This window comes from Chelonia mydas, chromosome 3 (assembly GCF_015237465.2).
Source record: "Chelonia mydas isolate rCheMyd1 chromosome 3, rCheMyd1.pri.v2, whole genome shotgun sequence".
NCBI lineage: Eukaryota > Metazoa > Chordata > Testudines > Cheloniidae > Chelonia > Chelonia mydas.
In genome coordinates this window covers 125,837,969-125,949,131 of record NC_057851.1, presented here as the reverse complement: position 1 = coordinate 125,949,131, position 111,163 = coordinate 125,837,969, and the positions used below count along the sequence as shown (strand labels likewise).

The 111,163-nt window shown below is 41.8% G+C and overlaps 2 protein-coding genes across 11 annotated transcripts; one reads left to right on the top strand and one right to left on the bottom strand.

Annotated features, from left to right (window-relative positions):
• Positions 1–12,511: 12,511 nt before the first annotated feature.
• On the bottom strand, positions 12,512–94,353 carry TTC13 (tetratricopeptide repeat domain 13). 10 transcript variants are annotated; one of them, XM_043543261.1, is made up of 23 exons: positions 94,134–94,353; positions 87,258–87,352; positions 76,924–76,999; positions 72,358–72,428; positions 70,308–70,373; positions 66,265–66,357; positions 58,411–58,527; positions 56,613–56,723; positions 54,441–54,523; positions 48,849–48,990; positions 47,172–47,346; positions 46,591–46,747; positions 45,280–45,410; positions 44,544–44,676; positions 39,786–39,878; positions 34,991–35,074; positions 26,694–26,778; positions 24,404–24,513; positions 20,934–21,069; positions 19,789–19,868; positions 19,237–19,315; positions 14,479–14,558; positions 12,512–12,732 (listed from the first exon to the last, which is right to left on the bottom strand). In XM_043543261.1, the coding sequence occupies exons 1-23, from the start codon at positions 94,351–94,353 to the stop codon at positions 12,609–12,611; spliced, it is 2,541 nt and encodes an 846-aa protein (XP_043399196.1). In that variant the 3' UTR covers positions 12,512–12,608. The 10 variants fall into 10 exon arrangements, 3 of the variants coding, with proteins under 3 accessions (XP_043399196.1, XP_037751139.1, XP_037751140.1); XM_037895211.2 differs by having other exon boundaries at positions 24,404–24,510; XR_005224784.2 differs by having other exon boundaries at positions 12,686–12,732; positions 19,142–19,315.
• Positions 94,354–94,610: 257 nt separating this feature from the next.
• Positions 94,611–109,108, top strand: ARV1 (ARV1 homolog, fatty acid homeostasis modulator). Its single transcript, XM_007071116.4, has 5 exons — positions 94,611–94,744; positions 101,092–101,211; positions 104,573–104,726; positions 107,485–107,709; positions 108,355–109,108. The coding sequence occupies exons 1-5, from the start codon at positions 94,646–94,648 to the stop codon at positions 108,459–108,461; spliced, it is 705 nt and encodes a 234-aa protein (XP_007071178.3). The 5' UTR covers positions 94,611–94,645; the 3' UTR covers positions 108,462–109,108.
• The last annotated feature ends 2,055 nt before the right edge of the window (positions 109,109–111,163 follow it).

Sequence of the window (111,163 nt, the reverse complement as noted above, 5' to 3'; positions counted from 1 at the left end):
AACCCCATGACTCATAGAGGAGGTATCATCCTGAATCAGGTAGTCTTGCTGCTGCTGCTTTTTCCACAGTAATTATGAATAATACCCAGTGCTTTCCAAAGGAGGTAATTACTGATGGGGAAATTGAGGCATGGGGCAATTTCTTGCCTAAGGTCACTCAGTAGGTCAGTGACAGAGCAAGAAATAGAATCTACATCTTCTGACTCCTAATCAATTTACCCTTCTCACTTTGTCCCCCCAACAGTAAAGATATTTAGCAAGCTCTTACTAGCTGAGTTATGCTGTGTGGAGTTGGTTACCTCAACATATTAAAACAGGCTCACTAGTAGTGGTTGGATTTTTTTTTAAGATAAGTGAAAGTTCAGTAGCTTGACTGTAACTGGGCAGCCTGTTAGAATAATTACATTTTATTGCATAAATATATAGAAGTATTGGGTAGTATTTCTATTAAGGTGAAAGTACCGAGAGCAATGAATAAAGGATTGATTTTTCTACAAACAAATACAATAAATAAAACTTTTGCTCTGGTTGGTGTGGTACAGGAGGAATGTTTCCAATAGCACAAAGTCCTAAGGGTTAAAATAAGTGCAGAAGAAGAATTCTATTTCTTTAAAAATAAGAGAGGTACGAGCTGCCAGGATAGAAGCTCAGATCACTAGAGCTCTATCTGCTATAGGTACTGATTGCAAGGTAAACACATGAATTCTAACCAGTATCCATATGGGTTCATGCCTATGGTTGAAGATTACAGGCTGAGTCATCTCTGATGCTGCCTGGGTGTGGGCTGTCATATCCAAATGTACCCATCTCGGAGCTGAAAAGGGTAGTGCCGCAAAACCCATCATGTCTGGACTGATGGGGGAAAGGATGAAGGTTAACTTCTTACCATACAATAGGCTTCTCCCATTCATCTTCCATTAGCCCACTCATTGTATTTGTTAAACTAGTTTAGAAGCAGCTGACTCAAGCTCACTCTTCATTAATCCGCCTCTGTATATCACATTCAGAGAAACAAGTTGTCACACACCAACCACACCTGTCTATTCATTTTCAATTAATATTTTTCTTTGAGATGTCTTTACTTTGAAAGAAAAGGTAGGTGCGTATAAAGTCAGAAGAGTGGAAGAAAGAATGGTAGATAAAAATACCTACAGCAGGGATTTGTTTGTGGAGGTGGCCAGGGAAATGTTCCTGCCCCCTCCCACCTCAAAAAACTTTTTCCTTTGACTTTATTATCATCATAGCACCTAGTAGCCCTTACTAAAGACCAGGATCCCATTGGTAGGCACTGTACAAACACAGAATAAAAAGACAGACTGTAAGCACTTCGGGGGGCAGGGACTAAGTATCAGACAAGAGACAACTGATGGACACAAAGACAGCCATGTGAATATAAGGAAATGTTAAGACAGTATTGGTCAGCCCACCAGTAACCAAGTGGCAAGCTTTTTGTAGGCATCACAACAGAGAAGAGTTTTAAAGAGGGATTTGAAGGACACGGACGTCGCTTTGCAGACGTTTTATGGGGAGTTCCTCCTAGGCATGAGGGACAGCATAAGAAAAAGCACAAAGGTATCTTCCTAGCCAGCCAGCCCACCCTAGGATGTTCCCCCCTTCTGCCTAAATGATACAATCATAGGAAAACTTAAAATCTGGAAGGAAGGATGTCTTATGGCTATAATAAAGCCCGTCCTGAGATCTGGGTTCTATTCCTGACAACTGCAAAGCTGCTTTACCTCCGTTTTTCCACCAGGCTAAAGACAATTACTTTTATCACAGAGATATTCTATTTATTATTGTTTGTAAAAAGTTTGAGATCCTTAGATAGAAGGTACAATAGAAATGGGTAATATTTATAGGAAGGGAGGTGAAAAAGATGTCCAAGCAGGAGGGTGAACAAGATAAGACTCCAAGATCACAACTTGACAGCAAATTACTGTAACAGTTCCCATCTCTCATTTCTGTTATGGGGAACACCACACTTATTTTAGGCTTTTAAATGTACTCCCTTTCGATCATAAGACTTTGAAGAGAATGATCATTAGCACTAGTTAGAGCCAGACAGTGGAGGAAGGCTGTGTGCAATTTTTCCCATAATACAAGCTTGGCCTAGGGTCTGCACTTTTAACTTCTGCTGCTGTTCCAGTCACATGCTTCCCTCTCGAGCAAGTAATGCCAATCATCCCAAATGCTGTGACAATTTTGTGAGTTAGACAAATACTCCCTAGTAAATATACCATACACCAAATTTCCATGAGATATTTTTCCATTATTCTAGACTTCCTGGGGAATTCTAGAGTTTAGGGTGCTAAAGTTCAGTACTCTAAAGTCACACTTATTGGTCCCAAAAATTGTTTTATAGAAATAAGCTCCCTCAAGTGAACTCTGCTCTCTGAATATCCAACTCAGAAATGTTCCTGTTGCACATACGCAGGAGTGGGTAGACAGCATGGCTGTAAGGAAAACTTCCTGTACCCCAACCCCTGCTCATAACTGTCTGCTTTTCTGACCTTTGGGCAAGGTCTGTCCATTTCTGCAGCATGGCAGGAGGAAAAACAAAAATAATTGGGGAAGGGAGGTGAAAGGAATAATCAGTATACTTCCTGCTGAACCACTGTTACTGGTGTAACTCTTGGCTGGGCGAAGTCACAGAACTTTCCAGTCAGACATGACTGACTATTCTTGCAGCCCTGGGTCTGCTCGCATACGAGGTCTTCAAGCACTGTCTGGACCTAGTCACCCAACAGATATGAAACGTTGTCTGGTGAGTGCATGTACACCAATAATGTATCAAGATTCAAACAGCTTTAAAATCTAATCCTGACTTAAATAAGCTCTTCTCTCCAAAGGACCACTCTTGCTGCACTTGCAGCTCCATTATCATTAAATGGGAGTTACAAATGCACAATGGAAAAAAATATTCTAACAGCACTTGCATTACACAGGGGGGTGGCTAATTTGGAACCAAGTATGATTTGTTTCAGTGATGTATGGGAGGAGTAAGAGATAAGTGGAAGGAGATGGATGTTTTCACTACCCTTCTCATGTAGCTTTGGTGTGCACTATGAACTATAATGTTCAAAGCGAACAGGGGCTCCAACCACACCCATTTTTGAGGTTACATTGAAGACTCTCTCCCCCCCAAAGAAATGGGCAAGAGATGCTTTTCATACAAGTGAAAGTTTAGGTCTCCAGCTATCAAGTGATGTCCTTTTTTAAGGTGGATTGAGCCAATGATCCTAGTTAACAACTGAAATGGGGTTGTAAATCCACAAAAATTTTAGTGTAGTCTCTAGATCAGTGGTTATCAATCTTTCCAGACTACTGTACCCAATCAGAAATCTGATTTGTCTTGTGTACCCCAAGTTTCACCTCACTTAAACACTACTTGCTTACAAAATCAGACATAAAAATACAAGTAAGTGTCACAGCACACTATTACTGAAAAATTGCTTACTTTCTTATTTTTACCATATAATTATAAAATATATCAATTGGAATATAAATATTGTACTTACATTTCAATGTGATACTTGAGGCTGTTTTTCACTTGTGAGCATTGTCTGAAGCCCAAGCCCCACCGCCCAGAGCTGAAGCATGTAACATAGCTTCATAGGGCCCCTTGTAGTGTGGGGTCCTGGGCAATTGCCATGCTTGTCACCCCTAATGCTGGCTCTGTACTTGCGACCCCCCTAAACCCATCCTGTGACCCCCCCAGGTTGAGAAACACTGATCTAGATGAGTTGAATACCCCCCTGGAAGACATCTGGTACCCCCAGGAGTACACATACCCCTGATTCAGAACCTCTACTCTAGATCTGCTGGGGGACCCCCATAAACTAAGTTTTGATTTCTCTCGTTTTCTGTTCTTTGCTATAGTGACTTTTTTAGAAAAGTAAACCTTTTGTACACTATCTTTAGGATGTCAAATTAGGAACCCTCCTGTTCAGGTAACTTCAAACTTTGTTGAAAGATTCTGTCACAGCCCCAGATCTAACCTACTGATTTGAAACCAGTGTGACTGGATTTTAGGGACAGGGGAACACTGAGCTTATAATGGAAACTGAAATGCAACTTTAAGTGTGGAGTGATGGCAGTCACTCTGTAATATAGTCTACTGGTGACAGCACAGTATTGTTTTTTTAATACTTAACTCCTCTTCGGGGGTGCAATGTTTAAACTCTCCTTCCTATCCTAACTCCACTGCACCACAAATTACATTCTCAGAGGCCCCTCCTTTCAGTCACATAGACATGGGCATTCTTGGTTCTTTGCCACGTTCTTTAGGGGGACATTATTTATTCCTCATGTACATCCTCAAAAATTCAAAAAGCCACCTCTTGTGGCAGTAGGGTGTTAGAGAGGGGAAGCTGGGTGTATCCTGAGTAGCTAGAGTTCATCAGGGAGCTGCAACACTCACTGCCTGGAGGAGGAAGGGTTACATAAAGATGTGCATCTATTTTCTTCTGGGCAGTGTCTGCTAATCAGGGTGTTGGGGATTGCCTGCCCCCTGCTGCTAAATGATCTCTCTGCACCTGTCACATTCAAGCTCCAAATGGCTGCAGGTATATCATTTTTACATCCCTTGCAAAGAAGTTGCTCCCTCAGATATTTCTCACACTTGCTCTGATTAGGGGACAGCCTTGCAGTGGCCCATGTAACCTTGAGCTCTGGAAAAGTCAGAGTACATAAAACAAAGGACATAGTTAACGGAGACTAGCAAAGGGAATACTGTGCTCACAAAGTGCTTGTGACAACAAAGAGTGAATTTTGTAGAGTGATATTGTAAAAAAAGACTTCTGAAAGTCACGATCCTAGAAACAGAAGTGGGGTTTTTTTGTTTACTGTTTTTGAGGTGCAGGAGAACATTAAAGACCAAAAAACTAGTCAGATTAAGTAATTGAGAAAATGGCCACATTGAGGGAAAAAACCATCTAACCCACCCTAGTCTACTGGAGATTTTGTGGCTGAAACGACCTACTTCACAAAAGCTGCCAAGATCACTCAGGAGACAGAATCTGCATAGGCTACATAGGTCCCCCTGATTCTGAAGATAAGCCACAATTTACTGGGACTCCCTGCAAATGGTGGTGGTCACTTTTGTTGCTGCCTGAAAGAAAATCCACCTCTTTCAATAGAATACAGTTTGTGGTGTCACCCTCACTGCCTGAGTTGAGCCAGGCCAGCCTGATGGGCTACCAACTAGCTCTGAGCCCTGGTCTACACTAGGACTTTAGGTCGAATTTAGCAGCGTTAAATCGATGTAAACCCGTACCTGTCCACACGATGAAGCCATTTATTTCGACTTAAAGGGCTCTTAAAATCGATTTCCTTACTCCACCCCTGACAAGTGGATTAGCGCTTAAATCGGCCTTGCCGGGTCGAATTTGGGGTACTGTGGACACAATTCGACGGTATTGGCCTCCGGGAGCTATCCCAGAGTGCTCCATTTTGACCGCTCTGGACAGCACTCTCAACTCAGATGCACTGGCCAGGTAGACAGGAAAAGAACCGCGAACTTTTGAATCTCATTTCCTGTTTGGCCAGCGTGGCAAGCTGCAGGTGACCATGCAGAGCTCATCAGCAGAGGTGACCATGATGGAGTCTCAGAATCGCAAAAGAGCTCCAGCATGGACCGAACGGGAGGTACGGGATCTGATCGCTGTATGGGGAGAGGAATCCGTGCTATCAGAACTCCGTTCCAGTTTTCGAAATGCCAAAACCTTTGTCAAAATCTCCCAGGGCATGAAGGACAGAGGCCATAACAGGGACCCGAAGCAGTGCCGTGTGAAACTGAAGGAGCTGAGGCAAGCCTACCAGAAAACCAGAGAGGCGAACGGCCGCTCTGGGTCAGAGCCCCAAACATGCCGCTTCTATGATGAGCTGCATGCCATTTTAGGGGGTTCAGCCACCACTACCCCAGCCGTGTTGTTTGACTCCTTCAATGGAGATGGAGGCAATACGGAAGCAGGTTTTGGGGACGAAGATGATGATGATGAGGTTGTAGATAGCTCACAGCAAGCAAGCGGAGAAACCGGTTTTCCCGACAGCCAGGAACTGTTTCTCACCCTGGACCTGGAGCCAGTACCCCCCGAACCCACCCAAGGCTGCCTCCTGGACCCAGCAGGCGGAGAAGGGACCTCCGGTGAGTGTACCTTTTAAAATACTATACATGGTGTAAAAGCAAGCATGTGAAAGGATTACTTTGCCCTGACATTCGCGGCTCTCCTGGATATACTCCCAAAGCCTTTGCAAAAGGTTTCTGGGGAGGGCAGACTTATTGCGTCCTTCATGGTAGGACACTTTACCACTCCAGGCCAGTAACACGTACTCGGGAATCATTGTACAACAAAGCATTGCAGTGTATGTTTGCTGGCGTTCAAGCAACATCCGTTCTTTATCTCTCTGTGTTATCCTCAGGAGAGTGAGATATAATCCATGGTCACCTGGTTGAAATAGGGTGCTTTTCTTCAGGGGACACTCAGAGGAGCCCATTCCTGCTGGGCTGTTTGCCTGCGGCTGAACAGAAATGTTCCCCGCTGTTAGCCACAGGGAGGGGGGAGGGTCGAGGGGGTAGCCACGCGGTGGGGGGAGGCAAAATGCGACCTTGTAACGAAAGCACATGTGCTATGTATGTAATGTTAACAGCAAGGTTTACCCTGAAAGAGTGTAGCCAGCGTTTTATAAAATGTGTCTTTTTAAATACCGCTGTCCCTTTTTTTTTCTCCACCAGCTGCATGTGTTTCAATGATCACAGGATCTTCTCCTTCCCAGAGGCTAGTGAAGATTAGAAAGAAAAAAAACGCACTCGAGATGAAATGTTCTCCGAGCTGATGCTGTCCTCCCACACTGACAGAGCACAGACGAATGCGTGGAGGCAAATAATGTCAGACTGCAGGAAAGCACAAAATGACCGGGAGGAGAGGTGGCGGGCTGAAGAGAGTAAGTGGCGGGCTGAAGAGAGGGCTGAAGCTCGAATGTGGCGGCAGCGTGATGAGAGGAGGCAGGATTCAATGCTGAGGCTGCTGGAGGACCAAACCAGTATGCTCCAGTGTATGGTTGAGCTGCAGCAAAGGCAGCTGGAGAACAGACTGCCACTACAGCCCCTGTGTAACCAACCGCCCTCCTCCCCAAGTTCCATAGCCTCCACACCCAGACGCCCAAGAACGCGGTGGGGGGGCCTCCGGCCAACTAGCCACTCCACCACAGAGGATTGCCCAAAAAAAAGAAGGCTGTCATTCAATAAATTTTAAAGTTGTAAACTTTTAAAGTGCTGTGTGGCATTTTCCTTCCCTCCTCCACCACCCCTCCTGGGCTACCTTGGTAGTCATCCCCCTGTTTGTGTGATGAATGAATGAAGAATGCATGAATGTGAAGCAACAATGACTTTATTGCCTCTGCAAGCAGTGATCGAAGGGAGGAGGGGAGGGTGGTTAGCTTACAGGGAAGTAGAGTGAACCAAGGGGCGGAGGGTTTCATCAAGGAGAAAAACAGAACTTTCACACCGTAGCCTGGCCAGTCATGAAACTGGTTTTCAAAGCCTCTCTGATGCGTACCGCGCCCTCCTGTGCTCTTCTAACCGCCCTGGTGTCTGGCTGCGCGTAACCAGCAGCCAGGCGATTTGCCTCAACCTCCCACCCCGCCATAAACGTCTCCCCCTTACTCTCACAGATATTGTGGAGCGCACAGCAAGCAGTAATAACAGTGGGAATATTGGTTTCGCTGAGGTCTAAGCGAGTCAGTAAACTGCGCCAGCGCGCCTTTAAACGTCCAAAGGCACATTCTACCACCATTCTGCACTTGCTCAGCCTGTAGTTGAACAGCTCCTGACTACTGTCCAGGCTGCCTGTGTATGGCTTCATGAGCCATGGCATTAAGGGGTAGGCTGGGTCCCCAAGGATACATATAGGCATTTCAACATCCCCAACAGTTATTTTCTGGTCTGGGAATAAAGTCCCTTCTTGCAGCTTTTGAAACAGACCAGAGTTCCTGAAGATGCGAGCGTCATGTACCTTTCCCGGCCATCCCACGTTGATGTTGGTGAAACGTCCCTTGTGATCCACCAGAGCTTGCAGCACTATTGAAAAGTACCCCTTGCGGTTTATGTACTCGCCGGCTTGGTGCTCCGGTGCCAAGATAGGGATATGGGTTCCGTCTATGGCCCCACCACAGTTAGGGAATCCCATTGCAGCAAAGCCATCCACTATGACCTGCACATTTCCCAGGGTCACTACCCTTGATATCAGCAGATCTTTGATTGCGTGGGCTACTTGCATCACAGCAGCCCCAACAGTAGATTTGCCCACTCCAAATTGATTCCCAACTGACCGGTAGCTGTCTGGCGTTGCAAGCTTCCACAGGGCTATCGCCACTCGCTTCTCAACTGTGAGGGCTGCTCTCATCTTGGTATTCATGCGCTTCAGGGCAGGGGAAAGCAAGTCACAGAGTTCCATGAAAGTGCCCTTACGCATGCGAAAGTTTCGCAGCCACTGGGAATCGTCCCAGACCTGCAACACTATGCGGTCCCACCAGTCTGTGCTTGTTTCCCGAGCCCAGAATCGGCGTTCCACAGCATGAACCTGCCCCATTAGCACCATGATGCATGCATTGGCAGGGCCCATGCTTTGAGAGAAATCTGTGTCCATGTCCTGATCACTCACGTGACCGCGCTGACGTCGCCTCCTCGCCCGGTAGCGCTTTGCCAGGTTCTGGTGCTGCATATACTGCTGGATAATGCGTGTGGTGTTTAATGTGCTCCTAATTGCCAAAGTGAGCTGAGCGGACTCCATGCTTGCCTTGGTATGGCGTCCGCACAGAAAAAAGGCGCGGAATGATTGTCTGCCGCTGCTCTGACGGAGGGAGGGGCGACTGACGACACGGCTTACAGGGTTGGCTTCAGGGAGCTAAAATCCACAAAGGGGGTGGCTTTAAATCAAGGAGTAGTTCAGGCAGGAGTTCATGGAGGGTTCCAATAAGAAATGGTGCACCTAAGTTACTGTTCTTATTGGAACAAGGAGGTTAGCCTGGCCTCTGATTGATACATGACTAGATTTAGCTCGCTGCACCTTCTCTGTGAGTGACTGCAGTGTGACCTAGAGGAATGAGTCCCCTAGACAGGGGAAGAGGCAAATGAGTACAAAACAAATCTGGTCTATTTCTTGTTTTGATCCACTCCATCTATCTTTTACATCTTTGGCTGGCAGCAGACGGTGCAGAAGGACTGCATGCCATCCACATCTCATGGCTGCTCGGCAGAAGATGGTACAGTACGACTGCTAGCCATCCTCATCTCTTGCCTGCCTGGCAGAAGATGGTGCAATATGACTGCTAGCCATCCTCATCTCTTGCCTGCCTGGCAGAAGATGGTACAATACGATTGCTAGCCATCGTCATCTCTTGCCTGCCCGGCAGAAGACGGTACAATACGACTGCTAGCAATCCGTATTGCCTGCCTGATCACCATAAGACAGTTCAATAGGACTGACTGCAGGACTAAAGAGAATGACCTGGTCAAGTCACCAAAAATTTAGTCCCTGCGCCCATGTCTGCCCAGGCGCTCACAGCCGACGTGGCCAGGAGCACCTCGGACACGACGAGGACGGGTAACAGTCAGACTGCACCGTCTGCTGCCAGAAGGCAATGGGTTGCTGCTACTGTGTAGCAATGCCGTACCGCGTCTTCCAGCACCCAGGAGACATACGGTGACGGTTACCTGAGCGGGCTCCATGCTTGCGGTGGTATGGCGTCCGCACAGGTAACTCAGGAAAAAAGGCGCGAAACGATTGTCTGCCCTTGCCTTCACGGAGGGAGGGAGGGAACGGGGGCCGGACAATATGTACCCAGAACCACCCGCGACAATGTTTTAGCCCAATCAGAGTGGTCCATTGTGACTGCTCTGGACAGCACTCTCAACTCAGATGCACGATTGTTTGCTGTTGCTCTGACGCAGGGAGGGGCGACTGAGGACACGGCTTACAGGGTTGACTTCACGGAGGGTTCCAATAAGAAATGGTGCACCTAAGTTATTGTTCTTATTGGAACAAGGAGGTTAGCGTGGCCTCTGATTGATACATGGCTAGATTTAGCTCGCTGCACCTTCTCTGTGAGTGACTACAGTGTGACCTAGAGGAATGAGTCCCCTAGACAGGGGAAGAGGCAAATGAGTACAAAACAAATCCGGTTTATTTCTTGTTTTGATCCACTCCATCTATCTTTTACATCTTTGGCTGGCAGCAGACGGTGCAGAAGGACTGCATGCCATCCACATCTCATGGCTGCTCGGCAGAAGACGGTACAATAGGACTGCTAAGCAATCCATATTGCCTGCCTGCTCACCATAAGACGGTTCAATAGGACTGACTGCCGGACTTAAGAGAATGACCTGGTCAAGTCACTAAAAATTTAGTCCCTGCGCCCATGTCTGCCCAGGCGCTCCTGATCGACCTCACACAGGCGACCAGGAGCACCTCGGACATGACGAGGACGGCTACCAGTCGTACTGTACCGTCTGCTGCCAGAAGGCAATGGGTTGCTGCTACTGTGTAGCAATGCCATACCGCGTCTTCCAGCACCCAGGAGACATACGGTGACGGTTACCTGAGCGGGCTCCATGCTTGCGGTGGTATGGCGTCCGCGCAGGTAACTCAGGAAAAAAGGCGCGAAATGATTGTCTGCACTTGCCTTCACGGAGGGAGGGAGGGAACGGGGGCCGGACAATATGTACCCATAACCACCCGCGACAATGTTTTAGCCCAATCAGAGTGCTCCATTGTGACTGCTCTGGACAGCACTCTCAACTCAGATGCACGATTGTTTGCCGTTGCTCTGACGCAGGGAGGGGCGACTGAGGACACGGCTTACAGGGTTGACTTCACGGAGGGTTCCAATAAGAAATGGTGCACCTAAGTTATTGTTCTTATTAGAACAAGGAGGTTAGCGTGGCCTCTGATTGATACATGGCTAGATTTAGCTCGCTGCACCTTCTCTGTGAGTGACTGCAGTGTGACCTAGAGGAATGAGTCCCCTAGACAGGAGAGGAGGCAAATGAGTACAAAACAAATCTGGTCTATTTCTTGTTTTGATCCACTCCATCTATCTTTTACATCTTTGGCTGGCAGCAGACGGTGCAGAAGGACATATTGCCTACCTGCTCACCATAAGACGGTTCAATAGGACTGACTGCCGGACTTAAGAGAATGACCTGGTCAAGTCACCAAAAATTTAGTCCCTGAGCCCATGTCTGCCCAGGCGCTCCCAGCCGACGTGGCCAGGAGCACCTCGGACATGACGAGGACGGCTACCAGTCGTATTGTACCGTCTGCTGCCACAAGGCAAGGGGTTGCTGCTACTGTGTAGCAATGCAGAACCGCGTCTGCCAGCACCCAGGAGACATACGGTGACGGTTACCTGAGCGGGCTCCATGCTTGCGGTGGTATGGCGTCCGCACAGGTAACTCAGGAAAAAAGGCGCGAAACGATTGTCTGCCCTTGCTTTCACGGAGGGAGGGAGGGAGGGAAGGGGGGACTGACGATATGTACCCAGAACCACCCGCGACAATGTTTCAGCCCCATCAGGCATTGGGATCTCAACCCAGAATTCCAATGGGCAGCGGAGACTGCGGGAACTGTGGGATAGCTACCCACAGTGCAACGCTCCGGAAGTCGACTCTAGCCTTGGTACTGTGGAAGCACTCCGCCGAGTTAATGCACTTAATGCACTTCTGTGGGGACACACACACTCGAATATATAAAACCGATTTCTAAAAAACCGACTTCTATAAATTCGACCTTATTCCGTAGTGTAGACATACCCTGAGTTTCCCCAGGATGCTGTCCCTCCCTACCACCATCTGACAAACCAGCCTCAGTACCATTCCAGGTGGCTCTCCCAGTACATTCACAATCTATTGGTGCCCTCCCCATCAAGAAACCCAACAGCAGCATGCCAGCCTCACTTGCAAGTAACAACGCCCACCAGTATAAGTCTGTCATTTGCTCACCAGAAAAGGCTCATTTTAATCATATCATTTGTTTATTTTTATTTCCAAAGTTTGTTTTCCTGAAACCAATTTCTTTACAAGTGTTCCTGACATTATCTGTCAAACAGGTATTTGAAACACTTCTTCATAGGACAACATTATGTAACGTGTGTATTTATGCATTATACACATAGGTATGGTTCATAAAGTTTTCACAGTTAAATTTTTTGTTTTGAAGAACCTGAAGACATATGACTGAAAGACGGAGGAGATATGGGATTTTCAAAGTGCATTAAGGAAAACATTCTTTAAGAACAAAATCCATATCTGCAGCAGGTTCGAAGTAGTTCCCATTCAATTATATTATATCACCCTTAGGTTTGGTCACTGAAATAAATTTTCTATTCGGAAAGCAGTGGCATTAAATTATGCATGGAAACATTCATCGTATATTTTCAATCAAACAAAGATTTTCCCGTTTGTTTAGAGCCCCTAAGGTAAAGAAAATGGTTCAAGCATTACATTTATCAAAAATTGTATCAAAAGTAACAAAGGACCCAGTTTATTCATAATTTTTCCTTTTCAAAAATAATTTACAAAACAAGAGGTCTTGGCCCTTTATTTGTATAAATTACACAGCAACTATAGTTCTTTTAAGACAACGAGAAGAATCTGCATTTAGCACCTCAATCATTGTTCTTAACGTTGGAAAACTCTCTGATACTGATGGAAGACTCTTGTAAGAAGGAGAAATACTGAAAAAGAGAACAAAATTAAACTGCAATAGAGTTTAAAAATTTACTTCAAGGACAAAGTTTCAGTCTGTACTGATTTAGGGCCCAATCTTGGTCAGGAGTTTGTTGCTCAGATCTTTTGCTCACCATGACTCACACCTCAGCAAGTAGCCTCAGCATGGAGAATGAGCTAATCACAATATAAAGGAGCCTTCTGGGATGGCAATAATTAGGATGAACTAAGATTTACTTCTCTAACAACCATTATTCATTTTGTAAAATAACCACTCCAAACTGATATACCATTGCATTACTCTTCATAGTGAAGGTGGTGTCAACACTTGTTTTAATACTTTAATAATACATTAATGAAATGTGTGAGAGATTAAAAATTGCAAAATGAACATTTACAGTTTGCACATGAGTATTAATTTTAATACCATAATATGTATACAAGATGATAAAGTCAAAGTTTGTGTGGTTTCAATTAAAAAAATACAACAAAATATGGTCTGCTTCAATGTTGCATCAATGCAGTATATTTAATGTATTCCTTTCCTTTATATAAGGAAACTGAAATTGTTTGACTTACAAGTACATTTATTATCTGAAAGTGCAATCAGTCTCAGATTCAAATGAATGTACCTGAATGTTTATGCTTTCCTTCATTTAAATAGAATATAGTTCTAGTGAAAGTTAGCAAGCTGACAACCACAGATAATTAAGTTAAGCTATCAACAGAAGAGGTACAGCACAGAGCAGCAGTGCAGGATTTCCTTAAACTACCCCACGAAGTGCCTTAATCCTGACCCTAAACCCTTAGAGGGACCACCTTTAGGAATGTTTAGGAACCTATTTCAGTCTCCAGCCCATTCAAAATGTTGCTTTTGTACTGAGAATGACCACAAAGGGAAAATTAGTGCCAAGTTTCTGACAGTTTTGTGATGGGAACACCCGTTTACAAGGAATGAACGTGTGTACTCCATTGTAAATATGTCTGAATACACACACACTAGAATATATTTATGTAATAAAGGGTAGTTTTAAAACACTAGATTTCATTCTGCACTAAAAACATTCACATTTTTAACTCCTTTTAATTTCTCCACCATAAATGCCCTCAGAGGCCTGGTATTGCAGAAAACTTCCAGGAAATGAGCTAGATGTGGATCCCTCCAGTGCCACGTGAATTAGCCAAAGTAGGATGGATCAGTAGTGACTCACTTTCCCCTCGGGTGCTACCAAACCCAAATTCTTATCCCTTTGTGTGCTTCAACACCTTATACTACTTCTAGACTGCTGGGCAGGCCCATGACTTATTATTTAAACTTAACATTGAAAGTCACTAATTTTACTATGCACAAGTGCTATAGGGTATTTAGCTGGTGGCAATTTTTTAAAAAAATCTGTATTAAGTTACAGTTTAAACAATTTAACAATTCTAATATCCTGCTGATAACCAACGGTGAAATTCACCGCAGTACAGAGGGTCTATGCAAGGCTATACGTACCACATTAACCTTTAGCATAGGCATTAAGTGGATTTTCATTGGTACATATGGCCTTGTGCATGCCCTGTGCACTAGAATGAATTTTATCATGACAGACTGTAGTACAATAAACTGGCTCAGAGGAAGCATGATCATCTTAACATTTATGGTTTACTAAGGACTATCACAGGTCATATTTGTTTTACATACACGTATACATTTTGTTTAAGTCTGCATATAAGAATTTTGAATTTTTTTTCTTTGACAAGACATTTACCTTTGGAGATTCATCCAGCTTCTGGCTATTTTGCTAAAGGCCTCAGAACCAGGTGCTGTCATGGCTTCAAAATCAACCAACTGAAACAAAACAGATCATCAACAAATAATTACATAGGAATAAGAAAGTATGGCATTTTGAAAAGTGCTAACTTATTGTTAGTACATCCATGAGAATCACCAATGCCTTTCCTAATCTATTAAAAAAGACTAAACCCATGGAATTAGAGAAGTTGTCTAGAGAAGTTGTGTTGTCACCAACGTTCTCATCCTTTTGCAGTGGAATCTAGCATATCTTCTGATGTCTTAATCAGAATTAATGGACACAAGTGATTAAATGCCATAACATTATGAAATCAAGGGTGGTTTTAAAACAATAGATTGCATTCCCCATTAATAAATAAAAATTGGAAGGCTGGATGTTTGTTCTGTAGTATTAGTGGATGGCCTACTGAAGAAATTCAGTAATGCCAGAAATCTGGGATAATATTGGGCTTTTCTAGCATTTTGTATTAGTCTAATTCTTCCCATTATGTATTTCTGAATGCCAGTTTAGCATTAGTAAGAACTATGATTTAAGGGTGGGTTTTTTCATAATTTTGACATGTATACTACTAAACATAGCCAAGACATCTGGGCAACATCAGTAAAAGCCAGTCAAAGTGCAACACCCTATTTCAGTGGTGGGCAACCTGCGGGCCGCACGCAGCCCATCAGGGTAATCTGCTGGTGGGCCGTGAGACAGTTTGTTTACATTGACTGTCTGCAGGCACGGCCGCCCGCAGCTCCCAGTGGCCACAGTTCACCGTTCCTGGCCAATGGGAGCTGCAGGAAGTGGTGGCCAGCATGTTCCTGTAGCCCACGCAGCTTCCCGAAACTCCCATTGGCCGGGAACGGCAAACCGCAGCCACTGGAAGCTGCGGGCGGCTGTGCCTGTGTACTTATATGTAAACAAGTGTCTTGCGGCCCGCCAGCGGATTACCCTGATGGGCTGCGTGAGGCCCACGGGCCGCAGGTTGTCCACCACGGCCCTATTTCATCTCATAAAGGTCAACCAAAAAACTATTCAGAAAAATACATTTGGCACTCTGCCCTGAAGCTTACCAAATTCATGCTCCGGTGGATTGCTGGAAAGAACAGGTTAGTAATTGGCCCTCCACTGAGAAAGACTTGCTCCTGGACATGGAAAATTCAAAGTGCAGTTCACTTTGAAGTGACTAGAATTGGCAGTGAGATTCTATTAGAATTCTTTGAGGGTGTCAAGCATGTGGACAAGGGTAATCCAGATGATACAGTATACTTGGATTTTCAGAAAGCCTTTGACAAGGTCCCTCACCAAAGGCTCTTTAGCAAACTAAGGAGTCAGGGATAAGAGGGAAGGTCCTCTCATGGATAAGTAAAAGATAGGAAACAAAGGGTAGGAATGAATGGTCAGTTTGCACAGTGGAGAGAGGTAAATAGCAAGGTCCCCCAAGACTCTGTACTGGGACCTATGCTGTTCAATATATTCATAAATGATCTGGAAAAGGAAATGATCAGTGAGGTGGCAAAATCTAAAGACAATACAAAGTGACTCAAGATAGTTAAGTCCAAAGCTGATTGCGAAAGTTACAAAGGGATCTCAGTAAACTGGATGACTGGGCGACAAAATGGCAGATGAAATTCAGCGTTGATAAGTGTAAAGAAATGCACACTTGAAAACCTAATCCCAACTATACATACAAAATGACGGGGTCTAAATTAGCTGTTACTACTCCAGAAAAAGAGATCTTGGAGTCATTGTGGATAATTTTCTGAAAACATCTGCTCAATGTGAGGCAGCAATCAAAAAAAGCTAACAAAGTTATGAACCATTAGGAAAGCAATAGATAACAGAAAATATCAAAATGCCAATATATAAACCCATGGCATGCCCACAAATTGAATACTGTGTGCAATTCTGGTCACCCATCTGAAAAAGGATATATTAGAATTGGAAAAGGTACAGAGAAGGGATATGGAACAGTTTCCATATGAGGAGAGATTAATAAGACTGGGACCTTTCAGCTTGGAAAAGAGACGGCTAAGAGGGAATATAGCAGGTCTATAAAAACATGAATGGTGTGGAGGAAGTGTTATTTACCCCTTCACATAAACACAATACTTAGGGGTCACCCAGTGAAATTAATAGGCAGTAAGTTTAAAACAACATAAGGAAGTACTTCTTCACACAACGCAAAATCAACCTGTGGAACTCGTTGCCATGGCACATTATGAAGGCCACAAGTATAACTGGGGGTTCAAAAGATGGTCAAGGATGCAACCCCTTGCTCCAGGTGTCCCTAAACTGTGAACTGCCGAAAGCTGGGACTGGATGAAAAGATATGGATTGCTCAAAATTGCCCTGTTCTGTTCACTCCCTCTGAAGCATCTGGCACTGGCCACCGTAAGCAGACAGGATACTGGGCTAGATGGACCACTGGTCTGACACAGCATGGCCATTCTTATTTGTTCTCTGCTTATTGTCTTAATTTTCAATATTGAATTAGCTCAATTTTTTCTTGCTATCAGCAGCCTTCTAAACTCATCAATAGTGAAGAGAGAAGCTAGGTTCTGTACTTCCTTTTTCATGCCTCATCACCAGTAAAGGGTATTGCAAGCCAAACTCTTATCGGTTACACCTGCATAATATTTTCTGTACTGCAGCAGCCAGAGCTGCATTGGATTTGATGACATGGATTAAAGAGTAGAGCTTCCAAAATGTAGGTACTGAAACCCACGCAGCAGCCCTACACATCTCAGACACTGGTATGTTCTTAAGCAAAGCAGTGGATGTTGCTTGTGACCTGGTAGAATGTGCTGTCATCCTTTGAAGAGGATGAAAGCCTGCAGTCTCATAACAAGTGATACATCCAGATATCCATCCTGATAGTCTCTAAGCAGAAATCGTGGATCCCTTGGATCTATTCGTGAAGGAGATGAACAGCCTGGGTAACCTTCAAAATTGCTTTATCTTATCCAAGTAGAAGGCCACAGCCATTCTAAGACCCAGGGTATCAAAAGAGGCCCCTGCAGAGAGTTGTGTGGCTTTGGGAAAAAAACACTGGTAAAATGAACGGATTGGCAAAGAAGGAACTTCCAAGAGAACCTTAGATAAGAATTTAGGATGTGTATGTAAAGAAACGTTTTAGAGTAACAGCCGTGTTAGTCTGTATTCGCAAAAAGAAAAAGAGTACTTGTGGCACCTTAGAGACTAACCAATTTATTTGAGCATAAGCTTTCGTGAGCTACAGCTCACTTCATGGGCTGTAGCTCACGAAAGCTTATGCTCAAATAAATTGGTTAGTCTCTAAGGTGCCACAAGTACTCCTTTTCTTTATGTAAAGAAACCTTATCCTTGAAGAATACTGTAAAGGGAGGATCTGCCATCAAGGCACCAATCTCCCCAACTCTACAGGCCATGGCTACTAAACATGATGGCTACTAAAAAGGCCATCTTCATAGATAAATGGAACAGAGAACAGGCTGCCATAGGTTCAAATGGATGTTTCATAAGGTACAACAGAATCTCAGAGTTGTGAACACCAGAGTTTCGAACTGACCAGTCAACGACACACCTCATTTGGAACCAGAAGTATGCAATCAGGCAGCAGCAGAGACCTCCCACCCCCCAAAAAAGCAAGTACAGTACTGTGTTAAACGTAAACTACTAAAAAAAGGGAAAGTTTAAAAAAAAGATTTGACAAGGTAAGGAAACTGTTTCTGTGCTCGTTTCATTTAAATGAAGATGGTTAAAAGCAGCATTTTTCTTCTGCATAGTAAAGTTTCAAAGCTGTATTAAGTAAATGTTCAGCTGTAAATTTTTGAAAGAACAACCATAATGTTTTGTTCAGAGTTACAAACATTTCAGAGTTACGAATAACCTCCATTCCTGAGGTTTTCGTAACTCTGAGGTTCTACTGTAATTGAGTACCAGATTGAGGTCCCAGGCACTGCTAGTGGAAAAATCTCAGATCAAAGCCTCGAGAGGTGCATGTGCACCTGGAGTGTGGCCCCCTAGAGATACGACTCAAAGAAGCAGCTTATTTTTGTCAGTAAAGTCAGCAGCTATGACTAACTACACAAAAGGAACATATCTGATGAGTGAGGTGGTATCATTTTTACATAGTCACTTTTCAGACCAGAACTACACTTTAAACTCCAGAACCAACAGCAAAGGTAATTCAGCAGTTCTCCTGTGGCAGAAGATGGGATGAGATGCTCTTTCATATAAATGTGTTTCAGACCATTTAGAACTCTGTAAATTGCAACCACATTGAACTTCATCTGCAAGCAAAGAGGAAACACTACTATTGCGTGCCTATAAGAGCCCACTGCACTCCAGAGATAAAATATGCATTCTGCTCAAGCTGAATCTTCAGAGACTTCTTCAAGGGGAACCACAAGTAGGAGGTCACCACTGGGATCTGGCCTCAAAGTTATAAAGGCATGGATTACTGTGGGAAGGTCCACATCAGAGGGGAACAGCTGCAGCCTCAGGGCTAACCATAGATGCTGAAATATACTTTATATCAAAGGTTGTCATCTGCGAATCCAAAAAAACACAAAAAGCAATGAATCCTAAAAAACACTATAAAATTGTAAGCCACCATGGTAAAGCATGGACAAACACCTGATACACACACCGAGTCCTTGCTTATTCCTTCAGCTGCTTCTCCATACTTAGAAGTATCACTTCTGTTATCTAGGTTGAGCCAGTGTATTTTTATGTAGAACTTGCCTTTCCTTTTGGTATTTTTCCTGCTACTTCTTTCCCACTTGCCATCAGTGCTCCCATGATCACCGAATAAGCTATCACGCTAAAAAATAAAGAGCAACAAGTCTCTTTCCGTAATATTTTTCAGTTGGAATTATTTTACATTACACAAATTCAACTTCTTACTCGTTAGTTAAAAATTAAAAAAGCACTTCAAGGTATTTTTTTTTTAATTAGAGATAAAAACGGACATCTGACACCTTAGTAAAAATCAGGGATTCAGGTACTGAGGACCTGTAGTTCTATAGCCTTATTGATGGACTGGTTACTGACTGATAAATTAGTTAATATTGATTAACCACAGACCACAGTGGTCAATAAAGGTTTGGCCTCCTGAGGCCTACAGCATCAGGAATGTTATCAGTATCATTAGAATAAGAGACCCTAGAAACACATGAGAAACTGCAGTTTATCACAAGTCCCTTTATTATCAAATCCACTAAGCAGATAAACAATCCCACATTCACTAAAATAGAATAGCAGATGGACAGATAATGCACAAAATCAGTCACTAACCTGGATCCTCTTGAGAGTGGCATTAAGTTATAGAAGTAATAAACTAAAGACAGGATTAGATTGCACACAGCATCTGCCTCCTAGGTAAAAAAAAATGCAAGAAGGGGCTCAAAAAATACTTTAGTGTACAGATATGAGATGAAGAAACATATAAGAATGTTAGTGTACTTTGTAATACCCTCCATTAAGTAATTATACAATATACTCAACAATACGGTGGGTTGTTTTTTTGTTTTTTTTTAAGAAAAATATTTCATAAGTTTCAATAAAATTGAACCATCCCTATTGTGAACATTGGAAGATAAAGTAACTCAAAAAGGTCAAGCTAAGGAACTAGCTTGAACAACAAACTAGCATTGTATTTCACCCAGCATTAAGGCATTATGCTATGTTAAAGATCCTGATAAATCTAAAGCACAGCAAGCTTCTCAGGTAGAATGCAATCAACTTGAAAACAATTCTATTGTTTTATCATGTATTTATGTCAATTCTCATTTTACAACTAGCTGTCAAGAACCAGTCTATGAACAACATTAAATAGTGCTCATCATGGTAATAATATGCCGTGGTTGCAAGCCAGGATAAAAAAAAATAATGGCATTTTTATTATGGAACATTTCATGCTGTGTGTTTGGAATTAAACTATTACTTAGCAAAGCAGAGCAACTTAATAGGTTTCCATTGTTTAAGGGTAATCTTTCACTTAATTTCTTCTTACTAGTAGCATTTCAATAAGAGGTGAATTTTATTACTTATTTAGGAACTGTGCCAAACAATCTGAACGCACAGTAAACTGGAATGTATTTTGACAAAAATAAAAAATGATAGTATAGATATTAAAAATTAATTATATAGAGGATTCATGGATTACACAGCCTGAAGAAACCACTGTTATCATCCAGTCTGACTTCCAGCATAATACAGGCCACAGAACTTCCCTAATTAATTCCTGTTTGAACCAGCGAATATCTTTTAGAAAAAAACATCCAATCTTGATTTTAAAATTGCAAGTGATGGAAAATCCATCACAACCCTTGGTAAGATTACAATGGTTAATTACCCTCACTGTTAAAAATTTGCCCCTTAAATCAGGTCAAAATTCATGCTAGCTTCAATCAAATTAATTGCTTCCATAAAAACCTTACCCCAAGTTCTGCAGAAAGAATTAGTACTTTTCCTTTGGCTGTTAGATCCTTATATAATGCATCTATTTCTGCATGATACAATTGTGTTCTTTCTTCCGTTGTCTGAGTTTCCACTGAAAATAATATGTTCCCAACTCTAATACAAAAGATTATTTGAATAAATGTCAAGAAACTAATCAAATACTTAAAAGAGGTGCAAAAATGCAAGATAGTTAAGGCTAATATTTCTTCCTTCTGCCAAAACCTTCTCCCATACCACCCCTACTTAAAGCAAGAAAACAAATCTGCTGCCCACTCAAATGAGAAGCACTGAGGTTGAAACAGAAACATCAGAGAATTTATTTTAATATTCTTACTGACAAAGTGGTAGGTGCTATCTGCAATTTTTAATTGCAAATAACTGCTAATATTTTGATGGACGGAAGTCTAGAGGCTTTGGGGATTTTTTTAGACAGAGCATTAGTTTTATTTTTACATTTACACCCTTCCTGCACCAATGTTTGCAGACAGGGTGGAAACCAGCCTCTTCCATTAACCACCGTTATTTGCTGCTCCTTCCATTTGCTCTGTGGTATTGAGATAGACTAGCCTGCCCTCCCTGCTAAGGGCTCCTTTTAAGCTTTCTCTTGGGTGTCCTCATTTCCTCATACCAGTTGGTTTCTACTTAACAGCTTCATGGGGGAGTGTGTGTGCTGGCACCACAAGTAGATGCCCCAAATACATCTAACGCTTTCTGGTTCTGGTAGAAATGAGCTGCTGGTTGGTGATTTCTCAGGTCTCTTCGTTGGTGACTAAGTCTTTCCAACCAATTCCCAGAGTCTTTTGTTGGCCTTTATTTTAAAATGTGTCTAGTTTTCTGTCTGATATTTTAGTAGATCTCCAGCTCTCACAGCTGTATGATAGCAATGAGATTAGGTTTGAATTGAAAATTCTTAGTTTTGTTCAGGTGCCGTATATCTTTGATTTCCATATGCTGTTGAGTTTAGTAAATGCAATGGATGCTTTTCCTATCCCTGATCTCACTTCCTTCTTGAGGTCTCTGTTGGCTTATATGGTGCAGCACAGGTATATGAACTGTTCTACTCTCAATATTTTTGCCTTCTAATGGGATGTTACTGCTTAATGTCTGAGTTTCAAGGATGTTTGTTTTACCATAACTAAATTTGAGCCCTACTCGGCCTACTATTTTTGCCAAGTTGTCTGTCTTTGTAACTTTTCAGAGGTGTTACTCAGAAAAAAAAAAATTATCCACACAATATGGAAACAAGAAATTTAAAATGATCTGGAGAAAGGGGTAAACAGTGAGGTGGCAAAATTTGCAGATGATACAAAACTACTCAAGATAGTTAAGTCCCAGGCAGACTGCGAAGAGCTACAAAAGGATCTCTCAAAACTGGGTGACTGGGCAAAAAAAAGGCAGATGAAATTCAATGTTGATAAAAGCAAAGTAATGCACACTGGAAAACATAATCCCAACTGTACATATAGAATGATGGGGTCTAAATTAGCTGTTACCACTCAAGAAAGAGATCTTGGAGTCATTGTGGATAGTTCTCTGAAAACATCCACTCAATGTGCACCAGCAGTCAAAAAAGTGAACAGAATGTTTGAAATCATTAAGAAAGGTATAGATAATAAGACAGAAAATATCATATTACCTCTATATAAATCCATGGTATGCCCACATCTTGAATACTGTGTGCAGATATAGTCGCCCCATCTCAAAAAAGATATATTGGACTTGGAAAAGGTTCAGAAAAGGGCAACAAAAATGATTAGGGGTATGGAACGGCTGCCGTACGAGGAGAGATTAATAAGACTGGGACTTTTCAGCTTGGAAAAGAGACAACTAAGGGGGGAATATAATAGAGGTCTATAAAATCATAACTGGTGTGGAGAAGGTAAATAAGGAAGTACTATTCACTCCTTCTCCTAACATAAGAACTAGGGGCCACCAAATGAAATTAATAGGCAGCAGGTTTAAAACAAACAAAGGAAGTATTTTTTTATACAACTCACAGTCAACCTGTGGAACTTCTTGCAGAGGATGTTGTGAAGGCCAAGACTATAACAGGGTTCAAAAAAGAACTAGATAAATTCATGGAAGATAGCCACTGATGGACCTATTAGCCAGGAGGGGCAGGGATGGTGTTCCTAGCCTCTGTTTGCCAGAAGCTGGGAATGGATCACTTGATTACCTATTCTGTTCATTCCCTCTGGGGCACCAGGCATTGGCCACTGTTGGAAGACAGGATACTGGACTAGATGGACCTTTGGTCTGACCCAGTATGGCCATGCTTATGTTCTCTCATGGTACCTTTCTATTTCAGTCTGTTTTATTTGTTTAGAATCCACAGCATGTTTGTTTTGTTAACTTTGAAACTCCAGAAATGGAATTGTTTCCTAAATAGTGCTAATTACTACAAATTTGGTCTTTATGTGGAACTATTCAGATTCTTACCAAAATTTTACACTTGTAATTTAATTTTCATAGTTGTGATAGTTTCACAGAGATAAATACTTTCCTAATATAATGAAACTATCTTGTGCATCATCACATTATGAATGTGCAGAAGGTCTAGAGATTAAAATTCAAAAGGGAAAAATCCACTGGGGTTCAGTAAAATGTCTACCTTCCACACTAAAGATGTCTGCAGTAGGTTGTAGAACACTTTAAATGACAGTGTAGAATTTAGATTCCCTAAGTAATCTGAATGGAAAGAACGTCTAAGAAAATTATCAATTCCCATTATGAATTGTTGTAGTCAGACCATAGAGATCTTTTGAACATGGGCTTAAAAATCACTCTTTAGGAGTGCTGGCTTCTTGCTTCTCAAAGGGGGTATTTACTATCTCAATCAGTAATGGACCCAATGCCTCCTCACTACAATTTACCAACTAAGAATTACATGAGTCTAACTAGTAGGGTATTGCCTGAAGCGCCACAAAACACTCAAAAATCTCAGTAAAATAAGAAGGCCAAAAACCCCTGTTCTGTCCATCCCTACTTTTAGAATGGATCCACTATGATGGTGATTTCCAATCCATTCTGATTCAGAGCACTCAGATCTGTTTTTATGGTTTATGAAGTAGACTGAAAAGTCCTCAGAGCAGAAAACATTTTACTCTATACATGTGGAGATGGCTTGGTGAATCAAAACTGTCAGCCATACAGTTCTGCTGACCAGAATTTTGTGGATACCGTTATGAAGGATAAAACTTTTCAATGTGCATTCAACAGCATGAGTTGAATAATAGGGTCACTGTCAGCTGAGATGCTGCACACTTGAGAACCACTTCCAGACTCAGTGAGACTAAGTCATCTACACAAAGGGCCCAATCACACAAGTACAAAATGCCACTAGAACAAGAAATTAATTGCTATTGATAATTCATACTTCAACATTTCTTCATTGCCATTTCCTTAAAGATCAGAATATTAAAAATATGAATTTTTAAAGCAAACATACTTGTCTCCTGTTATTGTAATTGTGAATCCATCATATTCCTTCCCTTGATCTTTGAGGCTAGGGACTTTTGTGTTTACAGTAAACCCATCTCTTGTTTTACTGTTAAACTGCTTTCAGAAAAAAGGAAACATATTAGAATAAATATAGAAGGATAAGCTTTCTAGCCACTGTTCTGTAACACTGATTTCTAGAGGACAGTTTTAACAAGAGATAGCTAGTGCAGCTACGGTCTTCTACGTAAAAAATTTAAATAAAAAAGACTAAGCTAGAACTATACAGACAAATGTTTTTCCCAAGCCCCAGTATGATACTCATCATTTGGCATATTAATGTGAAAACAGTAATATAAGTTTTAGAGTCTGTATTTTACGTTTATACTTTGTAATTAAATGAATTACTCTAAACTGCATTCCAGAACATAGCTCACAATTTTTTACTGTTAGCCAATCTCATTCAACATTCTTTGCATAGTTTTCTCCTCACCAGAAGAAAAAACAAAACAAAACGCTTTTTCAAATTTTGCAAAGCCAAAAAATAGTGATTAAAATTTAAAATTGAAGCCAAAGGCCATAACTAATGTGACAATTATAAACCACAATAACTTTATTCAAATAAAGCTAAGAGTCAAGTTCTATTCAAAGTTACCCACCTATTTGAACAACCAGACCACTTAAATACTAACTGGCTCTCTCAATTTATCCATGCAGCATTAAAGACAATTGCTCCATTTCCATTGTTGAGTGAATGGCTTTTGCAACCATGTCTTTTAAAATACAATAGTATGATCCATGGAATTATGTTTTGGCCAACAGGATTTCATTATTTAAAAAAATTAAAAGCTTTTATTGAGAAATAGCATTCCAATGGGATATGTACAATTGAGAAGGGTACACATGCAATCCAAATCGGATCAAATCATTGTTTTTTGAAGACCAGGAATATTTGCTGCCAATTCTTAGGAAGAGATCTTTATTTCTAGCTAAATCATTCACAGTTCCTTAAATAGTTATATATTTTTGTCATCTCTGTACTAATCTGTGTTTTCAAATCAGCTCATAACATTTCCTTTTGTCAAGTACCTCTGCAAAAAGTGGCATCCATTTTGCTTTAGAGGGCCTTACATTATGATTTCCAATATCATAATGTGTTGTACAGGACAATCAAATATCTTTCAATTTTTCCTTCCCAGGCTTTTGTTTAGTTTTACTGGAATCCACTCTAAAAAAAGGTGAGCACCGGGTTGGAGACTGAGAGCTGACAGGGCTGTAAAGGTATGGTCTTAAACTGCCCTAACCCTCAGACAACCCTTAATATATGCTTTAAGAAAGTAACTTGAAGGTGACATTTGCGCCACTTATCAGAGAACCACACAGAAAGCCTAGGTAGCAGCGTTTAAACTTCTGTGAAGACATCTATACCTGATCAGTTTGAATTACCCTGCTTTGATTGGTGTGAATGTTCCTTTCTGAACTATTCAAGTCTGAATATTTTATTTATATTCTGTTCATTTTAGAGATTTTTTTTTTTAAATCAAGCCCTTCTTGCCATATTCCCAAAGATTTAAATATTCAACTAACATTAGATTTATTTGAAAAATCTTAGAACTAAACCCTGAGCTGGAAGGACCTAATGGTTAGTAGGGATGAAAGAGTAACTCAGTTTCCATGCCACATAATCCAAAGCCTTTTTATGGAGGCTACCAACAGGGTGCTAATAATTGGAAGGGGCGAGCTGGGTTTGATGATTCTGGCACTTTTCCATTAGATCAGAGTAGAAGCCATCAGTTCATTCCACGTTGGTCATCAGCCATTAACAGGCAACTACTTTTGCTCATTGCTGCTCTGGGCCACATTCAAATCAGTGGCCCTGAACTGAAAAAAAATGTTCCATACTCCATAAACTCCAATTCCATAAACTCTTTTCTTCAGTTTGTTCAATTATGTTTTACACAGTTAAGATGAGCCAGTCATTCAGGTTCCAAATAAAAATCCTCATCACTAGGAAGCCTGGCTTCAAGGAACCAGTACACACAGAATTTTTTTCTCCCTTTTACAGGCATATTTTTCTTTTACTAATTAAAAATAATTATTGGATTAAGTCTTCTCAGGTACACATCACATGCATCTAAGGGAAGGATCAAGCCTTAGATGAGCAGATTTGCAGTTATTTTGATTAGTATGTTAATTCTTTAGAATATAGCCGAAGTTCCTACAGTTGTTCATTTTAAATTAGACATACAACTGTCCATTTAAATTGTTACCCACAAGCTGAAGGTTGTTGCAAAACTTACCTTCATTATGGGGAGAAGGTCTTCTACTTTATGTACATTTTCCAGTGCTTCTCTAACTTCTAGCAAACCTTTAGGATTATTAGCACTATAATAAAACATATGCAACAATTTTAACATAGAGAAACACAACGGTGAAACAAATCTAGCATTTTTCAGAATATCCATCTAGTGTCAATGTAACCAACCATTTATGACGGTTAATGGAGTGAACTACTACATTATATTCTATTGCATTTCCCTTGGCAAATTTCCCCGCTCTTCCCATTTGGTCAGGGGATGAAAATTAAACAATACAATAAGACATTTTTTACCTAATGATTTTCTTTCTATGACTGAATTAGGGTTGCCAACCCCCCCAGTTTTGCCAGGAGTCTCCCGGAATCGGGCTCTATCTCCCGGAGGCTACTGAAGCCAATCTGGGAGATTTTAGCTCGCTTAAAGTCTAGCTGCGAGCAGGGCTAAGGCAGGCTCCCTGCCTGCTTGCCCTGGCCCTGTGTCGCTCCGGGAAGCAACCAGCAAGTCCCTGTGGCCCAGGGGAGTGTGTGTGAGGGGGTAGGGAGTCTCCACGCTGCCCCTGCCTGCAATTTCCATTGGCCAGGAACTGCAGCCAATGGAAGCTGCAGGGGCGGTGCTTGCAGGCAGGGCAGTGCACAGAGCCTCCTACTCCCTCGTGGTGGCTGCATCCACAAGTGGCACAGGGCGGGGCCAGGGCAGGCAGGGAGCCTGCTTTAGCTCTGCTGCCACCCAGAAGCCACCTGAGGTAAGCGCTGCCCAGCCAGAGCCCTCACCCCTCAGCCCCTTCTACACCCCAACCCCAGCCCAGAGCCCCTCCTACACCCAAACTCCCTCCCAGAGCCCACACCCCAAACCCTGAGCCCCATCCCGGAGCCAGTACCCCAAACCCCCTTCACACCCCAATCTCCTGCCCCAGCCTGGAGCACCCTCCTGCACCCAAACTCCCTCCCACACCCCAAATCCCCTGCCCTAGCCCTGAGCCCCTCCTGCACCCAAATTCCCTCCCAGAGCTTGTACCCCACACCACCTTCTGTACCCCAACCCCCTGCTCCAGACTCAGCCCAGAGCCCCCTCCCACACTCTGCACCCTTCGGCCCCAGCCCAGAGCCCGCACCCCCTCCCACAACCCAACCCCCTGCCCCAGCCTGGTGAAAGTGAATGAGAGTGTGGGAGAGTGAGCAACCAAGGGAGGGCTGATGGAGTGAGTGGGGCAGGGCCTCAGGGAAGGGGCCGGGCCAGGCCAGGGTGTTTGGGTTTGTGTGATTAGACAGTTGGCAACCCTAAACTGAATTCACCACAGATTAGACATTCAGATTGCACCTCTTCTGTAAACATTCAGACTGGCCTTCAGACTTCACCACACCCCTTCTTACCATTTCCCCAGATTCATACTTTCAAAGCTGCGAGGAAATGCTAAATTCTGATTAGGAAATTAAACACGTACATGATGATAAAGCCTTATTCAACAATATTAACCATTTACCTGGATCCACAAAAGACCCACAGACACCCAAAAAAGCTTGTTAGGTAGGGCAAACTGGAAACAGAGGTCACTCACAGAAAGGAAATCAGGTAATAAGATAGCAAATCTTCCATTCTGGAGCCTGATCTCTCACACACTCAGACATTTGGGACAAACAAGCTGAAAAGAAGAGAACTACACCTTCAGGTTGCATACTAGGTGTCATGATCAAGCTTCAAAACATAGCGAATGCCTATATCATGACAGATCCAACAGTCCAGCCCCTTAGTTTTGACCTTTCACGTCATCTCTGAGTAAAGCCCAATTGCTTCTGATGCAGAGTGACCAGATGTGCTATTAATGATCATCAGTGGGGCCTTTTTGATTCCGCATTTTGCCACTGTGGCCAGTTAGAAGATGTTGGTCATATACTTGCAGGCTGCACGCATTGGCAAAGACTTTATGGTTCCCTCATGGACTTAAAGGCCCTTCCTTCAGCTACTGAATGGTTAAGACGCAGACTACACATGCTTGACTTGATCGTCTATGTAGATGCAATCACAATACACACACACACACACACACACACACACACACACAGAGTATCCCATGTACTCTCAGTATCTAAGCTGTGAGGCTCAAGTACCCTTGACTGGGATAGAGGAGCACACCCTTTTGCGAGTGGAGGAGAAGCCACCTTTTGAAGGAACTTGGAAGATTCTTCAGCAGCTCATAAAGCCTTGCTTGCAGGTGCATGCTTCACTAAAGTCACAATATTTCAGTGGGGGTGGGGGAGGCAGGGGTAGTTTTAAATTGTTGGATGCCAAATCTCTTAAAAGTTATTAAAAATATTTAGTTTAAAGAACAAGAAGTGCTAGGCCAGCTCTAATTGTTTCTCACTAGTTTAGCAAAGTCATTAGATTCCATGGTGGAACATAAAGCATGTTACCATTTACACAGCAATGGCATTAGGAGCTTTGCATTTATCTAACATATTTGCAAGTCTGCGTTTCACAAAGGTGTTTATCATTCCCATATTTAAAAAATAAAAGAATATTTAAAACACTTCCAACTACACATTTTCCTCTAAATTTTTAAGAGCACAAGCAGATTTTTTTGCCAGAGAGTAGGGTTGGTAGAGCCCACTTTACCTAGATTTCTTACTCTGATAACACAAACCTACACTCCTTTCACAATCAGGTTTCTTCCAAAAAGTGTTTACATAGTTTGTGTCTGCTTGAGGTTTGCTTGTCTTTGGGAGATAGAAGCAGAAACCTTCTGGAATACCTTTGACTAGTTTTAACATTTTGTAATATAATTAGCTAAATGTGAATTGTTTTATTTCCAAGCATCCTGGCTCTAACATTCTTGTAGCTATATCAATATTCAGAAAACGTGCAAACAAGCTTTTAATGGCTTTTAAAATAAGTTATAATACTTATTAATATAATTTTGTATCACCACTGAGGTCTCTTCTCCCACAAGTATAATACTCTGAAAGCCTTGACTCCCCTTTCTATAAGATCTTTGGGAATGACATCTTCGTATTTTATGTTGTGTTTTTCCAAGATGCCACTGCTCCAATCCTGTGGATTGTGAACAGAGAATCCTTTAGTTATAGGATTGTAGAATTTCAGGGCCTGCCAACTAAGTCTCTTCCATTTGTTGGGCATTCTTACTTCTTCCTATAGATCTCTTCAAAAGATGAATCAAGGGGGATAGCAAATTCTATCTGAATTTTGGATTGGAAATACATGTCCTTGGCGTTAGTCTACTCATCCTCTCTCTGGCTAGATCTCAATGGTAGTCACCCCCTTCCTCTCTATGGTTTCATATATTTTAAGGCCAGAAGGGAGCATTATGGTCATCTAGTCTGATCTCCTGCATCACACAACCCATCAAGTTTCACCCAGTGATTCCTATAGGAAAACCAATAATTTGGATGAAGATGGATCATACGTTACAAAATCATCCAATTTTGATTTAAAAATTTCAAGTGACGGAGAATCCAGCTCATGATTTGGTAAGCTATCCTCACTGCTTCACACACATCTAGGGGACAAATAGAACCTCTCTCCTGCACCTTTGACTCCTGTCTATTATTATCCAAAGCCAAGAGCTCCCCTTCTTCATAAGAGAAGCTAGAGTTTGTGGAAAGAGATTAGGATCTGGAGCACTGTTCCTATATTTGGGCTTCTTTAGCATCAGTAAGATTGGTCATCCCTACAACCTCCCCTTGCTTGGTGTTCCCTTTTTGGTTTTAGCCTGTTGTGGAGATCCTGAGCTCCAGTGCTTCCTCATCTTCAGACATAATGGGAGAGGCAGTGCAAAGAACCATCCTAAAGAAAGTCCAGGTCTCACTCTTGGGAGGAAGTCAGAAACAATGCTATATTCTTTGTCAGGCAAAACACCAGTGGATACTTCTTTGGCAATACCTCCATGAGGACCCTTGAATCCTGTTCAGCTCTTGAGACACAGTGAATTGGACCATCTTCATTGATCAAGTATTCAACAGAGGGAATTTTGGTCTGATTCCTGAAACTCCCTGATCTAATTAACTTGTAAAGGAAAAAGCTCCCAGTCCCCTCATAAACATGGTTTATACTGTCAGCCTTTTCCTCCTCACTCCAGAGGCCATGGACTGTTTGGGTCTCCAGGCTTTGCCTGCTACAAGGACTAAAGGATCTGGAAGGCAGATGGGTATGTCTTTCTGGATGTTGTGGGCTGATCATCACTGTAAGGAGTTGAACATCTGTCAGAACCCATACCTGATCTTTCATGTCTTCTGGGCAATGGTCCCATACCTTTAGTATGAAGGCTTAAGAACATAAGAACAGCCATACTGGGTCAGACCAATGGTCCATCTTAGCCCAATATCCTGTCTTGTGACGGTGGCCAATGCCAGATGCTTCAGAGTGAATGAACAGAACAGGCAATCATCGAGTGATCCATTCCCTGTCATCCACTCCCAGCTTCTGGCAAACAGAGACTAGGGACACTCAGAGTATGGCGATCCATCCCTAACCATCTTGGCTATGAATTTATCTAGTTCTTTTTTGAACCCTGTTATAGTTTTGGCCTTCACAACATCCCTGGCAATGAGTTTCACAGATTGACTGTGCGTTGTGTGAAAAAATACTTCCTTTTGTTTTAAACCTGCTGACTGTTCATTTCATTTGGTGACCCCTAGTTCTAGTGGTATAAGGAGTAAATAACACTTCCTTATGTACTTTCTCCACACTTGTCATGATTTTGTAGATCTCGATCATATCCACCTTTAGTCATCTCTTTTCCAAGCTGAAAAGTCCCAGTCTTACTAATCTCTCCTCATATGAAAAACTGTTCCATTCCCCTAATAATTTTTGTTTCCCTTCTCTGTACCTTTTCCAATTCTAATACATACTTTTTGACATGGGGTGACCAGAACTGCACATAGTATTCAAGATGTGAGTGTGCCATGGATTTATATAGAGGCATTATGATATTTTCTGTCTTATTATCTAGCCCTTTCCTAATGGTTCCCAACACTGTTAGCTTTTTCAACTGCTGCTGCACATTGAGCAGATGTTTTTAAGAGAATTATCCACAGACTCCAAGTTCTCTTTCTTGAGTGGTAGCAGCTAATTAGACACCATCATTTTGTATCTATAGTTGGGATTATGTTTTCCAATTGCATTACTTTCCTTATACATCGAATTTCATCTGCCATTTTGTTGCCCAGTCATCCAATTTTGTGAGATCCCTCTGTAAATCCAAAGCTGACCGTGAAGAGTTAACTATCTTGAGTAATTTTGTATTGTCTGCAAACTTTGCCACCTCTCTATTTAGCCCTTTTTCCAGATCATTTATGAATATGTTGACTAGGACTGGTCCCAGTTCATTTTGCCCCATAGGAGTTGTGGCTGCCCTCATGGGCAGGGGATCCCAACTGCCTATCCAACTCGCAGCACTGGGACCTAACAGATTACGGACGGAGGTTGGGCACTCCTCACTGTCTGCCGAGCCGGGGAAGGATACTTCACAAATAGAGCATCACTTGGATTTGACCCAGTGCTTTCTTGGCTGCTCTGCCATGCCTGCAAGGGGAAGAGGAGCCAGCAGGGAGATGCTGCAACAGAGGCTCAGGGAGGGTTAAACCTCCCAAGGGATAACCAACCCAGGAGGAGGAGGAGAAATGCAAAGGAGGAAACACTGCTCAACACTGCCCAAAAAACTGAGCAGAAAAGTTAAAATAGAAGGAGTTAGGGCAGAAGCAAAAGAAACTGCCACTCTCTGTCTGGAACACAGGGGGAGTGGCCAGACTGCATGGCACCAAAATCACTGATCTGTCTTTGTGAGGTGAAAGGTGAGAAGAGCAGCCCAGACGTCCAGAACTGTGGGAGACACTGGGTTGCAAAAGTTAGCTCCCTGCTGCCCCCCACCTGCCAAAATCAGCATTTAAATCTCAGATTGCAATGGGTGAAGTGGGAATGCTAAATCCACTGCTCTGTCTGTGCTGCTGCTGGGAGAATCTGGCACAAAGAAAAAGAGCATGGTCAAGCCCCAGAGCCCAGTGGACATGTTGGAACTATTTCTAATATTGCAGCCCAAATGCCTTAGACCTGGGGGGGAGGGCGGGAGTCAGGGTCAGGGTCAGGAAACAATAGCTAGGCTTTGCAAAAAAAGCTTTCTGCTCTCAGACATCATGTGGGAGTATAAATTGTATTCCCCTAGCGCCCAGTAAACAAGAGCACGCAGGACCACTCTGAGCAATACGTTTCAATAAAGCACAGAAGTTTATCTATTCCTAAATAGGAGAATAATTTAATTTTCCAAAAGTAAATCTGCTGTTTATGGAAGATGCAAATCAACACCCCCTAGCTACTGAAATATACTGTTTGCACACAGGGTACGTACAAAATCGGCAGCAATATCACAAACTTTCCACACCATGCTTTGCCACTTGATCTAGAGGAACTAGGGATGTAAATACCATTTAAAAAGTTAACCGTTTAAACTAAATATATTTTAATTGTTTAAACAGTTAACTGATTGATCTGTTGGGGCCGACCTGGCTGGTGGGGGGCAGGGTTGGGGAGCTGGGGTTGGCGGGCCGGCCGGGCAGCGCAGCAGGGCCCACTCCGGACAACGTGGGGCTGCTGGGCCAGCCGGTGTGGGGCTGTTGGGGCTGACCAGCAGGCCAGCCCGAGGTTAACAGTTAAGGTGGTTAACCGGTAAGATTAATGCTAACCAGTTAACCAGTGAACATCTTACATTCCTATGTAGATATGTCCACATATCTATTCAAGGGACACCATCATAGGACCTAATCACATCAGCCACAGTATCAGAGGCTCGTTCACCTGCACATCTACCAATGTGATATATGCCATCATGTGCCAGCAATGCCCTTCTGCCATGTACATTGGCCATACCAGACAGTCCCTTAGCAAAAGAATAAATGGACACAAATCAGACGTCAAGAATTATAACATCCAAAAACCAGTTGAAGAACACTTCAACCTCCCTGGGCACTCAATTACAGACCTAAAAGTCACAATTCTTCAACAAAAAAAACTTCAAAAAACAGACTCCAATGAGAAACAGCAGAACTGGAATTAATCTGCAAACTGGACAGCATTAAATCAGGCTTGAATAAAGACTGGGAGTGGATGAGTCATTACACTAACTAAAAACTATTTCTCCATGCTAATTTTTCCCCTACTGTTACTCACACTTTTTTGTCAAATGTTTGAAATGGGCCATCCTGACCATCCCTACAAAAGTTTTTTTTCTCCTGCTGATTATAGCCCACCTTAATCGATTGGTCTTGTTAAGAGTTGGTACGGCAACCCCCATTTTTTCATGTTCTCTGTATATATAGATATCTTCCTAATGTATTTTCCACTACATGCATCTGATGAAATGGGCTTTAGCCCACGAAAGCTTATGCTCAAATAAATTTGTTAGTCTCTAACGTGCCAGAAGTACTCCTCGTTCTTTCTGCAGAAAACATAGGGGAACTCCACACAAGATTTCTTTGCTAATATTGAAGTAAAGGCTGTAAACACATATCCATTAATTTACAACACTATTAGAACATTTTAGCTACAAAAAGAGCCATGTATTTGGAAGTAGAGACATTAGAAGGTTGTAATTCACTTGTGAGGAAGTCACAAAATATCCTCTATAGTCCAACTGCAATATTAAGTATCTTCCTTTTGTCCTTAATCACCTCCCATCAAACTTTCTCCAAACTTCACTATTCCAGAGAAAAGCCTTTAGGGTGGGTTTTTAAACTACAGATCACACTCACTTATAAGGGCTGAAAACACTCTGATCCCCAGCCTTCATAATACCTGTCAAAGATAACAATTTCCTACATATTACCCTCCACAGATGATCCATACAAAGCCATGCCCACGTCTCCCTGCTATAGGCTGCACACATCAACCACCAATATTGTTCAGAAAAATTAATTATTTCATATTCCCGTAATCTGGAGTATGGATAAACAACATTTTCCATGACCACTTTGAACACCCTCCCTTGTAAGACAGGGCTAAGATCCACCCATGCCTGATATAGGCCAGAAGGATGGGTACAGGTACTCTTAAAAATTAATTACTTGAATTACTATTATCATTCATATGTAAAAGAGAAGATTACTTTGCTTTCTTTCATATGGCATTTCTTCTCCCATTGGTAAGAGGACACAGTTATGGATGTACTGGAACTTTATGAAAATATTTCCCCAGACTTTCTGTATGGTCTATGAATATAATACAATTTTGAATTGATATTGAAGGTGGAAGGAAAAAATATTAAATAAACCATTTACCCATGATAAACAAGGATCCTGTCTTTGATAAAATGAAGTATTTTTTCAAAATATTCCAGGTACCTCATGTTAATGACTTGTCCCCTGTAGAGAGAAGATAAACAAAAATGTCTTAAAATGTCTACTAGGATAGTCCACTTCATAACTAACAGGTATGCTGTTCATAAAAGCATGATATGTGATTTCCATACAGTAGTGTATGGAAGAGTAGTGGACGCTTAATCAGAGGTTTGTCTGAATAAATAAGTAAGCCATGTATTTTCAATAGGGGCTTGTAGAATCTTCAAGGTCTCACTGCTCTTGCTGCTTTTCAACAAGCTACTTTTCATGTGTGCTCCCGCACTACCACCAGTGTTCTTGTGTACAGTTAAAAAAAAAAAATCAGTACCACAACTACCAATTTGGACTTGCAAATATTTTTTGTATACTAGAAAGCTGTATGTGTTTATCTGTGAAGAAAAATGCAGGGACAGATAATCCTAACCGTAACTGGTTTACTTTGAGCACTGGTATGTGATTGTGATGTCTGTTCTAAACAACTTTAAGTATCCTCTTCTCATGGATGTGTCTGTATTAACTGTCCCTAAATCCCACACATAAAATTGTAATTATTTTTGTTTGAAATCAAAGTTTTCTGGGATGATTCACTGAATCCAGATTCAGAGTAGGAGAATATCTTAAGGACCCTGCAAAATATCAAGTATGCACATTTTTTTTTTTAAAGGGGTGAGGGAGAATGAGTGGAGTGCAATAACTTTAAAACACATTTCCATCTAGAAAGACACCAGATGTTTCAAACTCCAGGACATTTTCAAGAAGATTTTCAGTTCTAGATATTATCTAAATACTGCACTCTACTGCTCTTCCAGGAAATTAAATATTTAATCAGCAGTCCACAAGCAAACAAACAGCTGACTTGGTGCCTTCTTCCTTGAACATTAGGTATGAGCCTGTAAACTCTCAAAAGAGTCCTGTCAGAAATGTAGCCATACATAATGCCTTGAACGGGAACATTACATACCATTATTGTATTTGTAGGAATCCTTCATGTTCTCCAGTCTACAAAATAAGATTTTATATAGCAAACGTTACAGCTACATATACCAGGAGGCTAAAACCACTGTCAATCATAGGAGATATGTTTATAGCCAGTCTCTATCCTCTTTCTATAATTATTCAGGGCTTGATTATAGCACCTTAACTCATTTTTGTGCTGCACTCCTTACTACTCACACAGTCCTACTGATTTTCATTTACCTCAGTGGGAATAAACACTGATCAGAATTAGAATACTCAAGTGTATATGTTAGAAAAGAAAGGGAAAGAGAATGGATGATAAACAATTACTGACAAGATTTGCCCTTGTTGTACGTCCCATCTTATTTCATCCTACACAAAAGCTTTCTGTACAACAGGCAGAAGTATGAAGGAGTAAAAATAAGAAAACAGCATTTAACTGAATGATAGCTTGGAGAACTCAGATACCAAAGTCAGCCTAAAAGGATGCTGGATCTAGCCAGTGAGAAGTGGTAATGAATAAGGAAAGACATCAGGTAGTGGCTCAAGAGTTATTTGTTGTTCCCCAACTCCCTCTACTTGATAGGCGCTGCCACCTCTTCAGAATGCCCAAGAACAGATAGTAGTAGTGGGTGTCTCAACATATACTTGGAGGAATACTGACAGCTTTCATCACTGAGAACAGGTCTCAAATCCTTGTTTTGCCCATAAAAACAAAAGTTTAGACTTTCAAAAAGGCAAAGAAAGATTTGATAACTTATAACCAGATGGAGAGGAGCCTAAGGCACTCTTATACGGTCTCAAAAGAGAGGAAATGGCAGCTTAAGAATGCTAAGCCCTAGACCCATACAGAACCCTAAGAAAATCAAGTGAAAAGACTTTGTAAACACTTGTGAGGCGTTCCCAAAGGGCCACCCAACAGAAATGTTCCATATTCGAGTGACTAAAAGACTACGGTGGAAAGTTTTCTGGGACTCTCCAGCGGTTAAGCCTCTACAAGGAAAAAATCGAATGCAGAAACCATCATTTATCATCCTCCAAGATGCCAGACTGAGGTAGTAAGAACTGTTGCATGGAATTGGACCCTGCATAAAGGAGTCCCAGACAAAGAAGGTATTGTTAGTATGGACCTAACAAAAAGACTATTATGTACAGAAACAATGGTGACAGTATGGGCCAAAGGGATCCTATGAGACTAGGCTGAGCACCGTCTGACCTGATCTTTCATAACTATGCAAGGAAATCAGGTGAGTGAAGGTAACAAGTTTCCAAACCCTTTTCCCCACTCCCAGGAGAACACGTACTTTATCCTGCAAGTCGAAGTGTGGGAAAAAGAAAGAGGTTATTTTGGTTCACCTCCGGCCTCCCAGCAGTCTACTATGGGCTCTACTGCAAGCAATCAAACTTACTGCTCTTGGTACTCCTTGAAACAACCTACACAACTTTTTGGTTCATCTAACTACTATATATAGAAATCAAATTGGGCTAGTTCGTATAGCTCTGAAAATTAGTACTACTTTTTTGAGGCTGCTATCTTGTGCTCAAGAATCCAAGCTTGATAAAGATTAAGCCCCTAGCCTTTATGGTTGTGAAAATAACCTTCAAAATATAAACTGAACATAAACCAATGCCTAAATCTGCCTGAAACAACAGCCCAGAGGTATGAAATGATCCCATTAATCTCAACAAGGTTTTCATCTGAAGCCTAGTTATGATATATGAATTAGCAGTTTTGCAAAACTATTTCATGGCTGATTAAAGCACACAAGAAAGGATTATCCTATTTGTGCAGATTTGTGCAACAGATTAGCAGTATTGCATAATCTATTGCAAGTGATATCTCATTTTGATGGTCATGAGTGGATGGAAGGCAGAGCTTGGGAGAGTACTACTAGCTACTACTCTCTCCATCTGCCTCATTCAACCCCAGATTAAATGGTTATTCTCAGAAAGGAATTCAATAATGTGCAAAGGAGAAAGAGGGCTCTTGGACTCAGAAAGGATGCAGTCAAAACTTGAGATGGGGAAGCAGGAAGGTTCATTAGTCTGGGAAGATTTAGGCCCTTGCAAACTGTAATCCAGGTAGGGATATTAATCAATCTTTCTGTCAAGAAAGCACTATCAGTATTATTCAAGCCATGGTACAAACCCCGGGAGCACAGGTCAGGCCAAAAGGAAAGGTCAGAAATTGATTCAGTCTGGTCCTGCACCTTATGAAGATACAGTAACCCATTTCAGTATAAGTATAGCCTAGACATCTCACAGGAACTCACTAGACTTGTTGGAACATCAAACTATAGGATTGCTGGTGTTATCTGATGACAGGCATAAAAAATATTTAGACTACTGAGAGACAAGCAGGGTTACTGAACTGGAGGTCAGAGACAGAGAAATCCCTTTGCAAAGTAGGCACTCTTTTCTCACTATTAATAACCCTAGCAAGAGTAGGGCATTCCTTAGAGTTCTTTTTATTAATGCTGACGACACAAGCTAAAGCTGGAGGTTCAAGCTCTGCTTCTCCCTCTATCTCCCATATTGGGGGGAAAAAACAGGTAATGAGTTATGGCCTGAGGTAGGGGTTGCCCTCCACACTTTAAGAATGAAGAGTGTTTGGATTCTGTTGCACTTTTAATGGGAGAGAGAGGAGGATAAAGCAAAAGTTAAGAGAAGACTGGGGCCCAGGAAGCAGAATTTAATTTGAGAGGAAGAATACAGAAGTCTGAGCAGAACAGTGTCCCTGAAGAGCTGGGAACAGCTAATGTATCTGGCCCTACAAGGCAATTGTTGAGCTACAATCTGTGGAATGGGAAATGGTAGGAGTTGCAGTGAGTGAGTGAGAAAGAGAGAACGAATACTATCATCCTGTGTACTGGGGGCTTTAAACATCAGTGATTCTTTCTGTAAAATATTTTTAGAAAGATCTTTTTCTAATTTTTTTCCTTTTTGAGTAACACTGAAAAACAGGGTTAGAAATAAAAGTAGCAGGATTAAACAAGGATTCTGCTTCCCATAAAGGAAGATGGGAGCATAGCTACATATTTGCGGGTGTACACACACTCTCCATCCATGATTGACAGTGATTTTGCCACATGTCTCTCTCCTTTCTCCATTGCTTCGTGGTAGGTGGAGCTGTAATGCTTGCTATACAGAATCTTGTTTTATGGTATGAAAAAGAAGGAACGTACAACGTTTGAATTTTGATTTGATTTTTTGAATTTTTCAAGTTCAAACCTTTTTCTGAAACTGCAGTTACCTTTCAGCTTCTTAGGTATTTTGACACCTGTGTCTTTAACCTTTCCATGCTGAAACATTTCCTCTAAATACTACTAATGGATGATGGTTACAAAGTAGGAAACACAGATTGCCTAGTACTGTGCAATTACAGCTGGAAGTATTGCCTTCTGGAAGTAGCATTTGTGGAAAATACATCAACCACAATGGGTTTAATCTTAGATATATGAAGTAGGTATTTTAATTTGGGAATTAAAAACTAGAATGAAAAGTTATCTTTTGGGACCTAGTTATCTCTCCCCAAAATAAAGATAACATAAAACATTAGATTCAGAAAAAAGAAGGGGGTGAAAAAAAATCACAAGAGATGATCATTTGTTTTTAATGAGTGGAAAAACAAACAAAAGCTCTACTAGAATTAAAAACAAAACGTTATAAATTACATAGTATGCACAAACTGAACACGGTCAGCTATAACAGTTCATGAGCAGCCTACATATTTGAGCACAATTCCTAATGCAAACAAGATTTGGCAAAAACGTCATACCTGATTAGATTGATGTGGTTATTAAAGCCTCTACTAAGACTTCGAGCTGGCATTTGGTCTAACCAAAGCACGGGCTGGTCTGGATCAGCTATCCTACAAAGAAATACCCTGTTAAAATTGGTGCCGCTAAAGAAGTCTTACTATAGGTCATATTTTAAAAATCGAGAAAATATCAGTTGTGAAAATTTCTAAAGTTCCATCTTAAACATAACTGCCAACCTGTGGCTCTGAAAAGCTGGTTCATGCATCAGTGGCTTTAGGCAAAGCTTGAATTCAGAGATCATAAAACAAGATGCTGAATTTTTTTTTACTGAAATGTGTATCAGCCTCTGTAACAGGAAGAAAGCAGTTAATAAAATTCTCACTAATGCAGCTAGGCAGTTTGAAATAGTTAACTCTATGCTAGCAGAGTATATCGCTGCAACATATCCTACAATCTTTCACAGCTCTTTTTTAACTACCTAATACAAAAGGGAAAACAAGAGTATTTTCAGGAAAAAATGAATCCACAGAAACTTTTAAACACATGCCGTAACCTAGCAACTTGTATCCTCCTCTGGTATCTGAGAACCACTTCCCATAAGAAAAAGAGGGCAGTAACGTCACTTCCCTATCTTTTCTCACATAGGGCTGCTAAAATGGGGGCACTAGCTCAAGAGCGAAGTCCTCCATTTATCCAAAGAACAGGTGGAGCACAGGTGATGGGAGGAAAAGCTTCCTCAATATTGCCTGACAGATATGCTTCAAATATTATTTGGGGTAGATTTACATTTAAGAACAGTAACAGATTACTGTTACTGATTAGCTTGTTATACCTAATAATTGTGCACACTGCCAGTTTAGGATAAAAACTTTTCATATTATTGTTACCACATCCCCCCTCTTCCACTTGTTTCACCCATGTTATATCTTGTCTTTTAGACTAACTTCTCTTGGACAGGTACTGTCTTTTTATTTTATGTCTGTACAGAGTCTACCACAATGGGGTCCTGACTTGGTTAAGGCCTCTAGGCAATACTTTAGTATAACACATTAGTCTAAACTGTTACAAACATACACTAACTGGTTCTTCAGGATGTATTGTCCACATGACTTCCAGCTTTTGGTGAGCATGCACATAAGACTAGATTCTTCTGGCCAGCAATATCGATTGGGGTCATGTCAGTGCCCTAGATGTCCTCACACTTCCCTCCCCATTGTCTCTCAGTTCTTTTGCCAGAGTCTGTAGTAGTCCTTGATGAGTATCCTCAGTGCTGTGGAAAACTAAAATGCAGGACTCTGTACTGGTAGTGATGGACTCACTGATAGATGGTCCAATGTTTAGGGCTGTAGCCTAGGAATAACTCCCTGCTCTGCCAGATTTCCTGTGTGATCTTGGACAAGTCAATTAGTCTCTCTGTGCCTCGGTTCCTCGTCTGTAAAACTGAGATTATAGCACTTCCCTACCTCCTGTGGGTGTTGTGAGGATAAATACATTAAAGACTGACATGTTCAGATACTACAGCGATGAGGGGGCCACACAATGGTCATTTAGTTAGATGTTTCTACCAGGAATCTCAGGTATATCTAGCTGGCTGGATGAACGGATGTATGGAAACGCATTTTGCATGTCAAGAGCTGTGAACCAACGTTGAGGATCTAACAAGAAAATTATGGAGGCCAAAGTGAACATCCTGAATTTGAACCAGCAAATGAAGTTGTTGGGATGTTGAAAATCCAGGATGGGTCGCCAACTACTGGTTCTTTGGAATGAAAAAGTAACGGGAATAAAAATGTCTGCCCCTAAATTCTAAGGGTACTTCCTCCACTGCTTCCAGTTGTAGGACCAACTGGTCCTAGATGATTCTAGCCCAACCTTCCTGGAAATAAAAGAGGCAGTTGCCATGTTGATGTGGAAAGGGCAGGGAGGGGGTCTAAAGCACAAAATATCCTCTGGTGGTTCTACCATGCTTTTGAAATTGCCTGGTGGAAGCCTCAGATTGAGGGGCAGCAGAAGACTAGACAGAGAGCCATCTCCAGTGGAATCTCTCTCTTCCTCTATAGCTCTGAAGTCCTCTGTGGCCGATGATAATATTGGACAGAGAAGTGCTGTCTGAATAAGGGTTGCTGACTTGTTTAACTTCTTTTTGGGGCGGAAAAAAGAGGCCCAGAGAGTAGAGTTACCGGTCCTTTAAAGGAGTGGAGGTCTTTAAAGGATTGGAGGGCCAAAGTTTGTTGCCCTCAAATGGTAAGTCCTTGCTTGTTGTTTGGAACTCCCTGGGAATCCTCAAGTAGTGAAGCTATGACAACCTTTCTCATTGCTATTGCATTAGCCATAGTATGCACTGCGGTGTGAACAACACTGTGAGGGGTTCCAGGAGGGATGTTCCCTATGACTCCCAGGCCTCTTTCTGCTACTTCTCACTGTGCTATCCAGGGAGTTGAGAGCAGATGGGTGGGAGACGAGTCCCTACAATGCTCAGAGGTGGAGTAGTAGTAGTAATATACTTCCTCCAAGGGAAGGGGCCATTCTACTGGGAGTGCCCTGCCTCTGAAGGAGAGGCCAGTACCAGGAATACCTCCTTAGCCTGATATTCTGGTAACTCTGAAGCTGGTGATTTAAATCTCTTAAAGAAAGGTGACTCCAGCACCAAATCCATTTGGCACCATGTATGCTTTAGTACTAAAAGATAGCTGGTAGCAAGGTAGTAGATAGTGCTGGACACTGTTTCTAGGCAACCAGGACTGAGGTGGAAGGTACTAGGCTTTTAGTACTGATGCACTTGGTGCCAAGACTCTGCGTACCAAGGTGCTCAGTGGTAAGGTTGGTACCAAGAGAAGTGGAGTCCACATATTTAGTACGTACCACTTCTGTTCTCTTAGTGGTCAGTACCAGGGAAGCAGAAGGGGCCTTAACAGGCTTCTGGCTCTTAGATGGAGCCCAACACAAATCAGAAGTCTCAACTTACTGGGCACCAGAGATGGTGACCTGTGCTTTGCTCATCCCTAAAACCATGCTCTCTCCTGCCCATCAGAGGACGTCAATGCTGGAATAATGGCAGACAAATGGGGCCTTTCAGTAGATGTGGCCTGAAAACTCGGTCTGAAATCTTGGCTCATCAGGGCACTAATGGAGCAAGACTTACCAGATGTCTGAGGATAGGCAGTAGCTTTCCTCTCTGAGTCAGAGGAGGCTTGTATCAATTTCCCAAGGAGGAACAGCTTCCAGCAGGCTGCTCTAGCTCTAAGTGCATGCACAGAAGGAGCAACATACAGATCATCACCCAGGGATGGGTCCCTCTTCTAGGCAGAGTAGGCACTGAGAATACTCATCATTCATAGACATCAAAGCATCACACAAGAGATAAGCAATGAATTCTGGTGATTTAGCTTCTGCCGTGTTGCTAGCAACCCTGTATTGGGTGTTGGAGTGTCTAGTCTATGTGGACTACCTAACAAAGCAATTTTTTTTTAATCAACATGCATTTTACCAACTATAATCCCAATTCACACTAGCAACGCACAGAGCAAAGAGTGGCTGTTACAAGGGTTTCATTTCGCTGCCACAGGCTATAAGAAGGAACTGAGGGACAGTTGGGCCCTCTGCCCTCAGGTGTGTGTGTGGGGGGTGGGGTGGGCAGCTTAAAGCCATCTACAGCACAGGCATGGCCCCAACAGACACTAAGAACTAAAATAATCCAACCTCACACACATATGTGCCAAGAGTGACATCCATGTGGCCAATCACTCAAAGAAGAATGAAATAGTTGATTCTCATTTATATCTCTGCTGTGACTGTCACTAAGGGTGCTAATTACTGTGCCTTGTGCATTTCTCAGAAACTTTTGGTCATCAGTTGGATTGCATTTGAAACAGTAATCTAGAACAAAGTTCTTCAAACTGAATTGCAACTCCCAGGAAGGGGCAGTATGTTGGAGGAAGTGGTGAAAAAAAATGTAAGATTTTTGTAAATAACTCAGTAAATGTAGTGTATAAATTTTTTTAAAAAAATTTTTACAACAAAAATAGTCTTACTATTCAAGTTATTTTTACCTTATTGAGAACAAGTAAAATTGAAAGCAGAGGCTAGAAAGATGGTTAGATCCAGGCTCCCATTTAAAAACAATGAGTGCCATCACAAGCTATCAACTTGTTTCTATTCTTCCTTGCAAAGTTCAGAAAAAAAGCCCAAAATTTCTTTATAAAAAGGAACTTTAAAGCATGCACAGCATACCAAATCTTTTTGATTACTACAATTAACTCAGTAGCATTCATACTATTTAATGAACTTCCCTGTCCAAATGGATTAACTGATGGGGAAAAAAAATACAATGCAAGTGTCCTCTGCATGTGAAAAAAGTCTAAACTACTTTACAATAACCAACCTCTGTTCTGCTAGATGGATTTGTATCCCACTACCCTCTGCCTCCTTTATAATACTTATTTATTTTAGCTCTTCAAATTCATCTTGTGAAAAAGTGCAGTGCCTCTAATCTCTGCCAAGTGCAGACCAAGGAGACCTCAACCTGCAAGAGTATTCCTCCTTTGGATGAAGAGTTGTTAAACATCCCTTTATGAAAATCTTTGCAAACACTGCACAGTGGACCAGCCCATAAGTGAGGATGCAGTTAAAGCAGTAGGGACTAAGATTCTGAAGAGATCTGCCTCCACATCTAGTACAAAGCCTGCAGTTGTTCAGTCGGTCTTAAATTCCACTAACAGGAATTTGCATCAATATCACAAGGTAAGGCTTAGTAGTTCTCCTCTCTTAAGCATTACCTTCGCCATTTCACAGCAATGTCAAACATATCTCTCCACTGCATCAATCTGGTTTTCCCATTCATTCGAACTTTTGAGTTTGCCCATGTCCGCTGTACAGCTTGCATTACTTCCAACGCAGCCAGCCCCATTGCTGAACAACAAAGAATATATAGAACCAGTTAGTCCAATCAGAGACTCTCCATCTTCCAGGGGGGAACTGAAGCAGCCAAGTTAAGTGACCTGTTCAAGGGAACAAAAGCTGTTAGTGTTAATGCTGGTATAAAGACCCAGTAGTTCATGGTTTCCAGTCCAGAGCTAGACCATGATGCCTCTGAAAATATGTACATGTTAAGATACAAAGTGTGGGTATTTGTAAATTTTACATCTACACATTTTTGGTTAATACATTTCAAATGAATGGAAATGTAAAGAAAAAAGTTTTACAACTGCATATCACTTTAAGGGTATGTTTTTACTTAAACTGCTACAGCTTTATCACTGTAGGTAACGCACCTTCCGTATAAATGGTAGCTACGGAAGAATTCTTCATCGACCTAGTGCTGTCTACACCAGGAGTTAGCTGGCAAAGCTACATCCTTTAGGGATGTGGATTTTGCACACCCCTGAGAGACGTCGCTATGCCGATGTAAGTACCCGGTGTAGAACAACCTTAAGTTTATTAGCTCATAGTGCTATCAAAGCAAGCCTCGACATTTTTCATTTCCATTCCCAGATGCAGAGTCCCCCCGCATACCTCTGTGCATTCTCTTATTTGGAAGGAATCCTGGCGTCTCATATTGCATCAGTGAACCCAGACGATCAGCCACACATACAAGTTCTTGCACTTCAGGTTTATAGCTTTCAAAATTCTGAAATAACACATCCCTTGAAGAAAAAATGTCACAAAAGTAAATATCAACCACCACGTGCCATGATGGCTCCTGAAAACAGCTTAAAAACAATCTGTATTTGAGGTGGTCAGTAACACAAGCCCAGAAAAGAATTAAAAGCAGTACCAAAAAACACACGTGCTGTAGATACACTCACAAAACAATCGAGGTGAAATTCTGACCCCAATGAAGTCAATAGCAAAACTCATTCATCTCAACAGGAACAATATTTCACCATCAGAATAAGTGATTTCCAACAGATATCTAATAAATTGCAAGGCTCTATAGTGAGTCATCTCCTCGGTGTATATTAATCCTGAATTTCATAGGGATCAGAGCTATGGAATGGAAGAAAACATGAGGAGTAACACAGACTAGTGGTCGGATTCTGTAATTCCTTCTCTAAAACTCCCACTGAAGTCAGTAGATGTTTTGCATGCATAAGAAATGCAGGTTTGAGCACATACCTACAAAATGACAAGTTTCTAATCCATGTTGTGTCAAATGACCATAAAACTGAAGGCTAGTTTTCAGAGAAAGAAAATCTCATATGGGGAAAAGGTCTACTTCCCTGATAGTTAAACTTTTAAATCCTATTCTGACAAAGCCTTTCCTTCTGTGACTGATTACCACCACTCTAGAGGTGGAATGTAACATAAATTATGCTAAGACACAATTTCATTAAGTCAGAGTTACAATTAATATATTTAATGTCTGAGAAACTATACCCTTTTTTAAAAAAAAAAAACAAACAAAAAACTTAAATACTCAACAGTAAGGAAACTCCAAGTTGAGGTTTCTACACTCAGGATGGATGTCCAGATGGAAGTCTATCCTGAGTTTCTCTAAAACTAAAGTGATCTATAATCTAATTACTAATCCAGGTTCCAAGACAAAATAAAGAACAAAACAGTTAACATGGCTGTGTAACCTGAATTATCTTTACTGAATTACTTGGAACTAGAGAAGATCATTTTGAACAAGTTCTGATTCTGCCTCTTTTTTAGTGAGCTAAATCAAGCATTTGCAGCCACTCTGAACTTAAAAAGTGCCAAACATTTTCTGTGGGCTTCAGGCAGTGTTAACCATGTGTGATAAATTAACCCTCAGGTGCCCCTTTTTGAAAAAAAATCCTACCAGGAATACTCTAAATGGTCTGTCTGAAAACCACTCACTTTATATGTGGCTGCAATCCTGGCTGTTCTTCATAGTCTTCTATTAAAAAGGGAAGGTTTTTGGCCCAATGGTCCTTAAAGTTTCCAGGAAGATCTGTATCTACGTTATATTCAGTAAGAGGGGTATCAAGATGTGCATGCAAATATCGAGAATATTCTGCAGAGGTAAAGAAAAACAATACAAATAAGTGTCATTTTTGTTCTTGGCCAACCCTTATTTACCCCCAAATAAGAATTTAAAACAGGATTATATATTTGTTAAGAGATTTAAGATAAATACTTTACTAAATTAATCAATATTAAACTTGATCCTAGCTAAATTGTTAAAAGTCTAGGCCAGTTAAGTGGTACCATAGTTACTTTCACTACTTAACCAAGACCCAAGTTTGATTTCTGGTCCTGGGTTTTAGCTCTGAACAAACAAGCACCAAGACACTTGTGAAGACAGCTCACTCAACACAGCACTCAGGTGAATAAATACATCTTACTTAACAATAGTTTTCCATGAATGACTCTAACACTTAGGCAATTTTAATCCTATGTCAAAGGATTCCCCCCAGCCCTGCGCAACCGTAACTTACCTCGGAGGTATTTCACTTTTAGGTACTCTGGGCTAGCCTTCTGGCCTGGTAGTGGATCATTTAACATAACTTTAGTCTGAGCTTTGATGCCTTCATAAAATTGCCCCATTGCAACATGACTGAGACCTTTCATATACTGGCATACTTCATTATATGGCTCTAGCTGAAGACATCTCTAGAAGATTAAACAAATAAGTCAATAAATACAAAAATTAACCTGGATATTTTGGAACAGTCTAATATACATTACTAAGCTCTTTATTCGCAAGGCCGACACCAGGGAATGGTCTTTTACTTTCAAAAGTTGTCAGCAACTGTTTTCCCAATGACTTTTCTTCAACTGATGTTAAAAACACTTTAATTAATTGCTAACTAAGGTGGAGAAAAATATTTTCAGCACCATTACACAAAATGTAACCGTGCTCGTGAAACTTGATCTTGATCACACTTTCGGTAACCAAGTGATTTTGTTGAAGCTGCACTTGCAGCTAAACAGTTTTCAGCACCAGATGAGTGAGGCTACAAGGAACCCACTGTTGATCAGCATTGTCGTAACACATCATTTCCTAGTGCAAACAGACCCTAAAAATAGGAGTCATTTTTCTTAAGATGCAACTTTATACAATATATCCACCATCAGTTCTTCTCTTCCACCAAGCATCATAGTCTGAAATTCACACTGCACTACTATTGACCTTACAGTCAATTCTGCACTACATCATGATAGTTTTAGCATAATGCTAGACAACTGCATACTTTAGAATTTGGTACACCAAAACAAAATTCTCTGATTATATGGATATATTAAACACCCATGGGTTATCTGCATCTCTTCATACAGCACTTGCTATTTAAACTTAAGCTGTTTTTTAAATACAACAAGATCTACAAATTGAGCTACAAACCAGGGACACATGGTAATTTACATAAATATACAATGTTCTAAATAAACAAGAAGGAAAGTGTGCCTGTTAAGATAGGGAAGTAGGGATTCTTAGACTTGGCTCTGTTCCTTGCTCTACCAACGACTCACTGTGTGACTTTGGGTAAGTCATTTAACATCTGTGCCTTAGTTTCTGGATCTGCAAAATTAGAATATAATTTATCTACCTCATGGGCGGGCACCTGTTTTTACAATTTCAGATGGATCACTCTACACAAGTGTTAGCTGTTACTGTTCTTGATGGAGAAAACTCAAAAGATTCAGATAACCATCCAAAAGTTCAGATGCTTATCTGACCCTTGAGATTACAGAACTGGTTACTTGTCTTATGAGAACAACCCTCCAACCCCTTATGGAATTTCAAAACTTTGGGTACCACTTCTGACCAAAATATTAGTGAATAAGACCAATATGAGTATTTCAGAACCTTATAAAATACCATTTAGGAGTATAGTATTAACAATTGGTAAATCTGGGGGAAAATGTCTCACTTCCCTCCCATGCCAGAACTGGTTCATCATTCACTAATTGTAAGACTACAAATCAAGACTTACAAAACAGAGATTGTATACAGAATTGTATTTTACTTGCAATACAAATTTTCATTCATATTCAGAATGTGGAAGATAATATTATTGTGTTTCATTTTAACTATAATTTGATAAGCATTAGGTCTAATTAAAAAATATCAATCCTTAATTTAGTATGGATCTTTAAGGTCTACCTGTGCTTACCTTAAAATTCTTCAGTGCCTCGTCTAGGCTACCATGATGGTAAAGCATCATTCCCCTGAGCTGTAACGTCTGAACATGATTTTGATTTAGCAACAAAGCCTTCTGGAAGCTCTCTGTGGCAGCATCAAAGTTACCAAGTTCCCTAGGTAATTCCATAAAGTCATAAGTGAGGAACATAAAAAGCAATGGTGAACATACAAACTTACCTTTTTACCAAATAATTTTAATGCAGTCCAAATGAAGATATTAAGAAAAGATATGATATAGCTAGGGCTGTTTTTTTTTTTTTAAATCACATCAGGGACAATTTCTTTGACTAAGGTAAGAGTTCTGCAACTTCTTGAGCAGTGACAACCAAACTATTGTTAACAATTCTTCACTTAAAGGATCTACTCTTGGATATAGAATCCCACTAGACCAGGGGTCTCAAACACGATTATTTTCTGCACCCCCGCCACCCCAGCATTTACCTAGAGCAGCTCCGGCCCGGCGCGCACCAGGGGCAGGGCAGGCTCCCTGCCTGCCTGCCCTGACCCCCACACTGCTCCGGGAAGCAGCCGGGACCTGGGGGAGGGGGAGCACAAGGGTCTGTGTGTTGCCCTGGCTGCTCCTCCAGGTACCTCCCCCGAAGCTCCCATTGGCCGGGAATGGGGAACCGTGGCCAGTGGGAGCTTCGGGGGAGGTACCTGGAGGAGCGGCCAGGGCAACACACAGGCCCCTGTGCCCCCCAGGTCCTGGCCGCTTCCCGGAGTGGCGTGGGGGCAGGGCGGGCAGGCAGGCAGACAGGGAGCCTGCCCTGCCCCCGGTGCGCGCCACGCCGGACCCACCCCCCGAAACCCTCCTGCAGCTGAACCCCCTGCCACACCCCACACCCCTCCTGCACCCCAACTCCCTGCCCTAATCCCCCTGCCGCACCCCTCCCGCATCCCAACCCCCTGCCCTGAGCCCCCTGCCGCACCCCAACCCCCTCCTGCACCCCAACCCCCTGCCCTGAGCTCCCCTGCCGCACCCTGCACCCCTTGGGGACAGGGAGGGGGTGGAGTTGGGGTGGGGATTTTAGGGAAGGGGTGGGAAGAGGTGGGGCAGGGATGGGGCCTCACGGAAGGGATGGAGTAGGGGCGGGGCGGCAGGGGGTCAGTGGTGCAGCCCTTGGGCCAATGTACTAGTCCTCATGTGGCCCTCGTGGTCATTTGAGTTTGAGACCCCTGCACTAGACCCTGGATTCACACAATTTTGTGGGCATTAACCACTGACTGACTATGAAACTTCATGCATTTCCAGAACAGTACTTCCTCAGAAAAAACAAGAATGAAAGCCTCCTACAATGAGCACCCTTGAATAAGATACAACTGAAGCAGTCCAGCTGATATCCCTCCCCCTCAAAAAAAGCTATTTATAAGGATGGATTCAGAAGTGTATGTAAATTTTATGTCTTTCAGAAGCTGCCAGTTGAAAAAACATGTGCCAATTTTCAGTTAGTGGCCAAACTGATCATTATGTTTAGAATTATTTAATTTCAGAAGTAGATACAGCCAATAGAACATGATATAGTTTTAAAAATAAAATTAAGTTAATATCCTTTTGATAAAACTGGCATGTAAAACCAAAGATTCTGAATTACATTTACAGTATCCAATTTTAATATATTAAATGAGTTCCAATCAACCACGCACATTTAAGATAGCAGCACTAAAAATAAAGAATCAAAGCACATGCAATTACCAAGCAGAAGAACTAGTTTATGTTTTTTAAGCTGGTTCATTAACTGATTAATGTTCATATTCAAAAGCCTTTTCAAAAGCAGATGATCTGAAAAAAGATACAATCTATTTCAACCACAAGTTATTGAACTTGATGCAGGAATTACTGGGTGATATTTTAAGATTTGTGTTATGTAGGCAGTCAGATTAGATCATCACAATGAACCCCTTCTGTCCTTAAAAATATTCTATATATTTATGATCTAATCTTTAGCTTAAAAGGTGATCTGCAAATACAGTTTGAAAAATGTTGGCAAATAAAGCTTTGTTTTCCAAGTGACTTGAGAGACACATTTGGCGTGTTTTTAAAATTTGCTAAACTTTAAATTAGCAGACCTGAATAAGAAATGAAACAACACTGCCGCATACCCATGACTGCCAGCTCCCGTCACTTACATATCCCAACATCCATTTTGCTAACAGTTGCCAAACCCCCCATTGACGGAGCCTGCCTATATTAGAAAAGAAAGCAATATTTGTGCTGAAAATCCTCCTCAAGAATAAAGAGGTTACTTTTCAAAAAGTTAATATTGTGTATCTTAATGGATTCAGATTTACACATGCACTACTGGGGAAAATAAAACAGGACTTGCCTTACAGGCAGGCTCCAGCACTCAGGCATGGTGAGTATGATGTTACCAGGAAAGTGCATGATTAGATGTGCACCAAGGCACTGGTGATTGCATTGGGTCTGTGCTTGGCAAGAAAGACAAAAGTATGAACTTAATGTGCTGAAATACCACCCTACCTTGTCTATTTTGAGACATCCACGACATAACTTAATAGGCTATTTTTTTAAAATATGCTATTATAAGGTTGCTTGTGCGATTGTTAATTCTGCCCCCTTGCGCATACAGTCTTGAATTACATGATAATCATACTTTTTTCCCTGCAGCACCTCTGCCTTATTTATTCAGTGGACAGGATGAATGGTGCTCAGGGAATGAAGCAAGAGTGCACAATGAAGGAGGCTTTTTTCTGTAGGATCCTTGCCACATTTGTTGCAGAAGTTGGAAGATGTGTAATGAATGAGGCAGGGGACTGTAGGAAGAGAAAGAAGCATCTCATGGTGAAGACAGTTGAAGGCCATCCCGGAGAACAGGATTCTATCCCTACTCTGCCACAGAATTCCCACGTGACTCTGAAGAAATCACATACACCAAGCTTTTCACAGGTGGTCACTAATTGTGTGTTTCTCATTTTCTGGGTTCCCAACTTGAGGCCCTGGGGTCTGATTTGTACCTGTGCTAAGCATTAATAAATGTAAATTAAGTCAATGGGACCTGTGTTATGAACATTTAAAAGGGCTATGAAATGTTAAATATTCCAGTGTCACCAACTCTTGCAATTTCTTCACACGTAACACAATTTTGGCTGGGGGTTGAACCAGCCTCACAATGATGCAAGAAGCTCCATCCCTCTCCTGAATTTCAACCCTGCCTAGCGCAAGGGCCCCCACATCCTCTTATTGGCTACCTACCTCCTAGGAAACAGCTATAGGAGAACGCAGATCTCTCTCTGCTCCACTCACACGAGCGGAGAGAAGGGAGAGGGAGCAGTCTACACCTTTCTCACAGGAGGGCACACACTGACCAGCAGTGCAAGGGCTCTGCTTCCTCCTCCCTGTGGTGAAAGATGGATCAATCTTCCCTCTGCTCCTCCTCCTTCCCCTCTCTATCCCTACAACACAAGGACTGGGAAGGGAAAGAGCCCCAGGACCTGCCCCCACTCCAGGCAGAGAAGAATCATGAACCTGCTGGAGCAGTAGATGTGGGAGATGGGAGAAGACAGAACTGATGCGAGGGCTGAGAGGGTTGGATAATGAATTGCTGGGCTGGGAGGGATTGGGGGTGGACAGATGGAGGGACAGTTAAATTAGAATTTTGGGATTAGGGAGATGGTGCAGAGCTTCCAGCATCAGGGACACAGTAAAAGCTCCTGCAGTGGTGGCCAAAATCACCTTACTCAAATCAGGGAGAGCTGGCAATGCTAACTGTCACACCCACACATTGGGCAGTGAGTTCAAAAATGACAGATCAAAATCACAACATAATCTTTCAAAAAATAATCTCATGATTTTGGGGGGGTTGACTCATGATTTTTGGGGTTGGCAATTGTGAGTTCTCTGAAAAAGTCAGGCCCTAGGATCCTTAAACTGGGCACCCAAACATACGAGACATTTGACAATTTTTGCTTCCATTCTCCATGTATAGAACAGGAATAAAAATCCCCACTTCTTCCTTCAAAGGGATGTTGTGAAGATCAATGAATTCACATCTGTGAAGCATCCATACTACAGTGATGGGTGTCACAGAAAACCCTTGAAGAATTAATAATTGCATACTCAGTGCAAGGTTTAGATGCTGTGGTAAATAAGGCATAGGCAAATAACAGACTGAATTATAAGGATAAAAACTTGTGAATAGGTACACAGTCAACAAGCACAGTCCATCCTGTGCACAAAATGAGGCAGGGGTCCTGTAGAAAAAAATAGTAGGTGATCATGTTATTCAAGACTATATTATAATACATATTGCCAGGGGGCCAAATTTAGATTACAGGCAACAATTTATATTGCAGCAGCACCAATCACATAATGTAGGTGTTTTCCAAACATAATAGTCCAAAATATGAAAGAAAAAACTGACGAAGTACAGAGGGTTGTGGGGAAGAGAAGGAATACAGTATACAGGCATAGTAGTCAGGGTGATGACTGGTTTATGTATTATTCATTTTTTTAAATATATAACCTATCCACAACTGCTTTTCTTCCTAGTTATTATCTGTAGATCACCTTTTTAAAGACACACAAATTCAAAGCCTTAATAAACAAAGTCTAGTTCTCTTCTTGTCATTTCAATATCATTATTAAAAGCAAAACTAAAGAGTGACCTATTACCTAACTCCTGAATAAGAGTGCAATTTAAATACATTAGGTTTTTCAAAAAGAATTTATTTTGCCGATGCTTAAAGCAAAAAACAACAGGTTGGTTTTTAAAAATAATTACTTCCCAGTTTTAGTGTAAATATTTAGATTGCAAATACTTAAGGGCAGAGACTCTGTGTTTATATTAATTTATATAGCATCTATCACACTTGTGGCACTATATAATTAAGTCAAAACTTAAACATGCAAAAACCACTCATTGCTGTCTAAATATTATTATTTCAGAAACTATCTAGCAAGTTCTTATTATGAGAGTAAAATAGTAAACTGTGGTTCATAATGTTTACCCCCCTTTCATACAATATCACCTGAGGATATGTTTCAACTATGGTACTGATAGAAGCCAAAGATCAGGCAAATGAGGGCCTAAGGCGTATGTGTACATGGCAATTGGAAGTGTGATTGCAGCTTGGGTAGATATACTCGTGTCAGCTTTAATATAGCTAGCAAGGGCTAAAATAGCAGTAAAGACATGGAAGCATGGACTATGCAAGCCCTCCTGGGTACATGCTTGCATTGCTAGCTCATTCAGGGGCCCCCAACACCACATCTTCACTGCTATTTTTAGCTGTGGTCGCTAGATTAAAGCTAGCAGGGGTATACCTACCCAAGCTGCAATCAAATCTCTGACTGCAGTGTAGATATACCTTAAGAGACCTGTTTACTTTGGATTTATACTAAAACCTCTTTGCCTTTGTATTATTTATACTGAGCTCAACCCTGAAGTCCATGCTATTGATAACTTTCAACAATAACACATCAAAATATAGAGAAACAAATCTATGATTAAAGACTATTGTGTTATTTTTATTGATATGTAGTGTTGCAAGTGTGCTAGAGGCTTTAAGCCTGTGCTATTAAAAAGCTATTTCTGAACGTGCTTACCTATAGGCCTGTCCCAGACTCTTATATGCATCTATGAAATCAGCTTTCTGCTTCAGGGCTTCTTTGAATGATTCAATAGCTTCCTACATAAAACAAAAGTAGACATCATAATTAGCTGTCATTTATAGAATTTAACTTTAGACAGGGATAATTACTTTGAATTTAAAGTACAGTAATTCAATAATTACTAACGATTTTGTGCTGTTACGTAAGACCTGTGGAAAGTTTGACCAAGGCATTATACATTACAAAATCCAAAAATGTACAAGTAAAATATTATAGTAGTTTGTGCTACAAATCACAAAACTAAAAAAGCTATAATCCTTTTTATGGCTATACTAAGCTATGAAGTAAGTGACTCTCCCAATACCACATGGAGCGAGGGACAGAACTCTTCTCCTGAGATTCAGTCCAATGCCTTAACTACAAAGCCATCCTTTCTTTCTCCAGAACCCCCTCCCCACATCATTTACAACACCCCTTTTAACTTTTACAGGCAGACTCACTTCACAGCCCTGCCCCTCTTATTGTTCTGATGTATTCTGCCCTACGTTCAAGTGGTTACAGATTCCGGCTCAAAGCCCTACAGAGGGAATTAATGCCTAGTCTACACTTAAACCAGTCTGCCAGGATAGATATACCAGTATATTGCACTCATGGAGATGCAACTTATACTGGCAAAAGAGTTCTACCGCTGGTATAGCTTAAACTAATTGCCCAAATGAAATAAGCTACATTGGCAAAATAATTTTTTTTGCTGATCTACAGTAGGGTTTTTGCTGGCACAGCCACGTCAGTTGGAGTTCAAATTACTTTATATGGTCCAGATTTCATTAACCTAAACCTCAGATTCATAGCTCATTAACTAGGACTCAAATTAATTCTCTTGATACTTCTTAGTTTAATGCTTTACTAAATGACAAACAGCACAGGCAGGACTTCAGACAGCAGAAGAACTTAAGGCCCACTAAGCCCTGAGGCAAGGGTGGGATTTAAACAAATGAATATAGGTGTTCTGAATTAGAGAACAGGTAAACGACAGAACCAGCAAATTACAGTATTTCAATTCTAGTTTGAGTGTGTTAAGAATTCAGTTACTGCATTAATTACAATCATGCATCCACTCCAGGATCTATCTCATCAAGTCTCAAATTAATCAGGGTGAGTTTAGATCACAATTTGGATAGAAGTGCACCAATGGTAACCCAGTGTGCCGGTGATTCAGTAGGTAGCACATTTCTCTCACCTCAGCACTACACTGGGGATCTAGTTCACTACCAAGGGCCGCCGTGCTACTTTAAGATAAGATTTACAATAGACAGCCTGACCACTTAAGGTCCTTAACCTTCTCTTTCCTGATTTTTGATTGAAAGTTCAGGAACGGAAAAAGTATAGGGGAAAACAAGCAGCAGCCGGGAGATGAACTGGGAAGGGAGGAACCCCGAGAAAAAAGCACCAGCAGCTCCCCCCCACTCCAGCAAGTTAGGAACAGATCCAGTATTGTTAACCTCAAACACTCAAAAATCTGAGTCAGACTTCCAAAAATCATGTGACTTTTAGAAAATCCATTTTGTATGAAGGGGAGTTATTTGCCTTCTGTTTCGAGTCTTTGGAGGCACATGGCTTTTCCCTTCCATAATGTATGCATGAGAGTTTCAAGTTTGACATACATGAAATGCACATGTAAAGATCCGCACTGGCTACCTGGAGAGGACCCCCCCCCCCTTACCCTCTCCTAATCCATGAGATAAGGAAGCTACCACTGTTTTCCTCTCCAGCCCCCTTCCTTGCCAATATTCCTAGGCATTCTTTTTCATTTGATAGAAAGAAATTTTGGACTTAACTGGACACATTTTCAGTGTCAGCCCCTGGGTGTCAAGCACTTTTGAAAATCTGTCCCATTTGACATCATATATTCCATCATTCACATGCGTTCCAGTGAGAATATCTGATATCTACATGTCACTATGATGCATCAGATATATTTTCAGTGAACCAAGAAGTGCCACTGGATTTAACAGAGCCTAAAAAGGTTTGGTATGATGATTTATCTCAGGCATGAGAAAAAACAAGGACACCTACAGAATTTCTACAATAGCTAGAATATTTTATAGAAGTAACTTTAAGATTAAAGGCATTGTTCTGTAAGTGGATATTTAAAAACAAATTTACCTTCAGAAGTCCTCTGTGGAAAAAGGTTAAGCCTTTGTATAGAATAGCTACAGGCTGGTTTTTGTTCAGTTCCAAGGAGCGCTGAAAGTCTTCATGAGCTGTTGCATAGTCCTGTTGGACAAAAATAGCTTTCAGAGGACATAGAAATTGCTAGATCTAGCTGATAAAGAGGAATACAGACAAACTCTCTTATGGTTACATGTATGCATTTTACTCCAATGGAGTGATCTGGAGTTCTAGGTTTATACTAATATGCTGACTCAATCTCAACAGTGCTGATATAAAATGCCTCTTCTTTAGAGGGAACAAGGAAAGCAAATATCCTTAAGAAGGAAAACAGAAGGCATTCAGCTCCAGCATCATATAAAGCAGCAGAGATAGCCAAATGTCAGTCAGAATGGCAAACTAAAGGGAATGTACAGCACAATTTATTTCCATCTTTCCTCTCATAGCAACTGCTGCAAGAAAAAAATTGGATTAATTGAATGGAGAATGGGTTGAAAATAGGCTGAGTGAAGTCAACTGAATAAATTGATTTCACATCATCCCCTTGGGATATCAGCTACTCAATGTGCATACCATTTTTGAGGTAACAATATCTAAACTAATCTGAAGCCGTGTCCTTAAAAATAATAATAATATAGTAAAAGCTGTTTTATTCGGCATGCTAGGGGAAGGGGGTAGGGGGAGAGGGAGTGCTGGTAAGTGAAAAATGCTGGTTAACTAAGAGGGAGGGAGTTTGGGTGCGGGAGGGGGCTCAGGGCAGAGGTTTGGGGGGTGAGAGGGGGTGCAGGATGCCAGATCCGGGATGCCGGATCCAGGGCGCACTCACCTCGGGCGGCTCCCCGCAAGCAACAACCTATCCCGGCTGCTCCTAGGCGGAGGCGCAGGAGGCGACTCTGCGCACTGCCCCGACTCCACCCCGAGCGCTAGCTCCGCAGCTTCCATTGGCTGGGAACCGCGGTCAATGGGAGCTGCGGGGGCGGTGCCTGTGGGCAGAAGCAGCGTGCAGAGCTGCTCGTCATGCCTCTGCCTAGGAGCAGCCATGACAGGTCGCCACTTGTGGGGAGCCACCCAAGATGAGTGCCCCCCGGATTTGTCACCCCGCACCACCTCCTGCACCCCAGCCTCCTGCCCCCACCCAAACTGCCTCCCAGAGCCCATGCCCCCTCTTGCACCCAAATTCCCTCCCAGAGCCCGTGCTCCACACCTCCTCCCACGCCCCAACCCCCTGCCCCAATTGTACTATAACCGAAATTTCAACAAAGATCAGAAATGCTAGTTTATAGAGCTTTCTGGCTGGAGACGTGCCAGATAAAACAGCTTTTACTGTAATAATTATTTTCATAGCAAGAAGATAGGATTTCAGCATTTTGCAAGGATAAGAGATTGTTTTATATTGCTGGTCTGGGGTGTGTGTACACACACACAGAGCAGGGTAGTTCTGTATATTTTTCCTTTTTAAAAATGAGTATCCAACCATAATCCCCATTGGCAATTATGGTATTCACTACCAAAGCAAGTTTCTCTGTGCACCCCCCCAGACCCCAGAAGGCACAAAAGTAGTTATGAGATTATAGATTGTCTGCATTAATTTTTATACAATGTATCTCCACTTTGCTCCTCTCCACTAAGTTATTCATGAAAACAAAATACTTTAAGGCCTCCTCGGATCACAATTCTCTAAAAAGGCAAGTAAACTGCTGGTCAATCACAACTATTTGAAGATCAGTTTTCAATGGGGAGGGGAGAAATCCTTATTCTTTCATGAAAGTAGCATCTAATGGCAAAAACTAACCTCAGATATGAAGTAAAGAGTACCTCTGTGCCTGTAAAGTCGTGCCGATGGCTGCAGCTGAATAGCTTTGGTGAGATCAGCCAGTGCCTCACTAATTCGGCCCAGGGGGGACAATATCTATAAATCCAAAGTAAGCAATTAACCTAAAAAGAGTACACTGAGTTGTCCTAGTGCATGCTGAGCAATCTTAGAACTGTTTTATCTTGCAACATGCTTTCACTTTCATGCCTGTACAATTACATGTATACATGTAGTTTAATTTGTGTATTTACTAGAGCTAGTCAGAAAACAGAATTTTCATCCCACTGAAAATTCTGACATTTTGACATTTGTTTTTCTCCTGATTCAGGACAAAGTCAAAATCTCAAAATATTTCAAAGAACAAAATATTTGGAAATATACTTTCGTTTTGATAATGTCAATATAATATCCTACAACGTCAGAACAAAATGAGTTGAAATAGTCTATTTTAATTCACTTTAAAACTTCTGTCAAAATAGTTGAAGTTGCCACAATCAACTTTTTGATTTCAAACAAAATGGTATTTTCCAACAGAAAAAACTGTTCCATCGAAATTTTTTTGACCAGCTCTAGAATATACACCCCTAGATACAAATTAAGAGAGTATTGCAGAACCACCATACCTAAAATAGCATGAAAAACTGTGAATCAGAACTTTTTATTAGAAAAAGTCATATACACCTTATGTCGTATTTTGACAGATGTTCATTTTCTTGATATTTGGACTGCAAAAAGAACTGAAAGTTTCTTACTCATCATTTCCTTTCTGCTAGTAGTGTCTCCCACAAACTTGGATGTCTGTGCAGCTCCCCTTCCTTCTGCAGCTCACTGATGCAAATCAAAGTCTTGGAGCTATGAGCTCTGGGTCATTCCCCCTTTGATTCCACTTACTATCAGATGAGTTATTCCAAAGCCCTAAAAGCTTGTATAAACAGTATTAGTAACAAACAGTCCCAGAGGTAACTAGACCAACTATGTACAGTGAACCATAAAACATTCACATGGTAAAAATCCCATGCCAGCATCTGATTTTTTGTCTTATAAAAACCATTTGGGGTGGGTAGAATTGTGGGAGCCTCTACCTGCAGAAAGGAAACCGTCGGTAAGAAATTTTCGGTTCTGCAGTCCAGCATTTCCCACAAGTCTGGATGTCTGGGAAGTAGCAAGAGGTGAAGAGATGTAGGGAGGGTTGTAGAAAAGGTCAGAAAGAAGAGAGGGGAGGAAAAAAGGTATCCCTCCCCATTTAAAAGATTTATATCTGGGCTACTGCCTCCAGCACCTTCCTGCCAAATGGAGCTTCTGCAGATGACAGGAAGGCCACCTTATAGTGCTTGATAAAGGTTGCAGCCATTGACCAGGTGGCTGCCTTGCCAATTGCTTGTGTGGGTGCATTTGCTCTTTCTGCCTATGAGTTAGCCAGGGATAGCTGAGAGCATGCCCTGAACCCTTCTAGGATCCGACTCTGGTGCCTTGTATGCCTCCATAATGCACAGACTAATCCATCTAGCAATGGAGGCTTGGAAGCTCTGGGTCCTTTGCATTTTGGATAGAAAGACATGAATAGGGCACCCAACCTTCTCAAGGATTCTGTATGTTTGAAGTAGATTTTCAGGCTCTTCTGACATCAAAGGTGCACTCTCTCTTCTTGGTAGGATATTGTGACCTCAGATAGAATGAGGGAAGAACCTCCTCTTGGGAAGCATGGAATAAACTATTCCAGAGTTCTGAGCACCACCGTGTCCTCGTGGAACAAGCAGTAAGGCTCCTGCATAGATAAGGCCACCAGCTCAGACACTCATGTGGCAGACATCATGGCTATCAGAAAGCAGGTTATGATAGACAAATGGAATGCTGATGCTGGTGTTAGTAGTTCAAAGAGATGACTTGTCAGGGCTCTCAGCACAAGCAACAGGTTCTTGGAAAAAGCAGCCTGACCACTGACTTGGCTAATCAGATTACTCTAAGAAATCTGCCTACCTGTGGGTTCTCTACCAGGCCACAGGCTCTGTGCTACAAACAAACTTTTAAATAGTCCCTTGGAGGAACCCCTTCTGTGTGGCAGACCCCTAAGGGATCCCACTCCTTCTTAGGAGTAGGTCATGCAGCCTCAATTCCTGAGACTGAACCTCTGAGCTCCAGCACTCCTGTTTGACACCATGAACTCTGCCCGTGGAGTCTAACTGAAAGACTCCTGGTCATAGACTTTTACACTCTTCAGGGATCAAAGCACCTCAGCAAGCATTTGCGGCAGGCTGTCTTTTCAAAACAGAGTAGGGTTTATTAGTCAACTGGAACACAGCACTGGGAAGTCCTTAGGTTAGCACACAGAAATAAAGGTTAAGACACAGTCCCCATTCAGGCCAAGCCAGCATTCCAGCGCCAAGCACACGTGGGGTCCATGCTGGCTCTTTACTTCGGTCTCTGTCAGTGCAAAGTGAGTGCTCTGTCTCACCCGCAAGGGTAAGCCTAATTTCAGCTACCTGACACCTTTCGGTTCTTTATCCTCAGGCAGAGACGTGCTGAATTCACATGCCCACCTGCTGGAGTTTCTTGATGTTGAGTGTCAATTGTTCAGTTATTAGGAATTCTGTTGTCCTTCCAGATTCGTCACTGACAGAGGCTGGTTTCAGTCAGGCCTTTAATGACCCATTCCTTCCACCCCAGACAACTAGGTGACCCAACTACTTCATATCACTTGCTCTGCTCCAAGAGCAGCATTAACTCTTTTATGCCCATTGGATAGCAATGCAAAGTAATGCAAAGCAATGCAACGGAAACTGAGGCATGTCCAGGCTTCATAAAAATATTATAGAAAATTCCCACTTTGTCGCACCAGCAAACCCGTGGATCCTGAAAACATCACACTATTAAGGACAAACACCTGACATGCATCATGGATAGTTATCTGAAGACATCCACCAGTGTGCAGCAGCAGTCAAAAAAGCAAACGGGATGTTAAGAATAATTAAAAAAGGGATAGAGAATAAGACGGAGAATATCTTATTGCCCTTATATAAATCCATGGTACGCCCACATATTGAACACTGCGTACAGATGTGGTCCCCTCATCTCAAAAAAGATATACTGGCATTAGAAAAGGTCCAGAAAAGGGCAACTAAAAGGATTAGGGATTTGGAACGGGTCCCATATGAGGAGAGATTAAAGAGGCTAGGACTTTTCATCTTGGAAAAGAGGAGACTAAAGGGTGGATATGATCGAGGTACATAAAATCATGAGTGGTGTGGAGAAAGTGAATAAGGAAAAGTTATTTACTTGTTCCCATAATATAAGAACTAGGGGCCACCAAATGAAATTAATGGGTAGCAGGTTTAAAACAAATAAAAGGAAGTTCTTCTTCACTCAGTGCACAGTCAACCTGTGGAACTCCTTGCCTGAGGAGCTTGTGAAGGCTAGGACTATAACAGGGTTTAAAAGAGAACTGGATAAATTCATGGAGGTTAAGTCCATTAATGGCTATTAACCAGGATGGGGAAGGAATGGTGTCCCTGGCCTCTGTTTGCAGAGGGTGGAGATGGATGGCAGGAGAGAGATCACTTGATCATCACCTGTTAGGTTCACTCCCTCTGGGGCACCTGGCATTGGCCACTGTTGGCAGACAGGATACTGGGTTGGATGGACCTTTGGTATGACCCAGTATGCCCATTCTTATGTTCTTATGCTATAATGTTCAGTTGGAGACCTTTGTCGAAGCCTTCTTGGAGAAAGTTCAAAATGGCCAAAATTCCTGAGATATGCCTCATGTTCCTGGCACTAGCCACAGAACCTGGCCCAGACAGAGGAATATGCTTTTAGTGTGGATATTTTTCTAGATGTAAGTAGTGTATTGATGACTTTGGGAGGACAGACCCAGCAATACTAGCACTTCCCTTTCAATAGCCAGGCTCTTAAATGCAGCCAGTTCAGGTTCAGATGATGAAGAGGACCTTGCAAGAGAATGTCCTGTCTCTTTGGAAGTGGTGGTGAAGGTCCAATTTTCAGCTCTATCAGGTCTGAAAACCAGGGTCTCCTCGGCTAATGTGGGGTTATCAGTATTACTGGCACCTGCTCTCGCTTTATATTTGGACCAATTTCCCTAGTAATGGGAAAGGTGGAAATGCACAGAGAAGACTCTCCAGTCATCTGTGCATAGGGCATCTCTCCACATGGATCTGGGATCCACCACCCCTGGTGAAGTATTTTGGTTTCTTCACATTCATATGATTCTCTAATCAGGTCAGCTGAAGGAAGGCTGGCCGATTAACTTAAAGACCTCGTGATTCAGGCACCATTCAAAGTCGAGCCAGTCCACCTTTGATTCAGGTCTCCCTTTTACATGAATCGCTCTCAGGGATAGGAGAAAGTGCTCCACCCACCGCATAATTTCCATTCTTTTATGTGTAGCACTGGGCTCCTTGCTTCCCCTGGGTTGTTCACATACGTGATAATGAATTAGGGTGTGGTTCCCCACTATACTGGATTGGAATCATCACAGTGCCAGCTTGATTGCTATTAGTACTAAGTGGTTTACACTATGAGCCATTTCCTCCAGGCTTCAGATGCCTTGAGCTGTTTGCATCCCCAGGTGTGCTCCCCAGACCTCCAGGCTGGGATTAGGTTGTGAGAACCAGAGAATCTGGAAGACATATGGGCATATCTGCATGGACATTGCCCTGGGCTGACCACCATTTTAAGATGATAAGCACCTGCATCAGGACCTTTGATGATACTTAATGTGTTCTGGGGAGTGGTCCCACACATTTAAGATGGAGCCTTGAAGGCACCTGATGTGTGATTGCACCCAGGGAGTGATCCCTGTGCACAACACTAGGAGGCCTAAAGTAGAAGGCCCAGTGCTACAGTAGGCCTCCTGTGGCTCCAGAATAATGGAAGAAGGTCCTGAATCTTCTGGAACCTTTCTAGAGATAGATACCTTGATAGCAAAGATTTGCCCATGTCCACTCCTAAGTAATGTATTTTTGGTGGATGGAGTCAAGAGGCTTTTCTTGACATTGGTAACAAAGAAGCGTAGCTACAGGAGATTAAGTGTCAAAGACTTGGCTGTGTGTGTTAATGATGGAGATGGAGCTCTGATCAAGATGTCATCCAGGATTCCAGGAAGGGATGTCATTGGATACCCTGTGACCTGAGTCTGGCTGATTATAAAGAAATTGATGGCAAAGACCCTGAGGGCTGAGGACAGGCCAAATGGGAACATCCTGTACTGATAATGGTTCCTGCCATAAGCAAACCTTAAAAATCTGATAGAAATATGGAAGCACGTATCCTCCAGGTCCACTGAAGTCAGAAAATTCCCCAAGACAGGGATGACACTATAGATGCCAGGGTCTCCATCCGAAACTTTGTTTTCTTCATCCACTTGTTAGCTTTTTGAGGACAAGAATGGCTTAGATTCCGGCCATGTGCTTCTGAGGGAATACTCTCAATTGCTCCCATATTTAAAAGACAAGACATCTCATTCTGGATCAGATTACACTTTATAGGGTTGTGGGAGATGGGGGAATGGATGAATAATGGATGGGGGAGCCCGTTGCTTGAGGGAAAATCCTGGGCTCACTATCTCCCTGACCCACCTGTCTGTTGGCAATGCAATCCACTCCTCCAGGAAACAGGAAATTCTGCCTACCCTCTAGCTTCAGCTCTGGGCAGAGGCTTACGTGGTCTTTGTCATAAAGAGGCTTTGGAAAGGGTGGTGTTCCTTCTGGGCTTTCCCCCGAAGCCTGGTTCCACAGCTCTCCTTTGAAGAACCTGCTCTGCCTTCACTGGTGTATCTGAGAGGATGAAGGCCAAAAGGATCCTCTCTGTCTGAAGGCCGGTCTGTACTTTCTCTGAAGGCAGTAAGTCGCACCAGAAAAGACCGACTAGATCTTTCCACCTGGGGTCCGCCACTACCCTGTGTAGCTTTTCCCTGAAAAGAATGGAGTCTTTAAACTTGGCAGAGTACGGAACATGCTTTGAGTGGGTATCCATCTTCCAGTGATGGAGCTGTAGGTGGTTGCTGGTTACTGAACTGGAAGCCATGGCTCTGGCTGAGAACCTCATTGCATCCCTTGAGGCCTCACCTATGAATGTTGTTGACAGGGAAACTATTTAAAATAGAGCCAAGTCAGGGTGATCTCTACCCTTTATGGCCCTGAGATCTTCCAGCCAGGAGAGAGATGCCCTTGCAAAGCAGGTAGCTGCTGGGGATGCCCTAAGGGTGGCTGAGGATCCTCAAAAGTCTGAGTGGCCTCCATCTTACTATCTGTGGAGCCCTTAGGGTAGAATTCCCATTCTGAGGGGATAACCGTATCTCTTGTTCAGGACCTTACAGTGGTGTCAACCTTCACTATCTCTGCAATAGGAGCTTTTGATTCCTGAATCTTATAGAACCTGAGGTCATCTTTGTTAGTGTGCTTGCCCATATTGGGCTTGTCCCATTCATCCCGAATCACTTCTTCAAAAGATTGTTCGGGAATCGAAACCTCACAAGAGGATTTTGAGGGTAGAAATGTAGTGTCTATTCATGTTGAATATGAACAGTGGAGACAACCTTTCAACGCCTGGCCTCAAATTTCTCAGGGGGGAAAAAAATATTTGCCGAGTTTTAACCTACTCCTGCTCGGATTCAGAATCTGACAATTCACTGTCCTCAGTGGAAAAGGGAGAGGTCTCTAGGGGCCCATTGGGCTTATCCCCTAAATTGACTGTCTGGGTCTTCCTTTCCCTGTTCTGCTCAGAGATTCCTCATCCATTTTTTCCAAGTTGGAGAGGCAACTGCTCTGGTGAGTAGGGGATACCACACGCCTTTCCAAGTCATAGCCCCAAGACCTAACTGAATTACGGACAGAAGACTGGGTACAGCCTGGGCACAACTCACCATCTGCCAAGCCCAGGAAGGCTGTCTCACAAATGGAGAACCGTTTAGATTTTGTTTGGTGCTTTTCGGGCTGCTCTGTCATGCCTGAGAGGTGCAGAGGAGCCAGCAGAAAGACACTGCAGCAGAGGAGCAGGGTGGGTTAAGTCGCAGAATGTAAACTGAACCAGGAAGAAGGAAAGGGAGAACACTGCTCGCCATCACCCAAATTGCCAAAAAGCTCACTGAAGAAAATAGGCAGGAGAGACAGAACTACTGTCCACATGTTGCGGTAGAGGCAGAGAATCTGGCAGCAAGTGGGAGAACAGGAGAGCGGCCAGAGCACAAGGCACCAGGACTTTGTTCCACCTTCGATAACTGCAGAGAGGAGGGGAGCAGCCCAGACATCCAGAATTGTGGGAGATGCTGGGCTGCAGAAATTGTGCACATTTTTGTAATTGACCACATAGAACATTATCTTCAGTTAAAAGTTACAGAATTCTTGATTAATCACATTTATGTTTCTGAGCACAAAAGTGCTATATTAACACACAATTTGAATGTTGGATGGTTTAACTGGCAGCCATAATGCAATATGATTGAACTTAGGAATTTTTTGTAGTACAATCACCATAACTGAAGAGGGTTTTTATGTACTATTTTGATTCATTACGATGAGTTACAAAGAAAAGTATGATTCTGCGTCATTCAATATATACAAAGCTAAACACTTGTTTATGTAAATTACCTGCCAATCTATTTGGCTTTAGTCACTACACATTCTGTACAAGTTTTCACAAATACCATGAAATATTTTTCTTGTAGCAAATACATATACTTTAAAAGCATTTAAACAGGGAGATATATTTAGTGGAGAAAGCAAGAGTTTTAACCATTAAAAAGGTGAATGAAGCCAGAAGAAATACTTTTAAATATTTGACAGAGTTGCAATTGAAAAGTCTGAGAAAGAAAAATCTCACCTCTGCTCGCTGTTCAAATACTTCAGGGCGATCTGGTTCCAGACTAATTACTCTGCTCAGCTCATACAGGGCAAGCTCAGCATTGTTTACGTCCTTAAAAAGATAAATTAAACTATATAAGCAGTCAGTGCATGGTTTCTTATTATACTAAGTGATCTTAGAGTTACACTAATAATTTTTAAGGACAAAGGTCAAAAAACAATCAATAAACAGTAACCTCCAGCCATCAAAGTACTTCACTGTCATTTCTAATAGGGACAAGATGCTTTATAGTGCAAGTATTAACTGAACAAGCTGTTTGTATACCAAAACTTAATAACTAAAAGGGACTCCTTTTATCCATATGCATCATCTGCAATATTTTGCAAACAGACTCCTCAGTGTTTCATCTTCACCTACTGGGGTTGCACTGCAAATATTCCTTATACAATAAGCATTATGTTTTAGTGCTCAAAATCTCTCCACCAAGAATCGTGGTACTATGAAGTGTATTTTGTCAACTAATATAAAGTCATCGTCACTCTCCCTTATAACCAAAAAACATGAGGCTCTACAACAGAGGTGGGCAAACTACAGCCTGCGGGCCACATCTGGCCCGCGGGACCCTTCTACCCGGCCCCTGAGCTCCTGGCCTGGGAGGCTAGCCCCCGGCCCCTCCCCTGCTGTTCCCCCTCTCCCACAACCTCAGCTCACTGCGCCGCTGACGCAATGCTCTGGGCAGCGAGGTCTTGCTGGGCAGCACAGCTGCAAAGCCGCGGCCTGACCCGGTGCTCTGTGCTGCGCCATGGCATGGCTGGCTCCAGCCGGGCGGCACAGCTGCCTATCCTGGTGCTCTGAGCGGCATGGCTTTAGCGCCACCAGTCACCGGTGCTCCAGGGGCAAGGAGCAGTTGGGGTTGGATAGAGGGCAGGGGAGTTAGGGGTGGTGGTCAGGGGTTGGGGGCGTGGATAGGGGTCGGGGCGGTCAGAAGGCGGGGAACAGGGCCGTGTCATAAATATAAAGGGAAGGGTAACCACTTTTCTGTATACAGTGCTGTAAAAATCCCTCCTGGCCAGAGGCAAAGTCCTTTTACCTGTAAAGGGTTAAGAAGCTCAGGTAACCTGGCTGGCACCTGACCCAAAATGACCAATGAGGGGACAAGATACTTTCAAATTCGGAGGGGTGGAAAGGCTTTTGTCTGTCTGTGTGATACCTTTGCTGGGAACAGATCAAGGATGCAAGTCCTCCAACTCCTTAAAGTTAGTAAGTAATCTAGCTAGAAAATGCGCTAGGCTTTCTTTGTTTTGGCTTTTGAAATTTGCTGTGCTGGAGGAAATGTGTATTCCAGTTTTTGTGTCTTTTTGTAACTTAAGGTTTTGCCTAGAGGGATTCTCTATGTTTTGAATTTGGCGGCCTATAAGATTATCTTCCATTCTGATCTTACAGAAGTGTTCTCTTATCTTTTTTTGTTCTTCTAATAAAGTTCTATTTAAGAATCTGATTGGGTTTTTTGGATCTTAAAAATCCAAGGCTGGTTTGTGCTCATCTTGTTTATTCTCAAATCTCCCCAGGAAAGGGGGTGTAAGGACTTGGGGGGATATTTTGCAGAAATAGGAACTCCAAGTGGTCCTTTCCCTGTTCTTTGCCTAAATCACTTGGTGGTGACAGCACACTGTTCAAGGACAAGGCAAAATTTGTACCTTGGGAAAGTTTTAACCTAAGGTGGTAAAAATAAGCTTAGGGGATCTTTCATGCGGGTCCCCACATCTGTACCCTAGAATTCAGAGTGGGGAGGGAACCCTGACGGGGAGGTTGAATGGGGGCAGGGGTTCCAGGGGGGCAATCAGGAAGAGGGGATTGTATGAGGCGGCGGGGGGGGGCAGTCAGGGAGAAGGGGTGGTTGGATGGGGCAAGCATCCCAGAGGGGCAGTCAGGAATGAGAGGAGGGGTTGGATGAGGCAGCGGTGGGTAGTCAAGGGACAGGGAGGGGTGGATGGGGTAGGGGTCCCGGGGGGGGGGGGGGGCGGCGTCAGGGAGCAAGAAACGGGGGAGATCACATAGGGGCCAGGCCACATCTGGCTGTTTGGGGAGGCACAGCCTCCCCTAACTGGCCCTCCATACAATTTCGGAAACCCGATGTGGCCCTCAGGCCAAAAAGTTTTCCCACCTCGATCTACAATGTGTACCATAAAACAGTTTAGTCTGATTCAGTGTACACTAACTGTTTTTTCTTGCTGAGTAAAGCAGTCCCAGCAGAGACAGCTACAGCTAAATAAATGTGATTGGAGTTCCTTCCCTTCTGTGACATCACAAGCTCCTCCTGACACTACTTCCCATGAATGGAGGAAAGCTTTATCCGGAAGAACAAATTAGCAATTCATTAGCTGCATCGGCCAGAAAGGCCAGTGCTGTGTTTCATAGTTTCAAGGACTTTCAAAAATCAAGTTAACTCAAAGACATCTGTATCTCCAATAACCTAGCTGAACCATGACAAAACTAGCTGCAGAGTCTACACAGATAATATTATATCTGGTTCATAAGGCCTCCTCTTTTTATCCCAAGTCTCTGAAGAAAATATTTCCTTAGGCCTTGTCTATATTAAACTTTTCCCTAAAGTTTACCACCATTATCACTACTGATTCACCTGCAACAACGATTGGAACTGTGCGGAGCACTAGTGCTTTAAACCAGTGTCATCTAGACCTTTTGATGATCTCGGTTAGAAAATATGGTGGCATTCCCAATACTTCCCCTACCTATCTAAAGGTTTTGCAGTACTGCCACGTATTATCCTAGTACTGGAGTAACTACACATAAAATAGATTGGCAAAGTCCACATTAGACTTTATAGCTTCTTTGGTTCTTCTGTTGTTCTGGGCTAGAGAAACTCCACTTGAGATAAGAGTTTTGTTTTGTTTTTGTTGGTTGGTTCATTTGTTTGTTTGGGTTTTGGGGAAGGGAAGGAATTTTAAGTAACCTCGAGCTTTTGCCTGAACCTTTTGCCCATCTTTAGAATCAAGTCAAGAAAAAAAAACTTCAAAATATTTCTCACAGAAGCCATCTTTTGTGGAGTGGACCTTTTTTTTTTTAAATCAGCTGCCAAAACCAGAGAACTCTTTGCTGAGATAGAAATGAATATGAAGATCACAGAAAGTGAGTACCTGTCAACATTCTCTAGCACACAGTGGTTCTGCATAATGGGATTTTCCACTGAGTCATCCAATTAATCTGGACTGGAGGAAGTCAGAATTCTAAAAGCCAATTGCAGCTTCCTGACAGGATCTGGATGCTTAATTATACTATATAAAACAAAAGGCTATTTTTTTAAAATCCATTTTTCCTTACTAATTTTTTTTAAATCATTAATAGCCAACTCTTCAAACTCTGGATCATTGTGTTGGTCTTTACCTATAGATCTTTATATTACAAACGGCTTTGAAAATGGTTCAATTAGGTGCTATTGTGTTAAACAAAAGTACAGTTCAGATACTTATTAAACAAAAATTATTCATGTTAGTGCCACTGAGGACTTGAATCCAAGAATGGGGTATGTATTATGGGATGACCCCCCTCCCCCCCCCCCAACGAGGAAGGGTAGCAACAAACACTACAGAGTATAAATAAGACAATTCAAAGAATACAAAATAGAAGCTGCTTGAAACAACCCAAACAGTAATGCCATCATGAGCATCTCACTGTATGTTTGCTAAACAAAGTAGCTGGTCCCCCTCTACCACTTCCTATCAGTCTTTAGGGATCTTCATGAGATTATATATACACACACACACACACACACACACACACACACACACACACACACACACACACCCACCCACCCACCCCCAAGATTTTGATGTCTGACAGGTATGGTCCCCAGTCATATAGCATCTTCAGATAAGAGGAAGAGGATGTTTCAGAGAAAACATTAATAGCATGACAATACACACTGAAAGCCTTTGGGACTGTACATATGTTTAATAAATTCTAGTTGATATAGTTCCTGTAATCTCTTACAGTTTGTAGGAAAGTATGTCTGACAATCATTTAAATTATTAAATACTCACATGAAGTCCTTTTTTCCCATATGCTATCCCTCGTCCATAAATAGCACTAACCAGCTCTGGGTCTTCCTATTCAGAGCAAAACACAAGTAAAACCATCTTTAAAAAAAATTAAAGTGAATCGAAGGTATCTTTCTTCAGCTGCCTACTTTTACTTAATGCTCAGTGTTAATATTAAACAGGCCTTAGTCATGGTCTCCAGATAAAGACACAAGAGAGATTATTATAACCCATCATCATCACAAGCTCATAACTTGCAATTTATGAGCTAAAAATGTCCATGTTTCATCTCTGCCTACAGGGGAATTACTTGGAAAATGAGCAAAATCTTTTCACCAAATCTAAGTAGAGTGAGTGAAGAGAAACCCCTTTTCCCGTGGTAAAAATAATTCTAACCACAGAGGCTTTTTTTAAATGAAAGCTATAGCAAAAATACCGGATATTAAAATGTGGCATGGGCAGTCATCAGCAAATCTACACATAAGTAACTTTTCTGCTCATTTTTTCCTATTTCAGAGGTTCCCACACCATAGGGCGTACAGGGCTGTGGCCAGCCAAGTGTCCAACCCGAGGCAAGGCAACAGAGACGAGAGCGTGCACCAAGTCCCCAGTGGTTGCAGGGGCCGGGAAGAAGCGCAGCCCCACCCTGGCAACAGCCTGGTGGTCTTCCCCTCCTCCCCTCCCTGATCGCTGGGGACTCCCTGCATGCTCTCCCAGCTGCTGCCCTGGATACCTGGTCAGTTGCAGCCTTCAATATTTTAGATCTTCTAGAGCCTGCAGGAGCAAGAGGCTCTGGGCAGGAGGAGGGAGGCAAGGAGCTGATCCATGCCACGGGTTCCTCCAAGGATGGAGCCAGCCAGGTCCTGCTACTGCCCTGGGTGGGAGCTGCCCCCTCCCTAAGGTGGCCCAGTCCACACCTAAAAATTAAGCTGATCTAGCTACATCACTCAGGGATGTGAAAAATTTTGAACCCCGAGCACCACAGCTAGGTCAACCTAACTCCCAGTCGAGAAAAGAACTTCAGCTACCATCTCTCAGAGAGGTGCATTACCTACATGGATGAAAGAAACCCTTCTGCTGATGTGGAAACTGTCTACACTACAGAGGCATAGCTGCAGTGTCACTGCAGCAGCTGTAGTGCAAACATACCCTCAGTGTACAAATAAACACATATGCCATTAGAAAAAGTTAAAAACCATAGAAGGATGCTATTACATTACAAAGCAGAACTTTTTAAATGGCATTTTATAGCCTACCACTGATGTATTTTATATCTGTATTGGCTTAAAAAGCAGGCCTATGCTTCAGTCAATTAGACCGTCTTGTCCATAAGGATACATATTTATAAATCAAGTTTGACTAAGCTATGGTACCCTTTTTAAAAAATTGTCAGCCTGCCATGAAACAATCTGAATGATAAAATAATATGGATTCCACGCCATCCAATCAGAAAAGGAATTTATACTAGAGAATAAATAAAATTTTGTTTAAATATTACAGCAGCCAAGTTCTTAACTGACAACCCAGTATTAACCTGGGATGGAGTCTGGTTTATAACAACGTGGAGCTCCCATAATGCCAGTGCCACATATGAGGTTATTCTGCCAGTAAGTTACTGGCAATATGTAGTAAAAAAAATCTCAATCTAATATGCTAAGAAGTCCTAATCAAGTGAACTTTTAGGAAACTGAACTGTGCAAAATGAAGTATGGTTTTTGTTCTTTTGTAGCTATTTCTTCTAAAACAGTTAAATAAATTGGCTTATATTTTAGCAGTTTATTAGGAGACTGGGATCATGAGATTTTTTTAAAAACCACATTTATCCATTGTATTCATTTTCACATCTGATAGCAGAATCTCTCCAATTTAAGTCCTGGGATTTATTAAGAGTTAAATATTTTATCTACTTTGTCAGCCTCAAATGCTATAATGGTTCTAAGCTAGAATTTTATAACAATCTGTATTTTATACAAATCTATTTCCTCAATGATTGATTTCAAGGTTCATCATCTTTACGTTTAAAATTACAAAAATAGAACAAGTGAACAGTTACCTGTAGCATTGTTGAAAAATGTCTTATTGCTTCATCATATAGGCCGCTGCCAATCAACACGTAGGCAATTGCTGGCAAAGCAAGATTACAAACACATTAAAATAAAAACAACATAGATAATGTGTCAGTTTTTCAAATATTCTAAAATTTGGTCACATTTAACAAAATGTAAACTAAGGATATGTCTCCATTACCCCCCCCGGATCGGGTCCAGTGGGGGTCAATTTATCACGTCTAGTCTAGATGTGATAAATCGACCCCCGAGCGCTCTCTCTTCAACTCCTGTACTCCACCACCGCAAGAGGTGCAGGCGAAGTCGACGGGGGAGCGGCAGCAGTCGACTCACCGCGGTGAAGAGACCACAGTAAGTCGATCTAAGTACGTCGACTTCAGCTATGTTATTCACGTAGCTGAAGTTGTGTAACTTAGATAGCCCTGGTATACACTGGGGTGGGAGGATCAAAGTATCTTACTGTAAATCACTTAGCACAAGGAGATCCCAATCCCAAATATAGCCACTTGATGCTATCATAGTTATAGGCAGGGCTAGTAGCATAGGAGCCAGAGGGACATGCTGGTTGCTTCTGGGAGCTGCACAATGCCAGGGCAGGTAGGGAGCCTGCCTTAGCCCTGCTGCACTGCCACTGGACTTTTAGCGGCCTATTAATATCTCCTGGATTGCTTTCAATACCCACCGGGAGATCGATGCAGATTCTGGTAGAGTCCCAGCCAATCCAGAAGGGTTGGCAACCCTAGGTTGGGGGCAGAGAAGAGGAACTAGGACTAACTGAGCAAGGATAGCTGGAGTGTAAGACAAAGGGGAGGCTGGTACTGACTGAGCAAGGAGGATGGGAGCCGGTGACGGAAATGGGGGGAGGGGGGTATACAGATCAGATGAGGAGCCAGAAGAGACTGGGACTGGCTGGACAAAAACTGGGACTAGGAACCAGCACCAGGGGAATGGGAGATGAGCTGACAACAAACTGGGGTGCAGAAGGAGAACTGGGACTGGTTTGGGCAGGAGTACTCAACAGGCAGAATGGGGACCAAATCAGAACAGCCAGATGCTTTTGAACAGACTGTTACTTATTATAATCTATTTTTGTATTATTTTCTCTAAAGTCTGGACCTTGTCTATACCATCACAAAAAGTGATTGATTGCCTGTGGGTTAGGGAAAGAGTCTGGGATAAGGAACCAGGAGACTAGGATTGATGTAACCTTAATTTTGTCATTTCCTAACTTTAGAGTGCGTGACTTTGAAACCTTAACGTTCCAGCAAGCGAGTGAGTAATATAAATAATAGGATGGTATTGTGGTTAAAGCACAGTATAGGGAGTCAGTACACCTGGTTTCTATTCCATCTCTGACACAGGTTTATTATGTATAATAGGGAAGTCACTTAGGGATTATTTTTGAAAGGTTCTGAGTGCCTGCAGCTCCACAAATGTAGATGTGGGTGCTCAGAACATCTGGAAATCAGGCACCTAGCCTTCCTATTTCAGTTTCCTTATGTGTAAAATGTTCTCCATATCATAAAAGACAGTAAGGCTAAATGTATTCGTGATCATAGAACAGTTTGAAATCCTCAGATGGTAGACATTATTACACATGGATTAGTTTAATTTTTGCTTATTATTAAGTGTTAATGTGGTCAGTGCAGAATAAGACACAGACAGATCCTGTGCTAAGGAGCTTGGAGTCTAGAAGATAGACAAGATAGGTCAACACTGGGAGAGACTGATGATGATAGGTTAGAATGTAGAGGTCTTTTGTTGTGGCTTTTCCTAATCCTGTCTTCTGCACTTATATAATGTTGGGGCATTTGGACAATGTTAGTTTTCTTTTTGAAAAGCAATATCTGCCCTCCACAGCTTACTGTCTGGTATAAAGAGTAGTCCACAGTATTTCAACTGAAAATACTTAACTTAAAGAATACTTCACGTGAGAGGCTACTGTGTTTTTTTCCACTTGTTTACTCAGTAGTGGTACATGTCATGTTTTTTGTAGAAGATTGCCAAACTTCTTAGAAAGGTTTAGATAACTTACCTTTTACAGTTATACTGGAGAAAAGTCTCGACCTATGGCAGTATTTACGTTGTAAGTGTCAGGGATGAAAATTTTACATATTTATGATAAAACGTTTTTAGTAGGTCTTCTAAATAGGTCTGGCAGTAAGCTCTTAAACTTTATTGAAGAGCCAAAATCTGCTCTTGGATACACAGATGCAACTTCTAGTGAAGATAATGGGAACTGCATGTGCCCATCAAATTGCAGAATTTGGCTGTAGTAGCCTAAGATACAAGTTTGTTTCTTCAGAACATCTTATAACTGCAGATATTAAGACAGCTAAAGTTATCAAACTTTTTTTTTTGTTAGTTTACCTTGACAACTGTATTGCTAAGAGGAGTTACCAAGGCTTTATTTTTAAAGCATCAGAAGAGTTATTAGTAGAAACTCAACATGTTACGTTTATTTTAGGATGCAGTACTTGGTGGAGAGGTGTCAAAATATTTGTTTTTGGTTTTTGGTGACAGCCCAGCTAAGTTTGTCAGAGGAGTTATCAGAAAAAGACAGTAGGAATTCAGGCCACTTCTCACTTTCTAAATAACTCTTTAGTAAGCAAGATGAAAGCAATAGTTTTGTTAAGGTTATCTACATTCATCTCAAAACTCGTTTTTCTAACATGTTCATCTATCACCATGATAGAAATACTTAGAATATGTAGTATATTTTTCAGTGAGTTTAGTGTTTGTGAAAGGTGCTGGATATATAACCCTAGGGAACAATGATCCATTTATCCACAGAACAGGTAGAGATTGAGTACAGATTTTCCCATGCCAATATTTCCCAACCCTGACTTGGAGGGATCATTTCTAGGACAAGAGAGCCATTCTTCAGCCTATTCAATCCTTGGCATCTCAGCTGAGATTGCCAACAAAGGTGCTAATTAACAGCAATTGTGATGTTTTTCCGTCATGTGAACCTGTCTTTTGCAAAGCAAACACATTCTGGTGGCATTGTTGCAAACCATTGCTGATGTAAAGGAAAGAAAAAATACACATCCAGGTGGACAGTGCTGTCATTGTGGGGAGACCGTTCTTAATTTTGTCCTGGACATTGGTTTAGGAGAGGGCCTAGCCCAACCTGCACCACTATTAACATGTCTGCACTGGGCAGAGTGACGAGTTTGTTTATACTATGTAAGGATATGTCTTTGTATACATACAAAAAACTTCACTATGCATACACCTCTTGAGAACCAGTCAGGAGGTGAGGCTGCACACAGTACTGCTGCAGTATGAAGAGCGAAAGAGAGCCAATGGCAGCTAGAGAGGCTCCTTGCATTTTCTTCATTTGTCTTTCTTCTCTGCCAAATTCTTAAATCTACTTCATTAGCCATCAGTCATATGGTATCACAATCATTCCCAAGGTAATAAACTATTGTAACATAAGGGCAGACTGATAACTGAATACACTAGTTTTATGGAAAAGAGAAGGATTGGGGCAAGGAGCAAAACAGTGAAAAGACACTGCCTAGAATGTTGTAGGCGATATGAGCAGGCCACGCTTTGAGGAGTCCCCACACAATTCACATTTCTTCCCCTAAGGTTTACTAGAGCAGGAGAAGCACAAATAGAAGGACCTAAGCTCAGAAAAATGCCAGACAACTAGGAAACTCCTAAGAACATGCTCCAGAAAAGATGTATCTGAAAGAGGAGTAAGGCAGGTAGGGTGACAGGCCCTGGAGCCAAACATAGGAATGGGGCTCCTTTGATGTTGCTACCTGGGCTCCCATGTGGCAAATGCTGAACCACTGGAGGGGGCTGAAGATTTACTGCTAGAATAAGGGAGTCTCCAACCTTCCTCAAAATTCTTCCAAGAACTTTCCCCCTACCAGACAGAGACCAAGCTGAAGCAAGAGCGAGAAAATGGCAAACAATTTAAAAAAATAAATAAATAATAAAAAACCCCTCAGCAGCACAGGGTTTCCTCAGAGACCTGTTTAGAAGACACCTGCCTCTCAGCACAGAAGCAGAAGACCGTAGATCAACGTCACAGCAATTCACCAGGTGCACTTCTAGTGTGCCAACGAGTGCACAGAGAAAGAAATCTACAAGAACCTTCCACCCCCCTTTCAGACTTGGAAAAGGTAGGAAAAACAGCAGTTCCAAGCTCGATGGAGCAGCAATTTCACCTGACAGAAAGCTTCTCTCAAATATCCAGAAAATCTTCAGTTATCAGCAATGACAGGAAAGAGAGTAGGAAGAGTTCATGAGTGTTTAACAGGATTTGGGAAAATATTTTCTTCACATTTGCATGACCAAATGAATGGTGAAATGTCCCACTGTGCAGAGTAGAAAGAAGTACTATGGGGAAAAAGGGGTACATGATGTTCTTTCCACATAATTAAAAACAAAAGGCTGAAATTTTATTGCTCAAGGAGTGATAAAAGTGATCCTAAAGCATCCATCAGAATTACCAACTATAATTTTACAGTATCAAAACTTTGTGCCTGTGAGCGGCATCTAGAACCACCCCAATAAACATTATATAATTATCTTACCCAATTCTTCATTTGTGTTGTCATTATCAGTGGCAAATGGGAATCGTTTTTGTTCAGCAAGTGACTTTGCTTGGCTCTGTAAAACATTATGGTTTTAACGTTTAGCTGACAATAGCAAAAAAAAATCCTACAAAATCAGAATTTAGCACTGGACAATTTAAGGCTTAAATCCTTAAAAGAACATCTGACATCAAAGTAACTACTAGTATTAAAGCACAGTGAATGATATAACAAAACTGAAGAAAGGCACTAACATTTATTCCTAACCTTTTGTGAGGGGATAAACTGCTTTTCAGATGTCACTGCTATCCTCTGATACTACAGCCAACTTAACATACCAGATGAAAGTATATACACCTAGGACAACCAAAAAATATAAAACAATGTCCTTACTATAGTATACATCCCATTTTAACTTGAATTATGGAAATGTCCCTAAGCAATGTATTACATAGTGGGAGGGAAGTTTTACCCTTTGTCCAGTGAGAAGTGTGAAGGACTATAAAACAAATAGATAAGAAAATAGACCCAATAATAAAAGACAGAAGTTTCATTAAGTTTTTTTTTTTTAAATCTGGCATTGTTAATCTCTTCACTACTACATGCCTTTACAATTAAAGCATATATACTGGAATTATAGAGAAAGTAGGGACCACAAAAGAGGAATTGCCTGGAAAAAATCTCTTTCCAGAAAATGTATCTGCAGAACATAACATGAAAATGAAGTGTACATGGAGACATCCAAACAATTATAAACACCTTTGATTCATACAGAGAACTCCCACTGACTCCTTGAGTCTTGCCTAGAGCTCCCATTGCAGTTTAGGGTCACAAAGATGCTTTTCTCAAACCATGATGCAAACATACCTCTTATGGATCAAGTTTAAATGAAGGATGTGGTGTCTGGGCTAGTAATCTTTACTAATTTAATTCAAGTACATTTTAAGTGGTTGAGTTCCTTTTTTGTCAAAGCTGTAGAGAAGAAAGAGGGCTCCAAATGATCTAAAGATTCTGTACCAGATCCTTGCTGGACTAAACTGGCATAACTGAGTTCAATCAGCTAAGTCAATTTACATCAGCTGTGAATCTGGTCCCATGTTTTTTCCCCCAAATGTAGATCATAGAAGTTATTATACAGCTTCATTAATATGTCAGCTACCTCATTATTTAGGAGTTGTACATATTATATCCCTCGCACACCATTCAGAGCAACACATGTCTAGTCAACGGGTCATGTCTGGCCACCTTGAACACAGAAACGGTAAATGACAGAACACTGCTGACTGAACTGTTCCAACATAGACCCAGAGTTGGATCTCGCTGCAGATATATCAGAATCCTTTATTTTGAGATGGATTACGTCCATTGTCATGTAATAACTGGTTACATTTTCAAAAAGAACTAGACAATTGCTATCAAATGAACAAAAGAGATGGATCTCCAAAGTTACCAACTCTCTATTTGCTATCGTTAAATGTCTATTATAAAAGTCTTTGTCTCTCTGCCGACAAAAACTGTATACACCAAGGAGTCCCAACTCTTGCCAGCATCAAGATATGCTCACATTATGCCAACTGCCAGAACTTCAAGGATAAATCTGCCAAGTTTTGCCACAACGTAAGTATACAGTGCAGCAAACACCACACAAAACAACCAAAGGCATTAGAGTGGATTATAGGAGCAAAATTGTAGCCAGAAGTAGCTGTAGCTGAACAACCAATCAAAAAGACTTTGTACTACTGTCTCCAATTTTTCTTGTTGAAGTCAATGAAGCTAAACCTTTGGCTGAGAGAAATTTAAGGCATATTAATTCTAAAAGAATCAAAGAAACGTGGGCAACATTTTTAGTACCAAAAGCAAATCCCACTGTACAGAGGGAACACAATCCTGAAGCTCTTGATCAGTCTGACTCTTTTGGTCTGTCCTGCATGCTTGTATAGCACCTAGCACAATGGAGTCTGATCCTGACTGGGGCCTTTGGGCATTACCACAAGATTAATGTTTTACTTATTTGTAATCACATTTACATTAATAAATTTTAAAACTTACAATTAAAAAAAAAAATCTGATGAATTTAACCAAAGTTGGGTGAAAGATTTTTACTACTGAAGTCAATGCTACCCATATTTAGATTACTGCTCATCTAAATTATTCTAAGGGAAGTATCACAGACTGCATGCATTCAAGAATTTAAATATAACAGCTTGTCAAGGTTCCTTCCCCACTCTGAACTCTAGGGTACAGATGTGGGGACCTGCATGAAAGACCCCCTAAGCTTATTCTTACCAGCTTAGGTTAAACGCTGCCACCACCAAAGTGTCTAACAATAATAACAGGGGAAGTGCCCACTTGGAAACGTCTTCCCCTCCAAAATTCCCCCAAGCACTACACCCCCTTTCCTGGGGAAGGCTTGATAAAAATCCTCACCAATTTACATAGGTGAACACAGACCCAAACCCTTGAATCTTAAGAACAATGAAAAGGAATCAGGCTCTTAAAAAGAAGAATTTTAATTGAAGAAAAAGTAAAAGAATCACCTCTGTAAAATCAGGATGGTAAATACCTTACAGTAATCAGATTCAAAACATAGAGAATCCCTCTAGGCAAAACCATAAATTACAAAAAGACACAAAAACAGGACTATCCATTCCATTCAGCACAACTTATTTTATCAGCCATTTAAACAAAACAGAATCTAATGCATATCTAACTAGATTGCTTATTGACTTTTTACAGAAGTTCTGACCTGCATTCCTGCTCTGGTCCTGGCAAAAGCATCACACAGACAGAGAGAACCCTTTGTTTCCCCCCCTCCAGCTTTGAAAGTATCTTGTCTCCTCATTTGTCATTTTGGTCAGGTGCCAGCGAGGTTATCTTAGCTTCTTAACCCTTTACAGGTGAAAGGGTTTTTCCTCTGGCCAGGAGGGATTTAAAGGTGTTTACCCTTCCCTTTATATTTATGACACAGCTCATTTGACAAAGACTTTCCAAAAGTGAGTTATGTCAAGAAGCAAGCGAAAGACAGGTCTCGTCTTCCTTATTCCTCTCTCACTTCAGTTTTCTTCTTTTGCTTTAGATGTCCCTCCCTCACCCATGTCTTCAACTTCATTCCTGTTTTTTTCCTCCCCACCAAAAGGCTTCAGCCTTGTTCTTATAGATTCATAGATACTAAGGTCAGAAGGGACCATTATGATCATCTAGTCTGACCTCCTGCACAACGCAGGCCACAGAATTTCACCCACCCACTCCTGCGAAAAACCTCACCTATGTCTGAGCTATTGAAGTCCTCAAATCGTGGTTTAAAGACTTCAAGGAGCAGAGAATCCTCCAGCAAGTGACCCATGCCCCATGCTACAGAGGAAGGCGAAAAACCTCCCGGGCCTCTTCCAATCTGCCCTGGAGGAAAATTCCTTCCCGACCCTAAATATGGCGATCAGCTAAACCCTGAGCATATGGGCAAGATTCACCAGCCAGATACTACAGAAAATTCTTTCCTGGGTAACTCAGATCCCACCCCATCTAACATCCCATCACAGGCCATTGTCCCCTTCAAGACAAGCATAAAATTGTTACATTAAAAAGTTTCACTCCATAGTGCATCTCAGTAATGGGCACTAATGGATAAGGCTGCAATTCTGTCATGCAGGTTGTGGAAGTCACAGATTCTACGACATTCCGCAACCTCCGTGACTTTCGCAGCTGCAATGGCCAGTGCGGCTGATCTCGGGGCCAGCCACACCAGGTGCTGCTGGAGCAGCCCTGGGCCCAGCTGCACCGGGTGCTGCTCAGGCGATCCTGGGACAGCTGGTCCCAGGGAGTGTCCGAGCAGCGGTCCTGGGGGCAGCCCCAGGGAGCCCCCAAGCAGCGGTACCGCCAACAGCACCGACCACTGCTCAGACAGCTCAGGGCGGCTGGCCCCAGGGAGCACCTGAGCAGCGGTCCCAGGGGCAGCCTTGAGGAAGGTCCGAGCAGCGGTTTGGGGGCTGTCCCAGGGCCAGCTGCCTCAGCCGCTGCTCAGGCAGCTGACCCTGAGGAGGGTCTGAGCAGCGGTCCCGGGGGCAGTCTCGGGGCAAGCTGCACCAGTCGCTGCTCATATGGCTAGCCTGGGGGAAGCACCGGAGCAGCTGTCCCGGGGCGGCCCTGGGGAGCACCTGAGCAGTGGTCCCCAGGGCATTGGAGCAGAGGTGGCTGAGGCTCCACAGCGGCAGTGTCCTGGGGGCCCCAGAGCAGCAGTGCCCGGGGCTCCAGGACCTACTAAGTTTTAGTAAGGGATATTTATATAGTAAAAGTCATGGATAGGTCATGGGCCATGAATCTTTGTTTATTGCCTGTAAATTGTCCATGACTTTTACTAAAAATACCTGTGACTAAATCTTAGCCTTACTAATGGAAGGATCACACCCTAGAACAAACATTGCCTAAACTGCACAATAGAGCCACCACCCAATACATGCAAAGCTATACTACTGGCTGGAAGAAAAACCTTTTACGGAAACTGTTAGCATTATTCAAATGCCAATACATACCTGTTATCTTTGATTAAAAAAAAAAAAAAAATCTTCGGGAGAAAACAAATCAATAGTGACTGATATTTAACTGGGGTTTTATCGACAGAAATATCAGTTTCTCTATTACTATGCAATAAATCCTAATTATGATTTCCCTATCTACTGACACTGGCCTTTCTTATTAAAAAGGCCATAATTCTCATATAGTCTCCGTATTATTGTTTCAGTTTCTGGAATCTGATGCCTCAAATATGATGGGAGGGGCATGGTTTCTTTGTTATACAACATTGGAATGAACAACAGGATAAAGTGTAATAATATTTCAGTTGTTGTCTCAACTAGGAAATTAGAGCTACACTAAACACCCTGATACAGTTAGAAATCCAAACTCCTAGTAATCATTTTTGGATTTCACTGCTATGTTTAAGGTACATTTACAAAAGAATACTTTGCAGGGCTAAGTGTCAACGGTAATTAAAAGGTATTAGTGAATGAAATAAAAGGTTTTGTTCATAGAAAATCCATCATACAAGATCTTGTAGTTCACATCTGTAGATTAATCTTATAAAATCTGTTATTAAAATTAAGATATGAATAATCATGACCTGCTTCCTCCCTACTGCACATCTTTATAATGCACCTTTCACCATATGTCTAGGAACCAAACATACATCTGACATGAAATGTTGTTGGAACTAGCATTCTGCTCAAGATTTCAAGTGGAAAATAAATTTCAATCAAAAGGACCTTGCACGACTGTTGATAATAAGGTCAAATCACAGGAGCTGGTGATGACACCAATAAGCTGGGATATAGAGTTTGTATCAGTGAAGTCAGAAAAAAATTCCCAGCTGTGATAATAGAATGGTGTTTCCACTTTAATTTTCCTGGGCAGTTTAAATTAACAGGGTCCAGGATTAGAGAGATTAGTTGTAGAATAAGTATGAAATTAAAGAATTAGCGTTATCTTAAGTTTGGTTTTCCCTAGGTGTAGCCTGTTTGTACATAAAGTATTCATAAGATGTGATTAGTATGTTACAATATTAGGTATAATTGCTTATTTTTAGGCTGTAAGACATGTTGAGAGCAATTGTATAAAATAGCATTTGGCCTTTGGACTTAAAGGAATTTATGGTTAAATTAGTACTTGGTGGTCTCTCAAATTAATAATCTCAAATATTATTGACTAGTTCCATCATTAGCTTGTTTTTATTTGCTTGGGATATGGGAAAATAAGGTGCTTTATCCAATATCCATCCAGTTCCCTGGAAAGTGAAACTGTTAGAACAGCACTGATTTCTTTAATATTTTTTGTTCTAGATTTCAGAAAGTTTATGGTCTTGAACTACAGGGAAATGTATAGACGTGTAAGTATATTTCATTAGTATGGAGTGAACACCCTGGGATTACTAGTGTGACGGGTTGGGTCACAGAAATGCCCTTGGGACTGCCATCTGATGTGCTGAGACTACCTCTGAGCCCGTTTTCCCTGGCAGCTTGGGACTTCAGTAACCTGTCTTGTTGAGCCTAGCCTGCTACAAACACAGACCTAGGTCTGAACCACGTCCTCCATAAGTTGCAGACTTAACTGAAAACAGCTTAAGAAGTGCTCTTGTCTCTACCACCCAGACACCCAGTTCCCAATGGGATCCAAACCCCAAATAAATCCATTTTACTCTGTATAAAGCTTATACAGGGTAAACTCATAAATTGTTTGCCCTCTATAGATAGAGAGATATGCACAGCTGTTTGCTCCCCCAGGTATTAGTCACTAACCCCGGGTTCAATAATAAGCAAAAAGTGATTAAAGTATAAAAGGTACGATTTAAGTGGTTCCAAGTAATAACAGACAGAACAAAGTAAATTACCAAGCAAAATAAAACAAAAACACGCAAGTCTAAGCCTAATACAGTAGGAAACTAAATGCAGGTAAATCTCACCCTCAGAGATGTTCCAATAAGCTTCTTTCACAGACTAGACTCCTTCCTAGTCTGGGTCCAGCAATCACTCACACCCCTGTAGTTACTGTCCTTTGTTCCAGTTTCTTTCAGGCATCTCTTTGGGGTGGAGAGGCTATCTTTTGAGCCAGTTGAAGATAAAATAGAGGGGTTTCCAGGGCCTTTTATATTTTCTCTCTTATGGGCAGAAACCCCTTTGTTCTCCTGTTCAGAATCACAGCAACAAGATGGAGTCTGTAGCCACCTGGACAAGTCACATGTCTGAATGATTCAGCGTTTTGCAGGCCGACACCATTGTTTACATGTTAGTTTGAACGTTCCCAGGAAAGCTCAGATGTGCATTGGCGTCTCCCAAAGTCCATTGTCAGTTAAGTATTTCTTGATTGGGCACTTCCTGAGAATAGTCCTTTCTCAAGAAGTTGACCAAATGCTTCACTGAGACTACTTAGAATCAAACGAATACATAGCCAATATTCATAACTTCAAATACAAGAATGATACACACATACAGACAGTATAATCATACAAGCAAACTACAACCTTTCCATAGACACCCCACTTGGCCTCCTCTGTACAAGAACTGGCGCAACCATAGGACCCTGGTTGCAACAATGATCTATACGGTCAGAGTTTATTTCAATAATGTCACAACTAGGTCAATCAGGAGATTTGGTAGACATGGCCAAATAAATAACTGCTGTGGTGACAGAACAAAGAATTAAGTCTGAGAACTGCAATGGCTGATTTGCACTACATAGGAGAGTTAGGGTTTTTTTGTTTTTAAATTACCCCAAAAGTGATTGCCTCCAACTGGGATAGTTTTCTCACAGTGCATGTTTACACAGGCTATGACCAATTATTTTTAAAACAGTTTCCCCTGCGAACACACACACACACACACCACGACACTCTCTCTCACTGACATACTACAGAAATAAGAGATTGCACAAAGTCAGTGGCCATTATACAGCACTGAGATCATATATCCTCTAAACTACTCTGATCTTTAATAAAATAAGTTGGGTAGCCAGCATTATTGTTATAAAACACTATGATTTTTTTTATCTTGAAACTATCCCCTCAGAATTCTCTATGCAATGATAATCTGCCTTCATTAGCGTATACATCTATAGTAGATGATGACACTTGCAATGTAACAAAATGTGATGTACAGTGACTGAACTGAATCGGAGACAGGTAATGGGTTACAAAACTTCTTCCTTTTACAACACCAGTTCATAGTGGCCATTCTGTAGTAACTTAAATTAGTTACTGATAGAGTCCTGGCACCTTTGGCAGTCTCAGAAGTAGAAGATTCACTATGAAGAGCGTGCACTAATCTATCACTTCCAGAGGCAGCATTTCTTGAAAGGAGTTGAGACATACTAACAGAGTGCAAATAAGCAGAGTGCACGGGCCTGGTGGTGGCATTAGTTCCAAGGGTAGAAGTCCTAAGTATCCAAAGTTGTCAATCTTTCATGAGCACTTTTCTTGTGTAGTGTATTGATCCAAGAGCAGGTGGCCATAGAAGCAAACAATTTGTACAAATTCCCTCTACAAAGCCAAACTGAACTAATTTGTAGTGTAGGATAAATATGAAATTAAAGAATTTAAAAATAGCTTAAGTTTGGTTAAGAAAATATACGTGTTGTAAAGACAGGCCCTGACTAGCAAGTAGAAGGAAGGCCTTGAAAATAATGAGTTATAAGGCCAGAAGGAATGAAGTAGGGAGGATGTCTCGTTCAACGAATACCTAATATGATACAGGGAAGTTTCTAAAAAGGAGGACTCTGACCAACAGGTGTGACTTCACATGGTATTAAATAAGACAAAAGGAATCTGTCTTAAAAGGAGCCAACATAAACCTTCCCACCCCACATACCAGTGTTATCTTAAAAGTAAAGCCTACGTGGACCCAGCTGCAATGGAAAATCTGTTGGTCAGCAAGGAGGAGGAGAGGAAAGGCCTTGGGAATAAAATCTTATTTGGATTAAGACTGGAATGAAGGGTGAATTGTCTCAAATTGTTTTTTAGATGAAGTCAATAATTGGCAATGACATCATTTGTTTGTTAAAGGGTATAAAAAGAGTTGTGTGTGATGGGTTGGAACCCTTGGGAAACCACCTGATATGCTAAGATACCACTGAGTCTACCTGTTCTGCCAGTATGGGTCTCCTTTAACCTGTCTTGCTGAGCCAGGCTCTTAAAACCTCCTCTAACACACACAGGCAGAGCTACACCTACCTGCAGATGAGCCCTGGGAAGACTCAGCTTAAGGTACTTGCTCCAGCACTCAGATGTCCACCTTCCTTGGAGTGCAGACCCAAAGGTCTATTATGAAATTCGCCCCTTCCCTCAATGTGGAGAGAAGTGTGCACACTTCTTCCCCACCCCTCCACCCCGCCCCAGTTAGAAATTACAGAAACTAGGTTTAATAATAAACAAAACACATTTTATTAACTATAAAAGGCAGATTTTAAGTGGTAAAAGGGGAAAACAAACAGAACAAAGCAGATTACTAAGCAAATGAAATCAAACACACAAATTAAGCTAGTTCACTAAAGAAATTGGTTACAGATAGTATTTCTCACTAAAGAAATTGGTTACAGATAGTATTTCTCACCCTAGCTATTGTTGCAGGCAGTTTGCAAAGTTTCTGTGGTTCAGAGTTCCAGTTATATTCCTTTTCAGACTGGACCTCTGTCTCAGTCTGGATTCCCCCCCTTGCCTTCCCTTTTGCAGTCTTTCTTCTTGGGCAGACAGGCCAGGGAGAGGAGGAGTTCTGTTTGCCTTCCTCCCCACCCTTAAATAGGATTTACATAAGGCGAGAATCCTTTGTTTCCTAAACTTGACCCCCCTTCCCATACACTGGAAAGTTACAAGAAGTCCCAGGTAATGTTTAGTACCAGGTGACAAGACCACCTGACCCTATAGTACAGTGGCACTATGGAGTGTCCACAGGAAGGCCAAGCTTTTCACAGCTCATTGTTCTCGCTGGTGGGCCATCCGCCCTGTCTGGCTTTTCCATTGTTGTACCTGAAGTGTTAGCAGTGGGCATCACCCAAAGTAGCATAGTTGAAATACAGATACATAGTCAATATTCCTAACTTCAGATACAGAAATGATACAGGTATACAAATTGGATAATCGCATTCAGTAAATCATAACCTTTCTAATGATATCTCATGAGCCATCTGGCACAGAGTATAGCTCAGTTATGTCATATTCATATCATATGCATATTTTCATAAAGAATATGGAATGGCACGTCACATTATGAATCTGAGGTTTCTTTGTCAGACCCTACCTGATCATGCTGGAGCACACCACAATGAGATGGTTTTCCCTTGGTCAAGCCTATTTAGTAAGTATACTGATCACATGCTTATGAATACTTTGTTATTGTAAAAGAAAAGGAGTACTTGTGGCACCTTAGAGACTAACAAATTTATTTGAGCATAAGCTTCCGTGAGCTACCGATGAAGTGAGCTGTAGCTCACGAAAGCTCATGCTCAAATAAATTTGTTAGTCTCTAAGGTGCCACAAGTACCCCTTTTCTTTTGCGAATACAGACTAACACGGCTACTACTCTGAAATTTGTTATTGTACTGGTTAAACTGACTGCTTATTTTTAAGCTGTTAGGCACGTTTAGAGCAATGCTATAAAATACCATTTGGCCTTTGGACTTAAAAAAAAAAAGGAGGAGGTTTTGGTAAAATTAGTGTCTTATGGTCTCCCATAATATTAATAATTTCTAATATTATTAATAATTCCAACATCTAGCAAATAAATACACAAACCCATTTCTCTCACATCTACAACCAATTGGCACTCTTATTGTACATAATAAAATAGTATACACCATACCAGAATTTTTTCAGTATTGAGAGAAAGCAGAGATTCACAGGATGAAGACCCTCTTAGTTCACAGTCTGACTCATGGAAATGCAAAAGTGGTGAATCTGCAAAAACAAATATTTGAATTATCTCTGGATAGTCTACTTGAACTGTTATACTTAAGCAGGGTATAAATGTACAAGATCATGCAAATGCCATGTTTCCTAATGCCAACCCCACCTTTTAAAAATTCCTCTACAGGGCAGTCTCATAAAGTAGGACTGTTCATATGTTCCATACATCATGTCTGGTCCAGAGGTGATGGCAAGAAGTGCAGTAGCTGACATGAACCTTGTTATACAGTTAGTTTCACTACTATTTCTGCCTATGGAGCTGATCAAAATTTGTGTGCAAGAACAGTAGCACAGAAAAGCTATATAGGAAGAAAACCAGGAGGAGATGAGGGAGAGAAGGGAAAAAAAAACATAAGGAGGAAGAAGTGTGAAAGTGATTGGGAAAAGCAGTGTATGTCAGTTTGAGACTATTTGGTCCCTCATTCCTTGAGCCAGCACATTTAGGTCCTAGGGAGAACCACTGGATGGGTCTACGTCCAGCCTTCAGATAGAGGAAAGGTGGCTGGTATGCTGGCCAGCAAAGAGTGGGGTGAAGACTGGAAAGGGATAGATGAGAAAGATTAAGGAGACAAAAGTAGAAAGAATGGTAAAAATAAGGGATGAGACACAAACACATGAAAAAGCAGTAGTTAACATATTACAGTGAAAGGCACTACAGAAAGTCTAACATGAATAGAAATCCAAAAATGGGATATACCCAGAAAGAGTATGTAAATGGGGTGGGGAAGTGGGGGAGAGCAAAGGGAAGAAAAAAATAATACATTGCTTAATTGTAGAAATCAAAATAGAATCTCAGGCATTACAGAGTTTAATGACTACAGATACAAGAAACTCTGAAATAAAAGATCTTCTTCACCGGTGTCATAAATATAAAGGGAAGGGTAAACACCTTTAAAATCCCTCCTGGCCAGAGGAAAAACCCTTTCACCTGTAAAGGGTTAAGAAGCTAGGATAACCTCGCTGGCACCTGACCAAAATGACCAATGAGGAGACAAGATACTTTCAAAAGCTGGAGAGAGGGAGAAACAAAGTCTCTGTCTCTCTGTCTCTGTGATGCTTTTGCCGGGAACAGAACAGGAATGGAGTCTTAGAATTTAGCAAGTAATCTAGCTAGATATGTGTTAGATTCTGTTTCTTTAAATGGCTGAGAAAATAAGTTGTGCTGAATGGAATGTAGATTTCTGTTTTTGTTTCTTTTTGTAACTTAAGGTTTTGCCTAGAGGGATTCTCTATGTTTTGAATCTAATTACCCTGTAAGGTATTTACCATCCTGATTTTACAGAGGTGATTCTTTTACTTTTTCTATTAAAATTCTTCTTTTAAGAACCTGATTGCTTTTTCATTGTTCTTAAGATCCAAGGGTTTGGGTCTGTGTTCACCTATGCAAATTGGTGAGGATTTTTATCAAGCCTTTCCCAGGAAAGGAGGTGTAGGGTTTGGGAGGATTTTAGAGGGAAAGACATTTCCAAGTGGGCTCTTTCCCGATTATATATCTGTTAGACGCTTGGTGGTGGCAGCAATAAAGTCCAAGGGAAAAAGGAAAATAGTTTGTACCTTGGGGAAGTTTTAACCTAAGCTGGTAAAAATAAGCTTAGGAGGTTTTCATGCAGGTCCCCACATCTGTACCCTAGAGTTCAGAGTGGGGAAGGAACCTTGACAACCAGTTTGAAATACTGAAGAAGGCAAAAGACTTCTACCACATGTGCGAGAAGCAAAATTAATCCTTTGCTTATCTACTGCAAATAGCAAGGATTTAAAAAACATTTAACAGTGGAAGTGCAAAAAACTCTATAAGAGCCTTCTTGTTTCAATTGTTAAGCTGTTGCTCCTCCACTTTACTATTGTAGGAAACATCTTACTTGTGTGTCCGTATTATAAAATGGAAACAAAAATGGTATAACCAGGTAATTCTCTGCTCTTTGCACTTACTGACACTGAATTAAAAAAAAAAAAAAAAAAAAAGATTGACAGAACAAAAAGCAACACAATCTATTTATAAAATACAAGTTGGAACAGCAACTAAAAATTAGTCACTGCAAGTAGAAAATGAAGTTATGGTTCTAAATGAACCATAAAAGGGATGATTCTCATAACAGGAATTATACTAAAAAAGAAAAGGAGTACTTGTGGCACCTTAGAGACTAATCAATTTATTTGAACATAAGCTTTCGTGAGCTACAGCTCACTTCATTGGATGCATACTGTGGAAAGTACAGAAGATCTTTTTATACACACAAAGCATGAAAAAATGGGTGTTTACCACTACAAAAGGTTTTCTCTCCCCCCACCCCACTCTCCTCCTGGTAATAGCAGAACCACTAACCACAACAGAACCACTAACCCAGGAACCTATCCTTGCAACAAAGCCCGTTGCCAACTGTGCCCACATATCTATTCAGGGGACACCATCACAGGGCCTAATAACATCAGCCACACTATCAGAGGCTCGTTCACCTGCACATCCACCAATGTGATATATGCCATCACGTGCCAGCAATGCCCCTCTGCCACGTACATTGGTCAAACTGGACAATCTCTACGTAAAAGAATAAATGGACACAAATCAGATGTCAAGAATTATAACATTCATAAACCAGTTGGAGAACACTTCAATCTCTCTGGTCACACGATTACAGACATGAAAGTTGCAATATTACAACAAAATAACTTCAGAACCAGACTCCAGCGAGAGACTGTTGAATTGGAATTCATTTGCAAATTGGATACAATTAACTTAGGCTTGAATAGAGACTGGGAGTGGCTAAGTCATTATGCAAGGTAACCTATTTCCCCTTGTTTTTTCCTACCCCCTCCCCCCCTCCTCAGACGTTCTTGTTAAACCCTGGATTTGTGCTGGAAATGGCCCACCTTGATTATCATACACATTGTAAGGAGAGTGATCACTTTAGATAAGCTATCACCAGCAGGAGAGTGGGGTGGGGGGAGAGAAAACCTTTTGTAGTGGTAAACACCCATTTTTTCATGCTTTGTGTTTATAAAAAGATCTTCTATACTTTCCACAGTATGCATCCGATGAAGTGAGCTGTAGCTCACGAAAGCTTATGCTCAAATAAATTGGTTAGTCTTTAAAGTGCCACAAGTACTCCTTTTCTTTTTGCGAATACAGACTAACACAGCTGTTACTCTGAAACCAGGAATTATACTGTTTGAGGAGTCCAAGATTCACAGATTTTAAGACCAGAAGGCACTACAATGATCACCTAGTGTGACCTTCTCCCTAATGCATGCTATAAAGTTTCACCTGGTAATTCCTGCAACATGCCCAATCTGCATAAAGAATCAAGGTGGAGGGGTGGGGTGCCGTGCCATTACATCAGAAGTATTTATTAAGCCAGTGAGCTACAATTCAACTACTTGTAATTTAATGATTAAGTTATTTGCGTAAGGATACAACAGTAGTTCTCAAACCTTTGTACTGGTGACCCCTTTCACATAGCAAGCCTCTGAGTGAGACCCCCTTTATAAATTAAAAATACTTTTTTATATATTTAACACCATTATAAATGCTGGATGCAAAGCGGGGTTTGGGGTGGAGGCTGAAAGCTCGTGACCACGCCATGTAATAACCTTGTGATCCCCAGTTTGAGAACCCCTAGGATACAAGGGGAAAAAATAGAGTGGACTATCTGTTACAAACCACAGGATAGAGAGGGCATTTAAAAAAAAATCCTGGACCAATTTACAAGATTCTCAAAACTCTAACATTACTGTACTCACAGAGGAATTTCACTACCCATACATCTATAGGTTAATAAATACAGTCAAACTTGCATCAAATTGTTTCCTTGGTTACTAAGAAGACAACTTTACGAACCACAAAGTAGAGAATCCAACCAGAGGAGAAGCCATCCTGGATCTACAATATAGACAGGAACTGACTGAGAGCATGACAGCAGTAGGGAAGTTTGAGACACCAGATCCTCTCAGCCAAAAGGACAGTTTTTTCAATTATTGATTCATTTAACCACAACTGAAAGATTTCTAAACAGCTGACCATGGATTGATGTGCCACTGGTTTTAAAACTAGCATGGATATTGTTTCATAGTTAAATCAATAAGGAGTCGCTGTATGATGAATGCAGTCATAAGGAAGAAAAACTTTCAACTTAATGTTAATGTACCTGATATTATTAGTTCAACTAATCATGAACTACCATTTTACATGTTTTATTTTGCACAGCATCTTTCATACAAGCTGTATCCCAACCAGTACATCGAAATTTTTGTCTTCCAAACATCTCTCCATTAGAGAATTCTAACTCAGCCTGTCACATAAGTACCTATTTCATTATAAACATAAGAAACAGCAAGTCACTGATAAGCTACCTTATATTTATTAGGATGCAACCTGTAAACATACAAAAGTACCGACCTGCCTCGCCTGCAGGCTACATAGAACAAACAAACAGTGCTAAGAATTTTGTGTTTTATACTCTTCGAAGCAGGGACCAATTTTGTATTGTGTTTTTACAGCACCTAGCAAAATGGGGATGTGGTCCCTGACTAAAGGTCCTAGGTGTGACAGTAATACAAACAACTAATCGTTTCCATTTGCTATAAGGTGGATGCTTTACATAAACAATTTAAAAGGCAGCAGTCTTAAGAGCATATCCAAATATATATATTTACACATACAGACAAAAATATTTATTTTACAAGTCTTTGCTAAACTGGTTTTAAACTTCTCTAAACAATCTTAGCAGGATATACCAGTACACACATCACAAAATAACAACACTGGAAACTATGGAAGTCACAAGCTAGAGTTACATAAATAAATCTGGCAGTTTCTCTATTACATTGGATTTTGTTTTTTCTATTTTTCATATTGCTATATTCATTTGGTTTTGTTCACATGTATTGCCTGTAAGTGATGTGCATTATATCTAAGTCAGAAAGGATGAACAAATAGACGCTTATGATCAAATGTTATATTGAATGTCCTACAAAGACTTAAGTGTACGCAGAACTTTAGTCCCACTGATGGCTTCTCATGTGAGTAATGTTATGCACATGCTTAAACCTTTGCAAAATTAGGGTCTAAATTAAGCAGATTCTTTATTAACAAACAAAACAAACAGAACCAGTGAAACAATTATTAACTTTACCAGCAAGACAACTTTTTTTTTTTTAAACTGAATCCTATTCAACACACTAAAGAATAAGGAGCTGGCAAGTCTCCATACCACCAAATACACAATTCAGGCTTGCACAGGCTCTGTATTTGCACATTGCAAACCTGCCAGCTCTCTTTTCATTCATTTTGGATTAGAACCAACAACAACAGGCAAGAGGACTCGCACTTTCTGTTGGCCTTCTGAAAACTGAAAACTTTTTTCTTCGTGTTAGCTTATTACAACAGACAAAGTCATGATTTGGTATCATCACTGATTATTTTTAATGTACAATTCAACTCTAAAGTGTTCGCTGGGAATACAGTTTATACAAAAGATGCTGTAACAATAAGTTACGTTGCACATTTAAATCTTGATTATCTGAAGCTCAGTTATCCAAGAAAACAGGGCTGTATCAACAGCATTTCTTAAAATTAAAGGGCCAGAGCCTACAAATTTCTTCATGCTCATGGAGTTATGCCCAAACAAAGCAGCTGAGAGGATCTGAGCCAAAGTTCTAAAATTGATCAGTGTCCCTATGACAAGAGAAGAATCTGTGCTTTGTTTTTCCTGTTTTACTTTCAATCACCTCCAGGGTCATCCCAGCCCCACAAAGCACAGAAAAGAAGTAAATTTCACTAGAAATGCCTTTATCACTCACACCCCTTCCTTGTGCAACATACAGTCAAAGGAGAAGAGAAGTCCACATCATCCCACTGCCTTCAGGTGACAGGTACCTAACACAAGTATTTACCATTCACCTCTCACCTCAGAGGCTTGCCAGGCTCATGGCACCGCGGGGATGGCAGGGAGGCCAGCGCTGGCCAAGCAAAACAGGGCAAACCCACCACTTGTAAGCTAAGTTTCAGAGTAACAGCCGTGTGAGTCTGTATTCACAAAAAGAAAAGGAGTACTTGTGGCACCTTAGAGACTAACCAATTTATCTGAGCATGAGCTTTCGTGAGCTACAGCTCACTTCATCGGATGAAGTGAGCTGTAGCTCACGAAAGCTTATGCTCAGATAAATTGGTTAGTCTCTAAGGTGCCACAAGTACTCCTTTTCTTTTCTCGTAAGCTAAGTAACTACAGGGGTAAGTAAGCCCCTTCCAGGGCTGGAAGAAAGGACCCCGGGGGCAGAGGGCAGCAAAGAATGACTGACAGCCACCGCCTCACAAGAGCCATGGACAAGGAAGGACACGCTGCGCTCGCACTCGCACCTGAGCACATGCCGCGTGACTCCTCCCGTCACGGCCAATAACACACCATGCGCCTCCCACGCGCACTCACTCCGGGTGACACATCGCCCTCACACAGAGGGGTCCTGGGACAAGGGGAAACCCCTCCCAGGAGGGATAGCTCACTGGTTTGAGCATTGGCCTGCTAAACCCAGGGTTGTGAGTTCAATCCTTGAGGGGGCCATTTCGGGATCTGGGGCAAAAATGTCTTGGATGAGTTAACTGGGGATTGGCCCTGCTTTGAGCAGGGGGTTGGACGAGATGACCTCCTGAGGTCCCTTCCAACCCTGAGATTCTGTGAATTCCTTGCCGCCTGCCTGGGGCGCCCCCTCCGGGGTCCTTGCCCGGCGGCTCCCCCAGCAGGCAGCGGGGCAGGACGTGGCGCTGCCGGACCCGACTTACCGCACTCGGCCGAGTATTGTTCGCCCCAGTCCGGCGCCTGGGGGCAGCCCCCAGCCGGGCCCTGCCGCTGCTGCCGGTGCCGCTCCTGCTGGAGCAACGACAGGGCCGGGTACTGCTCGCTCAGGTCCAGCGCCGCCCGCGCCGCCCCCAGCAGCAGGAGCAGCCCCAGCGCAACGGTGCCCCAGCAACAGCGGCAGCAGGTCCCGCTGGCAGATGCCATCGTCTCAGCGCGCGTGCGCCTCCCGCACTTGCATGCCCAAGGTGGTTCCTTGCTGCCGCGCCCCCCGCAGCGACAGGTGGGGTTGGATGGGGGGGGAAGGGAAACTGGGGCCTCACTCCCTTATGGGACTTGTAGTTTCCGGCCGTTGCGCCCCTTGAGCGAGCACAGTCTGGAAACTACAGCTCCCATAACGCCCTGCGCGGCGCCTTTCCTCCCCATTGCCCTGACCCGGGAAGCGAGGCAATTGGAAGCGGACGGGGAGGGTTCCTCCTGCAACGGCCCCTCGCCAGCGATGGGGGAGCCCGGCGGCTACAAGTGCGTCGAGTGCAGCCGGGAGGCTCCTGAGCTCTACAGGGACTATCAGCGCGGGGTGCTGCGCCTCGCCATCTGCGTGAGTGGGCCGGGCCGGGGGGCGGTCCGTGGGGTGGGGAGGTCTGGAGTGAGGGTGGCTCAGAAGCGGGTGGGGGTCGCCCGGGCTCGGGCCCTGTCTCGGTTCGGGGGCTAGGCGCCCGGCCCCCTGAGCGCTCTCCGGGGCGGGTATTTCAGTGACCGGCCCCTTTGCTTTCTGCATTGTACGTACAAACACGCACCCTTTCGCCGCGTCCGCAGCACGGGCAGCCTTCCAGCTCCCCCCGGGGCAGCCCCTGTGGGAGCGCGCTGTGGCCGGGATCCCCCCGGCTGTCTAACCCGGCACCGGGGCTCTGTCCCGTTCCCTCCTCTCCTCCCCCTGCCCCGTTACTAAATACAGGTTGCGCCAGGAGGTTGTGCAGTGTGATTATTCTTGGTCCCGCATCTCTGTAATCTCTCATTCCCACAAACCCACCAAATCCCCTCAGTCTAAATTGTGTTTTGTTTTCTGTCTAGTTCCTCCTCGTCCTGCAATCCCCTCCAGCCCCCAATAGGCAGGCCCTGTGTTTGGAGTGGATCTTTCCTCTTCCCCTCAGCTTGGTGGTCAGTCAGTTTTAGTAACAGGTGTTTTCGAAGAGCAGATTCTAATAGATTGGATCCTAATTGCTGGCTAACTGTGCCTAGTTCAGGGTATTCTCATGCCACCAGACCTCACAGTCTCATACTAAAGTCAGGACTATCTTGCGAAGTGGGCCCATCCCTCACGTCTGGGTTTCATGTGTTTCAAAACCCAGACCTGAAGGTTACTCAGTAGTGCCTTGAATGAGATTGGGAGGCAGCCTGCCTCAGTATCAGGGTTAGAATGGTGGTCACTTTTGTGTGCATTTGAGAACTGTTATAATTACTTCTTCATATCCCAGTCTTTAATGTCTGCATTAGAGGCCGTACATACCAAGCAGTACCTATTTGAGGAGTATTTCTTTTTTTACTATTATGAATATTTAACCTTTTTTCTTGGCAATTTGCCTCCAAAACTCCTCACTTTGTCCAGTGCATTTCATTGGCATTAAAAGGCTTACTCCTTTCCCAAATGTTCTTACTGACTTCATAGTTAAAGTTGAAATATCCTTTCTGTTTTAAGGACTGTTTTAGACATTTCCTTATTTATAGCTTTCAGTTTTTGGTAGTACTTACCTGTGTTCTTGTTGCCAATGGCTTGTTTATGGGTATTTCTAGTAGTGGGTGAAAAATAGGGTCACTTAGAGAATTGTATGAAAGACTTTGATTTTGATTTTTGGTTTTGAAATGGAAGAATCTGGAAGTGTGCCTCAATTACCCCTTGTTTTCCATCCATGTTTATGTTATGTCCCAGTACAGCCCCTGAACTTGTCTATTCCTTGCAAATCAGAAAAAATTGCTGGTGGCACATTTTGTAGAAAAATGTTTATGCTAAAAAATTACCCTTGTTGGAATTTCATTGTTATTACTGGGTATATAGCGCTCATATTTTTGCATGATATTTGGGCTCTTGGCAACTTGAGGAGAAATAAAGCAATGTAACTTGCCACCTGCCAACCCCTAAATTTGTAACTAAACTCCAAATAATGGGCACACAACACAAAATAGTTGAGCAGGGAATTTGGACAAAATGTACAATAATTTTAAGTGTTCTGTCACATCACTTTTATGCTTGGCAATTTCTGATATTAATAGTAAACAGCATATACAGTAAACACCTGTTTTGTGAAGGTCTTCGATTAGTTCTGGGTTTTAAAAAGTAGTGGTTAACATAAGCTGAGATAGAGCAGAGAGAGTCTTCCTTGACCTAGAAGAGGCTGAACACTAGGCAGAGATAAATTATTTATTATGATGGAGAAAGTTGACATTCCCATCCTCTTCTTCTCCCACTAGAGCAATCAATTAATGATCAAACAGCTGCAAGCATGCTCAAAATCTCTGCAGACTCATTAGAAATGTGCACAGTTCAGTAGATCTCTCAGGGCAAAGACAAGGCATTATAATTGAGATTTCTGCAGGTCTTAAAAATGCACATTGCAATGACAGATTGACATTTCCCTTCCCTCCCACCCTTGGTTTTAGTGTTTCCTAAAGATGGTCAGACTCTGGATTTGCCTGATCTTACATTGCAGAAGTTGAAACCTGCACCCAGAAGTATCCTTATTCATTGTAAATCAGTTTGATGGATTGGTGATTGCTGTTTCCAGATGCAAAAAGTTCAATCAAGTGCCCGGTGGCCTCTCTGTGCATCAGGACCCAGGATACAAGGTGTTAGATAATCTCTGCAAAGCAGGGCAAGGTCTCTGCGATATGCCTTTTTCACTGATCCCGAGGATCATGCGAAAGATGGCATGGAGAAAGCCGCAGTGATTCTGTTTATGCTAGAAGAGTCTATTTCTCTGTTGCCTGATTAACATAGAGTTGGACCAGCCAATGTGTCTACCTCACAGAGGAGGTCAGCTGTTGCCAAAACTTATCCTCCATCCCACACCAAATAGGTTCAAAATGGATACTTGGATGAGGTAAATATCACATTTACAGACCCTGGAAAGTAGTCAACAAATAGAACTTGTTCTACAGACCGAAGCAAAGTCAATGGTTTAATTACCACATTAACCAAATGCAACATAGCTTTGAGTTCCTCCAGCAAGAGTTTAATGTTGGTGTATGAGATTGTCGAAGCAAAAGGTCAAGTGTCTGTGTTGTAAGGTCTCAGCATGTTCAAAAAGAGGAAGTTTTATCAAACCCGGACATGCTTCCTTAAGGCAACTACCCTATTTCTAGCCCCAAAAGGCTATACAGCACAACTTTGGAATTTCATTCTGGTCCTAAAAGAATTGACTTGAATCCCTATGGCAGGTGTCATTATACTTTCTATCTATTAAAGCAGGTTTTATAATAATTATCTCTAATCAAAGGAACTTTTGAAGTTGGGAACCTTCTTGGATGAGACCGACTATTGTATTGTTGTTCGGACAGGTAGTCCTCACAACTGTCATAACATTTAGTCACAAAGTAAATTCAAGAAATAGTCTTCCTTCCATCAAGCATCATAGTTCACACTGTAAGAGCACAGTTAAGGACAAAGAAGTCGTGTCTCCACTAATGAGATCTACTGGCCATGTGGCCATCCATAGATAAATGCACCAAATTCTACTGAAAAATGGCAATTGATAACCAATATGTAGAAGTCTTCTCCATGCCTCATTGCCCCCAGTGAAGATAGAGGATATATGATTTCCTTTATCTTGGATGTCCATAGTTAAAGGGTGATCCTGCTTCCCATCCTGGAGACATACTGCAAAGAAAGTAAAGGGAAGTTGTTAAGGTTTGACAATGCCCAAAAATTGAGAGAAAATTTCTGTTTTTGTAAACATACCTCTTTGGAAGGAAGGAAAGAGAAGGTAGGGAAACTCCTAGCCACATTTAAAAGGAGGGCTTCAGTGGGGTAAAAATCACAATCCTAGGTGGCAGCGCATAAGCAATTCAAGGCACTTTTATGTAATTCAACCAGTCTGTCCCTCACACTTTACAATAAAACAGCTGGATTAATTGAGCAATACATGCACAATTAGTTTTTATGCAGTTAAAATTTAATTGAAAAGCCATTTTTTTTAAGCAGCAAGGAGGAGAGAGAAAGCAGGAATGAGGGCTAAGTATTCATTTGGTGGAGCTGGGGCAAAGAAGCTGTCAGGAATCCAAAAGCAACACTGAAAATAAAAGAAAAGGAGGACTTGTGGCACCTTAGAGACTAACAAATTTATCTGAGCAAAAGCTTTCGTGAGCTATAGCTCACTTCACTGAATGCATCCGATGAAGTGAGCTGTACCTCACGAAAGCTTATGCTCAAATAAATTTGTTAGTCTCTAAGGTGCCACAAGTCCTCCTTTTCTTTTTGCAGATACAGACTAACATGGCTGCTACTCTGAAAACTGAAAATAAAATAGGTTGTGTTATCATTCTTATTTATGTAATTCAGCAGATTTATGTGGTAGTAGAAGTGTTTCCTTACAATTAGTCTGAGGGCGTTCATGCAAATCGGGCCTCTGGCAGGATAAAGGCAGAGGATTTAACTTCAATACAATCTAAGACTCAAATAGTCTAATTTAATAATAAGCAATTCCCTTTTTTTAATGCATCTTATCTGTGCAAGATGGCTGAGGAAGGGTGATTAATTTACATACTTCAGCAGTTATTGCAGACTATTTAATTTGTCAAAACGCCCAGCCATGGTTTTGTGATGTGACAAGTTTTTGTTCCTGCTAATCCTCTTTCTGTTGTGTTCTATGTATAGCATGTTTTGGTGGTGACAGACTAGAACTCCTCATCATGATGCTACATTGGCTGTTTCATATGTTTTGTGTGTGTATATCGTTTCCAGAAGCTGCAAAGTAGAAAACCCACAGTTGTCATCAAAATTGCTATTTATTGGTGCATGTTCACAGCAGCCGCCTCACAGGAATCCCTGTTGGGATTTCTGGGTCCCCAGTCTGGGTAGGGTGGGATGGGATGATATTTCTAAACTGCGTGCAAATCATTCACTAACACCATGCTGCCTGTATCCTTGACCCAGGCATTTGCTTAGTTGACCTTCTTCAGTGTAGAGTCTTTCTGCGTGTGCCCTTACTTTGGCTCTGTCATCCTTTTCTTCTTTGTTGGCTCCAAATAGAGAAGTCTCTCCTAGATTTCCACTTATGCATCCATGTTCTAAAGTTTTGTGTTTTTAATGCGAACCTGTGGGCACCTTGCATGTCTCTCCATCAAGCACCTACACTATTCCCTTGTGCTCAGAGGTGAGTTCATTTTGCTTCTGACTGTCCAGAGTTTCTGTGAACACCACTCCAAACAGTTCTTTATAAGTTTCTTGTGCTACACCAGCCTGAAGCCTGTGTAAATTAATGCCTTTTCAAAATGTTCTTTCATGATTCGTCTTTAGAAGGAAAAAAAAAACGAAATGAGACATTGCATTTAATTAGAACTGTAATCTGTTCCATGGTAGATTTCACACTCTATTAAATGGTCGTTACATTCGTCAATTAATTGTATCCTTTCTTCCATCTCTCTGACTTTTTCATTTCAAGCCTATCAAACTGCTGGTTAATTGAGTCAGTTTTTGAATCCAATACCTCTAACTCTGTCCTACTACATAATCCCATATAACATTCTCTTCTCTGATCCAAAATGCGGTTCCCTTAGAACCTGGCCAAAATATACTGGCGGGGGGGGGCACCATACCTCTAACACGAAGTCTTGTGATTCGTTGCTCCTGATGGTGGCTTCACTACTGATGGGGACAGGTTTCTGGTGCATTTCATTAACTGTTTTTGGATTCTTAAACTCTCCAGCAATAACAGGATTAAAAAGGGAGGTTCCTGGCCAGTGAGAGCTGTGGAGGCAGCACGCAGAGCTGCCTGCCACGCCTCCGCCTAGGGGCCACAGGGACTGGTCGCCGCTTGTGGGGAACTGCCTGAGGTGAGCACTTCCTGGATTCGGCAACCCGCATTCCCTCTCATGCCCCAACTGCCTGCCCCGCACCCCCAGCTGCACCCAAAAGCCTCTCAGAGCCTGTGCTCCACACCCCAACCCTCAGCCCTGCATCCCTCCTCCCCCGCACACCCACTCTGAACCCCTCGTGGCTGTTCCTCTGCCTAGGAGCAGCATGGACATGTTGCCACTTCCGGGAAGCCACATAGGAAGCCTGCCGGCCCCCTGCCAACCAGACTATAAACCAGACTTTCTATGAAGATTATAAATGCCAGTTTATAGAGCTTTCCAGCTGGGACAGGGCCTGATAACACAACACTTACTATATTGTGAAAGGGCTGCACAGCAAAGAAAAGTGTTCTTTTCCCCAGCATTGTCTTAGTTCAGAGTAGAAAGCCATATTTATTTACGTTACAGAAATTATTGCAATGTAAGGTTAGGTTTTTTTAAAAATATAAATCGGCCATGCTCAAATAACAAGCCTTAGCAGGCTGCTGGTGCATTCCTTAGATGTTTGAAAGCACTCAGTTGTCTCTGCCTGAGATGGCACACAATACCATGTGGTGCACCCAGGTGTAATTTATTGTTATGTATATAAATCAAAACTTTATTTTAGAACATATAAAAATAGCTGATATCTTTTATTTGGTTGGGATGGGAAACCAACTGAAAGCTTGAACGCCAGGATAAAAAAATGGAGGTAACTTTTTTGCCTGAATTAAAATCCATTGAAAATAGGGGTTTCATCACAGAAATCCTGACATAACTTTAAGAAATACTTGGATGCCACTATAGTGTTGCTGTGCTAAACAAGTAAGAACAGCAGATTTTTAAATAAACTCATGCTAGTTTGCTTGTTTTTACAACTTGTTACTTTGTTAATTTCAGAAATCCTGCCAGAAACCTGTGGACAAGTACATTGAGTATGATCCTGTTATCATCTTGATTAATGCCATCTTATGCAAAACACAGGCTTACAGGCATATTCTTTTCAATACACAGATAAATGTAAGTTGCTGGATTTTTTTCCCCTCTTTGGCTTTGTACAAGATGTATGAGACTAATGAGAAGTAAATAAGAATCACAGTGAAAACAAGATTTAGTAGCTGCCCTAAGATGTTGTTAGTTTTTTTTCTCCTGCCCCTCCACAAGTCCAAGAAAGTTTAACTACTATTTTGTTCTCTGCCCAAATTAAGGGTCTAATGCTATAAACAAAGCAAGTGGAATACCAAACTTTGTAGCTGCTGCTAGGAGAGCTACAGTCCAGGTAGAGTTAGCAAACCCAGCTATCATATTAAAGATATTGCTTACAAGAGTTTAAAAACTTATTTTTGTCAGAAGAGTGAGCACACGTGATTTGGAATACACACAAGGAGCAGAGCTGTTGAACAAGAAGGGGCCATATTTCAGTAGTCAGTTTTCTGACCAGAGCCATTGGAAGAGGTCCGCTTCTGCTGTAAATTGCTAATTACAATCTCTGCTGGAAATGTCTCTTTAAATTCAGCAGTAGTATAAGGTACAATACTAACATATTACTATACTAGAAAAGACTAGTATTACCCTCTTACAGGCTTCCTCTGCTGTAGTAAAATAAGTTACAAAAATTATTATGGCAAAAGATGATGGCTTGCATGTTAAGAATCACTGATGCATAAGTACCCAAGGTGAAATGCCCTAGAAAGAGCTAAAGCTGTCGTGCAATGACTGGACCCAGAGAGCTGTTGAGAGGGTTAAAGCACTTGTGTGGTTTAAAGCACTTTGTGTGGGTTAAAGCACTTTCATGTGTCTGGCAGTTGAAATTCTGAAGATCCTATGTGCAGGTCTACACAGTACAATAATGCATACAGGAAGGGTGTGAATTGTAAAGTGCACCAAAGTGTTGCATGCTAACTGGCCAGTGTAAACCCTGCTGGCGCGCCTAAAAGTTCCTGCTAAAACTTTTAATGCACACCAGCAGGGTTTACATAGGCCAGTTAATGCACAACACTTCGTGTGCACTTTAGAATTCACACCCTTTTTAGTACACATTATCGCACCATGTAGACAAGCCCTTTGTGCTGCAGAGCAGCTGCACAAAAGGAAAGTTAGTCACTCAGGGTCATCTTTCTAGGCCATGTGATCTTGGTGAGCAATTGTGGATTAGTGGTTTCTCAGGTGAGAAGTGCAGGAGCTGAAGGGTGAAAAGGAGCATGGAGTTTAAGCAATAAGACTTATGAGAGTGGCAAAATACCTGCTTCTGGGAACAGGATAGAGATGTCTTACCTGAGGCTTCTGGAAGGGCTTATCTACATTCAGAATTTGCACCAATGTAACTGAAATTGGTTTAGTTAAACTGGTGTAACTCTTGTGTGGACTCTTATATGACTTAAACCTGGCTTGTAGCTGTTCTGCTTGCACCTGTAAAATTATACAACCGGTTTTTAACTGATATAAGAGAATCCACACAAAAGTTGCACCAGTTTATCACACTTTTAGTTATGCTGGCACAGCTTTGTGTGCAGACCATGCCTAAGAGGGATTTGTCTATGAATACCTCGGCCCAAGGAAGCAGGACTTGTAAACAAACTGACCATGCTAAGAAAATATCTGACTCTTATCTCTCTGATTTCGGCTCTGAATGGGAAACAGACTTGCAAGACTCAAATTCTGATACTGTTCAGCAAAGAGTCCATGCAGCATGGGGAGATAGCAGGGCATCCAACTGAGCTCTTCTCCCCACGGGGCTGCTTTGCCTTTCCTGCCACTGGAGTCCCAGCTCTGCTGCCTGCTTTGCAGATCCACCACCAAGGCTTGGGGTGGGGTGTGGAAGCAGAGGCAATGCATGGGACTCCAGCAGCAGGAAAGGTGAAGCAGCCCCATGTAGCGGGGGGGAGGAGGAGGAGCTCAGCCAGCCGCCCTGCTACTTCCTGCTCCCTGTGCTGCAGGGACACAGAGAGCCATTGCTGGGGCGGGAGGGTGTGCTCTCCTTGTTTCTGGGCATCCTGAAAAATCGGGGGGGGGGTAACCCCCCCCCCGAAACTTTCATCTGTTCGTCCCTCCTCCCTGCACTAACCACAACTATACGTCACCTCTGCGTTTGGGCTGAGCTGGGGGTGGGGCTGGAGCCATGCAGAGCTATGCTTTGTGCTCCCAGTGGTCCCCAGAGCCCACTGCCCAACCTGGCCCCGTGCTCTCCGCCCCAGAGCCCACTCCCCGATCTCATGTCCTCCCCACCCCGTCCTTCGGTGCCAGTCCCTGGAGCCCTTTCTGGCTTCTTTCCCTCCCCAGTCCACCTCCAGTTACCTTCTTCTGCCACATCCCGGCCTCCCTCTATCTTCCCCAGGGCTGCTATCTGAAGTCTCCTTGGTCCCTCCCACAACCCAGAGACTCCTTCATGCCCCTCTGCTATCCCCGTCTCCAAAGGGGCTTCACACCACTAGCTGGATCATAGTCCAATAGCTTCACATCCTGGCTCCGAGCTCAAAAGTACACATTCACACCCTGTTTTGCTGCCCAGATCCCAGCCCATACCCATTGCTCCATCTCTGCCACTTGGCTCAATTTGGGGCATGGAGAAACGTTGGGAGGGGGCGGGGGCTGGCAAGCAGCAATGCCAGGTGGCTCAGACCAGCCCCATGCATCCTGTTTTCAGATTGGGGAAATACGGTCACCTAACTTTGCTGGCCGGCAATTGGGGGGGTAGGGAGGGAGCTGGCTGGACATCTGGACCTTGACTATACTTTGACCAAGAAATTTGGAACTTGACAAAAAATGGAATACCCCTGAACTAGGCTGATAGTCACCTCCCTAGTTGAGTTTTCTTATTGCTCGTGGTGGAAGCTCACTTTATTTATAAATCAGGCACATTAGATATGGATACACATTTATTTTGGACACATGCCCTGGTTTGTTTGTTTGTTTGTTTGTTTGTTTGTTTGTTTGTTTGTTTGTTTGTTTGTTTGTTTGTTTGTTTGTTTGTTTGTTTGTTTGTTTGTTTGTTTGTTTGTTTGTTTGTTTGTTTGTTTTTTTAAGTCACATTTTTCAGGTGATACTTTAAGCTCTGTTTGAGACACCGAATTATGCTTGTATTGAGCCCCCTTTTTCCCCCTCCACATCCAAACACACTCACGTACCACAACTTTATGCTTTCTTCTGCCCAGAGCTGCTCATATGACTTGCCACGCCCAACCTCTCCAATCAGGCTAATATGTTAAAGCAGCTAATTGTTATTAAAACGTGTGCTAATCTAGTAGAACTGAACCAAAGTCATTTGTTTCTATTCCTGAGCAAAAGTAATAAAGCTACCTCAGCTGTGTGCCTAGAGATGCTAAGAGATGACCTTGAATTAAAAATATTTGATACTGATGCTGTCAACATTCTTTCATATCAGATTCATGGGAAGCTTTGCATATTTTGTTTGCTTTGTGAAGCTTATCTCAGGTGGCTGCAGCTACAGGATTCAAGCCAAAACACAGACCCTGATGACTTAATCAGATATGCTAAAGAATGGGATTTTTATAGAATGTTTGGAATTGCTTCTTTAGGTGAGAACTATGATTATTTCATATCACTTTCAAATGATCTTTTATATTAAATCTTAAAGATCAATACATTGAAGAATTTGCTAGCACAAAATGCATGCCATATTCCACCCTAGAGGTGGCTGAGTGATCTGTGATAGATTTATATATAGACAGTCTAAAACATTTCTGTGGCCCTTCAGGGAAAAATAGCACTACATAAGTTACTTCATTTATTCATATACTGTTTCCTGCATTCCTTTAATGCCACTGTACATGGCAGTCACCTGATTACAGTGCAGTCTGGTGTGATCAGCATTAAATATCCATACCAGAAGATGACAGTATTTCAGAATATTAGGTCTGAATAGACATCCATTTACATGGTGTTGTTTATAAGGGGTAATGGACAGCTATGCCTTATTCCAAAGACTGAACTTCTAGGATATTAGCAGCATGCTGCATTTTATGTAAGATTTAATTGATTCAAATATCAGTTAATGAACATGTTCTGCCATGTGCTGTGTCTTATTTTAGGTTGCCCACCATAACATTTTAATGCCAGTTGCCTTTCCACATGTTGAAGACAGATCAGTCCCAAATATATTACTTCTACTAATAGGGTGCATTAAACAGGTTATATTTAGTTCAAGTTTCTCATTTGTCCTATTCTAAAAATGTTAGGAAACTTTAGGAAATGTTGTATGGATTCTCCATTGCTAGTTTATTTTACATGCCATTGAAAAAGGAAAGAAAACTAAAACCACTTCTTGTGACTGGCCAAATGTTATTTTTATTCTTTTGCTGGAGAGGCAACTAGCAACTGGAAACATAAATTCCTTACATATTGATTCCCTGCAAAGCTTATTCCTAGAGTTGGAGTGATAGTGACAATGATGATTATGAAAATAAACAGTAACCGGGAAAAAATTTTGACTTCTGAACCTTAAACAAATTTTTAAAAACATTTGCCAAATTGAATAATGACAAACCTGGTAGGTATCATAGAATCATAGAATATCAGGGTTGGAAGGGACCCCAGAAGGTCATCTAGTCCAACCCCCTGCTCGAAGCAGGACCAAGTCCCAGTTAAATCATCCCAGCCAGGGCTTTGTCAAGCCTGACCTTAAAAACCTCTAAGGAAGGAGATTCTACCACCTCCCTAGGTAACGCATTCCAGTGTTTCACCACCCTCTTAGTGAAAAAGTTTTTCCTAATATCCAACCTAAACCTCCCCCACTGCAACTGGAGACCATTACTCCTCGTTCTGTCATCTGCTACCATTGAGAACAGTCTAGAGCCATCCTCTTTGGAACCCCCTTTCAGGTAGTTGAAAGCAGCTATCAAATCCCCCCTCATTCTTCTCTTCTGCAGACTAAACAATCCCAGCTCCCTCAGCCTCTCCTCATAAGTCATGTCTTCTAGACCCCTAATCATTTTTGTTGCCCTTCGCTGGACTCTCTCCAATTTATCCACATCCTTCTTGTAGTGTGGGGCCCAAAACTGGACACAGTACTCCAGATGAGGCCTCACCAATGTCGAATAGAGGGGAACGATCACATCCCTCGATCTGCTCGCTATGCCCCTACTTATACATCCCAAAATGCCATTGGCCTTTTTGGCAACAAGGGCACACTGCTGACTCATATCCAGCTTGTCGTCCACTGTCACCCCTAGGTCCTTTTCCGCAGAACTGCTGCCTAGCCATTCGGTCCCTAGTCTGTAGCGGTGCATTGGATTCTTCCGTCCTAAGTGCAGGACCCTGCACTTATCCTTATTGAACCTCATCAGATTTCTTTTGGCCCAATCCTCCAATTTGTCTAGGTCCTTCTGTATCCTATCCCTCCCCTCCAGCGTATCTACCACTCCTCCCAGTTTAGTATCAGGGAAGAGATGTTGTTTCCAAGCTTTTAAAAGTGTATTTGAAGGGAAAAAGAAGGGAAAAAATAAAAATTTAACTTTTTTTTTAAGTATATTTAAATCCTTGTGGTACTGCTGTGTAATTCAGACACATCTAGTAGAACCATAAGGATTCTCTCAACTTTGAAGTTTAATACCTTCAATCTAGGGGTGTAGCTATGCTACCAAAAACTAAATTGTAATTCATCACCTGTGCACATCCTCAGCAAAAAGTGCTACTGTAGATGAGGATTGATGTTCATATTGCTGTATCTAACCTTGCTCTGAGCAGGTTTTTATTAAAGGGTGGTAAAAGTGCCTCTGAGCTCGGTCTTCGCTAGCACTTTCTCCAATGCTACCATTGCTGGAGCAGCACTGATGGTGAATTAACCCAAATGTACTAGTGTAGGGAAGGCCTAGTAATTCAGTAACACCTTGAGCCTTTGTGTTCTTCCCTGAGCCAAAAGATTCTTTGTTGCTAAGCTTTCAGGGAATATAAGTAATGACGACATTGGCTTACAGGGTAAAGACTAGCTGAAAAGACAGGCTGTCTTTAGGAAGGAAAAATAGAAATAGAGGAAAGTTTGCACATTAATTTTCCTGTGATGTGTGCAGTCATATAGATAAAAGTGACTGAATCCTTTTGATGGAGATTGGGCTGGTTTGGGTTACTGGTAGAATGAGTCATGCTTGGTTAGGCTAATAAAGATGTATGGTGAGTGTGGAGGCAATGAGAGGATGTTTTGTTCATGACTGATTATAAAATTTTCTTTAAATAGTCAGAAGCTCAATTGTATTTGGCACTTGTCATTTTCACAAAGATTAATCAAGAAAGGTTTTGATTTGGTGGGTCATGCTGTTTTTTCTCCCATTTTCCACTCAGAACAAACTGCATTTTTGGTTGGCGTCTTTACTGCCCTTTGGCTAGCAAAACCTGAGAGCCTGAAAACAAAGTCAGACTTCATCTTTCTTCTGAAAGCCCTGTTGTTGTCTAGCTATGGAAAACTTCTACTGATTCCTGCTGTTATTTGGGAACATGACTATACGCCTTTGTGCCTCAAACTCATAAAAGTATTTGTCCTGACATCAAACTCTCAAGCGATTAGAGGTACTTTTCTGCTTCTGTTTTATTAGTATAATATCTGTTAAATGTAAGAGATACTGTCACAAGTTACCACTACACATTGTTCTACTTATATTTTCAGTGATTTAAAAAACCAATCTGTTTAATTTCTGAAGTATTGTTGAAATAGGGGTGGTTTGTTTGGTGTGGTTGTTTTTTTTTTGTTTGTTTTGTTTTGTTTTAGCCTAAAATTTTGACACTGGACCTTTCATAAAAAGTGAATGACGCAGAAAATGTGTATAGAAAACTTTAAACTTATCTCAGAATAATTATCTCTGTAGATGCAAATCAGTTACAAATTGAGGCACGCAGTGTGGGTCACTCAGACATAGAAAGAAAGTAGAATTCATGATTTGTGTAACATTGTAACATATTTAGTTTGATTTTCATCATTTTTACTGAAGTTGAAAATTGTATGTTAGCTTTTAAGGAGGCATTTTCTTCCCAGCTGTGCACAGAATCTTAAAAGAATCTTTTCTGTGTGACCTGTTTAAATATACATATTGATATAAAGTTTCACACAAACTTTCCATCAACTTCAGAGAGGTTTTGACCCAAACTGTTTAAACTTCTCCCACAGTAATACAATTATTGGACATACTGAGCATTTTGTTTTGTTTTCTTTTGCAGTTACCGTGAATTTAAGCCAAAAGCTCACTTTGCTGGCCATCTTGAGTGGATTTGTTTTGGAAAATGGTGTAGTCTACTTCTTCCAGAGAATGGGATGGAATGTTTGAAAAGGCAGCCCAGTGTCCATTTTCTAAATCTTGGATTACGTTAAAAATCTAAAGAAAAACCAACATGGTACATTCTCAAAGATAATCCTCCTGCAGCAAGCCTCAAATCAGCCTCAAATAGTTTATATGAACAAAAACTTTCCATGATGATGATTGACTGGAAACAGTTATATGATTTAAAATGAGAAACTCCAGTAGTCTGGCTACAATGTGTTTATACCAGAAAACTTCAGTCTGAACTTGCTTACATTCCCACCAAAAATATGAGTGTGCTGCTACCCTCACAGCTTTCATAGATCCAGCTGTATCAGGAAAATGGATGCTAAAAATTTCAATACTACCATCAATCGTTACTTCGGATGTTTTTTCAGAAGGAGCTGGATGAGAGATTTTCCTTAGAAGGGAAAAGGAGTAACTGCAAAAATTGAAACGGGAAAACAAAACCAGTACTTTCTAAAAGAGTCATGAACAGATAAAGAACTAAGTATGGCCAGAATCGACTGTTCTGTTATACAGTACAATTACAATGGACAGACTAAGCTTCACTCTTGGATGTTTGCGAAACAAGCAAAACAATAAAGGAGCTATTTTAATCTACAAAATTTAATATTTGTGACTGTTTTAAAGGACGTGTTGAAAACCCTAAATGTGTCTGTCTTTCTTGAAAATTGTTTAGAAAGGCTTCTGATTGTTTCATTTAAAATCAGTTTAGGTTTAATTTAAAATTTCCACCTTCGCTATTTGATGGGGTTAAAAGGGGACATTAACAACAAACCAACCTGTGTGGTAAAATTGATTTGAAGTGGTCTAACACATAATATAGGTGAGATCCTAACTTGCTGTAAATAGGCCAGCTGAAATCTGGCCTATGCCTTTAAGAAAAAATACTTTACAATGCTTCAGAAACTACTCCTGGGAGGATTCTGTGCCAAAAAAATTAAAAAATCTGAAAATTTTATTTGTCAAAATAATACACCTGTAGCAACAACAGTTTCAATTGTTTTGGTAAGTTACTTAAACTGCACTACAGAAAAAATTCACTAACTAATCAGCATTTCCTAAACATATGAAAGTAAGTTACAAACACTTGGTAACGAATACCCTGCATTCCAGCTATAATCCTGGATTTTCATTTAAATTACATTACAGAACACTAAGGAGCCAAAAAAAAGGTAGAATGTCATTTTAAATTGCTCAGATTTTCACACATGAAAGTCCTACAGTTTTGCTAATCATTGTCCTAGACCTGGTTCTGATTGTCCTTACGTTTTATTGGCTGTTTGGTAAATGTTTTATTTGCCCTTTATGTCATCTTGTTTTGTAGGGGAAGTAAAATAAATCCTGAACTGTAATCTAACCCCATTGTGCCACTTTCACACAGGAAAAAAGAGAAAAAGCACATAGATTTTCCTAGCTGATTCCCTTACTGTCATTTATAGGGCTTTACATCACTCTGGCAAGGTAGGGGCCTTAAAACTTTTACATGTTTTATGCTCCTGGGGGAATTGACTGAGGCAGGCTGCTACATTTCTGTCTCGGAATGAGATCACTTAACCATCAACAGCAAAATTTAAAAAAGTGGGTTTTGTTGTGTTTTTTTGTTTTGTTTTTTTTTACATAAGCTATTTTCTTTAATTTAAAAACCAACAATTTTCAGTAACATAGTACTAATACTTAATTGTGTGTGTTTTTAATTTATAGACCTGTTACTAGGCATGCACGCGGCTACATTTCTACCTCGGGGCCAGAGCCTTCCTCGTACATAATAAAAAAGGCATACCCCACTTCTTGCTCGGCAAGCCCCAGTAGCAAGCGAGAGGGACAGTCTCTCTCACTTGTTGGCCAGCCCCACCCCCTGACAGTGATCAACATCTCCCCCCCCCCCCCCCCCCCCAAGCATGCACACCCAGCCCCCGTCCCCGCACAGTGATTTGTATCTCTGAGGCTGCTCCAGAGTCCAGGCATGCTCAAACAGATATGCTACCTGGGCTGCTGGGGAAGAGGCATGTGTCCCCTCAGAGATTTCTTTTGCATTTTTCTGCACGGGGGGCACAGAAATATGTGGACCATATGAATTCTGTTAGGAGTAAGAAACCTCAGAGACAACGTAGGCTAGTTTAAGGGGCTTCCTGTTTGAAATAGTTTCTCCAATCTCTTTACTCTTCCTAATGAAACCTCTTGTGATGAATAGCCTGAGTTACGTATTGGACTATCTTTTACATGGTAAAGAAACTTGTGACAGTCTACCTGTCATTCTTCATACCTAGGAATAATCTAGTGCAAGATTGTTTTATGAAAGGACCTAGAAAGGTTAAAAACATTGGGCCGTAAAATGCACCCCCTTAAAGCTCTTGGAGTTTTGCTTAAAAATGGATGGCACAGTATAGCCCATGGGCAAAAAATAAATAAAATAGAGTAAGTACATCCAAGACCCAAGTATTTGGTAGGAGAAAATACATGGAAAGCAAAAATGTTGTAAGGACATCTCTTCAAAAGCAGGTTAGATAAATTTGCAATGTGAGATGGTAGAAGAACCCATCAATGTGAGCTTTAGCTATATCTACAGACATGTCATAGAACAAGGAGTTAAATTTCAGTACAACACAGGTGAGATTACACCTTATATATTAGGCACAATCCCAAGCACCTCTTTGGTAGGAAGACAGCTGTAAGTTTTGTGGAACTGAGAGAGGCACAATAAA

Bases quoted from the DNA above. Each gene is read 5' to 3' on its own strand.
- TTC13 (XM_043543261.1), bottom strand. From the start codon at position 94,353: ATGGCATCTGCCAGCGGGACCTGCTGCCGCTGTTGCTGGGGCACCGTT. The intron at 70,374-72,357 runs GTAACTGTTCAC...TGCTCTGAATAG, and splicing joins ATTTTTCAACAATGCTACAG to GAAGACCCAGAGCTGGTTAG. The intron at 19,869-20,933 runs GTAAGGTTTTTA...TTTTTTACCTAG, and splicing joins TTCTTTCTGCAGAACTTGGG to GAGGCAGATGCTGTGTGCAA.
- ARV1 (XM_007071116.4), top strand. From the start codon at position 94,646: ATGGGGGAGCCCGGCGGCTACAAGTGCGTCGAGTGCAGCCGGGAGGCT. The intron at 94,745-101,091 runs GTGAGTGGGCCG...TGTTAATTTCAG, and splicing joins TGCTGCGCCTCGCCATCTGC to AAATCCTGCCAGAAACCTGT. The intron at 101,212-104,572 runs GTAAGTTGCTGG...CTTTCATATCAG, and splicing joins TTTTCAATACACAGATAAAT to ATTCATGGGAAGCTTTGCAT.